Source organism: Ambystoma mexicanum, chromosome 7q (assembly GCF_040938575.1).
Source record: "Ambystoma mexicanum isolate Mex_15411 chromosome 7q, UKY_AmexF1_1, whole genome shotgun sequence".
Taxonomy (NCBI): Eukaryota; Metazoa; Chordata; class Amphibia; order Caudata; family Ambystomatidae; genus Ambystoma; species Ambystoma mexicanum.
The window spans coordinates 142449828-142594006 of record NC_090941.1 but is presented as its reverse complement, the minus strand read 5'-3'; positions in this window follow the sequence as shown (position 1 = coordinate 142594006).

The following is a 144179-nucleotide window of genomic DNA, read 5'->3' as shown; positions in this document are numbered from 1 at the left end:
AGGGAGGTAGAGCTGTACCGGGTGGCAGGGAGGAGAGCGGCGGGCGGCGTCTGGCGAGACAGGTGGCGCAAGGGGTGACGTGATGGCCTAGCTGTTGAAGTGGAGAGACACTTTGCACACTCACTATCTGCCATTATATTCAATCTCATACAACCTCACCTGGTACAGGGGGCTGCATCAGGTCTACAGGTAACATTTATGTGGGTGCACATTCTGGCAAAGCCTCACCTCACTGGGTTCTGGCTGCGTTAGGTCTGTAGGACGCTTATGTGTGCAGCTAGACCGGTTTGTCATGGGATGTAGCTGTGCTTCATTAGAGTGATGAGGTGTTTATGTGTTAATGTTCGTATGTGAGCAGCTAGGCTGAACTTGATCGAGGGGTATAGCTGCACTGTAATTGAGTGATGGTGTAGAGAAGAGAGTAAGCATAGTGATATGGGGAGGTGAGAGTTTGGGTTGAGTTTTGATCTAAAACATAGGTGACTACATTTCAGAACTATCTTGGGGCACTTTCTTAGTTGTGAGTCGAGCGAGTGAGAGCAATTCTATTGTGCAGCGCATGCAAGTGAGTCACAATGCTATCTCAGGGGTACTTTCAAGATGGTCCAGGTTCCGAAATAGACGGGTCTTCACATATAACAAAAGGGACGAAGGGCACAACTAGATTTGAGACTGACGCAGAGCGGCAGAAAGGTCCAGGCATCTCAACACACCACGCCCCACCATACCATAGACGAAGGGGAGGCTCCACCTAGATCTTAGCATCCATGTTTGCTTAGCATTCACAATTCTAACCAAGTGTGGCATCCGCCAACATTGAAATCATGTCCAGATGCGACACAGGCCACCATCCACAGCTCGATCTGAGTGTGGCACCTATTTAACATTCATAATTCTTTCTAAGGACCGCATTACAAGGCGGGCGGAATGGGTTTAACGGCGCCGGTAAAGGTGCCGGCGCCGTTAAACCCATTCCGCCCTATTACGAGGTTCCCTTGCAGGACCGGCTCTGTATGTCTGGTCAGACCAGACGTCCTTTGCGGGTCCCGCGAGAAGACAAGGGAGCTAACAACGGGCCCGTTATTAATGGACACGTTGTTAGCTCCCTCCCCATTTCCATTGAGCCCTACGGGGGCTCGAATGGGAATTGGGAAGGTCCGGGTTCCCTGAATGGGGAAATACTGAGCCCTCCAAAGTCGGAATGGCCCGTTATTTCCCCATTCAGGGACCACGGACCAGAGTTTGGAGCCTCTTGGCTGCTTCCAAACTCGTAATGAGGCCCTAAGTGTGGCATCCGCCAACACCCAAAATCATGTCTAGATGCGAAGCAGGCCACTGGCCACGGTTCCACCACAGTGTGGCACTTCCTTAACATTCACAGTTCTATCCAAGTGCGGCACCTCCTTAGCATTCAAAATTCCATCCAAGAGTGGCACTTCCTTAACATTCACAGTTATATCTAAGTGTGGCCTTTCCTTAACGGTGATAATTCTATCTAAGTGGGCAATTTACATAATGTTCACAGTTCTAAGTGGGCATTTACTAAACGTACACAGTTCTATCTAAGTGTGCCATTTCCTTAACAGTCACAATTCTATGCAAGTGGGCATTTCTTTAACATTCACAGTTCTATCCAGGTGGGGCACTCCCTTAACATTCACAATTCCATCCAAGTGTGGCATTTCCTTAACTTTTACAGTTCTATCGAAGTGTGGCATTGCCTTAATATTCACAATTCTAAGTGGGCAATTTCCTTAACATTCAAGTGCGGCATCTGCTAACATTCAAAATCATGTCTAGATGCTATGCAGGCTATTGGCTATGGTTCTATACAAGTGTGGCATTGCCTTAACATTCACAATTCTATCTAAGTGTGGCATGTTATTTTATGTTAGTTATTTATAGAGCGCACGTTCACTTGAGGGCAAATTGGCGCTGAGAGTAGGAACTGCTGGCAAGAAGGCACAAAAACTTTACAAAAACGCTAGGGGAGACAGTATACTTAGAAGAGAGAGGTCTTCAGAGCCTTCCGAAAGGCTAGGTGATTGGACAGTGACTTCAGAGTCGGTGTGCGACTGTTCTATAGTCGAGTCGCTGTGATACAGAAGGCCCAACCACTTACATTTGGGACGAAGGACTGCCCCTCCTGAAGAACCCGTCCACGGCCCCTGCGAAGAGCAACCGGTACGAGAAGTAGTACCAGGTCCCAAACTCCTCTCCTATGTGCCGCAGGGCGCAGCCGTCCCCGGACTCAGTGGTCTCCGCGGCAGCTAAGGAAAATCGGCTGGGGCGACGGCATTGACTTCCACTTCTCCGCCAGACGGCGAGGGGAAGAAGCTGGACGCCATGGGACGTCGGGTCATCTTGTCGGCAGCAACGACCATCAAGGCGGCCAACGATCTCGCTATCGGCAGAATTGAATTGAATTGAATTGAACCGGGCGCGAGGTCGGGCCCCCACCCAAGCAACCCGGTGGGAGGCCGGCTGGCAAACTTGTGGAAATCAATCTCCACCGACCGTTGGGTGATGGATGCCTTGGCCCACAGTCACACTCTGGAGTTCCAAAGGAAGTGGCCACACTTTCTAACAGTGGCCAGGAAAAAAAAACACATTCCACAGCTACTTCTGGAAGTACGAGCAATGCTGGAAAAGGGTGCGATAGAGCTCGTCCCGAAGAGACTCCGGGGCTCCGGAGTATACTCGCGGTATTTCCTAGTCCGAAAAAAGACCGGCGGCTGGCGACCCATCTTAGACCTCCGCCGCCTCAACAAATTCATAAAATCTCAAAAATTCCAGATGGTCACCCTTCAGCACATGCTGGGACAGCTGGAAGAAGGGGACTTCCTGTCGTCGCTGGACCTGGAGGATGCGTCCTTCCACATCCCCATACACTAAGGACATCGATAGTTTCTGCGCTTCCTGGTCCAGGGACGGCACTATCAATTCAAGGTACTGCCCTTCGGTTTGAAGTCGGCACCAAGGGTCTTCACCAAGTGCCTGGCACCGGTGGCGGCGCGGCTGCGCCTACAGGTGATCCACGTCTAACTCTATCTGGACGATTGGCTCATCCGAGCGAAGTTAAGAGAACTCGCCGTCAACCACACAGCGAGGACCGTCGTCCTGCTCACGGATCTGGGGTTCACGATAAACTATGCAAAGTCCTGCTTGGTGCCATCGCAGGACGCCCTGTTCCTGTGAGCCAGGCTCAACATGGTAGCGCGGCTGGCTTCACTGTCGGAGGAGAGGATAAAAGCCATCCTGGGCAAGGTGCAACGGCTGTTGACCATTGAAGTTGCCAGGGTGAGGTCCATCAAGTCCCTGCTTGGCATGATGTCGTCATGCATCTACCTTGTGCGTCTGTGCAGGTTGCGGATGCGGCCGCTGCAGGAGTTCCTCGACGCCCATTGGATACAAGTGGCGGGAAGCTTCGAAGACCAGATCTCCCTCAACAAGGCTTTCCGACAAGCGATCCGGTGGTGGGGCACCCGCGAGAATCTCGTGGCAGGCATGGACTTCCAGACCCCAGCGCATCAGGATACGGTGACGCGCACACCGGAGATCTCCACGCAAGAGGCATCTGGCTCCCGCAGGAGAGATCGCTGCACATCAACGTCTTGGAGCTCCGGGCTGTGTTCTGGGCCCTCGGGTCCTTCCTTCCGTACCCTCAAGGGCAAAGTGGTACGGGTCTTCACCGACAACACCACCACAATGTTCAACATCTGGAAGCAGGGGGGCACCAGATCCCTGTCTCTCTCCAAGGAAGCGCAGGATCTGTGGCACTGGGGGCACTGGCCCGTCGGCCAGGGGATGTTCCTGGTACCCTTTCACCTGGCAGGAGTGAAGAACACGGCCGCCGACTCACTCAGCATGGAGCTGAGCTCTTGCCACAAGTAGATCTCCTATTCCGAAGATGGGGCAAGCCCCAGATAGATCTGTTCGCAACGGCGACGAACACCAAGTGCCGGAAGTTCGCCAGCAGGTTTCCCCAGCCAGGGATTCAACAAAGGTAGCAGGCGCCCCTCTCTCGGAAGAACAAGGCATGATAACCTGTTCAGTGGTTGTTAACCACATTGAGAGTTCGCAGCCATCTGCTTTTTGCTCACTGTACCTTTCACAGATGGGAAATATCCATTTGCATATCAGTCTTTGTCCGGCCCACATGGGCAGTTCAGCACCGAAATGCTCTGGCAATTCCTCTCTGAACAAGAGTACCACCAGCAACCTCATACACGTGTTTCAGCCTTGTTGGGCATCATCAGTGAGGTGAAGCTGAGCCTCTCTAAGCACAGTGAGCAGGGAGTCCACGTCTGGTTGCCCCCAGGTAACCTAGGGTGACCAACCCCAAGTTCCTTCAAATAATTCAACAAAGGTAGCAGGCGCCCCTCTCTCGGAAGAACAAGGCATGATAACCTGTTCAGTGGTTATTAACCACATTGAGAGTTCGCAGCCATCTGCTTTTTGCTCACTGTACCTTTCACAGATGGGAAATGCATCCCCCAGCCGGGGAGCTTGGGGGATGCATTCTCCTTCCGCTGGGACGGCCTGTCCCTCTATGCTTTCGGGCCGTTGCCGTTGCTTCTGCGACTCATCAGTCAACTCAGACGGTCCTGGTGCAGGAGGATCCTCGTCGCACCGGCGTGGCCGAGGGAGATATGGTTCCCGGACCTTCTGGACATGTCAGCGTCCCCTCCAGTCAAGCTGGCGACTGATGCAGATCTTCTCGCCAGGGAAGGAGGCGCAATCCTGCTTCAGGACCCAGGATCACTGAACCTACAGGCCTGGCTGCTGCAGCATGTTAGGGAGAATTCTCATTCTATGGCTAATTTCCCTTACCTATAGAGTCCTTCAGCAGCTTTGCTGGATTTGAAGGGTTTGTTTCTTTTCTCTTGAAAAGAGTGAGACTCTTTTCCCACTCTTAGGCATTTTTTGCTGTGTGTTTTCTAGGCTAATTTTGTATTTAATGTCTATGGGGTTTTTATCACCTCCCATAGGAACCATCATTAGTCACATGTGTTACACAGCACCCTCCGTGCAGTAACAAAGGGGTGTCGCAGCGACCCCCAAACATAGACTCCATACCCTGGGACTGACTACTGTCTCTCAGCGCATGTAAAGTCCCAATTGACTTTACTAGTCAATTCTTATGAACTAAACCAGTACAACCCCTCTTACTATGGAGGTGCTGAAAAAAAGGGTTAATAGTTTTTCCCTTATGTTCATTTTCGAGAGGGTACCGTACAGTCCATCTCTCAAAAGTTTCTGGCTGGTGGCAGTGCTTACTACTGTAAATATTCGACCGCGAATAGGCTACCACATTTTCTGACAGCCTCTAATATACCGCCGGTTTATTTTTATATTAACTTTACTCCGGTAGGTTTCATTTGCCAGAACTTTAATATAACTTCTTTTTCGTGTCTTTCTCTAAACTCCTAACCCAGGTCGCGGATCCTTTGTTCGTCCGTTTGGGCTTCTTCCAAGAAGCCCTCCTTTTGGCGCCACTGAGTCTGGGGTGGGTCCATTGTGTGGGAGGGGGAGTAGGACCCCTGGACAGGGTTGCCTCAGCAACCCATGTCGCACTCTATCCTGATAGGCTGGAGGGTCTCCAGCCAAGGATGAGCACTCCACTGTGTGAGTGACAGCTAGGCTGTATTAATGGGGCTCTTTTTGCATAAAAGGATGGTCCTGAGGACTGGAAGAGCAAGACGTCGCCACTGGATCTAAGAAGCCGAAGAGGAGAGAAGCCAAAGACCCCTGCAACGACAACCACCGGTGAAGCCCTGCTGCAGCGTCTCACCACTTTTCTCCACACGACGAGAGAAGATCTTAATCTGCAAGAGCCTTCTTCCCTTGAGCTGGTGGGGCCAACCAGTTTGCCAATCACCTTCCTGGACCTGCCTTGGTCGAATCGCCAGTACCCTGTACTTGGAGGCCGGATAGCCAGGCACCAGTCCACCCGGACCGCGATTTAAAGAAGCGTACCTTTTTTATTCGTCGTGCAGCACCAGCCCGCGGCTGGTTTCATCCCTGGGTAGTGCAGTAACTCGAACCTTCCTCCACGACGAGAGCCTCTTTTTCTCTGCTGGATCCCCCAAACTGCAGGAACAACCGCCACCGCAGGAGCCACTTCTTCATTTTTAAAGGTACATTGTTCCACCAGGCCGCCCTTTCTTCGCGGTAGCACTGAAGGCGTTTTAAATCCTTTACCTACCTGTTGGGTTGGCCGCCTCTCTCTCTTAACATTGTCTTTCGCTTTCTGCATCCACCTGCTCAGAATCGTTAACCAAAGACTTGACTGCAGCTACAAGAACATTTTGCTCCTGGGCCCTTGCCCTGTACCACTGACTCTGACACAGGCCTACTGACTCTGGCTATATTTGTTAGAATTGCCTTCTTTAGATTGATTCTCAACTAGAAGTGTGTTGGTGCACCTACTTCTTATAACTACCCTTTTCTTCCCCTTTCTAAACCTTGTAAAATGCCATTTTGCTCAGTTTTCATGTACGTATTTTATATACTGATGCACTGTCTTGCTTAAATCTGGTTCACAAACTTATGGGAAGTGTTGCTAGGGTGTTTAAGAAGCTATTTGTAGATAACATGTGCTTTCCCTCCCCTGTGAGAAATTGCTAGAGTATCCCTTGTGTGTGGTTTTCACTGTGCCGTTTTGCTCAGTTTTCACTCTGGTTCACTTGGTCTACAATTTAACTAGGGAGTGTGTATATTTTTCCTTGACTTAATTTTAACTTGCTTGATGACTGTAATAAATGTGTTTTACTAGAAGTGTATAAAATAAATAATATATCTACTTTTTAATACAAAGCTTTGGTCAGTGTTTCCTTGTGCCATAGTACTGTAGGCCTATTGTGTAAACCCTGAATACTACTCATCTCCCTCTTGAGATAAATGCTCAGCCACAGCTACCAACTAAATCTTTGTGGTACAGACTGATACCAAAGGGGATTTATTGCTCTCGCCTGTAGTCTTAATCTTCTGTAGTGCTCCCTAAGGGAACCGCACAGGATTCTGCCTAAAACAGCACTAGAGTTTGGAGGCTACGATATCCCGGCGGACTGCAAGGTGGTCCTTGCCAAGGCAAGGTCTTCCTCGACCCTTAAGTGCTATGGACATAAATGGAAGAGGTTCTCTGTCTGGTGCCGTGCACAGAAGATCAACCCTCTACGGATTGCGTCCCCTCAAGTGCTGCCGTAATTGCAGTCGCTAGCCAAGGCGGGGTTGGCGCATGCCTCCATCAAAATTCATCTGGCGGCTATCTCCCGCTACACCAGAACTCTGGGGCGGTCGTCGCTGTGGTCTCACCGCCTGGTGAAGGAGTTCATGAAAGGACTGTTGCGCTCGTTCCCGCCGGTGAAGGCCCTGGCCCCGGCGTGGAAGCTCAATGTGGTACTGACCAGGCTCATGGGGCCGCCATTCGAGCCTTTGCATTTGGCGCTGCTGAAATTCCTATCGTGGAAGACCGCTCTTCTTTTGGCCATCACCTCCGCACGACGAGTGGGATTGATCCAGGGCCTCTCCAGTAAGCCTCCGTATCTCACATTCCACAAGACGAGGGTAGTGCTGAGAAAGCACCCCTCCTTCATGCCCAAGGTGCCGTCGGACTTCCATCTCAACGAGCCCTTGGTGTTACCTGTTTTCTTCCCGTCGCCTTCGTCGTCAGCTGAGAGGACTTTGCACTCGCTGGATGTGGCTAGAGCACTGAAGTACTACGTGGACCGCACAAAGAGTTTTCGGAAGACATCACAGCTGTTTGTGAATTTTGGCACTGTGAACCAAGGGAAGGCCCTCTCCAAGGCTTCCATTTCCAGGTGGCTCTCCGGCTGCATCATGCACGGTCACCGGTTGGCAAACCGACCGTTGCCCGGCCATCCGAGAGCCCATTCGACCAGAGCATTCGCTGCTACTACGGCATTCCTTTCTGGTGTTCCCCTGCTGGACATCTGCAGGGCTGCTACATGGAGGTCGACTCACACCTTCACAAAATTCTACTGCGTCGACCGGGATTCCAGGGAGGAGTCCAGAGTCGGCCAAGCAGTGCTGCGCAACCTGTTCGCTTGAAGGTGAGCCTGGTGAGGAGGTAAGAGATGCTTAATGTTGAGTTGTTGAAATGCTTAATGTTGAGCCTTGCCACCTCCCGTGGTTTTGCATGTGTGTACTGCTATGTATTCTTATATTCATGAGCATGTGAATCCATGCCAGACCCCATACTGGAGAAGGAATAAGTTACTTACCTGTAACTGTTGTTCTGCAGCATGGGTCTCCCGTGGATTCACATGCAAACCCTCCCTCCAACCCCTCTGCAGCTCTTCTCTTGGTCCTACTGCCACTTTACGTGCTACCAAATCTGAAGATGGCTGCCAGAGGAGGGGCTTAGGTAGAGGGCAGTCATTGGCTGGGGACAGTATGACCCAGAGACCAATGACTGGTTATCAGTAGAAAGACAGTTCAGAAACGAAACTGAAACTGATTTCTTTCTTTACCGAGGATTCCTAGCCTGACGAAAGGGAATATTCATGAGCATGTGAATCCATGCCAGACCCATGCTGGAGAACAGTTACAGGTAAGTAACTTGTTACCTCTCCTCTGGTATTTTGGTAAGCTCCACCTTGTCTAGGAAATCTTTTATCGTAGCCTTGCTAGGGTGTTCCGAGAAGTTTAGTTGTTTGTAGTATTTAGCGAAAGCTTGCACAATCTCATCTGAGATGGTGGTTATGGACCCATCTGTCTGCCTAATCCTTCCTACGTGGTGTTGCCACCCCCCCTCTGCTGCTGTAACATCCTTGCAAGTATTCTATTCGCTTTATTGGTCGCTATATAATAGCGCTGTTTAAGGCTCAGCATGGCTCTCTCCGCCTTGACCGATCTGAACATGCTGTCTCTGAGCTTCTTTCACTCTGCTGACTTTCTCCCTATCCCTGCCCCTCTGCTAGGTCTTTTTTGAGCTTCCCCTAATTCTGCCTCCATATCCTTTTCCAATCTGTCCATCTCTTTCCATCTAGCCGCCCCTAAGGAGATCAGCTCACCCCTCAGTACTGCCTAAAAGGCTTCCCACACTGTGCCTTGGGGTACCTCTTGCCCTTCGTTGAGGGCAAAGTAGTTTGTTATTTTTGTCCCTCACTGCTTCTTGTAAGGCCCTCTCTCTGAGCATTTCGTTTGGATATCTCCAGGACCATAATGGGCTACTCGGTTTATGTTCTCTTAGATAGATCCACATGGGTGCGTGATCAGATAGGGTGATTGGGTCAACCTTGATATCAGCCAGAGCCCCTAGGATTCCGGGGGAGCCCCATGCATAGTCAATTCTGGAAAAGGTTCTATGAACATGGGAGTAGCAGGTGTACACCGTTTCCCATCCCTTTTTCTCCTGCCACAGGTCTCTCATTGCCAAACATTCCAAGCAATCCCTTACAGCTTTAGATAGATGTTGCCCTTTGTTTGTGCCCGGTCTGCTTCTGCCCCCTTCTGGGTCCCAAGCTATGTTGAAATCCCCTGTCAATAGAACCACTCCTTCTGCAAATTTTCCTAGCTTCCCTCTTCCCTAGGGCATGGATTAAGAAATTGTCTTGGCCCGTATTAAGGGCGTATATGGTGCCTAGCATAAGCACTTCTTTCCCGATCAGGACGTGCAAAAATATTTGTCGGCCCTTCAGATCCACTGCAAATTTCACCACTTTTGCCCCCAAGGAGTCCTTCAATCCCACTAGCACCCCTGCCGTCTTATTTCGTGTGTTCGCCTGGTAGAGTTGGAGAACTGGTGTATCCGCAGCTTATGGCTATCCCCTTTCTTAATGTGTGTTTCCTGCAATGCTATTATGTCTGCTCCCCCATCTTTTTGTTATCACCTTTCTCCTCTTTACTGGGGTGTTCAGTCCCCTGACGTTATGTGACAAGATTAACAGTGATTTCATTGTTGGTGTCATCTCCCACTCCTTAAACCCTTTATCAACTCCACCCCAGTGGATCCCACCTCTGCCTCTGCTGCTCCTCCCTCTCCCACCTTCCCTTCCACCTCCCCCCTCCCTCCCTACGCTCCAACCCCTCCCCCCCCCTGTCCGGTTTAGGCCCGGTATCCAAGAATACCACCCTGTCTGGTGGGGCACGGCCATCATTATTTCTACCCAGACTTCCTGCATACGTCAACCAATTGGGGTAATCCAAACTGTGCCTCACTCCTTCCCGGCCCAGGCCCGTGTGATGTTGTGCTATCTTCTTTACACCGCCCCTTCATAGCCCAGTGCTCTAGCCATATTGTCTCTGGCACCGGTGCCTTGCCTGGTGCGTCAAGGTATTATGTGTTAATCTCTTCTCCTTTGTTATCTCCCCTTCTTCCTCCCTGGGGACCTTTCAGTTTTGACCACTTCTTTCCCTGCACGGTGGACCATTCCTATGGTCTGTTACTTTGTTGGTGCTCTGTTCCACGCCTTTTTTCCCTGGGTATCTCTTCTCCTTCCTCCCTTCCCTATATTGTCAGGCCTTCTGTGCATGTAGTGGCCCTCTGTTTCATTTCCCATGTGAATATTAGGACAAAGTGGAAGGTCCATTTATACAGGACTTTTTTTCCCTAAAAGGAATCCCGTTACTGGGCCCATCGCCTTTCTTTTCTGTAGCGTGGAGGCGGCTAAGTCTTGGAACAGGCTCACTTGTGAGCCATTGATCCTTATCCTGGACTGGCTCCTGGCTGCCCTGAGAATCTTCGCTTTCATCTCATATGAAGCTAGAGCCGCTAACCCGTCCCTGGGTCTGATTCCTTCTCCACTCCTCTTCGGGCCCACTCTGTGAATTCTATCGATTCGGATCTCCTCCAGAGCCGCGCCTGCCATCAGTCCTGCGAAGCATTGCTGAGCCATTGTTTTTAGGTCTGCGTCAGAGATGGACTCTGCCAAGCCTTTTATTCTGATGTTTGTGTCTGGAGCGATTCTCCAGGTCTTCGGCCTGGATTTCCAGGTTATGTGTGGCCGTTGCAATCTGCTCCAGGAGTACTGAGTTCTGCTGCACCTCTTTTTATAACTCGGACAGACCTTGTTCCGTTACATCCACCTGTCAGGTTTCCTCCTATGGTGTGGCTATTTCTGGTTATTTCCTTATTTTGGGGGGTGAAATTGGAGTGTGTGGGAGTTTACTTACTGTTCCTGATTGGTTTGGCCTTAACTTTGTAATGCAGAGTGCAGAGAACTTCCCAGGGCAAAATGGAGGTCTCCAGTAAAGGTTATGATTGGTTGGAGGAGACTGCAAGGCTGACAAATAACATTCTAAACTGCCTCTCTCTGCCTTTCATTGTCTTTGCCCAGCTGAGAGGACATGTTATGTGGTTGCTCCTGCCAGTTGTTTGGCCTACTTCGATCAAGGGGCAGCTGGCTCAGGCAGTAGATTGACCACAGCTGTGGATAGCATAGGAGTTGTGTCAGGAGAAAACAGGAAGCAGTTTGAGTCCGCTCAGGATTTTTCAAGGCCAACCGGAATTCAGAAGATAAGTGATTTATAAGTAAATAGTTGTTACTGTGGAAGTAGTTCTCATATTTTCTTCAGTAAACTGTTAATAGTTAAGAGATGAACAGGGGGGCATGGCCTGGAGCGCCACTGATGAGGCTGCTCCGTTAATGGCCTCCGTAGGGACCCGCGGCCTCATCTGAAATTTAGCCTGCTCCAGCGTCGCCGCTGCTGTCCCTCTGGCGGGAGAAGCTGGCGGAACCACTTGCGCATCTACCGCTCCAATTTTGAAAGCGAACGCGGGAGGAACCCTGAAAACGCGGCGGAAGAACTTGACGCGGGTGCCTCTCCGCGCCGAGCCAAGATGGCGGCCGCGACCCAGGCCCCTCTCCTCCACCGGCGCCCAGTGACGAGACACCCATAGGACCTCCTGCTCTCGCCCTCCACTCCGATCCTGAGCCTCGCTATCGGAGGCCGCTGGAGAGACGGCTGCTCCGGTCCCCGGGGCCCTTCCACCTGAGGCCTCGGCTCGGGTTCGGGTGCTCCTTCGACCCGTCCCCCCTCCACTGGAGCGGAGTACGGGGTTGGCGTCAGCCCCCACCACCATCTGGACCCCCCCCTGCGGAGCCACTCCGTCCGGCCGACTCTCCGGCCCTCCAGACCTGATAAACAGATCTCAGAGAGAGGCCCTCCTGGAGGAGGGCCTCCGGAGCTCCCCGTCCCTCGCCCGTGCGGCAGACCAGCTCTCTGGAGAGACGACCAAGCCCCCGGAGCCCCCGGCTTCTGGACCAGCTGTGGGGGCGAGGGCCCTTCATCCGCCCCCCCTCCCCCTCCTCCTTCACTGGCAACGATCACCCCAGAGAGCGGGCGAGACGGCGGCTCCCTCCTGCCCCCCAGGACTTCGCATCGGCCCGCAGCCCAGCACCCCGGAAGCGGTATCGGAGGCCTGACCGGGTCTCCACCGCCCCCCACAAGCTCCCCGGCGCTGAATCCGGAGCCCCTTCTAGCTTCCTGGGGCGCCCCTGCCCACCAGATACCTCGCCGGCTGGGGAGAGTGGTCACGTTGTGCTCCTGCCCCTCCCCCCCTAGCCGCACAACAGCTTTCCCCGACCTCCTTCTGAAGGCACCCCCACGTCTCTGGCCGACATAATATCCTGGGGCGCTCCTGCCCACTTCACCCACCAGGCCTATCATCCTGGATAGCTGCAGCCCCCTGGCAGGGTGGACATCTACCTCAAGCTGAATCGACCCCCTCCACGACATCCAAGAGTGGCAAGACCCAGATATAACCACTACAACTCTGAAGACAAATACGGCTGGCGGATCACTCGCCCTCCACAGCAGACTCGTCCGAAACCAATCATCCCCCCCAAAGCGCCCCCCCAGGGGCCCCCAGCCAGAAGAGGATCCCCAGAGTCCCAGCCCCGGCAAAGTGTCGAGACTCACCAAACCAGCCAAAACCGCGGACATTTCCACCATGCTCCTAGTAACAGACAAGACAAGAAAACCGGACCCCTCGCTTAAACTTACCCCGCAAAAGCCCCCAGAAGAACAAGGTAACCTCGCCACCAGAGATGACTTAATGGCCTTCATGAGGGACATCAAAGCCGAAATCCGGTCCTGCATGACCGAGCTCACCACACGACTAGAACAGACAGACCAACGACTCACGGAAGCGGAACAGAGAATAGGAGAGGTCGAAGACTTGACCCAGAACCACGATGCAGCAATAATAGAAATGCGACGCGAGATCCGAGCGCTTCAGTCCAGCAATGAGGTTCTCGCATTCAAGCAAGAGGACTTAGAAAACAGGGCCCGACGGAATAATCTGCGCATCCGTGGGGTCCCATCAACGATCCAAGATAAAGAGCTCCCGGAGTATATAGGCAACTTCTTCCAGGCTCTCCTCCCGCTTACGGACAAAACCCAACTCGTCCTGGACCGAACCCACAGACTACGCCCGAGACGAGGAGTAGATTCAGACGGCCCGCCGGATGTGATCACTAGAGTACACTTCTACGCTACCATAGAAGCCATCTCGGCGATAAGCCGCTCCAAAGATGAACTGTCATTCACGAGCACCCCCCTGCAGATATACCAAGATCTCTCCCCGATCACCATACAGAAAAGGAGAGCTCTCAAGCCCTTGACCCTGTTCCTCCAGAGCCAGCAGATTCGCTACCGTTGGCTCTTCCCCGCTACGTTACAATTCTCGTACCAGGGAACTCTGCGCAAAATTAGCCACCTGGAGGACGCGAAATCGATTCTGCACCCGAACTCCCCAGAGTCCTCAACCACCCCCAGTCCACTCCTCCCGCCAGAGGAACCAGATCAATCACCTCAAAGACAGCAACAACCCTGGTCTAAATCGCAAAGACGCCGAAAGATGAAATGATTCAGAGGTTTGCGCCCATGGTACTAAGACCGACGCTGAAGCCAAAACGAAGCATGGCAATGCCCAGGGCCCCGAACGGCCCAGTCCCCCTCTCCAAGGAGTATGTCACCTACCCACCCTTGGAGCCGAGCCGATCTCAATCGTTCGACCCTCGCCCCGTTGGCGAGGAAAACTGTTTGGGCCACGTTGGCCGATCCAGAAACTAAGGTTCCTAACGCTAAACGTTAGAGGCCTCAACGCCCCACAGAAGAGGAAAGCGATCCTAAAACGCATCCAGAATGACAAAGCCTCCGTGGTCTTCCTACAGGAGACACACCTGATCCCAGCGGACTTCACAAGGCTCAGAGATCGTCAATTCCCAACCCAGTTCCTAGCTTCGAATGGAGCGAAGAAGGGTGGCACTGCTATTTTAATCGCTAAAGATTTGATCCTGGACTCTAAACGGGACCCAGATGGCCGCTTCGTGGCGGTGAAATGCCGAATTCTCGGCCAACTATACACGTTGATCTCCGTATATGCGCCAAATCAAGAACAAGAGGCATTCTACTCAGCCCTGGAAAACACCCTTCTTCCATTTGCTGAGGGTCAGACCATCATCGGAGGAGATTTCAACGGAGTCCCCAACCCACTAGTAGATAGATCACACCCCCCTGCCCGCGGAGACTTTGGCTTGGCGATCGCTCTGCTTAAATTGTTCCGAACCTTCGAAGTGGTAGATACCTGGAGGATCCTCCATCCAGAGGAGCGAGACTACTCATATGTGCATAGAACTTATTCACGGATCGACCTCTTGCTTGCATCCCCGCAGATCCTGTCGTACACGGACGATGTCCTCATAGGCCCCAGAATCCATTCAGATCATGCACCCGTAATGCTGACGCTAAGAGCCTATAACCCGGACCCGCCCCCAAGACGCAGATGGTCTCTTTATGACCCGATCCTAAATAACATGGCGACGAGAGACGTAGTAGCTAAAACCATCAAACAGTACTTCGAAGACAATAAAAACGAAGATACCTCCCCAGCGACTACATGGGACGCAATGAAGGCCGTAGTGCGAGGGGTGCTGATCTCTCGAGGAGCGGCCTACCATAAGCAAAAGCAACAGACCCGCCGCATCCTAGAAGACGAGGTCCTTGAGGCAGAGACGACATGTAAAGCCAGAAACTGGTCCCCGAGAACCTACCGAGTCTTGCAGACGGCACGGAGGAAACTAGAGGCTCATTATGCCGAGGACACAGCCCAGCTGCTAACCAAGACGAAACAGAGCTACTACGCCAGGGGAAACAAAGCAAATAAATTCCTGGTGGAAAAACTCGCAAGAATCAAGAGAAGGAACACTATGCTAAGCCTCCGGGACCCTCAGGGTGCAGCCCAATTCGCAGATCGGGATAAGCTGCGGGAAGCCGCCTTGCCCAAGCTCTCAACTACGCGTAGGGAAGAGTTGGAGGCCCCGATCACCAGCGAGGAGATCGACGAAGCCGTTAAAAGCTTAAGAACTAGAGCCCCGGGCCCAGATGGTTTCTCGTCCCGATTCTACAAACTCTTCCGGCCTCAACTACTAGCCCCAATGACGACCCTCTTCAACTTCTTCGCCACTTCTGGATCAACGACCCCATCAATGAAAGAGTCAATAACAGTATTAGCGCTGAAACCAGGAAAAGACCCCAGCGATATAGCAGCTTATCGACCCATCTCCTTACTAAACCGGGATGCGAATATCTACTCGAAGGTCTTGGCAAACCGATTAGCGAGGCTTCTTCCGGGCATCATAAACCCAGACCAGACGGGATTTATTTTAAACAGAGCCACCACAGATAATACGCGCAGAGTCCTCAACCTGATCGAGATAGCCAGACAAGACTCGAAGAAACTCGCCCTGCTAGCCTTAGACGCGACCAAGGCTTTCGACAAGGTGGACTGGTCGTTCCTCCGCCTCACTCTGGAGTCGTTCGGCGTTGGGCCCACTTTCTTAAAGCTCACCATAGCGAACTACCAATCCCCGACCACCCTGCTCCGAGTGAACGGCCTCCTGACTAACCCGATCTCCCTAACATGCGGCACCAGACAGGGCTGCCCCCTCTCCCCCTTACTGTTCGCTATGGTTATGGAATCGTTGGCCCAGCGGATCCGTCTGAACCCCAGAATCAAAGGCCTCCAAGTGGGCTCTACCCAGCACAAGATAGCGCTCTACGCTGACGACGTGATGTTAACCATCACAGACACCTCGCAATCCTTAAGAGCCGCCCTAGCGGAAATCCACAGATTCGGGAAGGTGTCCGGATTTGCCATTAACTTGACGAAATCGACATCTCTGGGGATAGGATTGAATCAGAGAGATAAGGCATCCTTCAGTGCCCAGTGCGCGGTCCCGCTAAATGACACATCCATCCCCTACCTCGGGGTGCAGATCCCCGCTAACCCGGGAGACATCTATCGAATAAACTTCCCGCCCCTGATGAAAACTTTGGAAAAAGACCTAGACTCTTGGCACAAGCAGGAAATATCCCTAATAAGTCGGATCACAGCCTGTAAGATGAATCTGTTGCCACGATTCCTATTCGCCTGCTCAGCTCTCCCCATCATAGTCCCTCGCCCCCAACTACAGAGACTTTAAAGGAAGATTTTTGGATTCATATGGAGGAGGAAGAAGGCCCGCATCCCACGGAAGACAATGCTAGGTGCTCCGGACCAGGGAGGCCTAGGGGTCCCTGACCTCCAAAAATACCAAATGGCGGCGCAGATAGCGCATACCAGGGCTTGGACTATAACGTCAGGACGCCCCAAATGGATGGACATAGAGCAATCCCGATTACCCCTCCCATTACGCTTTCTTCTACACCTCCCAACCGCGCTGCGCCGGACATGGCCAGCTATTCTATCCTCAACCAAGCAAACGCTGAAGGCGTGGGATTGGGCCCGCAAATCCAGAGGGATCCCGAGAGCTCTGGGCCCCTCAGCCCCAGTCTTCCACAATCCGGCGTTCTCTCCGGGAGCTCACCCCTCAAACTTCAAGAACTGGATCGCCGGAGGCCTCACCTCCCTAAGCCAACTATTTGAAGCAACACAGCCGCTGACATTCGCCCAATGCAAAAGTACGTTCAACCTAGCAGAGTCAGACAGGTTCTCATACTGCCAAATCAGACACTGGTGCACACACCCCCAGACACGAGAGGCGGCCACCCGGACCGTGGATGCCTTGGAATTAACAGTAGCGGACCCTCCCTCCCGAGGGCGGATTTCGACGCTGCATCGACTATTCCAGGAGAACCTCCTGTCCAATAGAGCGACATATATGGCGCAGTGGGAAAAGGACCTAGGGCACTCAATTCAGGATCAAGACTGGGCCGATATCTGGGCCCGCACACACTCATCGTCCTTCTGCATCACCAACCGATAATGTGCATATAAACTGCTCATGAGATGGTATTTCCCACCGCTACAACTACACCACTTCAACCAGTCGCTAGACCCACAGTGCTGGCGTTGGTGCGGCTCGCCAGGCTCCTACTTACACATGTGGTGGTCATGCCCGATGGTGAAGGTCTTCTGGTCCCAATGTATAGCTACCATCACAGACATAACCCAAATCTCGCTGCCACTGGAACCGGAGCCGCTACTGCAGGGGACCCCGATCCCAGACACCTACCCGAAAGCGGGCGCATCCGCGGCCCTCATTACACAATTACTCCTAGCCGCTAAAATCACAATAGCCCGGACATGGAAGACTCCGGAAGGCCCCCTAACAGTGCTATGGTGGTTGAAAATCTGGGACATCTTCATCGCGGAGAAAGTTATGGCAGCAAACGGAGGCCGCCTCCATCGTTTCACGAACATTTGGTCGCCGGTGATAGACTATGACTTACGCTTCCCGGCCCTGACATACAAACCGCGCATGGTGCAACAGGCCCAGCAGGCGGCGGACAGAGAACAGTCTCAGCCGATGGAGGAGCAGGCCCCGGAGGATAGCCAAACCCAGGATTGGAGGAAGTAAGCCGGGAGAAGGAGGAAGGCGATTCGAGGTAGGAGGAGACAGGAGCGAGTGAGTCAGGAATCGGACCTTATTGGAAAAGAGAATGTCCACGGTAGACTGCCGAGACTAAGATGTGGGGTTGGGTGTTGGGGTATAAATAAGTGTATAAAAATGCTGAGATAAAGTGTTGATCTGACATGCTAATGCATTCTCCTGTATGCCAACCGAAAAATAAACGAGTTAAAAAAAAAAAAAGAAATGAACAGAAAAAAAGTGTCTATTACTAAAGACACTCCCGTCCCCTGCCCACCATTAAAGCTGATACAAAAGCAGTCAAAAGTATTTTACATTTTTACTACAATGTAATCAAATTGTACACAAAGACAAATAAACAAAACTCATTAGATCCAGAAACTTCTGGTTAACATTTGAATATAGAAAAAGAAATTCATAACGGCCATCATAAAACAAAGGATTGTATATATGCAATATTCTTGTGATGAAATGAAGATTCAAAGCTCTACGCGTTTCGGGGAACACCCGCTTCTTCAGGAGCAAAATGATCTGTAATCATGTATATAAAGAAGCCATCAGTTTGAGAGTTTAAACATCGTTTTTCCACTTAGTTAAGAGATATCGGTTTAGAAGTTTTAATCCTTAAGAATCCTAAAGTTAAAGTGCACTGCCTTCTGATGGTAAAGGATTGGAAGCTTTCCTGCTGCTGGCTGCTGAACATGATTTTGCTTCCAATCCACATTTGAATGTTGATTTGAGTGAATTTGAAGGGTTAATCTGTGTTTGTCAGATTACCCTTAACGGAGTGCGTGTGTTGGCGTTGTCTCAAGTGCGCGTGTGCGTATGGGCTCCTTTATTAGTGCGTGCATTCCATGCGTTTCGTATTCGGAAGAGAGTGAAGGGAGCAGCGTACCTTTGGGGTCCGTGTCTGCTGGTACGCGCGTGCGCGGTCGTGTGACTAGAAACTTGCTTCCGCGTGAACTTGAGAGCTCGCTTGGATAATTTACTCCGCGCGTGCCCGGGATGTTAGTGATATGGAATCGCGCGTACATCGATAGCGCTTTTCGGTTCTTCATTTCCACAGTGTCTTGACTTGCGCGTGAGCGTTCATCTGAATACTGCGTAGAAAGAGCGCGTGCGTGTTTCCTTCAAAAGTTATAGCGCAGGCTCTGTTCTCAGCAGATCCTGCATTTAGTAAGTCAAAGGACATCAAATCAAAGGAGCTTAAAGCCACACTGAGAGTATCCAAGTACTTAAGCACCAAATGAATAAGACAATGTGATACTTTCAAGTGAGATCCTTTGGGACGCTCAGGGATAAGAAGCAAAAAACCTTACCACTCTGAAGGTAGACTGGTCTGGGTTAGCCAGAACTCTTAAGCTAACTTCCGCAATTGACTTCTTGGAGGAGACCAGGATTAAGGAAGTTGCGAAGCTGAGCAACTAACCATAAAGGAGTAGTTCCTGGGATACTTGAGTGAACCTTGGAGGAAGAAGAAGCTGAAACTGTGCAGCAACTAAACTCATCAGCAAGTATTCAAACTTCTCTAGGCTGTCATTAGAGAAGGTCCAGGTATGGTTTTTAGTAATACTGTTGTGGATATTTGCAGCAAAGCAAGGTAGTTTATGTAAATATTCAAAGGTGCATTGTACTCTGTTCTTCTAGTTTATCTGCAGGTTCAAAGCCTAGCAATGGTGATATCTACCTGGTTTTATTTGTATTTTATCCACTTCCCCCTTTCCCTTGGGAGTTTGGTTTACTTAACTGTTTAGAATCAGGTTCTGGATGCCACACTTCCAGGGGACTGTCGGGGGGGGTTCAGCAGCTTCCGCGGACTCAGGTGCAGGACTCCAGCCTGACACCACCCTGCACCCCAGGGAGTTTATTTCTTCCCTGACCTACCTTAATGTGCTCTTTATATCTTCTTTCAAGTTGGTCATTTGTTCCTGGTAGGAGGCAGTAAGTCTCTCTTCCATCCCTTTTTAGGCAGTTTAGGAGGTCATCTTTACTAATGGCCATGTCTACCCGCGTGTCCTTAGGAGGCTTCCGTCCCTCTTGCCGTTTGTTTTGGGAACCAGGCACCGATTCCTGTGAGAGCTTTTGCCAGCACTTCTCCAGCTGGCCCTTTCTCAAGTTCTTCTTCTTCCCTTCTTGCGCTGCAGGAGTCTGCTTTCCCTTACTTCCAGGCATCTGCTTGCCCTCTACACAATATAGTGCTCTTTAGGCTTCCTGGTCTACTCAATCTTCTCGATCCTACTAGTGGACAGCTAGTTGCGCTTTGCCTCCAGAAGTGTATGTTGCTTTCACCTTTGCCCAGCTCGCAGTTTGGCCGCTGTGCACTGCATGAACCAGTATATGGTCCCTCGTGGGCTGGCAGCTGTGTTCTGCCCTTGTCAGTGCGAAATGCTTTCCCCCCTCCCCTTGCAGACTTTCTTTGTCCTGCTCATGGGCTAGTTGGGTTGGTAGCTGTGCCCTAGAATTGCACCTATGTGATGCTTTGGGGCTATGGTCTTAGCCACGACCGTGTGTGGTCCTTTCTCCGCTTTCTCTTTGGGGTACTGCACTCCTGCTGCCTCTCTCCCGGGGGCGTGCCACCTCCCTACCCCTTCCCCGCAGTTATGGGCGCTGTGGGAGGGTGCCTTGCAAGGTGTCTTCACAAGCGGAGGAGGAGCAGATGTTGCGTGCTCTCTCACCTCCCGCCCCGGGCAGCTTGCCTGCTTCTTCCTGACTCGATCCGTGCGGCTGCAGGTGGACCAAGAGGCCTGCCCTGCGTGAGTCGCGATGCGTGGTGGTCAGGGGGAGGCCCGGCCCCTCTGCCCCTCCCCCCCCAGTTGCCTGCTGTGTGGTGGTCGAGCGCAGCGCCTCACTGGCTGCCCCCGCGTGCAGCCCTCACCTCTCTCTGCTTGCAGGGCTGCGCGCCGGGGGGTCCGTTCCCACGCTCCTCTCTGACTCCGACTCCACTCCGAGTATCCGTGGGCTGTCGCTCCTCTCTGCCAGCGGTGCTTCTTCTGCTCTGCTGGGCAGGGGTGGCGCTAGATACTCCCCACAACCGGCGACTCCCCCTGGATGGCACTGCGCTCCCCTCTGCTGCTCCGGTTTAGTCTCCGGGTCCTCCACTCCAGACCCCGGCAATCTTTCCCACTGTTGCCAGCCAACTGGCCGTTCCTCTCTGCAGGGGCTCCACTCTCAGAGGCAATGTCTCCAGTGAAGTTGCGTTGGCGTCTCCACAAGCTTGTGGGCTTAATTGCTTATTTTCACCTGCTTATTTTGTCCACCTTTTGTGGGCCTGGCCGGGAGCTCCTGGGAGTGCGTGTTCACTCTCCCCCGGCCATCTTGGATCTCTCATCTTGTTGTAGTTTATGCTGGTGCTTGAGGTGGATCATTCTCTGCACCATGAAATGCTATGATCTCGCTGAGAAAGAGGTACGTCAGGGCTGATTTGACCAGAGACCTAACTGCTCCTTTGCCTTGCAAAGGGGGAGGGTGTGTGGCCTTGTCTTGGACACTTGACAAGTGGGTATGTGGGCTTTGCTGCACACTTTTGCCAAACATTGCTGCTTGGGTTTCCTTTAAGGGCAGGACGCTTGGCTTCAGTAAAGAGGTTCTCCAGAGTGTTATGGTCTAGGTGGTATCCTCACTCACTTCCCCCATCCTGCCACTCCCACTACCCCTCCCCCATTCCTCCCAGGTCTACAAACTGTTTTGCTGTTCCTCAGTGTCTGAGTGCTATGGAAAAAGGGTGCAACTGAGGTCCTGGAATGCGACCCCTCAATATATACTGGCGAAAGTGCGTGGAGGGGCGAAGCTGACGCACAGCCACACTGCATCCCCAGTGGCAATGTTTCTCAACATAGCTGGCGCTGGAGAAATAATATCAGTGGGTCCCTGAGAGAAAAACCCATCAGAAAGAGAATTAGTGTTAAATCATTTGTTCTAGTCCTCTGGCCCTTCCCTTTACTCAATACTTAAGTGGTGCTGTCCAGTAGAAACCGATCTGGAGCAAATTGCAAAACAAAAACAACGTTTAAAGGTGGGGTGACATTAATGCCCATCTTAATCTGGAGATTAACTGCTGCAACAGGCAGAGCCAGTCTTCAATTCTGAAGGTGGTCTTGGCCGCAATCAACATTTGTTACCCTAAAAACCACCTAAAGAGCCCAAGTTTGCGATCAAACTGTAGCAAACTGCTATTTTTTAACTAATGAATAATTCAAAAGGATCCTGCCTGTACACAATACTCGAACCCACTAACGGTTCTTTACAAACAATTATAGTGAACTTGTGCACTCTTTGTTCTTTAGAAAGACAGCTCTTTCCCTTATGAAGGATCATGGACCCGAAATACATTGGGCATTGATGGGGTGTTCTGTCCGACAATGAACATGTACTTGGGAATTGTATATTAAAGTGTTTTCTTTGGGGGCTGCTAGAGGACGGGTAGCCAAGATGGCCGCATAATTCGTAGTTGCGGTCGATGCAAAATCCTGAGTGTGTATCCTTTACCTGAGAATGAGAAACTTAAACCCCCGGCCCTGTCTGGAAGATTCTTGGGCTCCCCATTGAACTTTAGGGATTTGGTCCTACCGGTGTTGCCAAAGCATAGCGTCCTGGACTAACGGCCTCATCGTTGGTGGCCTACCTCGGCTTGAACACCGGGACAGAGCTGGATTTTGCTGCACCACTGCTGCTGTGCAGCAATGTGCAAGCCCTGACTGTGCCCCAATTGAAAGTGCAGAGGACTGGGTCACGCTGATGCTTGTCCCCTGGGTGGCTGGTTAGCGATTGAAGGAGCCAACCAAGATCTAGCCTCAGGGGAGCTTCAGGACTGCCAAGTCTGGGAGAGATCCAAGACAATCACTTGACCTGCCCTGTGGAGCCCAGCTAGTTAGCGAGGAAGTGCTGGCTTTGGGGTACTGGTGAGCGGGCCTCCGGGGTAGCAGTGCAGGCAAAAGCATTGCTACCATAGGAATATAAATAAGTCCATGTGGTGACTGACAGGGGGCCATTAAGGCAATGCTGAAGGAGAAGTGGTGGGGGTACTGATGCGCAGTATCCTGCCACAAAAGTCAAGTTCACGTTGCAGCGATCCTATGAATTTCTCCACACCAGCCATGTGGTGATCGTGCAGCCCCAAACCTGTTACAACAGTGCACCAGACTCCCTACTATCTGGCCGCAGCTCCAGCGTCTTTGTGGCCCCCTGGAAAAGCCCCACACAGGATCAGCTTTCACTAGTTTGAATATGTAGGTTTAGAACAGCAGTATTATGTCATCTAAAATTGTGTCCTCCTGGGGAATTGTGAGAAACAGGCTCCAGGCTGGCACCAGGTGGCCATGCTTCGGGCAGCTGCTGTAATCCAGGGATACTAAACGCTACACAGCAAGTGCAATACAAAAAACACCAGTGGGTGGGTCATACCGTAGCAAACAGGGGATGCCTCAGAACCACAAGAGACCACAAAGGCAAACAAAGCTTGAAAAATGGGCTGCCATCAACCCGCAATATGTCAATAACCAAGTGGACAAAGCAACTCCATGGCCTAAAATAGCAGCACAACAAGAGCAGTCGATTGGTGATGTGGGGACCATCCTGCTCGAGGAGAGCACATTGCAAGCTTTGGATCAAAAAACATACTCGCCAATAAAGTTGAGGCCTCCCAGTATAAAATACTTTAGCACTTTGGATGAATGGCAGATGCATAAAAGTGAATTAGCGACACTGATGACAATGTTCCCAAGCTCGAAGACTGTTTCGGAAGCAAACGGAGTCCTGGCTAGCGTCATGTCGAAGCCAGAAGTCGTAGAATCAATATCTAAGAGCGATAACGAAAGGATCTTGGGTATCCCTGAGACATCCATCCAAGGTCCGGTGGAGGACTTCCTGGAAAGGCAACTGCCTAGCATCCTGAGGCAACAGTCATTGTTGAACCCTTTCCTGATTTAAAGAGCCCATTGTTCACTGGGCCAGCGACCAACAACCTGGGAAATGGCACAGCCCCATAATAGCCAACTATGTTCAACTAACGCGATCATGTGATCCTTTGGACTGCAATTGAGGGTGAGCTCAGGTTGGGCTAAGCAACCATATCAATATTCCCGGACTTTAGCCCAAGTGTGCAGGCAGCCATGAACACATTCCAGGAGGTTTAATGGAGGCTCAGTGAGGCAGGTGTCCAATATCGGATGCTGTTTCCATCAAAACTAAACATCCTCCACGGATAAAACCTGTTTCTTCACCGACCTGCTGAAACTTCAGCTTATATGGGCAGGAATATCCCAGCGCTGTCTTCTCATCTCAGAGCCCTGCGGCGGCTGCCTGCTAGCACACGCAGAGCGCTAGTAATTAGATCAAAAATGCTGCAAACCATGTGTGCTTATGGTCTAGGACGGCAGGCACAATCTTCTCCAGCTGGATGTATTGTTGAATGGTCATGGTTGCTGTCTTCCCCTCCCAATTTAATGGGTTCTGTGGCGAACCAGAAAGCTTGTCTAAGTACTGACATGTTCAAAGAGCGTTTTTTCAAAATTAAAAGATAACGCCGATCCAGCACTACGGCTATGAGGGGAGTTCCCTGCCCAACAAACTAAACGTAAGGGTGCTCGTCAAAGTCCAAAGAAATAGTGTTTAGTCCAACTCCTAATAGCTAATTGGCCATATCACTTAGGAAAACTTAACAAAAAGGAGGAAGCCGGAGCAATAGCCTTTGTCAATGGCTTCTGCTTCGCCAAACACTTTGATACTTTTCCAAGAAGAATGCTTTGAAAGTTCATCCAGTTGTGTTTTCAAACAGGTCATCAATTTCTTGCAGTACACTCTTCTGCCTCTATGCAGGTTCTCTATGCCAATGTTCAAGTCTTTGCATAGATTCCATATGGTTTCCTTTTCTCAGGAAAGACTAGGCTTTCTTAACACAATTACACCATTTCTCATTTGTTGCTTGACAGGTCCTTGTCTGGTTTTAAACACATGTTCACTCTCCCAGTTCTGTTTGTTAAGTTTTGTGTTTCCAGGGCGAATCAGTCTTCCAGCCCTCTTCCAGTATTGCTTTAGCAGGGCCTTGGTAGGGCATCTGCCCGTTTGGGTTTTCTGGGCTCCTACAACCCTTGTGGCTTCTCCAGCCTCAAAGATTATTAGTTCATCGTTTTTCAGGGTTCCCCAAAGCGCTCTGGCCCTCTGATAAGCTTGCTTTAGCCGGGACTCGGTAGGGCGTCGGCCCATTTGGTTTTGTCGGCTCTCATAACCCTTGTAGCTTTCCCTATTTCTAATATTGCAGTTCGCCCAGCTCAATGGCGTTACCTCTTTGGGAGTTTTCACTTCCCTTCCGCTGCTTGACTCAGCAGTTAATGCACTTCTCAAGTGGAGATCAGGGATCCGGTCTCTCAGCTGCGGTCTGGTTCATTTAACGAGCCCCATGCCCACAATGACTTCCGTGTGGTTACACCACCAGGCGAGATGGTTTCTTTACTTTTTGTCTCGATCTCAACCTTCGCTTCTTGGTTGATCAGGATGCCAGCCTTCTGGCGTCCATCTTGCGATTTCTCTCGCTCTCCACGCTACCGTTGGTTCCGCAGTCTACAATGGTTGTGGGATGTTTTATCCATTAATAATGTTCTTAAGGCTTTGAGTGTGTGTGTGAGTTTCTGGAAGCATACAATGTTTTCCTTAACAGAAGTCTTATCTGCAGACTGGAATTATCCCTTTCCAAGATGGTGAAGATGTCTCTAGGAGTTGATTGGTTGGAAGTCAGAAAGGCAGCTTGGAATGTTGTTTAGGATTCTAAACTGCCTTTCATTCGGGACATCTACTGAGCAGGTCACAGCTATATCGATCTCCAGGTTACATAGTTTAATTCAGTTTAAAACCAGTCAGAGAACACAAAAGAAGAGAATCCTCAGGAACATGAGAGCTAAGTGAATCTAAAGTCTAGAGTATATTTTACTAAACGTTTGCGAGGAGTTAGTTTTGAATTATTTTTAGTTGTAAATATTTAAAGTTAAGTAGTTTAAGTATAACTGAGAACTTGGAACTCCTGCACGTCCGATTGGCAAATGGATACTGGAAGGTTGGAGTCGTGGGATTGTTATCTGTTAATTCCTTTACATAGCAGAGCGAGTGCCGGGCCTAGGGTTAAAGAAAATAACCCTCGAACGTGCAGTGACTTTGTGATGCGTGGCCTTGCCGGTAACCCAGTAACCAGGTGAAGCAGTAGCCGAGCACGTAGATGTCATTGCGAGTCAGCTGGGAGAGGTGCACGATTTTGTACAAGTGTAGTTTGTGTGTGTATTAAGTTTGTTAGCGTGTGTTCCCAGAAAAGAGCTGTTAGGGTATTTTGTGGTATTTTGGTGAGCCTGATGGGGGTATTCAGTGGTATTTCGGTGAGCCCCAAGTATACAGTACTACCTGATATTATTCTTGTATCAGGATCATAAACGGTAAGCCAAGCCCGGACCTGGTGCGCACTAGATTTTTAGACAATTTTCCATTTTTGGTGGTAAACTATTTGTGGCAAACACTCTGGGTAAACCTAGATCTCCTGAAGACTGTAATATGGGAAAACTGTGTGATTTGCCAGAGTTCAGTGTTTGGTATACCTTGCTTTCTTGTATTTTACAGTAAAAACAAATACCACATCAGCTCTACAACCATCTATATGCGATCACCAGTAACTAGGACACATACCAAATAGACCAAGGCTGACTGACTTCTTTTGTATATTGTTTATGAGGAAGTAGCATTCATGAGAAATAAACATGTACAATGTACTGAGTTTTCACATGACATTCCTTGTGATTCAAAAATGAAAATGAAATGGCCACAAATACATTTCATTTGCAAAATGAGCTTTTGCCCACAATGAACTTAAAGCATCCTTTTGTGTTGGAGGTTCAAAACCTGGTTGTCAAAAGACCTTGAGAGATAGCATTTGCTTTTGCTTTTGCATTTGAAGCTTGCTACTTGGACAGTGAAGAACAAATGAAACATGACTACCCGTGTTTGTAAATGTAGAACAAGATTTTTCAGCCTGTGACTGTCTGTAAAATCCACCTCACAAACCACAGATCACACACCTTTTTTGACTTGTGAACTTACCAAAAACACACAAACTGCAAGGCAGGACTTCTCTCTCCACCCAGCTGCAGCAAGGTTCCTTATCTTTTTCTTGCCCCTCTCGGCACAGATTAACTCAGCGGAGCCAGCCTGCGCAGACACTCTCCGCAAATGCAGCACACTCCGAGCCAGAGAGACAGAGTGTCCGGTGTGTCTTATTCACTGTGTCCGATTTACAGTGGATTGCTTGGATTTACTTTAATTTCATTTTTCAAAAACTTTGGAACCGCATTACTGTTTCGGAGCAGACCGCCCTGCAGACCGCAGCTACGCCATGCAGAAAAGCAGTCTTTCTTCACTACCTACCGGAACGCTCTGCCTCTGCTGACACAAAACCTGTGGGCAAAGCGAAGCATAGCGGAGTGTGACAGAGTGTCCTCTGTCAGGCGTCACCAGAGTGAGGAGTGCGGTGCCGTTTTGACAACTAAACTTCATCAAAGGTAAGCAAAATTGAGACCAGAAGGGAGCCCCTCGAGTATCATGAACAAAACTGTGTCATTAGTGACTGGGTTAACTGCCCAGTTACCCATGATATTAGATGGCCATGACCAGAGGGAGGAGGAACGGCTCGAAGGAGGGCCGGATGATAAATTCTCCACTCCTTCTTGGGCCGCAGAAGCCGAGGCCTCGTTTTTCAATTCTGGAAGCAAGGCGAGGCACGAGCTACCAAGTGCATGCCCTCTTATGGTGAAAGTGTGCATTGGCGCTAGCACAGCGAACTATATCAACAATCTGGCGATTAGTACTGATGACGATTCGGCACATCAAGTGCAAACTGTGACAATCATTTCACCAATATTGAAATCAAGATCTCGGGTTACGCCAGGAACAGCATTGGAGCGTCACTCGGGACAAGAATGCCAGCAGGAATAAGGGCCTAATATCACTAATTATGGTCCAGGAGGAGGAAATATGAACAATTGAATTAAATTGAACAAATACATAACAGCTCCTTGTCAGAAAGAACTTATACCTAGTTTGAAGGACAGATCAAGTATTGATCATGTGACAGCAGAAAGGGAGAAGAATGTGGTAGATAGAAAAGTGGCAGAAAAAGATTCCAAGAACCCACCTACAGCGGTGTCATTGAAAAGGAAAAACTCAAGAGAGATAGCAGATTAAACGGGCTGTAAATCTGCTTGACACTATAACTGGTGGAGGGGATCATGGCATTCTCCCCAAAAGCCAGTTAGTAAGATACACAGTGAAAAGAAGCAAGCTGGTGACATAGGCGGTGCTGCAGCGGCTTCAGGAATATGGCTGCTACATAGGGGGGGCACCACGCAAAGCCTGCTGTCCAGCCGACAGCATGTGTGCCTAAGACCAATAATATATGGAAGCCATAGAAACTGTCTGACATGGCTTCTGGCCATCGTTTCGTCTTTGATGGGAATGAATTGGACACAACAGTAAAACATGCCCAGGCAATTAGTGCAAATAAATCAAAGTCACTATCCTCAAACTTGGAACTGGAGAAGGAAATTTCCGATGACATGCTTTTAGAAACTTCCAACGTAATAGAAAGATCAGAAGCTGACCTTCAGCGATTGTACCATCTGAATCGCTCCTTGCCCCCCCCCAAGTGGAAATCAATTACCATCAGCCTTATCTCGAGACCAATCGGTACAAACATCCGATGTAAGCATTGAAGTGACAAAAAGAGAAACCAAGAAGAAGACAACTGTTGCGAGGATGCCGATCTTGCCCAAGAACCATCAGTGGTATGTGAACAACAAAAAGATAATTCTCTATTAGTAGCCACCTTACGGCAATCCTTGCGCCGTTTATGAAACTTAATGAGGATGTGGTAGAGACAATCGAAGATCATTCAACCCTCTCAGCTATGGTGCATGCAAAAAGATATTTGTCCAAGGATTTAAAACATCTTTACAGAAGAATATGCACTCAGCACAGCAACAGTATCGCAATTGTTACATGACATCATTGAGCCCATAATGAAAGATAAACAAGAGCAAAGAAAGGCTGCAGCGAGTGAAGAACTGTCGGCGAGAATAAGAGCCTTGCCAGATTCGACCCAACAGATGGGACCCCAAACACAGGACGTTTGCCGATTGCGCAAACACAGAGCACAGCTTCAAAAAGGCATAAAAACTGTGAAACTATCCCCACAACAGGTGAAGTCAATTGGGGGCCACGACCAATCTGACATGCTGAGAACCCAAAATGTTGGACCAATTAACTGCTCCACCAACGAAAAGCAAAGTCTGTTTAATCAGAGTCTGCATGTTTCTGGTTTAACGTCCGACTCACGGGAACCAATGCAATTACAAAATATAAACAGCCAGTAGGTCCCAACGCAAGAAGACAACATAAACAGGGACATTGTGCTTTCAGAACTGAGACAAAGCGGAATCCATTTCCGCCTTCACAAACAGAGAAACAACATAAGCACTGAGCGACAAAAGGAACAAATCCAGTGTGGAAGAAACAGATAGGGAATCGCAGAGAATCAAATGAAAATCAGTTCTGAACATCTGAGGTAACCATCTGCGAGAGCTTCAAGAAAAGGCACGTAAAAGGACGACGTAAATCAACAGAGGGTCAAAAAGTTGGTTCAAAAGGAGATAAAACGAGATCAAATCACAAACTCTTGGATGCAAATAAAACCTAAGAATTACATTTTGAAACCAAAATCTAACAAAAGCTGTGCGTTTATTAAAAATCTGAGTTTACCCAAAGAAATGATGGATAAATACCGGTTAGAAGACCACACAAATAAAGTAATAATCGAGTCTGGCAACAGGATACAGTTGGAGTCTGTCTTCTGAAGATGAGATGGCCGATCTCAACTTAATGGATCTTGCCACCTATTCCATATCAGTAGAAGAGAACAAATTCGTAGAAGAGCAAGTTGATTTAACCATTTACTGAGCCGGAAGACTATAGTACAGACAAGGGCAATGACAGTAATATGTCGGAAGTTGCCCAGGCAGAGTCACAGAAAGCCGGAAACAATAGCAGCTCTGTTAAATTCCGACTAGCGAAAGGAAGTGACGGGAATCCAAAACAGAAGAAATTTACACATTTCAAGCTTAAAGACACAGGCAGTAAGAGCACTAGGTTGATGCCAGTAATCGGATTAACGAGCAAAGAAGGCATGAAAACAGAGGATAAAAAATGTCCCTCCAAAAATGGATGCTCCAAAAGACAATCTGAGATGGTGAAAGAACAGAGTGCCAGTCTCCCAGCTCAGGAGAAATTGACGTTCCATTATTCCCCTGTAGTGGAACAAAGAGGTAACCGTCTGTCCCAAGACAAGAGTCTTGGGAAAACTTATCATTATGGCTTAAGCCTGGAAAGGGTGCTCCACTTCAACTATGGCATAATTCTTAACAGAAAGAATGTAGCAAGACTTCTTTTTTTTTTTTTATAACAACACTTTATTAGTTTTCTCATAAACAACAATAATAAGAGAAACGTTGTTTCACAGACAGTATAAGCATGAAATGTACAAATTGACAATAGTATCTTAAATAGTTCATTTCAAGCAGAAAACCAACCATAGTGAAACATAACCATCAAAAAGAACCACAACCACACAAGACAAGACAAAAAAAAAAAAAAGAACCCCACTCTCTACACCTCGAATACCATTACCGCCAAAACAATGCCATCTCCCCATCAATCATACAAGGCCATAAAAGGACCCCACAGTCTCAAATAATCTTCATCGTTACCTTTATTACGAAATTAAACCTTGTCATACTGTGCCAACACATGTAATTCCGTCAGCCACTCATCAACATTAGGTTTCTTCCTTGATTTCCAAACCCTGAGTATTAACTTAATAGCCACCATAATGGCCCTATCAATCCAACAAGAATGTCTCGCAATTCGACCACTCCTATCTTTAAGGGAAAGTAAGATGACATTCACCGCCGACCTCCGCAAAACCACGTCAAAAATCAAATCAATTCTATCAATCACTGCTGTCCAAAACTCCAGCACTCTCGGGCAATCCCACAGTAAATGCACTAAAGTACCTTTATCACTGTTACAACTCCAACACAAATCATCCGGTCGGAGCCCGAATCTAAACATCCTAACAGGTGTCCAATACACCTTCCCAATAATTTTTTGTTGAATTAATCGTAAGCCCATATCAGGACCCAAGTGCAAATTAACCTTTAGAATGTATTTCCAATCCAACTCAGAAATCTCATCCAGGACATCATCAGACCAAATATTTCTTAATCTAGACCATGCCTCCCGAAGTTTCTCATTAATAGGCATAAATTGCATATAAGTACGCACTCCATATTCCGGACCTTCCAATAAAGTAGCAATCTCCGGTTTATTTCCAATAGAACCATCAGCCAAAACCAATCTACAAGTTATCAAATTTTCAAAAGCCAAGTATCTATTCAATTAACTTCGCCTCAAACCATACCTATTCATTAACGCCTCAAAACTCAACAACCTATCTCCATCCAATACATCTGCCAATTTCAGGATACCCTTATTAATCCAACTAAGCCAACTCAAACATTTATTATCAATCTGCAAAGCAGCATTGTACCATATAGAAGCATCTCTACTGAATCCATAACTCATATCATTATCCCGAAACCATTCCCCAATTATTTGTCTAGTAGCCACAACCGGGCGCAACTTCAATATCTTAATTGGCAATTTATCCATACTATATATGGATCTCAAGTCAAAAGGAGCACAAACGCCCCTTTCCATACGCAACCAAATTGGTTCATTCACCACTCTATCCCTAAAGTAATATGAGCTTTTTTTAAGTACAAACGCCTTATAGTATTTCATCAAGTCAGGGAATCCAAAACCTCCATCTTCAACTTTTTGTACTAGTATGTATTTTGGAACCCGAGGCCTCTTACCAGAACCCCACAGAAACAAGAAAAAAAGTTTCTCAATCTTAAGTAACTGCTTCTTATACAACAACAATGGGATGGACTGAATAACATACAAGATTTTTGGCAAAAGAACCATTTTAATTGCATTGATCTTTGCCCACAGATTCAGAGTCAATCTCTCCCATCTCCTAATCAAACATGACATTTGCGTATTCACCAAATCCAGATTATATTGCAGTAATTTCTTCAAGTCCCCAATAATATGAATTCCTAGATATTTAACCCCCTCTGGAGACCATTTACAATTCCACGAGCTCAAAACCGTATTCACATGCCGACCCGACAAAGGAAAAACCTCAGTCTTGTCCCAATTCACCTTGTGTCCTGACAATTCACCCACTTCTTGAAACATTGATTTTATTACATCTCCACACACTTCTGGATTCGATAACACAAGGAGCATATCATCAGCATACGATAGAACATTCACTTCAACCTTCCCAACATTAATACCTTTAATAATCTCACATTGTCTAAGATAAGTAACAAGAGGGTCCAACGCCAAATCAAACAAAAAAGGTGACAACGGACAGCCTTGTCTCGTGCCCCTTAACAACTGAAATGGATCCGAAACCACCCCATTAACCAACACCCGGGCCTTAACATCATTATGAATACATTGTGAAAAAAATCGGGCCAAAACCCATTTTCAGTAAAGTGAATTCCAAAAATGTCCAGTTTACCCTATCAAAGGCTTTTTCAGCATCAAAAAAACCTATGACTTCATTTGTATCCTTCCCAAATCAGTCATCAACCACATTTAACACGGTTCGAATATTGTCATAACCATATCTTCCTGGAATGAAACCCACCTGTGACCCATCAACCAGATCTCTCATACATAAACCCAATCTGTTAGCCCAAATTTTTGTGAAAATTTTATGGTCCACATTTAGCATTGAGATAGGCCTGTAATTTCCACATCTAGTGTGATCCTTATTAGGTTTTGGGATCACCACAATCATTGACTCTTTCATGGAATCACACATCATACCCGATACAACAAAATCATTATAAAGTTCACACAAAACAGGTGCCAATTGAACATCAAATTTTTTATAAAATTCCGAGACAATACCATCTGGACCCGGCGATTTTCCATCATTCATTTGCGATATAGCCAAACTAACCTCAGCAACCTCGATTGGAGCATCAAGAGAGGTATGCTTTTCCAGAGTCAGGCGTGAAAGTGAAATTTTCTCAAAAAATGTGTCCAGTCTATCAGACGTCGGGTCACAATCTTCTCCATACAATGCCTCATAATAACCTTTGAGGTATCTACAAATATCGCCATTTCTATTTAAAGTAACATCCCCATCAGTTTGGATAGAAGAAACATATGAATCAGACACCATCTCCCTAAGCTTATACGCCAATAGTTTGCCATTACGATCACCCAATTCCCAGGACTTCTGTTTCGAATAAAACAAACTCTTACTTGCCAAGTTTTGAATGTGGGTCTCCAATTCCGCCTCCAACTTACGCAATTTCAGTTTGGATTGTCTTGAACCGTTAGTGGCACAGACCTTCTGCAAATTGTTAATCTCTGCCTCCAAATTACTAATCAAATGTTGTTTTTTCTTCTTCACATGGGCAGCTCTACTAATCAATTCACCTCTGAAAACCGCCTTAAAACAGTCCGAAACAGACTTAATACTAGCTGAGTCTAAATTTCCGTTAAAGTAATGACCAATGAAAGCCTCCAAGCCCTCTACAACCAAATTATCCTTCAGCATTTCAGCTTGCATCCTCCACCTCCTCGTCTTAGTACTCTTACTATCCAAAATCAAATGGAGGTCCAACAGAGCATGATCTGAGATACCTCTCTCTAGTATGTTTGTTGAGATTGTTTGATCACTCAAAGCCATACTAATAAAGAAGTAGTCAATTCCGGAGAAAGAATCATGAACAGGTGAATGAAAGGAAAACTTCTTCACCACGATGAAGTTCCCTCCATATATCAATAAGATTGTATTTGAACACAAATGTCCTGAGTTCCTCACTAATCTTCTCATTATAATATCTACACTCTGATCTACGATCCTTTTTACTATCCATCACTAGATTAAAGTCACCACCCAACACTAATGACTCACCCTCCATACCATCCAACAAAAGGCTCAATTGATCAAGAAAAGAAACAGCTGGCGAGCATGGCGCATACACAGACCCAAATGTAATTTTTTTCCCATCAATGAGCACATCGAGTAACAGGATTCTACCTTCTCCATCCATAACTGTCTTTTCAATCTTAAACAACAAGCCTTTTCTAAACAGGATACTGACCCCTCTAGATTTAGAATCATAACAACTCGAGACCACTCTAGAATATTTCGAGTTGGCCAAGTATTTTTCAGTTTGTTCGTCCAGATGAGTCTTTTGAAGAAACACTACTTCTGATGTTTGTTAATCTGCTTAGAATCACATGCTGTGCATAGGTCCGACATCCAGTGGTCACTGCGGAGTATTGCATCTTGTTTTTCGTAGTCGAAAAGGGGACGTCGACAAGGCGTGTCTGTAACACTATCCCTATAGTGACGTGCGTTGTACCCACAATCCCTCACGCGTCGAGGTCCCTCAGATTGTTTTTTTCCACCCAGCTACTGGTCGCCTTTATGCGGAGCTCCTTGAGAGACATTGCCATATAGTTTCTTCGACCTTTGGTCATTTGTTATTTATACCAATAACGATAGATCCCTCCCTCGACGCAGAGCCGTTTCTCCGCTGAGCAAGATCTTCGACGGAAGGACGAGCGGAGGAGATCCTTCGGCGCTGCCGAACACGTGGCCTGGCCTCGCCGGCCATACACAGTAGGGAGAGCGGGGCTTTGTGGTCTTTCTTTCTTTTCTTTAAGAATGCCTTTCTCTTTCCCATCCCTCTCTTTCGAGGTCATAGTCACACCTATTACCCTCAGCTATGGAGAGGACGCCATTTAGGTTTTGCCCGCTTTGCAAGGGTAAATATACCTGGAAGGATAAGCATAAACGGTGCTACCGTTGCTTACCCCTCGATCACCAGGAGGACGGCTGCGCGGCCTGCAAATTACTAAAGCCCAAAACTCTAAAGGACCGCAGGGTCAAAAGGTGGGCGGCCTACGCTATGTCTAGGCCTGACTCCTCGCCCGCTGCCGCCGAGTGTGACGAGGATAGTGACTACACGGCCCCTGTAACGGAGGCTGTAGACCTCTCAAAGGAGCGTTCACGCTCCTCGTCGTCCGTCCCCGGCCCTGACAAGCCCGGCTCACGCCCAGTTTATGGGGATGAACACCTCGGCGACAAGGACGCACACAGAAAAACACCAAAGCACATACCCCCAGGCACACATTCGTCAAAGACGAAGACGGCCATAGCGCCAACGGGGACGCCGGGCACACCGACGTCTTCCACCGACCGTAAGGGTCGTCAGCCCTCCCCGCCACCGCTTCCGCGACAGGCGACTGGGCACTCTAAAAATAAGGGCGCTAACACCAAAATTTCCGGTGACACGCATCGCAAGAGCGCTCACGTTGCCAACAAGGACTCCACGACCAATGACTCCACGACCAAGGACTCGACGAGCAAAGGCTCGACGCTCCATAGCGCGACGGCGACCGATCCCTTGGAAGAGAGAATGATCGCCGAAAGCCTCGCGCGCATAGCATCTAAGGACGGCCAAAGACGTACGGTGAGTGAAACGCCAAAAACCGCGCACAAGGCTAAAGATACGACGAAGGCGCCGGAAAACAGATCAGGTCAGTTCCCCACGCCGTCGGATGGCCCTAGCCAGCAAGAAGGCTACTCAGAAGGCGAAGGCTTTCTTTCTTCGACGTTATGGGACAGAACCAGACAATTACAGGAGGAAGAAACCCCCTTTTCTTTCCCAGACCGTCCTGGCCGACCTCAGTGGACCTTTGAAAGGTTCCAGACCTGTATGGACAAACTAGATAGGTTCATGTCCATCCCAGAAGACAGGGCGCCCAAGAGACCAAGGGAGGCACCCCTTGAGAGTCCAAGGGCTAAATACCAGAAGTTTTATAACCCCATACAGGAGGACATAAACTCTTACAATCCCACTGAGGAAGACACCTTCTTCCAAGAGGAAGATGAGTTCACCTATGTTGAGGACCAACAAGAAGAGGAAGGTTTTCACGAGGAAACTAACCTATGTGAGGAAGGTATTCCAGGAAGACACAGGCGAGGGTGACCAAAATCCCTGGCAGTCACCGGCTAGGTCGACTGACACAGGCAATAGCAGTATAGTCTTCAGGTCTACTGAAACTACACCAGTCAGGAACCCTTCGCCTGTCGATGATCAACCCATCTTCAATGCACTGCTGAAGAAGGCAGCAGCGCATTTCGAAATCGAAACTGGAGACGTCACCCCAGACACCGATTTTGTGGAGAGGATTATCAAAGAAAACCCCCCCACTAGCCAGGTTATACCTATCCTCGCCTCAGTTAAGAAACGTATTACACCTTCTCTTTCCACTCCTGCATTGGTGAGAGGGGTCAATCCGAGGATTGAGAAACTGTTCTCTCCCTCTCAATCAGACCCATTATATATTAAGGGTCACTCAATCCTGGACTCCCTGGTCGTGACCAACACCAGAAAAAGGGCAGGAGTCCCACTATCTACTAGCGAGGCACCCCCAGATAAAGAGGGGAAGAAGCTGTATGCCCTAGCCAAGAGAATCACCACCTCTGCAGCATTCTCTACCAGAATCGCCAATAATAATACCCTATTGGCAAGCTGCGCTGATGCTCAATGGGCTAAGCTCAGACAGGATATCAAAGAAGCTCCCGAACCCCTAAGGACTTGTTTACTGGCTACAGTTAACGAGGGCTCTCTGGTCAATCAAAGCATCGTCAAGAATACCCTCGATGCAGCAGAGACGGCTGGCCGCACTTTGGTACAAGGAATTTTACTGAAGCGTCACGTCTGGCTTTGCAATTCCGGATTTAAGGCGGAAACGTAAGCATCCCTTATTAATAAACCCATAGAGGAATCCAACCTCTTTGGGAGAGCAGTGGATGACGCGCTGGAGAACGCGAAAAAATAACATGATACTATAAAAACCTTAGACCAAATTTCTAAACCACCTAATAGGTGGGGATTTGGTAATAAGCACTTTTTTCGTGGACAACGCCAGCAACAAAACCAACAGTAGTACTCTGCCAGCAACTACCAGAGTAATAGCGGCCAGTACAATCAGAGGGGTCAACGTCGTGGCAAGGGAAGAGGCCGGGGTTCCACCCCCAGAGGCTCCCAAGCCAACAACACCACCAAGTGACGCGAAGATTCGCGTCCCCTCCCATGCAACGCCGGTCGGGGGCCGGTTAACATCCTTTCTTCCAGCATGGGAGGGAATAACATCAGACCGCTGGGTACTTTCCACCATAGCCCGCGGCTACTGTATAGAGTTCAACAGTTCCCCAACATACAAACCCCCGAGGGGACGCCGCATGACACCTGAACACCTCGCCATCCTTCTCCAAGAAGTGGACCAACTGCTGGAAAAAGGAGCCATAGAGGTTGTGCCTCTATCTCAGGTAATGGAAGGTATTTATTCAGTCAGTGTACCCAAAAAGGATCTAACCATGCGCCCTGTATTAGATCTGCGCCCAGCGAACAAGTTTGTCAAACCCCAGAAGTTTCGTATGGTGACCTTACAGGAAGTGATCCCACTGCTATCACAGGGAGATTACATGACAACACTGGACATGAAAGATGCATACTTTCATATTTTAATGTTGCCAGCGCACAGAAAATACCTCCGGTTCTGTAACGCTCACCTGATTCCCACAGAGGCGCGGGTCTTGGCAGGAACCTGTCTGTGACTCGAAAAGTGATGTGCAGGACTCGATTGGCTACTGGGGTCGAACCTCTTCGCACTGTGTGTCGGACTCGAAGAGTGAGGTTTCTGCAGGTGAAAGAATATGGGGGTTAATGGTCTGGGTAGTTGAATGTCCCTCTCTCCCTCTCTCTTCCCAGCTTTTTCGTAGAGCCCCCAGGTCAACGTGCTCACCCTATATAGGTGAATGCTGGGCTCTCCATCTGCGTCTGGTGCAGGGTGCCGTTGCCAGTTCCTTCACTGGTGAAACATAGGCCTCTTGAATTCAGAGGATGGTTACCGTCGTTGTCTGCACGAGCGGTGAGTTTCAGGACACCTTTTGTCTTTATAGTCTTTAAAAGCGTGGCACTTTTATATGCAGACTCTATATAATGCTTTTCCCTTATGTATTGCAGGGCTCTTGAGATGGAAAATGAAGTAAAGCGCCTGGAAGTTTGTAAGTATGGCAAGCGCTCTAATTGTCTCTTTCCTTGCAGCTTAGTTCGTGTTAAAGAGACGCCGGAGTATTTGCAGGCGTTTTATTGCGACGAGTGGGATGGACGTAAGTAAATACCTGCTTAATGTCTTTTCTTTTGCCTTTCAGATGTTGGTTTGCAGCGCCGGAGTCCGCGGAATGCCAGTAAGTTGTTTACGATGCTTTGTCTTTACAGGCGGCGATGCAGAACGAAGAAATCCGGAATCCACAGCGTGCCGGTAAGTATGGCAATGCTTTTGCCTTTGCAGGTGGAGATGCGGCGTGACGAAGCGGCCGCAGCCGATGGATCAGGTGAGTAAGTGCTGCGTGTAAGTTCGCCTTGCTAACCTGTAGTTTCTGTTCTCTGCAGGTGCTGATGATGTCTGGATACTAAAATGGTAAGTAGGATTCTTGCAGGTCCAAGATCAGAAGATGAAAAGCCGGAGCAGACTCGGTGAGCGTTCTGCTGCAGATGCAGAATAACGCGAAGCACGCTTCATCGATCGGGTGTGGTTTAAATAGCCTTGGAGTGATGAGGCGTCTTCTTCCACGGTCCCGCATAGGTAAGAAAAGAGTTCCCGTTTCCAGAAGAGTTCCAGTGCTGTATCCAGGGAGTGGAGCTGCCCCACCCAGGTAAGAAAGTAGTCCCTGTTCTTAGATGGCTTCTAAGTGGCTGGTAAGTAAGCAGCATGGTCTGCTGCAGGTAAGTCCACCCAAGCATCCTCACATTTATTATGAGCCCGGCGCTTCCAGTGCCGGGACCAATGGTTTTGATGAGCCTGGTGCCAAAAGGTCCCCAGTGGGTTAGGGGCCTGCTTCCACGGACGTTGGGCTGGTCCTGGCTCCTTGGAAGCAGTGATCATGACAGGTTCATGATAGAGGGCAAACACTACCAGTTCAGAGTGCTACCCTTTGGCATAGCATCTGCACCAAGGGTATTCACGAAAGTAGTGGCAGCGGCACACCTGCGCAGGTTATCCATCCCAGTATACCCTTACCTCGACGACTGGCTCATAACAGGGGATTCTTACGAGACATGCTTCTCAAACACCCAAAAGACTGTAGACCTTTTGTTCCAACTGGGCTTCTCCATCAACGAGAAGAAGTCCAGCTTAGACCCCAGCCAAGTCAAACAATTCCTAGGGGCTCTAATTCGAACAAAGGACGGCCTCGTCTTCCCCTCCGAGAGGGTCCAAAACATGCTGTTTCAGATCCTACAATATGTGGCAGGTCGAGAGGTGACGGTGCGCAAAGCGATGCGTTTGCTAGGTATGATGGCGTTGTGTATTTATTTGGTACCTCACGCGCGCCTGCGCCCAATGCAAGAGTGGCTCAACAGCCAGTGGTGTAAGGCCATCGGACAATGGGACGATCTAGTGGTGGTCTCGCAGGCCTTGGTTCTCTCGCTACGGTGGTGGACAAAGGAAAACCTGATAATAGGGAAACCCTTTGCCACACCCGCGGTGGAGGCCACTCTAACCACGGACGCATCCCTCACAGGATGGGGGGCTCACCTATCCCATCAAACTGCTCACGGAGTCTGGACTCCGAACGTAGCATCCAAGCATATAAACCTTCTGGAGCTACTAGCGGTGTTCAAAGCACTAAAAGCCTTCCAGGAACACCTACAAGGGAAGACAGTGATGGTCTTTACAGACAGCACCACAGCCATGTACTACATCAATAAGCAGGGGGGAACCCACTCTCCAGGACTGTCCAAACTGTCACAGAATATATGGAAGTGGGCTCTCAAACACAACATGTTCCTACTGTCACAACACGTACCAGGGGAACTCAGTCTGCTAGCAGACGAACTCAGCAGAGACTTCCCACTGCCCGAAGAGTACGAATGGCAATTGCACGAAGACATCGTCTTAGACGTCTTCACGCAATGGGGATTCCCGGAAATAGACCTGTTCGCAACACTGGAGAACTCACAATGCCAAGAGTTACGCCTCCAGGTACCCCCAAAACCAGTCCAAGGGGAACGGTCTGTCGATTCAATGGTCAGGGAAATTTGTTTACGCCTTTCCCCCGACTCCCCTTCTCAACAAGGAGGTGCACAATATGCACCAGGAACAGGTTACCATGATACTGGTGGCCCCAATGTGGGCCCGGCAGCCATGGTTCGCTCACTTGATGGAGATGTCCCTATCTCCCCCAGTGAGACTTCCCTGCCCGTACAACATGCTGTCACAGGACAAGGGCAGGACACTGCATCCATGCCCTCAGACCATGAATTTAGCAGCCTGGCTCCTGAGATCATAGAATTTGGACATCTACAACTCCCGCAGAGATGTATGGGCATCCTCAGGGAAGCCAGAAAACCTAATACTCGCCACTGCTATTCTAGCAAGTGGAAAAGATTTGTCATCTGGTGTAGAGGTAAGAGCATCAACCCGGTTGACTGCTCTCCCACGAACATTGTTCTGTACTTGACCCATTTACTGGATTCAGGTCTAGTGTTCAATTCCATTAAAGTCCACCTAGCGGCACTTTCTGCATACACCACTTCCCAACTTAGTGTCGTGGTGGAAGATACCAGTTATCAAAGCCTTCATGGAGGGGGTAAAGAGAATACACCCTCCGATAGCTAACCCAGCTCCCGGATGGGACTTAAATGTGGTACTTTCTAGACTCATGGGCCCTCCCTTTGAACCCATGCACAAGGCAACTCTTAAGGACCTCACTCTTAAGACTGCTTTCCTAATAGCTATCACCTCCATTAGGAGAGTAAGTGAACTACAGGCTCTTTCTGTTCTAGACCCCTTCGTAACAGTTCACAAAGATAAGGTGGTTCTACGCACACACCCAAGGTTTGCACCAAAATTCATCTCGAAATTTCTTGTAAACCAGTCAATAGAACTACCAACGTTCTTTCAAAACCCTTCCAGCTTGGGAGAAAAAAGTCTGCATACACTAGATGTACGCAGAGCTGTCATGTTCTACATGGAAAGAACCAGACCACTGAGAAAGACTAACCAGTTCTTTGTCTTGGTGGCAGCAGGAAGAGAAGGAGATGCAGTCTCAAAGTCCACTATATCTAGGTGGATTGTTCAATGCATCACTCTCTTACACTCTTGCTAAGAGAGAACTACCCTTCAAGCCAAGAGCACATTCCACTCGAGGCACTGGGGCTTCCATAGCGTTCATTGCAAATGTTCCCCTTGAGTCCATCTGCAAAGCGGCTACCTGGAATTCTGGCACACCTTTACAAAACACTACTGTCTAGATGCACACTCTAGTTCTGACTCCCAGGTGGGACAGGCAGTATTAAGACATCTTTTCTCTACTGTTCCTTCTCATAACCCACCACTAACTCCGGGTACTGCTCGCTAGTCTATGCACAGCATGTGATTCTAAGCAGATTAACAAACATCAGAAGACAATGCATTACTTACCGTAAAAGCATTTCTGATGGTTGTATCTGCTTAGATTCACATGCGCCCACCCTTCCTCCCCGTCCGGATGGAAGGAACATAGACATCTTTCTACATCTCTCTCTTTTCTGTACTCACTCACGTATAGAAGGCTCCCTCTGGGCAGAAAAAATACAAACGGAGGGACCTCGACGTGTGAGGGATTGTGGGTACAACGCACGTCACTATAGGGATAGTGTTACAGACACGCCTTGTCGACGTCCCCTTTTCGACTACGAAAAACAAGATGCAATACTCCGCAGTGACCACTGGATGTCGGACCTATGCACAGCATGTGAATCTAAGCAGATACAACCATCAGAAATGCTTTTACGGTAAGTAATGCATTGTCATCAGCACCACTCCTCCACAATCTTGCTAGAACCTTGCGTCGCTTCACAACATTCCCAATCCCCTTAACATTCCAAGAAACAAAAGTCAACGCAAACATAACTCCCAAATTAGAACAGTATCATAGGAGCAGTAACCATCAAGGTCAAAGCCAGAGTTCCAAAAAATAAGATCAAAAAAGTACATAGACACAACAACAACAAAACATTTAAACGAACAAACAGATAGAAAGTACAAGCTTTGCACAAAAAAAACAGTCCGATAAGCAGCGGACCTAACACATGCCTTATTATATACATCAAGTAAACCATTCTGAACCATACCCACCAGAGACAAATCTCCAACCCAAACCTTATATAAAGTAATTCACAATAATATTTCCCCCCCGAAATCAATCTAGATCATGTGAATTCCCTTTTTACACCCACCCCCCACCCCCCATATCCAGATCAGGTAAAAACACGTTCTCAGAATATTCCCAGGATTAAATACTGCAAGCCCATTATGACCCCACAACCCAACACACTAATCCCTATCAACTAATCATCACAAACACCTAAAAGATCTAATCCGAACACCGTCTCCCCAAAAACCTCAGTATTCCATACATATACAACTCCCCAACCACAAAACTCAAAGCCCCTACAAAGGCAACTACTAACACACTATAAACCCACTAAACCATTCCCCATTTAAACCCCACAGTCAACATGAGACAAGTGGTCAATGAAATCAATATGTCAGCCTGCAAAAATCTCAGTACCATACCCCTATCCCCCTAGGAGACCGGATATGAGGATATGAAAAAGATCAGTTTCCAAGTAGACCCACAGAACACATAAAGCATTCAACCCATATCTAATCTGACTCAAGAAACCCTCATAGTATCCGGGCTCCAAAAAAAAACCAGACTACGCCCCCCGCCCCCTATTGACAGAACAAAATATAGAAAGAGAGGGATGAGGAAATGAGTGTAAGCAGCAGGAAACCAAAAAAAAAAATGAACCATGGAGCATTGAATATGAATGCCTCCAAGAACCTCCCGTATTCAAATGAAAGTTATGTGCTACCCCCACCCGAAAACATCTGCAACCATATGATTCATCTCTCAGGGGTACTGCAGTAGCAAAAAAGTCTGTAAGGGATGACATTTCAATATTGCACAATCCCCCTCCCCCTTCAAAAGATCAACAACCCACCTCCAAGGTCACATGTACACCTATACAGCAGCATCCCAGAATAGTCTAGCACACTGAAATAGTCCAGCAGAAAATATCACAACAGTTGAATATTCATGAAATGTAGAGTGCAACTAGTTGTAACCACTTAAAGAAATAACACAGGGCCTTTGAACATTCTTGTTCAAAGAGAAAGAAAAAAAGAAAAAGGGGAGGGGGGTGTTTCAATCATATATGCAAACCAGAAAAACAACCAGATGCCATCTCAGTGCCATATCCAGTCTCCCAGCCGCAACTCCAGTGCACAGCTCCAAAGTCCCATAACCCAGAACTTTCCTCAAATCCAGCACGTTCGTATTGGGTGGTGCATTACAGCTCTGACTGAATGTTAGATGAATTCCTCCATAACACCTTAAGTCTTGTGGGAGTCTCCTTCCTTTCGATGTGGCCCCGGTCCCCTCAATGATGCTCACTGAGTTCCATCTCCATTGCAGTAGAAATCAGGCGTGTGCACGTTAATTGTAGCAAGACTTCTTAACCATATACCAGCTCTAAAATTAATTTCTTCCAAGAATTTGGAAATGGTGGAATTTGTGGATGAGAGCTGTACTGACAAAGTGATCCTACGCACAACTTCAAATTTGGTAAGGCAACTTTTGCTGGATGAAGCCCATAATTTGAGGCCGATGGGATTCGACCTGTATGAAAGTGTAAAAAACACGAAAGAAATAGAGAAGATGGAAAAGAGCCCTTGCAGAGAGACCCGGGTCCATGAACCAAAGCAAAACTATAAATATATCACATCGACAAGGAATAATAACAAAATGGGTAGTACCAATAATAGTTTTCAATTTTTTTAAAATGGAACAGATGAAGACAGCGACAAATGGCTATTGTTATCAAACCTGGTGGCTGATAAAATGAAGAATCAATAACATCTAAAAAATGATAAAGGAGAAGCGTGGACTCTTGCTGGTTGGAATACTAGAGGTTCCTGGCATTTGTTTTTAGAGGGTGATCTACAAAAAGAATCCTTCAAAATTATATGTTTGCAAGAAACATGGATGACAGAGACCCCTACTCCGGAAGGGTATTGGGTGCTGTTGAATCCAGCTTTGAAAGGATTAAAGGGTAGACCAATGTCTGGGTTAAATACGACAGTTAAAAATGATATAAATTGGACTCTGCTGTATACCGATAAACTGTTGCCCTTTATCCAGATGGTAGTAATACAATTAGGAAATGACTCAGCTTCTCTAAATCGAGTTTTGATTCTGTTAAACATTTATTGGATCCCTGCAAATCTTGTAAACAACAACTTACCTGAGGATGTAGCAAAATTGCTAGACGAACAAAGAGAAAAATGGTGGGTCCATTATTTGATAACTGTGGGTGAGAGAAGTAATTGAATCCAGAGACTGTTATACTGAATGGAGCCACCCAAGGTGATATTCCAGGAAAACCGACCTGGAAGGACGGTTGCTCCAGTGAGATACTGGATTACATTTGTACCTCCACTAATTTGACTAGTAACATCAAATCCCTGGAAGTACTAACAGCTGTCAGCGACCATGACCTCCTGAAGCTGACAATGAAGAGAATTAGCAACAACGCCTGTACTTTTTATGAAAAAACCCTTAACATAAACCAGGGAGGAAACTGAATAAAAATAAATCAGGATAAAATCAAGGGACTAAATACCAGCTTAAATGAGTTGATTAACGTCCATACAGGGTCAAGTGAGCCACTCTCGAATTGATTATGTTCCTTTGCTAAAACAATTTAGACAAGAGGGAACAAAAAAAGGTAACAAACCGACGGTAACACATCGGCATGCATTCGATAGAATGATAAAAGAAAAAAAGAAAAAGTTAAAGAAAAGCATTGCCAGGGATTCCAAGTTGCCGCCGGAACGTGAGGACGCACACCTCGTGTCCTCCGTGCAGACCTGAAGCTAAAGGTGGATTTTCGCGGCTCTCTGAAGCTGATCTCCAGGCAAAGTAAACATTCTGTAAGCCCGATACTCCACAGGATAAAAAGAGGATAGTGCCATCCTGACGCAGCTTACCGACGCACAGCAAGAGGCCAGCATCTGTAGTGCGGTGAACGCACCCGAAGAGACCAGTCCAGCAGCCGGCGGAGGACCGAACAAATCCGGTGGCCCCCGCCTACTAGAGTCCGCTGAGCAGGATCGGAGAGGTCGTGTAGGGGACCAGTGCCAGAATACACAGCAATAGCAAAGTTTGGAAGGGGAGTTCCCTGGCATGAAAATAACCGCTGTCGGGAGACCTGGGCACCAACAGCGGAAGCCGGCGGGCGGTCCGAGCAGACCTTGATAACAGTGGCCACTGGAGAAATGGTAATGCATGCCCTGTAAGCCGGCGGATGGGAGCACAACGGGAGCGATCCCGCCTTACAAGGGTCACCGCCAGCTCAGAGATACGTGGAAGATCATAACCAAGCCTCAGTCCGGTCAGGATACGTAGGTGCCTCTGACCAAGAAACCTCCCACCCGACCAGTGGTGAAGAAAGGATAAGGCCAGACGCCCCAGAAACTCTGGTCGGATCCACGCAGAAACAGATCGCATAGAGCCACAACACAGAAGGGAGGCATACTCTGCCTTGCGCTGAACTGGTAAGCCTGCATATGCGGCCCTGGAAGCTCCGAATAACACATACAGGAGAATAGTGAAATGGAATGTTCTTGAGAGCATATGGTGCCCCGCAAGTAGCAGTAGTAGTGGGTCCCGGCCCGCAAGGTAAATGAGAAGAGGGCATATCGGGCGAACCTTAGCCCGGACACCTACTGCCTCCGGGGAGAGACAGAGGGGTCCGAAAACACTTTCCAGGGCCAAGGAGTAAGCATACACCTGCAACAAAAGGGGAACTAAAGTCCAACAAGTGCCCCATATTGGGAATGAATCAAAAGGGCACCCACAGGGGGCGAAAGTAAGCAGACAAGCGCAGAACCCATTCGGACAACATCAGAAAGCAGGAGACTACAGACCTGAGGGACGTGCCCATCACAAACCCCAACCCAGTATATTAAAAACTGCAACTCCGCCTCCAAAGGTAACCAGCGCAGCCCCACAGGAGTGGAGGGGCAATTGGGACACAAGAGGTGGGGAGAGATATATTCGAACTGCTGGGACGAGGAGAAGCAAGATCCAGAGCCCCCTGTCCAAGTCACCTAGCACCAAGCCCAGGAGCGAGGAGGCACTGTAGAAACACTCGAAGGGCCTGCACGGAGCAAACTAACATTCCCCCCCCCCACCAAGCACCACCAGGGTGGGCGGAGGCCCTGGAGTGGCCAGATCTGAAATAAAGCAGATGCCATGATACCAAAGCTGCAACAAAACGGGGGGGGGGGGGCTCAAGCACACGAGTCGGTCACTGTTGGCCTCCTAACAACTGGAATACTGAAACACACAAGAAGGAACATTCCCATGGGTACCAAAGGCCTAGGCCGAATCAAACATTAGCTCAGAGCAACCGACCACTAGTGCAATACCTACGCTCGGCCAAACACAGCACACAGTGAGATGAGAAAGTGCAGCTTGGAAACAGCAGGAACTCCAAAGAGCTACCCATAGCAGCCAAAGTACTGGAGGGGAAAGGGATGTTCCCCAAAAGAAAACACAATTTAAGTTTCCCCCACCTACTTTGATCAGGGCAACCCCGATGCCAGGAGCCAAATCGAGAAACGCCCCATTGAGAGCAAAAACATGAGCCAGGAGTCAGGAAGGCCAACTACAGAAGTGCTGGAAGCAGAAACAGCAGATGGACACCCCATCTTGTCCGCCATCACAAGAGCCGACAACGGCAGTAAGTAGCACTTCCCCGAGCAGGATGGCTTCTGACAAAGAGGAGCTCTTGAACTGTCTGAAGGGAATGGAAGCCAGACTAACGGATACCTTCCATAACCAAATGGCGCAAATTAAGGAGGAATTGAAATCCCCCTTACAGGAGGTCAGAAAAGCAATGGATGACCTGGGGGAAAGGGTAGATGGAGTAGAAAATGGTCTATCAAGTATGGCGGAAGAAGCAAAACAAAACAGCGTCTTACTGGAGCAAGTGGCCAGAGCAACGCATAACTTAGAACTCCAGGCTGAGGATTTAGAAAACCGTTCACGTAGATCTAATATCAGGGTAAAGGGTCTGGCCGAATCGGTGCTGGATAAAGACCTGAGAGACACCATGAAGCAATGCTTCAGCAGTCTGCTGAAGGATACCTAACCCGAGAAGATTGAGTTTTATAGGATACATCGGGCAGGCCCCAAGAGAAATTAAACAGGGGCAAGACCCAGGGATGTGCTCATAGCCACGATGTCCTATGGTCTGAAAGAAGACCTCCTAAGAGCAGCGCGTACCCACAATTACTTAACGATTAATGGATGTCGGATACAGTTATACCAAGACATGGTACTAGTGACACTCCACGAAAAGAGACTAATGCAGCCGGTCATGAAGGCTCTGCAAACAAAACACATAGCATACAGTTGGGCCTACCCGTTCGGCCTATCCTTTTCCTGGGAAGGGAAGCAGAGGAGAATCTGTACATGCGAAGGGGGACTCAATGCTACAACTCAAAGGGGCGTGGAATCAAACGGATGCTAGTACGCAGCACAACATCCCCAATAGCCAGGACAACCCCCGGGAATGGTCGATGGACAAGAAAAAAAGAATCGGCAGAGAAAAGAAACTGACGGGCCCATACAAACAGCAAGAATGATTAGAACAGAGAGACTTGCTACACATCGTAGCCAAGGAAGCAGACGACTAAGAGGCTCCAACTCAGAAGTAGTAGGCCGCAAGAAGCAACACATGAGAGTCTGCATGGAGGTTGGAGGTCATCATACTTGGGAATCCGAATCGGGATATGCAACAATCCCGGCACTTAGACAACCTGTGGGAGAACGTGGCCCAACACCCGAGGGGAACAACAGGGAGGATTCTTGGGAACCCTGACCACAGAAGAACCCGGGGGGGAGGGGAAAGGGTGAGGGTCATGGGAGGAAGGGGAGGGGGCGGGGTAGGAAGAAAGGTGCGGTATATGAAAACTGGTCCAGAGTCCGGGGGGGGTTGAAGAGGGCCCCGAGATGAAGGGAAAGGAAGACCAAAATAGGAGACAAGGAGAGGGGTGAGGGCAAAAGGTAGATCCACACCACAATGGCTGAAGTAACGTACAAGGGTTTAACTCACCCAATAAACGCTGTGCAATTCTGTGCAGACTAGAAAAGATGCAAGCAGCAGTAGCGATTCTGCAGGAGACCCATCTTCTCACAAAAGATGAAGAGAATGAGAAGTGAATCATTCCTGCAACAATACTTCGCCTTCAGTGGCACAAAGACAGTAGGAGTAGTGATATTGCTTAAGAGATCTGGGGTTTCGGAAACAGCACCAAATCAGAGATGTAGAAGGGAGATCCCTGGGGATTAAGGGTACAATTGAAGGGCAAACCTACACGATACTGACAGTATATGTATCTAATGAGAAACACGATGCATACATTGCCGAACTACTGCTAGAAATAGGGGGATGGTGCGAAGGTCAGATAATCATAGGAGGCGACTTTGTTTGTGTGATGGACCCGGTACCAGATAAAACACCCCCCCCCCCCACAGTAGCAGACCAGAGGAACAGACGAGCCCTGGGTAAACTTTATAGGGATTTAGGAGTGATCGAAACATGACGATTTTTCCAGGAAGGAAACCGAGAATACACATATTATTCCGCAGTAGACAGAGGCTATTCTAGGATAGACATGGTTCTGGTCTCGGCATCCCTGATACCCCAGGTGACTAAGGTGGAAATTGGAGTGAAATATCTCTCCAACCATGCGCCAGTGTTAGTCAGCATAGAGTTGGAAAAGGGTGATGGAAAATAACGACCACCCTGGAGGCTAAATGAGCTGGTCCTGAGGGCTTTAGTGCTTAGGGCACACATGGAGGGTACCATAAACAACTTTTTCCAAGAAAATGATAACTGGGAGGTGGACTGGAGAACAGTCTTGGACTCAGGAAAGGCAGTAGTGCGAGGTGATTTCATCGCTCAGGCAGCCGCATATTACAGAGAGAGGTCCCTGTTAATGCAAAAGCTGGAAGGGGATTTGCAAGAGGTGGAGAAAAAGCATAAGACCCGGCAAACACAAAAAACATGGTGATAATTAAAGAAAATCAGAACCCAGATAGAAAACCACACAGCAGATAGAGTGGGGCAGACACTTCTGAGCACCAAACAATCCTTCTATATACCTGGAGGGAAAGCTAACCGATTCCTTGCTGCCAAGCTGAGGAAAGAAAAAACACGTAATTACATTGCATGCCTTAAGAATAGACAGGGAGAAGTACGCGCAACAGAAGAGGAGAAGTTAGAAATAATGGTCAAGTTCCATGAAGAGTTGCTATGTAGTGAAAACCCAGATTTGGCAAAGCAGAAATCCTACATGTCTGCAACACCTCTACCCCAACTCTCTGAACACGACAGAGAAGTGCTAGGTAGACAGATAACGGCCCAAGAAGTGAGTGATGCGATTTCAGTATTCCCGAGGAATAAAAACCTGGGCCCAGATGGTTTGGGGAATGGTTATTATAAAACGTTCCGCACACAGCTGTTAGCTCCCCTCAGCCGCCTCTTCAATGTTATAAGAGAGAAAGTGTCTGTTTTGGCAGACACGGGGGCATCAATGACAATATTAACCCTAAAACCAGGCAAGGATCCCTCAGAATGCGCCGGCTACCACGCAATCGCGCTTTGGAGCAAAGATGCAAAACTCCATGCCAAGATAGTGGCGAACGGGTTGATGAGGATCCTCCCCAAAATTATCCATGAGGATCATGCAGGGTTTATCAGAGGTAGACACAGGCAGGATAATATCAGACGGGCTATTGATATTATTGACATGGGGACAAGAACGAAACAAAGGTTCTCTGTTGCCGCCCTAGATGCCAGGCGGGCCTTCGACAGTCTAGACTGGGAATACCTAAAACTGGTCCTAGAGGGGTTTGGGTGTGGAGCAACATTCAGTAAAATGGTACTAGCAAATTTCCAACTCCCGTCCACGTACTTCATAGTGAATGGCCAAAAGTCAAACCAGGTCAACATACGGAGGGGTACACGAGAGGGTTGTCCCCTCTCCCCACTGATCTTCGTGATGGCAATGGAGCCCTTTGGAGTACAGGTAAGGAGAGATCCAGAAATAAAAGGGGTATAATGCGGGGGTACAACACATAAAATCGCACTATACGCCGATGATGTAATGCTCTATATGGAAGACACTAGGAACACATTGCCCAAAGCCATCGCAAAACTAGAGAAATGTGCCAGTATTTCAGGGTTCGCAGTAAACTACTCCAAATCCAAAGCATTAAACATAACGGAGGAGAACGGGGTGATAAGAGGGCGAGGAGAAAACATACCCCCTAATCTGGGAAAAAGACACACTAGAATATCTGGGGATATATCTAGCGAGGGAGATAGGGAACCTATATATAGCAAATATCCCACGGCTCTAGAAGCAGCTACAGGAGGATATGCAAAGATGGGAACTATCTTGGTTCGCAAACATTTCAGCAGTAAAAATGACCCTTCTCCCCCGCTTATTGTATGTGGTGAGCTCAGTGCCCACAGAAGTACCACCCTGACTCATTAAGGAACTTCAGAATGCAATATTGGATTTCATCGGGCATTAAAAGAGGCATAAAAAGAGACCCAGAATACAAAGATGCATCCTGATGTGTCCCCCGCTCCTTGGGGATTTGGGGGTCGCGGACATTGGGAGATATATTCTGGCAGCACACCTGGCACCAATGCTCAAATGGGCGAGACAGATCAATTCAAAAGGTTGGTGTGGGATAGAACAAGTTCCTACCTCTATCCCCTTAAAAGCCCTACAATCTCTAAACAGTGTAGGCTGCGAGACAGGGGGTAAATTGTTGGAGGCCACCAAGTTATCGCTGCGCAGTTGGGACAAAGCACTGCACATCCAAAATATTAGGCAAGGATTAGGCCCGTTCTCCCCAGTGGCACATAACGCTGACTTCACACCAGGCCTGCAGCGTAAATTCTGGGAGGGATGGACTGGGGTGGGCGCTCTGACTCTAAGGGATATGTATCATGAAAGAGCCCCTTTACCCTTCACAGAGTGCAAAAAAAATGTGGAATTGGGGAAGAAGAAAGGTTCAAATATACACAAATAAGACATTGGATCTCCCAACCAGCAGTGAAAAAGGCAGGGACAAGGACCCCAACAGGATTGGAAATAACCATGCAGGAAGGGGTGACGGAGGGAGGGATAACCAAACTATATAGACTGTAAGACAAGGCACAACCAGAAGACAAGCTCCCATACAAGGAGAATTGGGAAAAGTACATGGCTGAAACAATAACAGAAGAGGAATGGGACTAGATATGGTCAAGAGCGCATAAATCATCAACATGTACGGCGACCAAGGAATCAGCGTATAAACTGTGCTACATATGGTACATGCCCCCCTACCATCTACACAAAATCAGTGCCAAGTACCCCCTTGAATGCTGGAGACAATGCGGGGAGAGGGGTGATCTGTACTACATTTGGTGAACATGTCCTAAAGCAACAATATATTGGAAAGAAATTCTAGGGTATATTAAGGACATAACTGGAAGGGAATTACCGCTGACGCCAAAAATGCTCCTATTAGGTTCGGTATCAGAGGGGACTTAGGCAGCGTCGGGACACACAGCCACTCTAATCACGCATGTTTTGATGGTGGCAAGAATGACATTGGCACAACTGTGGAAGACTAAAGAAGGCCCAACAATGCCATGGTGGTGGGTCAAGGTCTGGGGGGTCATGGCAATGGAAGAAGTTTCTGCCCTAACGGCAAACAAATATCAGAAATTTTTGTCAACTTGGGGGCCCCTTCCAGGATTTTGTGGAGGACAGAGAAGCCCACTTCTACAAACCTCAGAAACATTCATGCGTGCTGACAACGCATCACGAAATAAGGACCTGGAGTCGTAGTCGGGAAAGAAACCTAGTAACGTATAGAAGACTCTGGAACCAAAGGAAACGGGACTTGGGGAGGGGGTTAATAGTTAGGGGTAAAAGATAAAACCTCGGGGGCAACTGTTCATATGCCGTAAGCAACAAATCAGATGCTCGAAAAAATAAGAACAAAAAACACTACCGAAATCTGGCAATGTATTAATGAAACAGAAACACCACAGGATGCAATGATGGCAAATCCGATAAAGGCTCCTGAGTGGTGTAAATTCTATAATGAGATGCAAGGAAGAAATTGTGCAGAGATAAAACGAAAAAAAATCCCCAGAGAGGGGGGAAGATGTGTTGGATATTGGGACTACTGCAATTGAAACCATCTTAAAAAAATAGAAAATTCTATTGCACCGGGCCCAGATGGTCTGACAAATGTAATGCTGAGAAGTAATATCCCAGAATGGGCGAAATTCCTTCATCGCCTCTTTGAATACATTATAAGAAACGAGAAAATACCAACTACTTGGAAAGAGGCTGTGATTGTGACCATCTTTAAAAAGGGCTTAGAACAGATCCATGAAATTGAAATTATAGTCCCATCTCTCTCCTGGACGTTGTTGGCAAGGTCTTTGCAGCAATCCTGCTGAAAACCCTAACAGCATGGAGTACAATGGCTGGAAAACGTGATTTTTGGCAATCAGGTTTTGTCAGAGGAAGAGGAACCGCCCTTAACATCTTTTTGATAAATGTATAAAGAGCAAGAGCAAACAGAAATGAGGGACAAGCGATATTTGTCGCCTTCATTGATTTATCGAAGGCGTTCGACACCATAAAAAGACACAAGCTCTGGAGGAAATTGGAAAGATGGAATTGTCCGAGTATCATCACAGAAAACATTAAAGATCTATATTCAGATACAGTTATTAGAATCAGGCTGGACAAAACGGGACTGTTATCAGATCCAATTTCTATAAAGATGGGCTTGAAACAAGGTTGCTCGCTTGCCCCAGACCTTTATAATATGTTTGTTTCAGACATTGAGGAAGCATTTTCACCAATACGTTGCTTTCCACTGAAGCTTGCTGTATCAACAATTGGGAGACTACTTTACGCAGATGACATCGTGCTAATAGATCTGACTCCAGTTGGGTTACAGCGTCAATTAGATGCCCTACAAAAGTATGTAGAAACCAATGACTTGGTCATCAATCCAGACAAGTCAAGAATTTTAAGGCTGCTGGGGAGTGCAAACATCCAAAGGAAGAACTATGCATGGTTCCTAAAAGGAAAGAAGATTTTGGAGGTCAACTCTGTTACATACCTAGGAGTTTGCATCAACAATAGCATGAGTGAGGCGCCAAGAATAGTAGAACTCAGAACAAAGGCGCTCAACATCGCATCCCAGGGGAAGATCTTGTTAAGAAAGTACTGCAGATTCAGTCTCATCCCTCTACTCTCCTTCTATAGGATGAAAGTAGTGCTGATATTATCTTACGGAGCAGAAACATCTTTTTTTCTCCTTTATGAAGTATGGCCAATCTTGGAGGGAATTTTTTTGGCGTTCTATTCTCCAACTCCCAAAGTCTGTGCCAACACAAATCATAAGGAGATAACTGGCCCTAACCTCCCTTAAAGCCATAGCAAAGTGGAAAGCTATTCAATGTTATCGCAAATGTTTGGAAGAATCATCGACAGCGGGCTTTATAGTGCTCAATAAAGCAAAGAAAGACCAGTTGGACAAAAGTTTGAAGGAATGGCAGGGTATTTGTCAAGCATGCTACAGGATTTGAATGAAAGAGAAGATTATTTACTAAGAAATCCTGATAAAACCAAAAAACAATTATATACCAGAGACTGGATAGAGAGACTCAGGATAAGATCGGGAAATGTAAGAACTTTGAGGAATTCTGGATGGAACCATGACGATTGAACTCACTCCTGAGCTACCTGAAATTGTTTCCCAACTGGTATCTGAGGTCTTTGTATATGCGGTTCCGCTTTAACATCTTAGAGACAAGAGAAGTAATAGAAAGATGAAAGAAGAACAAAGGATATCTCGGCTGCAGACTATGGGCCTCATCACGAGTTTGGCGGGAACCCTTAAATCCGGCGGTCGCACTATTACCGCCGGATTTAAGGGTCCGCCAAATCAGGGCTATGGCGGATTTCTCCCCAGCTCTGAGCTGGGGGGAAATCCGCCGAAAATTCGCGCTATTACCGCCGGCGGGAAATCCGCCGGCGGTAAGAGTGCAAAAATTCCCCATTGAGCCCAATGGGGAATGGGGCATTCCCGAATGGGCTCAGTGGGGAATGGGGAATTCCATTACCGCCAAACCCGTAATCCGGCGCTAATAGCGCCAGGGGGTTTGGCGGTAGGGCAGATAGCGCCGGCGTTACCGCCCAACTCGTGATGAGGCCGTATGTAAAGAAAAAAATACAACAGAATCCCTGAACCATCTGACTTTAGAATGTCCAGGTACAAGAAAAGAACGAGAACATTGTCTAGGAAAACATCTGGAAACATACGCCACCAGAAATCTGGACGAATTGTGGCAAATTCTGATAGAGGGTGACAAAATAAGTATCAACTTAGCCCTGATAAGGCTGATAGTTGCCATCTGAAAAAACTTTGACGACCAGTGCCTGGGGGGAAAAGAAGAGGGACAAACAATCTAAGACAGTACAACCCGCAGCGGCTCCTTGGACACAGTCCAGATGTAGGATAAGATCGGGGAGCTCTTTTGTGATGGTCTGACCTGCCTAGGTTGTCTCTACCTGATTCTGAACTGCAGCAATACGCCAAGAATCCGTAAGGACATTATAACACAAGTTAAGTTGGGAGTTCTTTGTTCTCTCGTCCCTTTTTCTATTTTGTAATGACTAATCACGAGATGGAAAGAAAATTTCCTTTTCTGTCTCGGGTTCTTGTTTTTTATGTGAACAATTTGGTTTAAGGTTTTCAATTTATAAACCATACAGATCAATAAAATAATTTTAAAAAAATTAAAAAAAAGAGACCCCTCCCTCTGTCGGCCAACCTTTTAAAATCCTCTGTGATCAGCCAGCAAATGTATGTTGGCCTACATAAAGTGTAAGAAAATGCCTGCCTCTGACTATGATGTCATGTGCCACTCAACACCACCCCCCAATTGGCCAACCCTCTAGAAAGTTCCAGTGAGCATGTGCTCAACATGCACCTTTGACCGTGATTCAGGCAGCAGCCAACGGATGCATTTCTGCGCTGGTTCCTGTTCTGAAAATGAACAATGAGCTTGCTTTGAGCATAACTGGCTTCGCATGCCTCATTTCTTCCTTGCAAGACAGCAGTTTTCAACCTGCACGTTTATTATCTTTTAAAATGAGCTGGCTTATACCATTATCCTGTACCAATATTTAGCACCAGAGGGCTAAGGACTGAGCTGCCTTGAACATTAGTCGGGATATTAGTAGAGTAAGTAAATTGTTAGTCTTATATTTCATTGCAGATCAGTCCATAGTGAACCATGGTGTGGGTGGTGCTAACTGAGAATACCAGCTTTTATTTAATGGCAAATTTGAAACTCCCCTTTAACTTTGTATGTTTCTATGCACTCACAATACTGACTCATACCAGATTCAGTCCACACCAGAGTCTTATACTCTTGTTGACAGTGGGATCCGTTTTAATTTTCTGGTGAAATGCTGACCTGGCTAAAAATCAGAGCCTCCTTTTTTCCTACATAATCCACTTCGAGTGGCAGTTGAGAGAGAGAGCCTAGGGGTACGGCGGTGAGCTGTCACATGCACACGTTTGTAGCGCACATCTGATAGAAAAGTAATTACCAGAACTATAGCGCAGTAGGAAGAAAAAGGAGTGAGTCAGGGTTGTGCGCTGCAATGTTTTCCTCAGTCTTTCTTCTGAACTCGCATTGCGCTGTGCAGCGCTAGGGGGTACTATCCTGAACAGAGTTTTAAAGCAATAATTGTTTCCTGAGCAAATACAAAACAGGAGAATAAGGTGAAGACAGGAATCCTGCTTTAGAAAAAGACAAGATACAGAGTCTCTTGCTAAGCAATAAGGTGACAGAATTAAGAAAGAAAAGAATTAAGAGTTAAAGGATCAGAGAGGAAGACTTAATCTAGACAAACACCTACACATAGTTACGAGAAAGGAAGTAGGTGACATGAACAAGTTTAAGTAAAAGAACTTAAGGACTAAAAGGTCGGAGAGAAGAACAATACTAAGTCAGACACAAACACATCATTTCCAGAGTATTAGATAACAAGTCATCGGGAATCCTCTAGAAAAGGTTAGCAGAAGAGTTGTGGTTCAACTACAGAATTGATAAGCCATTAGAGGATTCAGAGGTGTCTTCTAGTTCTTAGAATAGGCAGACAGGTCTTTAGAGTTCTGTTGGACCTTCAAGGAGGAGTGCCTAAGTGAAGACCTGTAATTTATTTTTTTATTGCCTACCCCCCCCACCCCTGGTTCCCCCGAGACCAAGTTAAAGGGCAAGTAAGTTGCCATTGGTGGGACACGTGTTTCGGCAAACTAATGCCTTTTTCAATCAGGGCTTATGGAACCAAAAAGTATATTTTTATGTTTTTTTAGTTTTTTTAAGATCAAAAAGTGATTTAATACATACGCAACATCAGTGTTCAAAAAGCAGGGGAAAAGGAAGGGGATGTACATATAATATACAAGCCATGGTCAACATTATGAAGGTATGCCCAATATGTAGTTAGTCCATTGCCAAATAGGTAAAGAAATAGTCACATGGTAACAAAAATCAGATAACAGTAAATGGCATTGTCACAGAGAAGCGGGATGGGGGATGGGAATGGATTATTTGGGGAATAGAAAGTTGTAAAAAAAAAAAGAAGAATGAATACATGGTTACATAAGTTACTCATATGGCATGGCTAAGTTCACTATTATGTTGAGCAATGTATTAGTTCTTATTTACTCCTCAAAAGGGGCTTACCCAGTTGTAATTGCAAAACTGGATGTCCTTGGTTGTGGTACGGATGTCCATGAAAAAATATATGGGTTTAAATCCCACCTAAAAAGGTAATCAGGAAAGGACATTTGTGTATTACTGAATGTTATCTTAAAAAAGTATACATGTTTATTTGTTGCGGGCGATTATGCATCCATGGGTAAAAGTCTGGTACTGCGACAAACAATGTATGTCTAATGCATGCGGCTACGTCTCTTTAAAACATTTTCTCTCCTTTATACGGCACAGAAAGAGACTTCTGCCCGTGTTGAAGTACAAAGATGAACAGTGTTGCAGTGTAGATTGTATTAGCACCGCATGGGAGGCATATAGGGTAGTTATATGCGTTCATTGCATATATGTGCTACAGTATACCTTGCTGAGGGTGACGCTGGCTCTATGTGAAGTGAGTTTCTGATTGTATATTGTACCAGCCTATCTAATCGTTGCATTTGTTTTATATGCGTATGGTTGCAGCAAGTGGTTTCTGCGACAGGTTTAACCTGTCTTCTTTAGTGTGACATAGATCAGCCCAGGCTTACTAAAAGTTTCTTGAACGCAGTCTACACCCTTACTGTACACCTTTAATTACAACGTTTTTTCTGTTCTTCGACCAAGCACACACGGTGTTGTCCATGTGAGGGAGCTCATCGTGACTTGTGCTTCTGAAGAAAAACTATTGTCTACTACTTTTTCCATTTGACGGTGTAATTACTACTATTAGTTGCTTTGTGGATATAGACTGCTGAATTAAAATTCTTTCGATCTGGAAATTGCAATTGTGCTTGAGTGGCCACGTGTGAAGGTGAAATAAATATTCTGGGATTGAGGGAATTTCTGCTGTGATATAAGTTATTCTGACGGTGAAACTGCAGCTTCTCATACATCCTGAAAGCATCACTGTTCAGGATGGTGAAGGGCTTGCGTAGTGGGAGGAAATTACGGAAGTCTAATGACGTGTCTCCAGATATAACTATGCCTGCATCTAAACAGCAGTCTTCTATTGTCGATGAACAGGTTGACAAGCTTCCTCCACGTATCGACTTATGTGACAGCAGGGTTAGTACTTGCCTGCTTCTGTGCACGCAGTAATGGGTTTGGGATCCCATTCTGCCCTTGTCCATCATTCTTCTCATGCGCTACATGTAAGCTTTGGCTTGGATGAAATTAATGATATAGTTGATTGTATGTTTGAAGCCCTGCCACCGTCTCATGCTATTACGCCTTCACAAGTGGATGAAACAAACTTGAAGTCAGGGGAGGAATTTACCAATCACATCTGACACTTCTATGCTTGCACCCGTGATAGAGGCTGAGCTGGGTAAACGTATACGATTATCACTGGGTCCTTCTACCCCGGTGTTATAACTTGATGGTCGTGAAGATTATGGGGCCTCTGTCCCCAAATACCGCACAGGGAGATGCACAATAACTCCCTGAGTGATCCTTGAGGCTACAGGTATTGAGTGCCGGAAATGCCAGGAACACCGTAAACCCCCCGACCGCTGTAAAGCAAGCAATGGGTAAGTGCAATGACAAGGAAAAATGGCAAGAATCACAATGTAACTTAATACTAAAGGGCTTACCAAGGTGGAGGGGCCCAAGCCCTAAGTAGTACAGACAGGATGGGAGGTGTTCTGTGCAGAGACAGGGTGTGACTGGCAGCAACAGGTGATGTAGCACACTGGATGGCAATCCGGATGGACTCGCAACAGAATACCTGCGTGAGCTGGAATGACAAGTTCGGGTGTTGCAGAGCGTGGGGAGATCCGTAGGCAATCCGATAGAAGTTCCGAGGTCTAGACCGGATGAGCCCGCCAAATCCAAGGGGTAATCCAAAGGAAGCCAGAAGCAGTCCAAAAGTCTGGTAACCAGCAGAGCAGAACGATAACCAAGGGCTTGACAAGAAGAAGTCCGAAAAAACAGTCCGTAATTCAATACCGTGATCGTAGTAACACGAACGGCAAACAGTGCCAAAACAAGTCAGCTGTAAAGCACTGAACGAGCGTTCCCTCACAGTATTTGAATAGATAGAGGCTCATCAGGTGACCGCGTCACATGACGCGCTGTTCCACACGCTTCCTTGTTACGTGATCCGAAGTAACAACATTCGGCCGGTCCTTCCGGGTCACGTGATGATGAAGCGGGAGGGGTCGGCGGCTCCGCCGACCAGTTGCGAGACACCAAGGTAGTTGCCACTGGCGTTACGGATGCAAAATGTTTGTGCGCCCATATCCAACAGGCTGTCTTCATGCGCGCTGCCTATGCATGTCATGTTGCTGTTGCTGCCGCCCAGCATGAGTGAGTGGGGATCTATGGGTGTGGGGGGGGGCCGGGACCAGAGAGGACAGTGGTAGTAGACCTGTGGGTGCCCGCCTGTGGGTATGTAGGACAGACGGCATAACACCCGCTTTGCTGAAAAGGAGTCGAGAATGTATTTTTGTTTCATAACAATCAGCTAGATGCTAAGCCAGTTACTTATGCAAGTACTAATAGACCACATCCTGCTAGCTACCAACATGCATCTAGTTCTCCATCCTATGTCACCCAAAGTAACAATGGTAAAATAACCCCAGGGACAACATTGGAAGAAAATAATGAAAATACTGAATTTATTGGTAGGTAGTGTTCCACAAGTTCCCACGAGTTCCTCTCCTGAATTTCGTGAGAACAGTATTATAGATAACTATCCTTTTTCTGTTCTCACACAGATCCTTAATCTTTTAGACAAGGGTCTTGAACAAACACATTGGGAAATTCGGGAAAAGAAATGACCTCTTGCACATACTGTGGGCAAACTTAACAAACTTGAGGGTTTGTCGTTTGCTTATGACAATGGTGGCCACGGTGTAGTCTGCGAAAAGCGGCTTGAACACATGCTCAAAGAACACACAGATAGGTGATGCTACTTCAGTCTCTTATACTGAGGCTAGATCATATGCTGATGTTGCAGCCAGAGGATGTCTGAATAGCAAGATTATTATTAAGATCAACAGGGGCAAGTTACTACAAACTGTTGTAGATAATTATGGTAAAATAGAAGCAAAATTACAGATCTTGTTGGACCATCAACTGGCAAATTTGAACTTGCTGTCTGCTGTGATTAATCCTTCTATGGATGTTGCACTAAATTCTAATGAGGACCCAAGTAGTCCCTCTGCACTCACTGACTTGAATGATTCTGAGGAAAAAAATGAGGTCCTCCAAGAAGAAATATGTGCTGAACTAACTGATTTGGAGTGTCATGAGTCTGCTGACTCATGTCTATCTCGCAGAGAGAAGCGCTTGGCTCTAAGAGCTGAAAAAAGGCAACTCTATAGAAAAAAAGTGCAACAAGCTGCTGGAAAAAAAATCCTTCCTCTAAAAGAAATGAATAGACACAATGCTAATATTAAATATTTAGCTAACATCTCTCACAAGGACGTCATTCTTGATCTTCAGCAACTCAATGATGAGAGCAAATCTTTTTTAGCTATTAAAAAAGATATTCACAAAAAATTGCCTACCTCTGACAAGTCTGCTGCCGACAAAGTTTCCAACAATAAGATTGTGGGTACCTTCAACAGCAAGGTCTCACATAATATAATAGCGCCCACAGTAGGCGATCCTCTACTTGACCACCTGGCATTTTCTGATCGACAGAAACAAACTGAATTATTTAACTATTATCCAATTGTAGGAAGTAAACAATGCAGTGGGACTGGTGGCAGCATGAATACACTTGTTAATGCAAATCTAACGGGTGTAGGAAACATCTGGACGAGTCATTTGAGCAAAGATCAAGCCGTCACTTGTAATCTGTCCACTCAGGATGGCTCTTTGCAGCAACGTAAGAATTGCACACTGTCTACAAACGGGATATTAGCTCTTCTAAGAGAGTCTGAATCTGGAACTGCTGCGGTTGCCGAGATCATGGCCACTGTGGCTAATACTATGCAGGGTATTGTCTCTTCTACTATTCCCATAAGTCTCTCAGCCTCCTTCAACGTTGAACAGTGACGAGTATATTACAGACCTCAATCCTAATTAATCTTTGCACCTAGTGAGTTGCCCTATTGTCAATGATAAGAATGAAGCTTTAGTTAGTCTCTCATTGACCCTGGATCTTCCTCTCATCATGTGTTGGGAGAGCGACACTGTGAATAAATGGAAGATCTAGCTTGAATAGGACATTTTTGTTAAAGGCCTTTAAATCTATACCCTCTCTTAGAACGTTGGTATCAGAGGATATAGATGGATAATATACCCTACTTGTAAAAACAATCGCATGATTTGCTATATCCTTTCCCATATTATGAAATTGAGCAACGCTCTGACTTGGCCATGATGGGCATTATGCCCTTTATAGTCAAGTCTAACGAGGAGGCAATTATATTTGTGGAAACGGAACTCCTACAGCCTCAATCACAGGTTGGTATTACACAAGTTGCGCTACCATTAGGTAGTAATGAGGATATTCTGAAGCAATTTTTAGCTTTTGCGGCCGCAATCATAGAGCTTACGTGGCTTCAACCTCTGCTGCACAATGCAACAGAGAAAAATCCTTCTATAATTCGGTAGCAATCAAGTTCTTAACCTGATTTCCTAGAACTCATGTGGTCTACGGACTCTTTGTATGTGGCTGACGGGGATACCCCTCCAGTCCAAACCTGACCTTTTGCTGATTCAAGAGACCATGAGCCCCTCCCTTTTTAATTTAGAGGGGTATGTTACACATGATCTTCCAGCATTCAAAGGAGCGTTGGGTAGACCCTCTGGGGGCATTGCTATATTGGTTAATAATATTAGGGCGTCCACTAAACTCCTGTACTGCAACAATGATTTATTGGCTGTTGAACTTATACTGCACAATGATCCTGATTAACCGTTTCTTTTTATATGTGTGTACTGGAACCCTTCTAAGCACTCCCAACAGGAGATGCTTACAAAATTGGACTGTATATTTGAAGATGCAGTAATAAGATGCCCCAAATATAAGATCATAATAGGCGGTGACCTTAATACAAATTGTAGGGGTCTAGATGCTAGCCATGATAATAACTAGTATTTTTCACAGTACGCAAACAAAAGGTCCGATCTGGGTTAATTACTTTATTTTATTTATTTATTTGTATTGCGCCGACTACCCGCAAGCATCGGGGCGCATACATGGAGACATGGACAAACGGAAAGTAACAGAACGTGAGACAGGACAGGTCAAGTGCAGATAGAGTTAGGACATTTTGAAGGCCTGAATTTCTTGAATGGGACCTACAACTTCTTGACTCACTCACGAATGATTGACTACACTTGGGCTAGAGGGCCTGCCAGGTCTTATATTGATTATTTTTTTGTATCCACCTGGCTTTTTAAGCCCTGTGATCCTGTGAGTATCGCCAATCTGTTTATAGGGGACCACATGTTGATCGAAGTAGTGATGAGAACGACACATAGCTACTGGGAAGTGGACACTAATCTGGTCTTGACAGAATATGATCGTCATTTACTTTCTTTGAGGTGGTCACCCAAACTGTGTAGAAAGCTGGCCTGCTCTATCCACCTCAATAGGAACCTTTTTAGGTATGGCTTTGAGACTTGTTGTAATGCCGCTCAAATCGAGGAAAGCAATGTTGCTATTATTAAAAAGTTTCTTAAGCAACTTGTGGTCTTAAAATCTCATATTGGCCCTGAGGTCCCTCGTTCCTATATCTACAACAAGGGTGTAGCACAAGCCAAAAGAGAGAAATATTGTCATGATGCCTACCCCCGGGGACCCAGACCACGTCCAGCAACCCTGGAAGCAGGCATCAAGTTATCCTAAGCAAGCCCAACAACCCCTGCTAGGGGCTATTTGGGTCCAGTCCTCATATGGGGAGTCAGTCCTGGCGCCATAGGCGCCAGGCTCATGGATTAAAACTTACCTGATGCAGACCATGCTGCAAGAGCTCCAAGCCAAAGGAGGCTTGAAAGGGACTACTTTACTTAAGGACTATTTTTTACTCGGGCGGGGCTGGGGAGGAATACTTAACGGACTACTTTGGAGGCTATTTAAACCACGCCCGAAGAGCAACACACGCTTCGCGTTATTCTGCATCCAGCAGCGTAACACTCACCGTGCTTGCAAGTCTGCATCCAGCCTTCTGCCACGCCCGCCTCGAGTTTGGAGCTCCTAGAAGAAGGGAGAAAGAAGAAAAGGTTAGAACAAGAGCAATACCTGTAATCCTTACCTGAATTCCCGATCCATCGCGCCTTCGAGCTGGAAGAAAGAAGTTATTTTATGCGCGTCGCCTCGCCTTCTGCAGCGCCGCGCTGAACTCACCGGCCTTCGCAGCATCTTCACATTCCACTGCATCCTCCTGAATGTTCCCGCCGCACTCCGGCACCTATAGAGAAGACAAGAACAGCAAGGTGAGCCAAGGGAATACACAGAGGAATATTAGTTACCCCCCATAGACTTACCTGATTTTACCACCGGGGGTACAATTCCTCTTCACGGGTCGGCGCAGCTTCCACTGCATCTTCGCCGAACACCGGCCCCTAAGGGGAAACAAAAGGACAGCAAGGTGAAACAAAGGGACTTGCAAGGGGAACCCTCCTCACCACAATAGACTTACCTGATTTTACCGCCAGTGGTATTATTCCCCAAGACTTCATACTTTCTCTCAGTGCCTGAATAAGGGAGAAAGCAACAGGTTACATATTGACATTATTTTATCGAACTGTGTTGGAAAATACAAATCTTTACCATAATACTAACGGTTGCCACAAGGAACTCTTCATTAGGGTCAAGCTGCAACCTGCAAGGAATCGGACAAGAGTGAAAGTCAGGCATTTGAACTCTTACAAATTTTATACTTATGGCGTCTTGCCGGGAATCTCGGAGTCAATATTGTTCTGGAACTCACCAATTCCTTCGAGCCAGTGAAGCAACTGGTTAGCAACGCGCCCCTGCGCTCAATGCAGGATGGAGAGCTCCTCTTTTCAAACCATCAGGTGAGACTATAAGAGGGGACATCAAAGGCGATCCATGGGGAGAACAGTGGGGGTGGGGGTGATTTACGCTCAACTCCACGGGTGGTTAATTCCCTTGCTCCATTTGCAGAAGAATATTCCTACGGGCCAAGAAAAGGAAGCTAGGTGGGCCAGTCCAGTCCGTCACCTCGGCCCTGCGCGTCACATTGGTGGAGACCGCAACTGTCCAGTTCCGATCAATGCCTCTGTGGGAGCCAGGTGAGCGTAACAAATATACACTGAATAGGCAGGCAAAGAAATGTGCTTATACATCCATGGATTTTCTTAGACAGAAATGACTAATATTTTGATTATATAAAAACAAGATAAAATCAATAAAAGTTGACTTGTATATTAGTGATAATCAGCGCATCATGCATAATCTAATCAATCACAACTCTAGGGAGCTCTGGGCAACAATGCAAACAATTACCGGCGACGCGACTAGGCAATCTGATTCTCCTATATCTGCGGATGTTTGGTCTAAACATATTTTTTGCTAAATACCAGATTCCGAATTGTCAGAATGCCTTATGTGTGCACCTAGCAAGCTCCATTGAAGACCTCTCACCATGGTCTGAGTCAGATGTCAAATGGGCTATAATACAGCTTAAAAACTCTAAAGCTGCCGGCGCAGATGGAATCCCTCTGTGTGCTTTAAAAATGGACCCCGATCTATGGGCTTCCATTCTTAAGCTCAAATTTGATCACATTTATAGATCAAAATCCCTTCATTCCTCCTGGTGCTCGGAGCTTACCATTCCTGTATACAAGAAGGGTAACCCCAATGATGCGGATAATTATCGTCCGATAGCCCCTATGGACGCTAAATCAAAAGTATTTTCCCGTTTAATTCTGTAGGACTTACAAAGATATGTTGTCCAAAATGATGTACTTTCACGCTATCAGGTGGGGTTCTGCAAAAATTTGGGCTGTCCTTTAAATGTCACCATACTGGCACATATTCTTCATATGACAAAACAAACTCAATCTGGCCCTGTCTATATGGCAGCACTAGATATGACTGCAGCATTTGACAGAGTTATCAGAAATCATTTATGGAAATAAATGTCTATTTTAGGAATTCCTGCCAATTTGATTGCCATTATTGCTCTGCTTCATACTAACACTAATTACAGGGTGCGGCTCAACTCCAGAGGCTCTCTCACTGACCTTATACCGACTAGTACCGGTGTCAAACAGGGTTATCATTTAGCTGCTGTTCTATTTAATTTATACTTGTGTGACATGGATGGACTATGGAAGTATAATAACGTCTAACCTGTCCGCTTAAGCAGTTTGAAGATCTTCTGGATGGCCTTTGCGGATTATTTAATTTTCCTTGATCGCACTCCGTTTGGGCTACAGAACAAATTGGACTTGTTTGTAACATATGTCAATATGTGCAATTTTCTTCCTAATCCTTCCAAGTCACACATTGTTATTTTTCTAAATCGCAAAAGAAAACTCTGGAAATACACATGGACTCTTGCTGATATTGAAATCATACGAACTCCTACAATTTGATACTGTTAGGCTGAGAGAATTCCTGTGTCCGCAGATGCTGCTGAATCCCCGACAATCCCCCTGAAATGTAATTTTCAGAACTAGATTAAACTCAGCTCTGTTAACTACACCCCAAAGGGAAAGGGGGAAGTGGATAACATAAAAAACACCAGGTTGGCGATGTCAAGACTAGCTGATGCTGAAACTGCAGTGAACACATAAACAAACACAAATCCTCATATTACTTACTTAACATTGAGGTTTTAAAACTCTAAATCCTTAACTAAAATTTAAAGAATCCTACCTGGTTCTTCTCCTAAAGTATCTGAGAGAAAATTGAAGAAATTGCTGAAAGTATCTTTCTACCTCTTTTCTTGAGTCTCTTGAAATAGACAGCAACTCCTTTATATTCAGCAAGCCATATGAATCTTGACCTTTGCCTTTTAAACTGTATATAGTTCCAGTAATGAAAGACTTTAATGAATGCTGTTCTTCATTCTTTTCTCTTGAGTTTTAAAACAAGCGCACACAATAATAGAGTACGTTGTTTCTTGGAGTACGCGCACAACCACAAGAGAAAAAACGCAAAGAGCAGTTCTGCACACGCGCGCCTTAGAAAGTACTTGGATTTATAGAACACGCGCACACTTGACCAAAAACGCGTAGTAACGTTTACCGCGCACACCGCTAAAAACACATGAGCTGAAGAACACACGCGCAAAAAACACACGCGCTGAAGGACACACACGCTGAAGAATTCACGCGCTGAAGCGCACACGTAGCAGTTTTTTGTGCGCGCTAATGAATTCAGGTAGCAGTTTTTGACGCGCACATGCAACATCTACTCCACACACCAGTTGAAGAGATCTTGCACTCGCAGGAATCAAATCGTACGCGAGGAGGTAAACGCGTTACACGTGCTAAATACGTAGCGCTCACAAGTCTAACCTCGCGCTTACTATCAAATGAAAGCCAAAATTCACGCACTCTTTTTAAAACAGTCCAACATAACAGTTCAAAGCTTGAAATTACTTTTTCCTTTCTTAAAATGACTCAAAGAAAATCTGAGCAGCAGATATCCATATCCAAATGAAAGTCACTTATATTTAGAATGGTTTTCAAAGAACTTCAGAAAAACTCTCCTGACAATCTGGATACTTCTCCTGAAAACCCCCCAAAAGAGTAGCCGCTCGACTGCTATGGACCTGGAAGTTCAAATCCACAAGGCCCAAGACTTCAGCAGGAGCAGCTACTAACACTTCCTCTCAGCTGGGGTTACGACAATGAAAGGCAGAGAGTGACAGTTTAGAATGTTCATTGTTGTCCTGCTGTCCTCTCTAGCCAATCAGAGCTTCTATTGAGAAACTCCATCTTGCCTTGGGCCAGAACCAGGATTCTGTATTGAGAAGTTAAGGCCAAAGTAGACAACTTCCAACCCACACAAAACTAATCTATAGTCCTCAAATAAAGGGGAATAAATAAAGGAAACCTGACAGTACCCTCCTCCTAATGGCCAGTCCCTGGGCCTAATTTATGTGGATTTTTAGCATGAAACTTAGCAACTATCCTAGGAGCATGTACATCAGATGAATCTTCCCAAGTATGTTCCTCAGGTCCATATCCCTCGCAGTCAATCAAATATTGCAACTTTCCCCTCACTTTCCTGGAATCCAAGATCTTTGTAACCACAAACTCCTCAAATGAATCTTCCATAATCACAGGAGGAGGAGATGTTCTAAATCTAGTGCCTGGACTAACTGGTTTGAAGAGACTAACATGGAAAGTGGGATGTACTCTCAACTGCTTGGGTAACTTCAGCCGCACTGCCACAGGATTAATGATTTTCTCAACCTCAAAAGGGCCTACAAATCAAGGACTACATTTATTCTTCCCCTTAATTCTTAAATGCCGGGTAGAAAGCCACACTAAATCTCCTACCTCGTAATTAGGACCGGCTTTCCTCCTCAAATCCGCACTCCTATATTTCAACTTGCCTTCCCCCCAGTAACTTGCCTTCCCCCAGTACCTTCTTCGCTCTATCCAAATTATTCTTCATCACCAACAAACGTTCTTCCACTCCAGGATTCCCTGAATCTTCCAAAACCTCAAAACTCAAAATACAAGGATGAAACCCACGACCCAAAGAGAAAGGAGACATAGAAGTAGCATCCTTATCACAATTGTTGTAAGAAAACTCTGCCAACCATACCAAATCAACCCATTCCTCACCAGCTTGTAGATAACACCTTAAAAATTTCTCCAATTCCTGGTTGACTCTCTCTACTTTTCCATTAGCCTCTGGATGATACCCTGAAGTTAAACTAACCTCTACCCCACGTTTTTACAGAAGGCCCTCCACAATTTTGAGATAAATTGAGAACCCCTGTCTGACATTACTTGACTAGGAAGCCCATGCAGCCTAACCACTCCTTGCAAGAAATTATGACCCAGTTTTTCCGCAGTACCTCTCCCTCCATCGGTAAGAAATGCGCTTCCTTAGTAAGAAGATCCACCACAACTAAAATAGTTGTACAACCCTTATCCAGAGGACGATCACAGATGAAATCCATGGAAATAGTGTGCCAAGGACGAGGAGGAGCAGGTAATGGTTCCAATAAACCATGCGGCTTCCCAACTTGACTTTTGGCCTGTGCACAAACTGCACATGTCTTGACAAAGTTCAACGTATCTTGACAAACGTTCTCCCACCAAAAATGTCTTAGAACTAACTCCAGCGTCTTCCTAAATCCTGGATGTCCAGACAAGATCGATTCATGGCAATTCTTCAAAATCTTTTCTCTTAACTCTCCTGTGGGCAGATAAAGCTTGTTTTCAAAAAATGGTAGACCCTCTTTTAAGCTCCTTTCTGGATCCAATTTCACCCACTCCTCCATCTTCTGCAAGGACATACACTGGCAAACTTCATTCAACACATCCATGCTTTTAAAAACTAACTGAAAACGTGCTAACTGAAAACGTTCTGGAGCAATAAGAGGTTCTGGCTCCTGAACCTCTCTTGCCTCGCATCCAGGAAATTGACGGGATAAGGCATCCGCTTTTCTGTTAAAACTCCCGGGTTTGAAGGTCACGACAAAATCATAGTCTGCAAAGAATAAGGACAACGAAGTTGTCACGGAGACAAAGTTTTAGCAGATTTCAAAAACGATAAATTTCGATGATCAGTAAGTACAGTTACCGTGTGTCTTGCCCGTTTCAGAAAATGTCTCCATTCTTCAAAAGCATACTTGATGGCAAGCAGCTCACGATCTGAAATTGTATAATTCACTTCTGCCGCAGACATTTTTCTTGAAAAATAAGCTACTGGATGCAACTGACCCGTAGTTTCGTGCCTCTGTGAAAGCACCGCCCCCATTGCTAGATTTGAAGCGTCCACCTCCACAAAGAAAGGTTTAGAAGGATCAGGATGTATCAAAATCGGACGGGTAGTAAACCTTTTCTTTAATTCTTGAAAAGCTTTTTCTGCTTCAAGGTCCCATACAAATTTTACTCCTTTTTTCAGCAGTCTTGTTATAGGAGCAACTAGCCGAGAAAATCCTTCAATAAATCTCCTATAGAAATTTGCAAACCCTAAAAAACTCTGAATGTCTTTAACCCTAGTTGGGGTAGGCCACTCTTGTACTGCTTGTACATTCTTTCGATTCATTTCCAAACCCTTAGGCGAAACTATAAAACCCAAAAACTCCACGGAATCTGTATGAAATTGGCTTTTTTCCAATTTGGCAAACAAATGGTTTTCACGCAATTTTTGCAAAACCAGACGAACATGTCTCTGATGTTGATCCAAGTCTGAAGAGAAAATCAAGATGTCATCTATATACTGTTGGGGAGAATTCTCCTTCTAGGGCTAATTTCCCCTCACATAGTGAGTCCCCCAGCAGCTTTGCTGGATTTCTGGAGTTTATTTTTTCCACCTGGTAAGAGTGTACATCCTTTTTCCATTCTTACATGTGTTTTGGCCTATGTGTTTTACTCATTGTGTGATCTTGGGCACTGGAGCACACCACTCCAAGTGCCCCTGTTCCTGTATGGGTTACACAGCACCTTTAGTGTAGTAACCCAGGGTTGTCTTTAAGACTTCCCTCTGACTCCATTTCACTGGGGCTGACTACTGTCCCCCAGAGAGAGGTAAAGTTGCCATTTACTTTACATAGTCATTTTTACCACAGACCCAGTACACCCCATCTTACATGGAGTACTGCAAAGGGCTAATATGTATCCCTTTTCGGTCTGTACCTCCCTGAGCATTGTTTTGCTCTTTTAACAATTAGACTTGGCTGGTGGCAGTGTTATCTACCCTAACTTTTCTACCGCAATTATGTTCGTTAAACGTGGTACTGTTCTTGGCTATTATATTAGCCTCGAACATAAACCCGCTTGACCAAATCGTCTTTCTTTTTGTTAAAGTCCTTCTTGTGTTTTACTTTGCGCGGCAAACTAGGTTCGCCTTCTTTGTTCACCGTCTTTTGGCAGGCTTCTGCCAAGAAGCCCTCCTCTTGGCGCCTGGGTGGCTAGGTAGACTGAATGTGGGCAAGGGGTGTAGTCACCCCCTGCACACGGTATCCTAGGAAACCCAAGTCGCACTTTGCCATGATTGGCTGAGGTGGTTGTCCTGGCTGGGCCACCTCCCTGCTGCGTGATTGACAGCCAGGCTGTGTGAATGAGGGTTTCGAAGGGATTGTGTCCTCCGACGTATTCCTTATCTTTGATAATAAGTTTCCAGCTTGCTGGCCTCGGATATTTTTTCTGTAGAGGGTGCTGCGCGTCGACGTCCGTCGATGTCCCTCGACAGCCACTGTATCGGCGCTGACGTCACCATGCCCATAAATAGCCATGAGCTGCGTCCGTTGTTCAGTTCTGTTTTTCCGCGCTTCGTGGGGCCTCGGAACGTCGTTGCTCAGTTCAGTCAGGATAGTTATCTATTTCTGCTCGAATATTCCTTATAGTTCTCGATGGCTTCTTCATCAGAACCGACGACGCCGCGATCCGGCTTCAAGAAATGTCGAGACTGCAGTAAAAAAATGTCGATAACAGATCCACACAGGATCTGCCTATGGTGCTTGGGATCCGAGCACCATTGTTCGGAGTGTGATGACTGCATGTCCATGACGGCGAAAGCCTTGAAGGAGCGCAAGGGGAAGCTCTAGAGAGGCAAGTCAGCCAAAACCTCCTCGAACGTTTCGTCGGTTGAGTCGAGGCATTCGTCTCCTCGCCGTCGAAAACATTCCCATTCTAGATCTCGAAGCAGCTCCCACCATTCGTCGAGATCAAGACACTCAAAAAAGAGACGTCGAAGGTCCCATTCCTCGTCTTCTGTGTCCCCAGAAAGAGTCTCCTGTCCCAGCAAACACAGTTCTCAAGCTAAGTGGGAGGAATTCAGAAAGAAAATGTTAAGCGTCTTCGAGAATGCGGCTTCGACCCCCTCGAAGACAGCTGAGGGTGATACCCCGGGTGAAAAACCCAAAAAATCAAAACGCCGCGAGTCGCAGCACCCGGTGAAACATTCCACCCGGGAGCGCCATGAGCCATCGGGTAAGAAGGCACAGTCTTCGCCGTCGTCGAGGATTCCTTCGACGCACGGATCGGCGCCATCAACGCCGTTGTTGAAGGGTTCCTCGACGCATCGGTCGATCGACTCGACGCCGATGAAAGAGAGGACCAAGGCCACCCCACGGCCAACGGTGATTTCAAGGGCCTCCGGCACGACGCCGAAACCGTCGTCGATGCCCTCGAGTAGGATCCCGATCCTCTTGAGTTCTTCGAGACCCCTTCCAGTTTTTTCGACGCCATTTTCGGCGCCTTCGAAGCCTGTTACATCGGCGTCGACAACATCGACGTTTTCTCGTCCAATAACGACGAGTTTGGCTCCTTCTGCCTTAGAAATGGGTTTTACTCCATTTCAGAGGTCAGAATACCCTGGACTTTCTTCAATTTATGAAGAAGGGGAACATTCTGACCAGGAAACATTCGGGTTGCAGAGGACCACACTGCCTACCGCAGAGGATTTCACCTCTGAAGAAAGAAGGCTGAAGGAACTACAGGAGTCACTACATGAGGCAAGTGGGCTAGACACTTCCCCAGAAGTGGAATTTGTTAAGCCAGACCCAGGGGAACATGCGAAACACCATATAGAAACCTGATGGCAAGAATAATTGATTTTATGGGTTGGTCAGCGCCTTCACCTGTTTTCCAACAGGATGACCTAACAGATATATTGGACAAAGGCCCACAGGAGGACCCGGTGGTCCCCTTCCATGCAGCCTTACAAAGAAAAATTGCATCTAATTGGGAAACTCCCGAAGTTATCCCTGCAGTCAATAAAAGATTGTCAACCAAGTATAGGGTAGCGGCTGCTGACCCTGAATACCTGTCAAAACACCCGACCCCAGAGAGCCTGGTGGTTCAAGCGGCAACTTCATCTAGCAGTAGGACCGCTTACCCTACTGTCCCACAGGATAGAGATGACAAGAGGTATGACTCTATGGCAAAGAAAGTCTTCTCTGCCTGTAGTATGGCGTTGAATTCCATCAACGCCACCTGTACGCTCGCCAGGTTCAGTCACACACTTTCGGAGTGTGCTTCATCAGCGGCTGACTGCATACCCGAAGGAGAGGAAAAGGAAGCCTTCCTTAACATTATTAAAGATGGCAAAGATGCCATGTGCGAATCACTTCAAACTAGCATCGATTCCGCTGACAGTATCAGCAGGGCCATGGCGGCACGTACAACAATCCGCAGGCATGCGTGGTTGCGAAAGTCGGGCTTTGCCCCTGATGTACAGGCCAGACTTTTGAATATGCCCTTTGACGGCTCTTCATTATTCGTGAAAAAGGCTGATGACAGTCTGGTAAAGTTACAGACTTCTAAAGCAGCAGCAAAATCTTTAGGAGCTGCTATCCGCCAGACTCCTTTTCGCCCCTCAGGAGCCTCTGGGAGAGGAAAGTCCTTTCGCTATTATTCCGCATTTGGGAAAGGCAGAGGACAGCTGGCTCAAAGAGGCCAAAGGAGATCCACCCGAGGTGGACGGGTCAAAAGTACTAAGACCGCAGCAGCAGCCGGTGCCTCTTTACCCTCGGCATCTGCATCAGCCGCCCTCAAACCACTCTGAAGTCTTCCCACACAATACACCTGTAGGGGGCAGGTTAACTCACCATCTGACGGAATGGCAGGCTATAACGTCAGATGCTTGGGCATTGGAGACAGTTGCCCAAGGTTACTGCCTACCCTTTCTACACATTCCTCAGAGTCATCCACCGGGGAACAGCTCTCTAAAAGTTCCAGATCAGCTCCTCTTGCAGGAAATTATAGACCTGCTAGAGAAACGTGCCATAGAACCGGTACCTGTAGCGGACAGGAACAAGGGCTGGTACTCCCCCCCCTACTTTCTCATACCAAAGAAGGACGGAGGACTGAGACCCATCCTGGACTTACGAGAATTGAACAAGTTCCTCAGGAAGGACAAGTCCAAGATGGTAACTCTCTCTCAGATCCTTCAGGCACTCCAGCTCCAGGATTGGCTGGTATCTCTGGATCTTCAGGATGCTTATTTCCATGTGCCAATCCATCTCAAACACAGGAAATACCTGAGGTTCGCAATTGGCGACTCTCATTATCAATTTCGAGTTCTGCCATTTGGGCTGACCTCCGCCCCAAGGGTCTTCACCAAGCTGATGTCGGTAGTGGCGGCGAGTCTAAGGAGGGAAAGGATCCACGTCTACCCCTACCTGGACGATTGGCTGATCAGGGCCTATCTTCGGAACAGCCCCAGGCCCAGCTAGATTATGTCTGCCACTTCCTTCACAGACTGGGCTTCTCCCTCAATTTAAAGAAGTCACAGATGATACCATCACAGAAGCTCCAGTTCATTGGAGCGGTCCTGGACACTTCCCTGGGAAAAGCCTCGCCACCAGAGGTGAGGGCTCAAGATATTCTACAGATGGTCACCAAGTTTCAAAATGCCCAACGTCTCCCAGCCTTCGACTTTTTGAGGTTGCTAGCCCTCATGGCATCCTGCACCTTCCTTGTGCCAGAGGCTCGCCTGAGAATGAGATCTCTTCAGTGGGCACTGAGAAGTCAGTGGTCGCAATTCTCAGGGAGAATGACAGATCTCCTCCGGATTCCGGACGAGGTAGCCCGCGACCTGCAATGGTGGGCCTATCCAGAGAACATCTTGAAAGGAGAACTGTTTTGGCAACCATGGCCGGAGAGAACAGTAGTCACAGACGCCTCACTCACGGTGTGGGGAGCCCATGCCAACGACTTGACCATCAGCGGTCGTTGGTCTCCATCGGAGTCCAGACTACACATCAACCTATTAGAGCTGAGAGCGATCAGACTAGCGCTGAAAGCTTTCCTGCCATCAGTACAGGGGAGACATGTCCTGATAATGACGGACAACACGGTGGCCATGCACTACCTCAACAAAAGAGGAGGCGTAGGGTCACTGCCACTGTGCAGAGAGGCGATGCAGCTCTGGTTTTGGGCAATCCAAGAAGGAATCTCTCTATCGGCAGTCCACCTTGCCGGAGAGAAGAACTTGACAGCGGACGCTCTGAGCAGGCAGAGCAGTCTCCCACAAGTGGGAGCTAGCTCAGGAAGTCCTTCAAGAGAGCTTCGCCCTTTGGGGAACCCCTCAGGTGGATCTGTTTGCCACAAGCACCAACAGGAAGTGCGATCTGTTATGTTCAAGGGAATTTCCCCCGAGAGGAGCTCTAGGAGATGCATTCGTAGTGGACTGGGAGTTTCCACTTCTTTACGCGTTCCCACCAGTCCGTTATTCCTCAAATGATTACGAGGTTTAGAAGATTCCGGAAAACCATGATACTAATTGCCCCGGATTGGGCCAGGAGAACGTGGTACCCGGACCTTCTAGATATGTCCATCTGTCCTCCAATCCGTCTTCCACTCAAAGAGAATATTCTCTCGCAGAAGGGAGGTCAGGTTCTCCATCCAGAGACCAGAACCCTCAACCTTCCTGCTTGGCTTCTGAAAGGTTGAGGTACAAGGATTGGGATCTCCCTAATGACGTCATGGAGGTGTTGCTTTCGGCGAGAAGACCAGCAACAAAGTCTTTATACCGCTGCCGTTGGAACAAATTTTGCAGCTGGTGTAGGGAACAGAATATCGACCCTTTTTCATGTGCTACACCAACAGTGTTATCGTTTCTACTCTACTTGGCTAACTCAGGCCTTCAAGTGGGCACTGTAAAAGGCTATCTGGCAGCGCTCTCTATCTTCAAGCGCACTGCGGAGGAACCATCGTATTTCAAAATTCCTCTAGTACTACAATTTCCAAGGAACTAACTAATGTTTACCCTCCAAAACCATTCCAGGTTCCCTTATGGGACTTAAATTTAGTCTTAAACTTCTTAATGGGCACTCCATTGGAACCACTTCACTCTTGCCCGCTGGGATTTCTCACGCTTAAAACTGTCCTATTGGTAGCACTAACATCTGCTAGGAGGGTGAGCGAGCTACAAGCTCTCTCCTGTAAACCCCCACATGCAATCTTCCACAAGGACAAAGTTGTCCTACAGGTGAAGCCTAATTTCCTCCCAAAGGTGGTTTCTGAATTTCAAATTACTCAGAAAACTACCTTGCCTTCATTCTACCCTCCTCCCCATCTGGGGAAAGAGGAGGAAAGACTGCATAGGCTGGACCATAGGCGAGCTCTCAGCTTTTACATCAGCAGAATGGCTAGGATCAGTCAAGTAGACCAACTGTTTGTAGGATACCCAGGTCACAAGTTGGGACTACCCATAACAAAACAAACCATCTCCAGGTGGATTATTTTGGCCATCCTGGAATGTTATAGACTAGCAGGAAAAGAGCCACCACAAAATCTCAGGGCTCATTCAACCAGGGGTATCGCAGCCTCTTCGGCTCTCCAAAGAGGGGTACCGGTCCGGGACATATGTGCGGCTGCCACATGGTCGTCCGCACATACATTCTCAAAATTTTACAATCTGGATTCCTTCACTGCTGAAGAGACCAGATTTGGCAAGGCCGTATTACATTTGGTCCATCCCTAAAGGGATACATAACACTATCACTCCCACCTCCAATTACATGCCACTGCCATGCGAGTCTATCAAAGATAAGGAATACGTCGGAGGACACAATCCATTCAAAGAACAAGTTACTTCTTACCTGGTAACGTTCTTTCGACGGGATGTTCCTCCGACATATTCCTTATCGCCCCTCCCCGCAGTGATAACTTCCCTTGTGGTTGCAGCTTACGCTCCTTCAAGGTCACTAACCAATTCAGGCATGACTTTTCTTATGCTACAAAACGGAACTGAGCAACGGACGCAGCGCGTGGCTATTTATGGGCATGGTGACGTCGGCGCCGATACGGTGGCCGTCGAGGGACATCGACTCGGCGGACGTCGATGCGCAGCGCCCTCTACAGAAAAAATTTCCGAGGCCAGCAAGCTGGAAACGTATTATCATAAAAAGCAGGTCTCTTGGGCTAGAAGTCAGTCGCCTCTGGAACTACAAGCAACCGAAGAGAAGCGGAAAGAACGACGGCTGCTGCAACTACCCCGTCCCGGTGAAGCCCTGCTGCAGTCCTGATCTATCTTCCCTTCAACGACTAAGAGGAGATCCAGTCCGGAGTCTTCTTCCCTTGAGCTTAGTGGGGATAACCAGCTCATCTTCTTCATCCAGAGATCTCCGCCGTGGTCGAAATCGTTGTACACTGCTGTAGTGGTCCGGATAGCCACCTGCTGAGCCTCTCCTGTTTTTAAGGAGCACACCTTTTCGTTGTCGCTGCTGCTGGCTTCATCCCTGTGTGGTGCAGACCCCCTTCAGACGTCCTTCACAACGAAGCTCCAAGAATCGAGGGTCTGCGGGAAACCAACAGGAACAACTGCAATGGCACCAGCTGCATCGTTTGAATAAGGTACTGTGTTCTACTCGAGGAAACTGGGTGAATCCCTTTTCTTTATCCTCAAGGCTCGTCCTTGCCTTCCCTCCTTCGTATAACTTTTGCTTCCGAACATTGACAATATCCAAGTACTTTTTGGCTACACTGAATCGTGAACTGTCTAACAGTGTGATCTTCGGCACAGGTCTCCGGTGTCACCTAAACCTGGCTCCGACCCTTTGACTTTTGAACTCCTGCTTCTGAGCGTTTCTCGATACTGTCTGCCTAACCTAAATATTGCCTGTGATTTTTGCCTCCAACTCCCTCTGGGTATCTCAGGTGCTAAGTGTGTTTTTGCCCCGGTAGCATTTCATGTCACGGATATGCATTTATTTAGTAGACCGAACTGTCAAAAAGTGATCGCAACCGTATGCGCGGCATCGTGTTTTGTTCATAACACCGGTTCATTCAAACGCTGGGTACTTACCTTGAGACTGACTGTACAAAGTGAATTGGTTAGTTATAGTATATTTAACGTGTGCTTTTGTATAACGTTTAATAGAGGTGGTGTTTATAACTGATGGTTTGAAAATAAATGTACTTATATTTTTTACCTGAAACCTTGAGTCAGTGTTTGCTTGAGTCAAAGTAATTGTGGTCCCTTTGTGTAATCTCTGCTACTGCTCATATACGCTTGAGATAAGCCTGGCTGCTCTGCTACTGCTACCACTATAACTTAGTAGTGCAGGCTTGTACCAAAGGTAAAACTTGTATTGCCACCTGTAGTCTTAATCAGGTATAGTGGTCCCTAAGGGCACTGCACAGGATTCTGCCTAACATGTACACGGCAACAAAAATATCTAAAGATTCTCTAAAAAGTTTGTCAATAAAAAATTGGAAAGCCGCCGGAGCATTGCACAAATCGAATGGCATCACTTGATATTCATATAACCCAACCCTGGTCTTAAACGCTGTTTTCCATTCATCTCCTTCTTGCACACGCACTAGATGGCAAGCTCCACGTAAATCTAATTTAGAAAAAATAGTGGCTCCTTGAATTTGATGTAGCATTTCTGAGATGAGAGGAAGAGGATATCGGTTCTTAACTGTCACTCTGACAGCTCGATAATCTATGCACGTTTGGAGGGTTCCATCTAGTTGGTACGAAAAATAGAGGAGAGGCTGCAGGTGACTTAGAATGACGGATAAAACCTTTAGCCAAGTTCTCAGTTAGATGTTCTTTTAAAAAGTCGTTTTCTTTCTCTGTAAGAGAACATACTCTGCTACTTGGCAAAATTGCTCCTGGCTCTTAACTCAATTTTACAATCGAAGGGCCTATGGGGTGGTAATTCTCCCGCCACTTTCTCATCAAATACATCCCAAAAGTCTTGGTAACACTGTGGAAGTTGTCCAACAACTGCCCCCACATGATGACCTCCAGCCCCAAAGTCAAAAAACTAGACACCAAATTAATTTGATTAACATCATCCTAAGAGCATCACAAGTAGAGGGGCGCTCTACAATTCTTGCATGCTTTAACTCCTCTCTAAGGCCCTGATAAAATAACGAAGCCTGTTTATCCTCGGGCCACCTGTTTTCTAACACAAGGGATTTAAATTGTGTTATGTAAGCAACTAATTCCCCATTACCTTGTTTCAGCTCTAAAAGTTCCCCATCAACCTCCAAAGATATCTGCCTTCTGTCGAACATTTTTCTGAAAGTCTCCAAAAAACTGGAATAATTTCCCAAAACTGCACTCCTTTGACTCACCAACAACCCTGCCCAAGCAGAGGCCTCCCCAGTAAGATAAGACAACATAAAAGTTTCCTTGGAGGCATCCCTAGGGAACATCTCAGGTCTACTCATAAAATGTAACTCACATTGAGTTAAAAACACCGTAAACCTCTTACAGTCCCCTTGATAACGTTCAGGTGTAGCCAAGGGAACCGGCATAACTAAACTTCTAACTCCTTCACTAGCATGTGAGGGCCGTAATGAATGGGGTAACCGGTCACCTCGCCCCTTTCTAACTCTGGCGCAGTAACAGCACCCGCAGACACCTCATCCTCTCTCCTTTGTCCCATCTGTTGAATTTGTGTCACTTTTACACTCAAGTCATCCACCTTTTGACTAAGTGAAGCATTCTCATTACAGGATATTTTCAACTCCTCCCGTAACTCCCTGATCAAAGATCTTAAAGCCTCCATGGAGGTCTCGTCGGGGTTCATGACAGCTCATGCGGACTAAGGTTATTGGCCTTTCATTCTGTCAGGCTGAGAGAATTCCTGTGTCCGCGGAAGCTGCTGAACCCCCGACAATCCCCCTGAAATGTAATTCTCAGAACTAGATTAAACTCAGCTCTGTTAACTACACCCCAAAGGGAAAGGGGGACGTGGATAACATATAAAACACCAGGTTGGCGACGTCAAGACTAGCTGATGCTGAACCTGCAGTGAACACATAAAAAAACACAAATCCTCATATTACTTACTTAACATTGAGGTTTAAAAACTCTAAATCCTTAACTAAAATATAAAGAATCATACCTGGCTCTTCTCCTAAAGTATCTGAGAGAAGATTCGAGAAAATGCTGAAAATATCTTCCTACCTCTTTTCTTGAGTCTCTTGAAATAGACAGCAACTCCTTTATATTAAGCAAACCATATGAACCTTGACCTGTAATGCTCACCTTGTATCCACAGGGATGCCACTCGACTGGTCGTGTTCTGGGAACACTGCACCTTCTCCGGGGTTCGTGCTGGCAGGGGTCAGTTCTAGAAGACAGGAGGTGGATTTTAGTTACTGCTCCTTCCCTCGAGAACCACCTCGCAGTGTTCCCCTTGGGACTTCTCTCACCTTGGTTTTCGTTAAGATGCGCTCTCCATCCTGCCGTGCTGGGCAGGGACGCGTTGTCGCTGGGCACCGTTCTGCCGAGTTACTTCACTGGCGTGGGCCTGGAGTCCAGACCGGCTGTGACTCCACTTTTCAGGTAAGTCTTTCGTATTAAGAGTATATGTCTGTAATTGTAGATGTTCTGAATAACCTTCTCCTTCTTTCTTGCAGGTGCTGAAGGAGTGATGGTGGAAACGAGCTGATACTGGAGGCAGAGCTTGAAAGGGTAAGGATGCGCAAAGCGCGGCGCTGAGAGCGTCCTTGAAAGTTGGCTAACCTGTGCTGCTGTTTCTTGCAGGTTGCGAGAGGAATCCTGGAAGAGGTGATAGAACGGGACCAGTCGCCAATGGACGATGTTCGAAAGGCGATGGCCTTCCAGGAGAGCTCGGTGAGTAAGCTTACTTGATGTCTTATTCTCGTCCTCCTTTCCAGGGATGTTGCTGGAGGAAGATATTGAAGTCCAAGAAGACTCCGGTTGGATGGAGGAGCTGGAGCTGGGCAGATAAGGATGACTGTGGTTCTTTGCCTTCTCTCACCCATGCAGGCCAAGATGCTGAGCAGGACCCGGTGAACGTCACGCTGCTAGAGCAGAATAACGCGAAGCGCGTGCCTCGAGTCAGGGGTTATTTAAATACCCAGCAGGTATCCCAGGTGCCTTCGGGGCGGGCCCCGTCCTGGATGCTAGACTGCTAGTTGCAGTTCCCCATTGGTCCTTGTGGTGGCAGCCATGTTAGTCCATTGCCCATTAAAAACCCCACCTGCTATGTGAGCCTGATGCCAACGGCGCCAGGACTAACTCCAAGGGATCCGAGTGGGGCAGAATAGAGCCCTTCGGGTCTTGTTGAAATACTGTGGCGAGGGCCGGAGAGCCCGAGCTCCTTAGCCCGAAACCAAGGTTGTGACAGCACTCCCCCCTAAGGCGCCTCTCAAGGTGGTTCTAGTGTCCGGCCCCGGCTTGGAGGGATACTCTTGATGGAAACTCTGAAGAAGGCGTGGAGCATGGATGTACTCGCTGGGATCCCATGTCCTGTCCTGTGGACCATATTCTTTCCAGTCCACTAAATAGTAGAGTTTTGTTCTCACATACTTGGAGTCCAGGATGTCCTTTACTTCGTATTCGGGTTCCCCATGAACGATTACGGGCCCTGGTGGAGTAGTTAGTCAGGTTCCCGGCTTGACCGGCTTCAGAAGAGATACGTGGAACACCGGGTGTATCCGCATGTGGGCTGGCAGTGTCAGCTTTACAGCAGCTGGATTAATGATGGATTGAACAGGGTATGGTCCTAAGAACCTTGGGTGAAATGTCAGAGTCCCCTTTTAGGGGTATATGTTTGGAGGCTAGCCACACCATATTCCTACTTTTTAGTCGGGGGCATTGGTGCGATGCTGGTCTGCGTACTTCTTCTGGCGCGCCTTGGCTTGTTGCAGGTGTTCTTGAGCTCTTGTGAAAGCCTGTGAGATGGTCGTGTGGAGGGGCGTGACAGCCGGCATTTCTAGGGTCGTAGGGACGTCTAGCTCGGAAGTGCGAGGATGCCTCCCATATACCGTGAAGAATGGCATTTGCCCAGTGCTGCTGTGCAAAGAGTTATTATAGGCGTACTCGGCGGTCCATAAAAGAACCTTCCAATCCCCTTCCGCCTGGTGAAGCATGCAGCGAAAGTACTGCTCGAGAGTCTGATTCGTTATCTCTGTTGGACCGTCTGTTTGGGGGTGATGGCTAGTTGACAGTCGGATGTCTATTTGGGCCAATGAGCAACACTTTCTCCAGAAGTTGGACACGAATTGGGTACCCCAATCCGATATTAAAACTGAAGGGAATCCATGCAGGCGCACTACGTGCTCGAGGAAGATTCTGGCGAGACCGGATGCATTAGGCAGTCTCTTGAACGGAAAGAAGTGGGCCATTTTGGAAAACAAGTCCACGATCACCAGGATGGTGTTGTAACCTTGACATGAAGGGGGATCGGTAATAAAGTCTAGGGATGGCGTTTGCCATGGGGCCGGCAGAATGTCCAAAGGTTGTAGGAGTCCAGCAGGTTTTTGCTTGGAGGATTTGTTCTGGGCACAGATATCACAAGAAGAAATGAACTTAATTACATCCTTACGCCACGTTGGCCATCAGTAACTTCTTTTCACCTTAGCCCAGGTCGGCCTTCTATGAGGGAGCCATGGTACTCCGAAATGACCTGTTCTTGAAGTTCTTGCACCGGCAGGAACAGCCGGTTTCTGTAATAAGGCAGTTGGTTCTTAATACAGTAGTGTTCCCCTCTGGAACCCCATTCTCGTAGTTGCTCCTGTGTTAAAACTTGCCGGACTTCGTATAGAAGCTCTTCCTGAGTCATGGTGGTTGTGATGCCCAAGATTCTGTCCCCTGGGATGATGGCCACGGGGTCCGGAGGTACAGGCGCCACCTCATCTGTGCCCATGCGAGAGAGGGCATCAGCCTTGCCATTTTTAACCCCGGGTTGGTACCTGATCACATAGTCATACTGCGCAAAATAAAGTACCCAGCGTAGCTGCCGAGATGATTGAGCCTTTGCATCCTTTAGATATTGGAGATTTCGGTGATCCGTTATCACGGTGATGGTGTGCCTGGCTCCCAACAGGTAGTGTCGCCAAGCCTTGAAGGCGGCCTTAATGGCCAGTAACTATGTCTGTGATGGCGTAATTGAGCTCTGTCGGCGAGAACCTTTGTGACCAAAAGGCCACTGGATGTAGTTGGCCAGTCTGAGTCCCTTTGCGATAAAACTGCACCCATTGCCATACTGGACGCATCCGTTTCCACTATATAAGGAAGGTCTGGGCGTGGATGTCGCAAGATTGGAGCGGTGGTAACCTTCGCCTTGAGTTCCTGGATGTTGTCGGAGCTTGGTCAGGACTGCCCGTACATGCTTAACGTGTTCTTGTTTGGATGCCGAATACACCAGGATGTCATTGATGTAAACTAAAGCGCAGACATCAATGAGCTCTCTAAGAACATCGTTCATGAAGTATTGGAACGCAGCTGGGGCATTGCACAGGCCGAACGGCATCCCTTGATATTCGTGAAGGCTGTACTTGGTTCGGAATGCCGTTTTCCACTCGTCCCCTTCTTTAATACGCACTAGATGGTAGGCACCTTTAAGGTCCAACTTGGTATAAATCTGGGCTTCCTTGACCTGATCTAACAACTCCGGGATCAACGGCAGGGGATAACGGTTCTTGATGGTGATTTGGTTCAATGCACGGTAGTCGATGCACGTTCTCAATGCTCCTTCCTTCTTCGGTACGAAGAATAACAGAGCCACGGCCGATGACTTGGACGGGCGGATGAAACCGTTGGCTAGGTATTGTTTCAGTTACGTTTTCAGGTGTTGGTTTTCAGGTTCAGTGAGTGCTTAAATACGCCCACGTGGAATCCGGGCTCTAGGTAGCAGATGGATCTGGCAATCGTATGTCCTGTGGGGTGGTAAGGTATTTGTTTGCTCCTTTTGAAAAACATCTTGGAAGTCCTGGTATTGCATTGGCAGAGTAGCGCCCCTCCAAGGACACTTACCATACCCTCTCGAACGGGAGAACTAGCATGCTTCCCCTTCCGTCCTTTTGGGTAGCAAGTGTGCGTGCAGCCATGGGCGAAAACCAATTCGCGAGCACGCCAGTTGAGCCGTGGGTTATGTGCGACTAGCCGTGGGTTATGTGCGACTAGCCACGGCATTCCCAAGATTAGCTGGAACTGCGGTGCCTTGATAAGATCAAAGTTGATGATTTCATGGTGACCATCTTCACACAGGAGAGCGAGTTCTGTGGTGCATTCGGACACAGAACCCGAGGCGATCTCTGTGCCATCAACGGTGGTTACAGTCTCAGTGGTTGGCTTAGGGCAGAGTGGTAGTCCCATCTTTGCTGCAAAGTCCTGATCTATATAATTCCCCACTGCTCCGCTATTAATATAAGGTTCCAATGAGTGCATGTTAGATGGATGCTGGTGGGTGATTAAGATCACAGGTAGAGCAAAATGGGAGGTCTGTAGTTGAATTTCCTCGCTTGACAATTGGACCCCTTCAATTGCCGGGCTTGCCAGTTTTCCGACTCCTCACCGGAGGTCTCCTTATCCGTAGCCCCGACGGTTCTTCTTGGCAGCTTGACGGGACATTCCTTAAGGAAGTGGCCGGCCTTCCCGCAGTACAGGCACAACTGCAGCTCTCTCCTCTTTTCTCGTTCGACTTTGGTCAAGGGAGGCCTGACTCCTCCTATTTGCATCGGTTCAGTGGCACCTTCGGATCCCCGCGGGGCTTGATCTTTGGGTTGCACGAATATGGGACGAGAATCCAGCTTACTAAGGTCATTTTTCCTGTCTTGCAGTCGCCGATCCAGTTGTACCACCAAGCTAATGAACTCGGCACACTCCCGGGGTGGGTCCACCACTTGAGCCAGAACGTCCTTTCGCTCCCCTCGCAGACCCCGGTGGAACAAGGTGGTTCGTTTGTCCTCTGGCAAATCTGCTTCGACCACCAGTCTATTGAAAGTGGCGATGTATGACAGCAGATCCTGGCTCCCTTGACGAAGGGACAAGAGTTCGTTATCTAAAGCCTGTCCATGGGGGCGTCGGGCGAAGAGCTTTTCCAGCTCCTGTTGGAACCCTCCGAAGTACTGTAACGGGGGATCATCCCGGCTGATAAACGGCACCGACCAATCTGCTGCACTTCCACTCAGGTAGGACAAAACGAAGGCCACGCGCGATTGGTCAGTGGGAAATGCCCCAGGCCTGCACAGAAAATGGAGGCGACACTGATTCATGAAGGTCACATATCGTCGGGGGTCCCCCGAGAATCGCTCCGGTGGAGCTAATGGTACTGTTCCAGGTAGGTTGATCTGGACTGGATTGCTCACTGGAGTTGGCGTTGAAGGGCCGATTCCCGGCAACGGGACTTGTCCGGCTTGTGATTGAAGGAGTTGTCTGCCAAGGTCGTCTGTTTGTTCCTTGGCCACAATTAGTTCTCTCCGCAAAGCGTTAGTTTCCTGCCGCGCTGAGTGGACCTCTGCGCGTAACTGCCCCAACAATTGGGCCAACTGGTCTGTTTCTAAAGTTTCCATATCTGGTGCCCGGGTGGATTATTAAGTACGGCTTCGCGTTCTGTAACGCTCACCTTGTATCCACAGGGACGCCGCTTGACTGGTCAGGGATGCTTCTGGGAACACTGCACCTTCTCCGGGGTTTGTGCTGCCAAGGGTCAATTCTAGAAGACAGGAGGTGGATTTTAGCTACTGCTCCTTCCCTCGAGACCCACCTCCCGGTGTTCCCCTTGCGGTTCCCCTTGGGAATTCTCTCACCTCGGTTTTCATTAAGATGTGCTCTCCGTCCTGCCGTGCTGGGCAGGGGCGCGTTGTCACTGGGCACCGTTCTGCCGAGTTACTTCACTGGCGTGGGCCTGGAGTCCAGACTGGCTGTGACTCCACTTTTCAGGTAAGTCTTTCGTATTAAGAGTAAATGTCTGTAATTGTAGATGTTATGAATAACCTTCTCCTTCTTTCTTGCAGGTGCTGAAGGAGTGATGGTGGAAACGAGCTGATACTGGAGGCAGAACTCGAGAAGGTAAGGATGCGCAAAGCGCGGTGCTGAGTGTCCTTGAAAGTTGGCTAACCTGTGCTGTTGTTTCTTGCAGGTTGCGAAAGAAATCCTGGAAGTGGTGATCGAACGGGACCAGTCGCCGATGGTCGATGTTCGAGAGGTGATGGCCTTCCAGGAGAGCTGGGTGAGTAAGCTTACTTGATGTCTTATTCTCGTCCTTCTTTCCAGGCGGAAGATATTGATGTCCAAGAAGACTCCGGTTGGATGGAGGAGCTGAAGCTGTGCAGGTAAGGATGACTGTGGTTCTTCGTCTTTTCTCGCCCATGCAGGCCAAGATTCTGAGCAGGACCTGGTGAATGTCACGCTGCTAGAGCAGAATAACGCGAAGCGCGTGCCTCGAGTCAGGCGTGGTTTAAATACCCAGGAGGTATCCCAGGTGCATTCGGGGCGGGCCCCGCCCTGGATGCTAGACTGCTAGTTGCAGTTCCCCATTGGTCCTTGTGGAGGCAGCCATGTTAGTCCATTGCCCATTGAAAACCGCACCTGCCACGTGAGCCTGATGCCAACAGCGCCAGGACTGACTCCAAGGGACCGGAGAGGGGCAGAATAGGGCCCTTCGGGACTTGTTGAAATACTGTGGCGAGGGCCGGAGACTAATGTCGTGACATGACATTTGCCTTTTAAACTGTATATAGTTCCAGTAATGAAAGACTTTAATGAATGCTGTTTTTCATTCTTTTCTCTTGAGTTTTAAAACAAGCACACGTACGTTTTTTCTTGGAGAACGTGCAAAACTGTGAAAAAAACATGCAAATAGCAGTTCTGCACACGCGCGCCTTAGAAAGTACTTGGATTTATAGAACACGCACACACTTGACCAAAAACACGTAGAAACGTTCACCGCGCACATGCACTAAAAAACACATGCGCCGAAGAACACACGCACTGAAGAACACTTGTAGCAATATTTGACGCGCACACGCGCTGAAGAGCACACGTTGCAGTTTTTTGTCGCACACACGCGCTAAAGAATTCAGCTAGCAGTTTTTGATGCGCACACGCAACATCAACTCCACGCACCAGTTGAAGAGATCTTGCCAGGAATCCTATCGTACGCGAGGAGGTAAACACGTCACACGTGCTAAATACGTAGCGCTCACAAGTCTAACCTCGCGCTTACTATCAAATGAAAGCCAAAATTCACGTACTCTTTAAAACAGTGCAACAAAACAGTTCAAAGCTCGGAATTACTTTTTCCTTTCTTAAAATGACTCAAAGAAAATCTGACCAACAGATATCCATATCCAAATGAAAGTCACTTATCTTTAGAATGCTTTTCAAAGAACTTCAGAAAAACTCTCCTGACAATCTGGATACTTCTCCTGAAAACCCCTCAAAAGAGTAGCCGCTCGACTGCTATGGACCTGGAAGTTCAAATCCACAAGGCCCAAGACTTCAGCAGGAGCAATTACAAACACGTCCTCTCAGCTGGGGTTACGACGATGAAAGGCAGAGAGTGACAGTTTAGAATGTTCATTGTTGTTCTGCTGTCCTCTCTAGCCAATCAGAGCTTCTATTGAGAAACTCCATCTTGCCTTGAGCCAGAACCCATATTCTGGCTCAATTAGTATTGAGAAGTTAAGGCCAAACCAACCAAAGTAGACCACTTCCAAACCACACAAAACTAATCTACTGTCCTCAAATAAAGGGGAATAAATAAAGGAAACCGACAGATACTTGGGGAATAACCTTATTGGCACTAATTTCATTGCATGTGGCAGGACTCCTTGAATATGAAAAGTATACCTCTCATGAGACAGATGAAACTCATCTATTGTAAATACTGTACATTTTCCCTGCTTCCGCTTATCCAATATTATCAGTTAAAGATATAAGCCATATAACTATACGATTATCCATGTGCTTAACGAACATGGAGCATTTATTGGATGCTATACAAGGCAAGATATGGAAGTATACTTTGGGGCTTGTCTCCTCTATACCAAATTTCATCATATGCCATGAACTTAGTTCTTCCAATTGGCATTGGCGTTTGCTATCGAACTATGTTAAAATATTGAATCCTCCAAGGAATTCCCTATATGAGTATCTCCCACTAATGCCATCTGCTGGTAATCCCCCCCTTCTCTACAGAAATGTGCACAAAAAATGAACCACATCTTAGAGGAGATTAATGTGTCCACTGTTGACCTATGTGCTTTATTGCCGGGGCCAAGAGGAAATTGAAGGATTTTGGTTGGTGCAAGCTTATAGATAAGAATCATTCTTACAAATCTTACACCAAATATGTGAAGATACTAGGAAACGTGCTGATCGTGCATTGTACCTAATCAGATTTCCATGTGAGAAACGGAGAACGATATATATGCCCTTTAAATTAAATACATTTCTTACTATTGAGTGCATCTTATCGTGGCATAAGAATGACTCGGGCAGTGGCGATGGTAAGTGTAGTTTGTGTCGTAAAAATATAGACCATGAAAGTCTAAAACACTTGGTAATCTATTTTGTATATTTTGCGTGTGTTCGGATGATTATTTTTGACAAATATTTGGTGAATGACTCCCTAATGTCAAGAGAAAGTCTTTGGTCTAGGTGTATGTGGGGGGCCAGTCAAACAATGGTCCTTGCTCTGATACGAATTGGTTATAATCGACAAAATGCTCCAAGAGCTATATATCTATAAAGCTTAGCGACATCTTAAATCGCACACATGCTTGAAGTGAAGGGAATTTAAGTGCAAATAAACTGTGCTAGTTCACCTGTCAAGTGAAGACTTAAATTGTAACTACACGTGTGCACTGGTGAATATAATAGCCTTCCTTGCATATCTTGGATGGGTCAGGCTTGCAGATTGAATGGAGCCGCAGGATGATGAATGCATTTCCAATTCCAACCCTGTTAATGGGAGACACGTTGGGCCTGATTCACAGAGAGTTTTCCGATGGGATTTTGCCATTGTAAAATGCTTCTGTGAATCGGCCCTTTGTGTATTCAGCTTTTTCCACAAGTGGAAAAAAAACGTCCCTCCTGGGATTTGAATATAGTTTGGAAACTCTTTCCCATAAACCTTTGAAATACATGTCTTCATTTCATAATAAGTTTGTCACATCGTAGAAGACCGTTTTTCGAGTGCCTGTCAATTAAGCTAGAAGAATTGATGGGATACAAGCACTTTTGGCTTCTGAGTCATTTTTAGTAATTCACAAGGACAGGGTAGACTTTAGAGCTAATTCTGCATGTTTTCACAAGGTGGTTTCAGTTTTTCACTTTAACCGGGAAGTAGGCCTTTCCACATTTTGTCCATCCCTTGTAACTGCGGGTGAACAGGCTTTACACTGTTGAGTGTCAGAGCTGTGAGATGCATGTAGATTGTACCAAGAATTTCAGCAATTCTGACATTCTGACAGTGTCCTCATTACATTTAGTGGTCAGAATCAGGGCTCACATGCTTTTAAGGCTACTATACCGAGATTGTAGATTGAATTCCGGAGTCTTACAGATGTCAGGGAAACTCTCCCCATAAGGATCTTCATGTCAATTCTCTCAGGGATCAGGCTACGACTATTGGTTTTCAACACAGTGTGCCTTAGAACGTCATCAGCAAACCTGCTGCCTGCTCTTCTCCATCTGCATCCTGAAAACATTACTGCCCAGATACCAACGCCAGGATAGATTCTAATGCAGAACCTTTTTGGTTAGGTTGTTGGGTCCTCCTCCCTTGGGTTTATGTTTCTCATTATTTCCATATGTTTGGAGGGACGGGGATGCAGGATTAGGAAAATGTTACCCACTGTAGTGACTACTGTGCTCGAGTCTAAATGTAACAGGGTGATTGTGTTGCACTACCCCAGGAAGGAGAAGGGAAACCTGACTTGCCTCCAACTGTCTCCAAGCCCCGCTTCCATGGGTTCGGGATATAACCCCGGTGAGCCCCGCGGGGAATGTGGTGAAGGTGGGAGAAATCATGAGGTTAGGCCAGAGTCCCCAAATACCCCTAAGGAAAAGGGCACAGGTAAAAGTAACTGACAGGCAAAAGGAAAGACGGACAAAGGAATGCTGGTGCACAGTTCTTTTTAGTTGTTATATGCCCTTTTCTCTTCCGCTACACCAGCAGGGGTTTGCAAGTTTTTGTACAAAAGGGAGAACACAAGACACTTTGTATAACTTAAACCTAGCAGCTGCGTAACTAAAGAAAAAATGTCCTTTTAAATATTAAAAATAGAAACGTCTTTAAAAAAATATATACAAGTCCATACAGTGCACTGTACAAAAAATATATTTATAAACAACCTTCCGAGACGACCTGGCCAGGGCTGTCTCAAGGTTTCTGCTGCTTCTCTCTCTCAATGGTCTTCTTTCTTGATGTTTTTCTTTATTCACACTCTTTGGTCCTGCCAGGCAAACAGCAGCAGCAATGGTGTGTAGCTGGCCCCAAACTCTCTTAATGGGCTGGGCTGAGTATGCAAGATGAAGCTCAGCCATTCGATGCGGTGTAAAGAGCCCTCCACAACACTACTCAACCTGGGCCACTCTTGCTAGGTGTGGCCTAGGTCCAAAAGCGTGTCCTCTTCAATTATGAACAGCCCAGGAGGGCTGGAATCGTTCAGCGCTCCCCTGCTGTATGGAGCCCTGTTAACTTAAATAGCCCTGTGCCTGGCATATGATTATAGACCAGCTGGGAGGTGGTGGTGCTAGCCGGTAGGCATCCCCCCTGCTGTGGGCAGTGCCTTTCTAGGGGCCTGAGTTGTGGAGGTGAATTGTGCGGAACGGAGCGCCTGTTAATTGTGATGGATCCTGTGGAGTCATCACTGAGCCGCTACCTGATCCTGGGGGTGGTATTATGAGGGAGGATCACATGGGAGAGGAGATGGCTGTCAAGGTGATGTAGTGAAACTACCGGGAGAGGCTGGGTATTCTTCCTTTATAAATGAGAACAACCCTATAATTCCGAAATTCCTGATGGCCTGTTGTCACTATACAAATCCCTTCAGTTACTGAATACCTACCGTTCACCCCTCATATGTACATAATGCACCCATAACATCTTCTATCTCTGATGGTTTTGTACTAGGTAAAATTCCCAAATAAAACCACCTTGAAAGCCCTATTAATCCTATGGACTCCAACTTCCATAACACCTCAAATATTGAGAAGAGGAAGGAGGAGTTGGTATGGATTGAAGGAAACCCTAAGCTGACCACGCGGGCTCGTTCTTGCAATGTAGATCAGCTGTGAGGGAAATTTAAATATGGTTTTCACTTGCAATCAAGAGACTGAGAGAAGAGAAGCTGCTCGGGCGAAGCAGGACAGCAGGTGAAGGCAGTCACACTGGAGCAGACCATGCTCAACCAGGCGGGTGCTTTCAAGCTGCCGCTTGTCAGCATTTCTTGTCGGAGTGACGAGAGACTCGGGAGCGTGTCAGGCTCAAGGGAAGAGCTGGTGAAGGAACCAGCAGCAGCCTTTTCATCTCGTGCAGGCTGGTCAGAATCCTTGCAAACAGCAACATCCCCTTATTCGTCTCGAATGATGCATGAGCATTTTTTTCTTTAGACCCAGATATTTAGGAAGGTAAGCCCTTTTGAGCCATGTAATGTAGTGCAATAATTTGAAAAAATAATGTAAAATCGGAAATAGTGCGTTGGGGGTTTTCAGATGCCTTTTTTGCTGGGGAACTCATCACTTATCATCGATGCAAGCTTGTAATGTTTGTGTTTTTGTGGATACACAAGCATTTCTGCAAGCTACTTGGGTATTCTGATGTGCCTCTTCAACTTCTTTTAATATGGCCGCCTCATCCTCGTGTAGAGGAACCACACACAGGGCCAGCCGGCTGCCCCTCGGTGATTGGGCAGGCCGATCCCTGAAGAGATAATCCCTGCCACCGGCAAGCGAAAGCCAGCCCCCTCATCCAGGGCTTCCTCGAGTAAGGCTCCTGTCTGTGCCTGTCTGTGCCGAGGAGGGCCTGGAGAGCGACAGATTCACATCTCTAACTATGATCCGTCTCCCAAACTAATTGCGTGACTACTTCACTGCTACTGGTTCAAAGGCCATACACAATCCCTGCAGTCATGAAGGTGTTTGGTTGATCTCCAAAACCACCTCTCCTGAGGTGTCTTCAATGCCTTCACCTTCCCCATCCACGTCTTAACTAACTTCATTCCTTTCCCTGAATTTGTTACTAGTTTGTTTTCAGCATTACCTGTGCACCATCTGCATTGCATTGTTTGCTGCCTCCTTTTTTAAAATCGAATTTGGGTATTTTCAGCATTACCTGTGTACCATCTGCATTGCATTGTTTGCTGCCTCCATTTTTAGGTGTGTATAGTTTATGCATCTCTGTGCCATGTATCCAATGTAATTCTATTCCTTCTGGGTTTCACTTATTCTCTCCGACTCATTCTACAAGGTTTCCTAGTGAGTTTAGCCAGAACTGTGCGGTGCTACCACTCCTCCCTCATTCCTTGGCTAAACCTCTGCCTTCCTATGGCTCTCTCCATCTCTCCTATATTCGCTAACTGCTACAACACTATCACCTATCCCCCATCTCTCTCCAAGTCTGACAGGAAAAAGCACAAAAAAGACATCCTGAGTGCAAACCCTGGACTTTCCATTGCAGACACCTATGTCGGTGCTTCCTCTAGAGAGGTTTCCACTGATATCATTTTCTCTGTCTGTTCTACTCATCTCCACTCCCTCTCCTCCCACACACTGCTCTATTAATGGTGGCACCAATTGGGAAGTCCTTTTGGCCAGTTTCGCATCCTCACGTTGCTTCGTTAACGCCCATCACACTGGCACCATTCTTGTTCAGGGTTCTCAACGCAACCTCCTTCTCTTTGACTGCATCCTGCCTTCTCTCATTAACTTCCTTCCTACGCCTGCATCTCCCCCTTCTACTTTCCCTCTCCCTCTTCTGAATGGGGTACCACGCCCCTGTAGCCCACCTCAGAAAAGCTTCAAAAGCACTGACCACCTCCACCTGGCGACTCTTAACGCCCGCTCAGCCAACAAACACTCCTCTGACATCTGTCTCCTTCTTGAAGACATACACCTTGACATTCTCGCTCTTAACGAGATTTGATTCAATGCCAGCTCAGTCAATGCCTTTGACTCCCTCCTCCCTGACGGCTTCAATATCATCTCCAAGCCTCGGCCTCACCACACTGGCAGGGGGGGGTGCCTTAATTTTCCCAGAGTGGGTTCCTGTTTCCATCTTACCTGCCCAGCCCTGTTCCTCTTTTGAAAGCCTGGTTTGCAAGTCGGTCACATCTCCCACCTCCACCCTGACCTTTGCTACCATCTACCACCTCCAGGCGACACCTCCCATTCCTCAATGAATGGGCTGACTTCTGCTCTTCACTTTTATCCACCTTGAACCTTCTCCTCCTGGATGATTTCAACATTCAACTGGACTCCCCTGACTCTGCATCCACTCTGTTCGCTTTCCCTCTCCATTCTCCCTTCTGGGCCAACCCACAAAGCTGGACACACTTTGGATGCCCTCCTACACTCTGACCACACTCTCCCTCCCTCCCCCCACTAGTCACGCCTCAGTCCTAATCAAACCACTCTGCTCACATCCCATCTGGGTCCCATTGTCCCCCTGACCTCCCCATCCCCCCCAAAAGTCCCACGAACCTCGTTCACTAACATCCGTCCTATGAAACGGACTGCGGCTGCCTTCCCCTCCACCTTCACCCCCCACCCACCTCTGACTCTACCTCCGACTCTGCCCTCACCAACCTCCATCTTTCCATCACCAACACTCTTGATATTTTTGCCCCAGTCATGTGGATCCATCTGAAACCTGCCTCAAAGCGTAACACTTGGTACGACACCAAACTTGCAGCCCTGAAACAAAGTGCAGGGCAGCAGAATGGAAGTGGCTAACCTCAGGTTCATTCTCTGAAAAACTGGCCTTCCGCCTGCTCCAAATGCAATACAGACTCCATCCGTGCAAAGAAAAGAGCCCACATTCAGGCACGGGTCTTTGGCGCATCCAATAACTTGGCTGAACTTTTCAAAATCTGCAGGAAACTAGCCAACCCTTCCACAGTCTCCACCTCCCCTTTTCCTTCCCAGGCCCTCTGCACTGCACTGGCATTACACTTTGCCACCAAACCTCAGGACATTCTAATCACCCTTTCTTCACTGCCTCGCAACCCATCCCACACCCCTTTCCCTCCTCCTTCATCCTCTCCTGTCACACCCGAAGAAGTTAATAGAGTTGTCTGCTCCATGAAGGTCTCTTCTAAACAGGTCTCTCCTTGCTCATCCAGTGCCATTAAGGATAACATTGGCTCTGTTGCCCCTGCTGTCGCTGATTTCTGCAATCACTCTTTTGTCACTGGGTCTTCCTCTCCCCCTTAAGCAATCCCTTGTGGTCCACTCCTGAAAAAACATCCTCTGACCCTACCAGCCCTGCCCCCAACGCATTCCACATCTTTGACATGTAATGTCCACAACTGTGCACTTTGGAAACTTTTTCGGCAGAGGGCATCCTGCGTCGATGGCGTCGGGTCCATGTTGCTGACTGCCAAGGCCTTGCGGAAGGGGAATATCCAGGTAGGTAGGGGCTCTAAGCCTGTTAAGTCCCGGACTTCCAAGTCCAAGGGGGTTTCCACCGACGACTCGATGGGTGACTCTCCGCGTTGGAAGAATTCCCGGGGATCTCGGTCCGGAAGTGGTTCCCTACACTCGTCTTCCTCGTCCCGGCACTCCAGGAAGCCCCTTCACCTTCCACTTCCTCCTCAGAGGATGGTGCCTTGAGGAAGGTTTCGCGCCCTACGAAGTCCTCGACTCCGGAGGAATGGGTGGCGTTTCAAAAATCCATGATGGCAATTTTTCATTCGCAGGACACGGGTCCGGTCGCGCCTTCTGAAGAAGCTGGCCGGGATCGGTCTCGTTCCATGGCTTGCACGCCTTCGTGCTCGGGTTCGCGACGCAACACTCATCGGGAGCCGTCGAGGTCCCTTACGGACAAGGAATCGAAAGGTCACAAGAGACGTGTCTCTAGGTCTCGGTCCTCATCTCCAGCGAGACCGCAGCAACCTATTGAGGGCTTGGGCCGGCGTCGACTCGTTCGGCGCCGTGTCTGTCCGATTCAGAGATCAACGCTTTGCCGTCATATCAGCCCACGGCGCCGTCGGCACCTGTGTCGACGCTGAAGCCTTCAGCGATCCAAACGTCGGGGTTGTCGACGCTCTCGACGTCGAAGCCTTTGGCGCTATCGGCACCTTCGGGAATTCTTTCTCGAAATTTGCCGTTGGAGTACCCAGACATCGTGGATCCTCCAAGGAGGGCTACATCAAAGTTGGTGAGGCCGGGTTTGGCCTCCAGGCCCTCTTCTGTCCCCAGACCTGGGTTTCAACCCCCTCTGGATGATATTTTTGAAGACGAGGAAAGGTCTGAGGTTGAGGAACCTGGTGACCTTGATGATGCTCCCATTTTTTTCTGGGGACAGTCAGTTGGAGGAGTTGAGGCAGTCTCTCCATGATGCAAGTGGACTGGACACTTCCCCGGAAGTGGAGTTTGGTATACCTGAGCCTGGGGTTTATGCAGAGTCTTCTTATAGGAGTCTCATGACACAAGTCTCGGAGTATCTGGGCTGGTCTAGTCCTCAAGAAGACTTTGTGCAGGATGATCCGACAGACATCTTGGATCAAGATCCGTCCTCTGACCCTGTTTTGCCATTTCACTCTACCTTGCAGAAAAGGGTGGCCGCTGCTTGGCAGTCCCCGGAATCTCCTCCGGCTGTGAATAAAAATCTTACTAAGAAATACTGCCCTTCTGTTAGCGATCCCAGCTATTTGTCTACTCACCCCACTCCTGAGAGTTTGGTGGTTCAGGCGGCTACAGCTACCTCTAGGCAGGCGGCGTACCCTACCATCCGGATAGGGATAACAAGCGCTTCAGCGGTTGAGCCCGGAAGGTATTTTCTGCTGGGAGCATGGCCTTGAAATCGGCCAACTCCACTTATGCCTTGGCAAGGTTTTCACACACTCTGTGGAATTGTTTCCTTGACGGCTGAGCATATTCCCGAGGGGGAAGAAGGGGATGGTTTCCTTGCTCTTGTGCAAGACAACAAGGATGCTTTGTGTGAATCCCTTCAGTCGGGTTTGGATACGGCCGACAGTGTTAGCCAATCCATGGCTGCGAGCACCGTGAAACGCAGACTTACATGGTTGCGGAAGTCGGGGTTTGGTCCGGATGTTTAGGCCCGTCTTCTCAACATTACCTTTATCGCGCACATTTATTTGGCAGCAAGGCTGACGAGAGCCCTGATGTTGCAGACCTTAAAAGCTGCAGCAAAGTTTTTGAGCGTTGCGGTGCGTCAACCTCTTTCTTTTGGTCCTAGGGAACAGCAGTGGAGGGGAGGTTCCTTTCGGTACTACTCCTCCTTTGGTAGTATGAGAGGGGCCACCAGTCAGAGGGGCAAGCGGAAAGGTACCCGTGGTGGACGGGGAAATTGTGGTGCCAGAGCCGCTCAGGCAGCTGCCTCTTTGGACGTGCTGCGGCAGTGCCTGAAGGCAAACAGTCATGAGGCCATGGTTCGCCGGTTGGGGGCAGACGGTCTCAGCATCTCGAAGAATGGCGGGCCATTACTTCAGATGCGTGGGTGCTGGATACCTTAGCCCACGGCTACTGTCTTCCCTTCCTTCAGCGGCCTCACGACAATCCACTGGGGAAACTCTCTTTGAAGCTTCCGGATCCGCTCCTTGCGCAGGAAATCTTGTCCCTGCTGGAGAAAAGCGCTATAGAACTAGTGCCTGTAGCAGAGAGGAACAAGGATTGGTATTCCCCTTATTTTTTTATCCCAAAGAAAGACATGGGTTTGTGACCCATCATGGACTTGCGTTGGTTGAACAAACTCCTCCGGAAGGACAATTTCAAGATGGTCACTCTTTCTCAAGTCCTCCAGGCCCTTCAACTTCAGGATTGGTTGGTATCTCTGGACCTCAAGGATGCTTACTTCCATGTGCCGATCCATCCCGCGCACAGGAAGTACCTGAGGTTTGTGGCTGGCGACTCGCACTTTTAGTTTCGGGTCCTGCCGTTCGGATTGACCTCCGACCCAAAGGTCTTCACCAAGCTCATGCTGGTGGTGGCAGCGTACCTCAGGCAAGGGGGATTCACGTCTACCCTTACCTGGACAACTGGCTGATCCGGGTGCGCTCTCCCGAGCTATCTTTGGATCATCTCGGTTTCACCTGCCGCACCCGCCACAGGCTGGGCTTCTCCCTGAATTTCAAGAAGTCGCACCTGACACCTTCCCAACAGCTCCAGTACATCGGGCTGTGCTGGATACGTCCCTGGGGAAGTGTTCGCCTCCCAAAGTAAGGGCTCATCACATTGTGCAGACAGTGGACAAGTTTCAACATGACCAGAGTCTCACGGCTTTCGAATTCTTAAGGCTGCTCAGCCTCAAGGCTTCCTGGATTTTTCTGATGCCAGAGGCCAGGCTGCGGATGAAATCCCTGTAATGGGTCCTCAAGATGCAGTGGTTGCAGTTCTCCGGCAAGATGATGGATCCTGTTCTGATCCTTCAGGAGATCTTCGCCCTTTGGGGAACCCCGCAGGTGGATCTCTTCGCCACCAGTGTCAACCGGAAGTGCGAGAGATTCTGCTCAAGGGAATTTCCTCCAAGAGGAGCCTTAGGAGACACGTTTGTGGTGTGGTCATTCCCACTGCTGTATGCTTTTCCTCCAGTCCCATTCATTCCTCAAGTGTTTGCGAAGGTTACGGAGGTTCGGTTCCCGTATGATCCTCATTGCTCTGGATTGTGCCAGGAGAGCGTGGTACCCGGACCTTCTGGAAATGTCCATCTGCCCTCCATGCCGTCTTCCCCACCGAGAGGATCTGCTCTTGGGTGAGGGGTGAGGGGGTTTGGGGGGTTGTCAGGTTCTCCATCCAGAGGTCAAGACTCTCAACCTTCACGCTTGTTATCTGAAAGTTTGAGGTATAAGGATTGGGACCTCCCGGATGATGTGATGGAGGTGTTGCTTTCGGCCTGGCGGCCTGCAACAAAATCCCTGTACAGTTGCCGTAAGTTCTGCGACTGGTGCAGGGATCACAATGTTGATCCTTTTCAGTGCTCCATTCCTATGGTTTTGTCTTTCTTGCTTTCTTTGGCCCACAGGGGCCTTCAAGTGGGTACCATTAAAGGTTACCTGGCGGCGCTGTCTTTCTTTAAGCGCACGTTTGAAGATTGATTTCTCTGTTTATTAAAGGACTGACTAATGTATTCCCGCCGTCCCCTTTCCAGGTGCCGGTTTGGGATTTGAATTTGGTTTTGAGATTTCTCATGGGTGCTCCGTTTGAACCTTTGAACTCTTGTCCTTTGAGATTACTGTCCTTCAAGACTGTGTTCTTGGTTGCGATTAATTCCGCTCGCAGAGTGAGTGAATTGCAGGCACTCTCAGCTAAGCCACCCTTTACTGTGTTTCGGTATAGGCCGATTTGACCGACAAAAAATGGTCGCAATGACCAAAAGTTCTAAAAATGCTACCACCAAGCGTTCGAACACCAAAAGTTCGAACCTTTGGTGGTAGCATTGTAAAAATAAACGGGGGCTGCGTTGGTATCCCCCGCATCGCCCCGCTCACTACACTTCATGGTATAGTGAGCGGGGGCTGCGGGGGACAACCCTGCAGCCTTCTGTTTAAAAAAAAAAGAAAGAAAAGAAAACGACCCTGTGGCGCCGTTTCCCGATCACGGAAGTGAAAGGGAACTGGCGCTGCAGGAACCCAGTGTGAAGATGATGGTAAGTGGAGTTTGTCCATGTTGGGGGTGTGGGTGGGGGTGTGCTGAGGGTGTTGGTGGGGGGTGTTATGGGTGTGTTGTGTGTGTGGATGTGAGTATGTATGTTTGTTCGCATGAGAAAGGTGCAAACTTTTGTTAGTTCGCACCTTTCTCATGCGAACGTTTCGGCCGCAGTAGTTTCTGCTTCGGCCAAATCACTTAGATTAGTTTCACAAGAACAGGGTTGTACTGCGAGGTAGTCTCTGAATATCATTTGAGTCAAAAGGTGGTTCTTCCATCTTTCTACCCTCCTCCTCATCCTGGTAAGGAAAAGGAGCGTCTCCATCGGTTGGATCCTAGGAGAGCTCTTAGCTTTTACATTTCTATGATGTCCAGGGTCAGAGTGGACGATCAACTCTTTGTAGGATATGCTGGACACCGTTTGGGCCAGGCTGTTACCAAATAGACCTTGTCCAGGTGGATTATCCTTACCATTACGGAGTGTTACCGGTTGGCGGGGTAAAGACCTTCCTGAAGGGTTGTGAGCTCATTCCACTAGGGGTGTGGCTACTTCCACCACCCTCCAGCGAGGGGTGTTCCTATTAGGAATATTTGTGATGCCGCTACTTGGGCTTCAATCCATACATTTGTAAAACATTATTGCCTGGATATGATCCAAGGTCAGGATATGGCCTTTGGGAAGGTGGTTCTTTATTCCGCAATCTATTATAAATTCTTTTCCCTCCTCCATTTACTGGTACTGCTTTGGGAGTCTGTCAAAGATGTGGAATGCGTTGGAGGACACAATCCATTCGAAGAACAAGTTACTTACCAATTGGTAACGTTCTTTCCAACACATTCCACATCGCCCTCCCAGCCTGCCCCTCAGGAGAATTTCCTATGCAATTGGAGCTTCCGTTTCAGCAAGGCAGTCCAGCAGGCATCAGAATGGTGTCACACGTTCTGGAGGAAAAAACTTAAACTGAGGCTACGGGCGTGGTGCGTCCTATTTATAACATCCTGTGACGTCGTCCTCGATGGAGGCCCTCGAGGGACATGGACCCGATGTCATCGACGCAGGACGTCCTCTGCCGAAAAAGTTTCCGAAGTGCACAGCTGTAGACATTACATGTCAAAGATGTGGAATGCTTTGGAGGAACATCCAGTCGAAAGAACGTTACCAGTTGGTAAGTAACTTGTTCTTCTTATTGTATAAGCGCCTAACACGCAAACAATCATTCAAATAAATAAATAAATAGAGGCTGTCAAGGACGCAGTCAAGCAGAACAGCGACTTACCAGCAAGTAAATGTGAGGCGCGGAAGGGCTGAAAGTGGGTCTACCCGATGGGAGACACCTTTCCCGAATTGTGACTTTGCAGCTGCAATGTGCCACCGGTCGGAAACGCTATGAGACACTGGTGAGTTGGCACAGTGATGGTGGGACCCCCCGGGATGTACCGACATGAACAATTAAAAGTGCATTTTGAATATCGCCCAAGTAAATTAGAGACAGAATTTGCACTATTCCTTGTGCTCGATGTCCATATGGGTAAAGCTGGAGCAAATGTTATCGCAAGCAGATGAAGGTTAATGAAGAAGCTGAAAGACAAAATGTGCACAAATCCCCATATATGAGAGGTTCATATGAGGAAAGTTGGAGCAAGCATTGCCATAACTAAATTAATACTGGTAAAGAAGATAAATGACAAAACCTGAACAAATCTTCATACGTGAGATGTCCATATGGGAAGCTTGGGACAAGATATATCTAAAGTCAATGAAGTATACACATTACAGGAGTATAACTGTGCTATACTGGGAAACAAAGATAACATCGAAAGAAGACATCATAAATGGGTTATCTCAGGCAGTGAGTCATTTTGGGAAAGATACTTGGCAGGAGAGTACACCAGGGAATCTAGAGAAACTACTGAAGAATTTCTGGCAGGGGCAGGTCCATCTTAAGCATTTTTGGGGACCTGGGCATGGACATCTTTGGGGCCCCCCTCCACCAAACCAAAAGAATTAAGGGATCAAGAATACTGGTCAAGCCCCCCACCGCCCACCTTTCACGCTCTCAACTAATAGGTTGAAATGCTGTCTCGGAGCATAATAAGCACGTTTACTCACTTTAAGTCCCCTTGCCCTCTTCATTCTTACTCTAATCAGAATGATAAACAAGTAGTATTTGAAGACCAACATTAGCAGTCTACAATGGGGTTACTGTTCTAGTACATACAGGATACTTTCTATCAATAACATCCGGAAGGTAGATGTAGTATTAATGCAGGATCGTATGTACAAGGTACATGTAACGCATAATAGACACAGAACTCACATTAGCTGCCTCACAGAATACAAACGTGCTCATGAATGGATAGAGACCACCAATTGGAAGGAAGGAGAACGCTACACATACCGTAGCATGGATAGTGGAGGCAAATTGCAATTAGATATCAAAGGAACAAATGCCTGTTCTGTGCGAAATAAATATGCTCACTATTAACACAGTGAAACCATGAATAAGGCTTTTATGAAGATCATACCATGAGAAGGAAATCACTTGGAAGGGCTGACAATTTTGAAAGGTTTAGGGACTGGCAATGATATATGATTGGTTATTTATAACGCGCTTAATACCCAGAGGTTTCTAAGCGCGGACCAGGGGATCGAACCTGTGCTGCTCCATGTTGTCTTGCTTCCAAGGCAAGCAGGTTGCCCCTGAGCTATCCTCCCAAGACTCAATATTGAGAGGTCAGGCAATACAAGATTAAAGGAGATGCTCCGTATCACACATTGGTTAAGGTTTGAATGGGTTAAGCTGGGATTTGTGCCAACTCTGCAATTTCTGCATTTGAACACTTTCTTTTCCAGTTCTTACCATGAACTAAAACAATCTAATTTTATCAAAAATCGCACTTGGAAAGTACACAAATCACATTACCAAACATGGCCATTTTTAAACAAAATATTATAGAAGGGTGTTATGCAAAATGGGAATGATTCTAGCTTCATTCTCGCCATCATCAATGGAAGTATATAAGAACCAACATACCAATTGATGTGATTTAACAAATTTAATCTGGGTTTGTCTTTTGTGTTTAAAGCTTTAAATACTTCCAAAACAATGGCTTGTGACATTTTCATTTATAAACGTGCATATACAACATTTTTTGTGTCAAACAAGAAGACCTTAAAATATGCTTGCTTGAGGCCTGCAACATATGGTCTGCTCTCTTCTGTCTACCAACCCTTCCACCCAAATGGCCTACATAAGGAGAAAGATCAAGTAATGGGCTAAACGATACCAGCAGCATGCAAGAAGACAAACCTCACAGAAGACAGCACAGTAATGTAAGATATATTAGATGATTTGACCAGGATCACTGTATCGTCTGCTGGTAAATCCAGGATACAAACATGAACGCTGTCGTTCCATAGTCTTGAATTTGGATACTTATTCACCTCTTGAACTAACAGTGTATGCTGTTGTTGGAGGAGATTATCTAAGTTTTGCAACCCCCCATCTGAACAAACCTATTTCTAGACCTTCACCATACGAATGATATTATAGTTTTCATGGTGCAGGCCCATTGCTGATAATAGCAGATGTTGTTCTGCAAATCCAATTACATATGCAGGCAGGTTTATAAACTTCAGACATAGGAAAGGCTCAGACACCCTTGCTGGAATGTGATATTCTAATTTTGCATATAAAGACATCTCTGCAATGGGTGCTTCACACATTGAGCTAACTTCTGAACCATTGTGGCACTTAATTTATCAATATGCATTTCACCATGGCCTATTGCACATGAGCAACATAATTCCCACAGGAAGGAAAAAATGCTACAGAGTTGTGCCATAAGGAACACACAAACTATGCATACCACAGTGAACACAGAAAGCAATACATGATGAATTGATCAAGGCAGAATGCACTTGCCAAAACAGAGACGCAATGGGTTTAGAGCCTCAGCAGCACCCCATAAAATATCCTGACATATGCTATTTAAGACTGGTGAACAATGGAATCATACTTCTTCAGATCAGCTAGCCTTGTGGGGCCCCCTCCAAGGTCGGGGCCCTGGGCAAGTGCCCCTTTTGCCCTCCCATAAAAACGTTCCTGGGCAGGGGAGTATACCAGGAAGTCATCCATGTGAAGTTGTGTAAGACACTTTTTCCATCCTTGAAGCAGTTGTACAGAAGAGACATTTTTGCCATTCTTGGAAACCGTTGTATAAAGGAGACACTTTTACCAACCTTGAGAGATTGTTGTATGGTAGAGACATTCTTGCTCTGCTTAAAACATTGTTTCGGAAAAGACACTTTCACCATCCTTCTTGAAAGAATCCAGAGGAAGGGAACTACTCTCTGGATCTAAGGACATTTCCTTGGAAGAAACCATTTAGAATGGATTATTTCCTCTAACGTATTCCACTTCTTTGACATGTAATGTCCACATCTGTGCTAATTTGGAAATTTTTCAGCAGAGGGCGTCCTACATCGATGTCATCGGGTCGATGTCCCTCGAAGGCCTCCGGCGAGGGCGACGTCACCGGATGTTATAAATAGGACGCACGGCGCCCATAGCCTCAGTTCCGTTTTTTCCGCAAAAATGTTCGCTCCGAGAACTCGGCGCGCATCGTGTATTCTTAGTGAATGTCTTCTTCATCTACCCCTCCGACTCTGCGGTCTGGCTTTAAGACTTGCTGGGACTGTAAGTATACAATGTCGATTACGGACCTGCACCGCATTTGTTGGTCATGATACCGACTACTGTTCGAAATGCCAGTCTGACTACTATGGCCTTGCGGGAGCGTAGGGGGAAGTTACAGGTAGGTAGGGGTACTTAATCCTGTAAGTTCTGAAAATCTGCGAAACGGATGTCCACCGACGATTCGAGGGGAGAAGTAGTCCCGGGGATCTCGATCCCGGAGTGGGTCCCGCCACTCGTCCTTGTCTAAGCCCTCCCAGAAGCGGCATCTCCGGTCGCCTTCCCCGTCCTTGTCGGATGATGGCGCTGTGAGGAAAGTGGCTTGTCCCACGAAGTCCTCGACTCTGGAGGAATGGGAGGCCTTCAGGGAACAGATGCTGGTGATTTTTCAATCCCAGGGCACAGTTCAGTCCGTGCCTTCAGAAGAATCCGGCAGGGAACGGTCTCGGTCCAATGCTCGCACGCCTTCGGGCACGGGTCCTCGGCGCGATACTCATCGGGAACCGTCGAGGTCCCGTTCCGACAAGGTTCAGGTTGATCGCCAGAGACGTGCTAGATCCAGGTCTTGGTCTTTGTCCACAGCGAAACCACAGAAATCTGGTAAGGGCTCGAAGTTGGCACTGTGTCCGTCGGATACGGAGGTCGATGCTTTGCCTTCACACCAGCCCTCGGTGCCGTTGACGCCGACGCTGTCGGAGCCCTCGATGCCTTCGGGGGCCTTTTGACTGGAATTTGCTGATTGAGGTCCCTGGTACTGTGAATCCTCCAAGGAAGGCTAAATCCAAGTCTGTGAAGCCTGTTAAGGATTCCGGACCCACTTCTGTCCCTAGGCAGGAGTTCTTTCTTCCTCTGGATGATATCCATGAGGATGAGGAGAGGTCAGATTTGGAATTTGAACCTTTTGAGCCTGATGTGGCTCCTGTCTTTTCTGGGGACAGTCAGCTGGAAGAGTTACGTCAATCTCTACATGATGCCAGTGGCTTAGATACATCTCCTGAGTTGGAGTGTGGCAGGCCTGAGCCTGGGGCTCATGCTGAATACTCTTATAGGAGACTGATGGCTAGGGTTACTGAGTATCTTGGTTGGTCTAGTCCTGCATTTGTTTAGGATGACCTGACTGATATTTTGGATCAAGGTCCGTCCACTGACCCAGTGTTGCCTTTTCATTTGACTTTGCAAAAAAGGGTGGCGGATGCTTGGCAGTCCCCGAGTCTCTTCTGGCGGTTAACAAGTTGTTAACTAGAAAATGCTGCCCTTCCAGTAGCGACCCAGCTACCCATCAACTCACCTCACTCCCGAGAGTTTGGTGGTTCAGGCGGCTACGGCCACCGCGAGGCAGGTGGTGTACCCTACCATCCCTCCTGATAGGGATGACAAGTGCTTCGATGGTTGGGCACGCAAGGTGTTTTCTGCAGGGAGTATGGCCCTGAAGTCGGCCCTGAAGTCAGCCAACTCCACTTGTGCCATGGGAAGATTTTCACACACACTGTGGAATTGCGTCTCTCTAGAGGCTGAGCATATTCCTGAGGAGGAAGAAAGGCATGGGTTCCTTGCTCTCGTGCAGGATGGCAAGGATGCCATGTGTGAATCCCTTCAGTCTGGGTTGGACAAGGCCGACAGTGTTAGCCGGTCCATGACTGCAAGCACCGTTAAACGCATGTTTGCGTGGTTGTGGGAGTCGGGTTTTGCTCCACATGTACAGGCCCATCTTCGGAACATGCCCTTTGATGGCTCTCATTTGTTTGGCAGCAAGGCTGACGAGACCCTTGAGCTGCTGCTAAATCTTTGAGTGCAGCAGTGCGTCAACCTCTGCCTTTCCTAGGGGACAACAGTGGAGGGGAGGTTCCTTTCTTTACTACTCTTCTTTTGGTAGGACGAGAGGAGCCGGCAATCAAAGTGGTCAATGAAGAAGTACCCGTGGTGGTCGGGGAAATGGAGGTGCCAAAGCCGCTCAAGCAGCAGCCTCTTTGCCTTCAGACGCTGCAACAGCCGTTCTGAAACACTGAGGCCATGTTCCATTGTTCGCCGGTTGGGGGCAGACTGTCTCAGCATCGTGAAGAATGGCAAGCTATTACTTCAGATGCGTGGGTTCTGGAGACAATAACCCACGGCTACTGTCTGCCCTTCCTACAGTGGCCTCACGACAATCCACCGGGGAGTCTCTTTGAAGCTTCCGGATCCGCTCCTTGTGCAGGATATCTTAACCCTGCTCTTAACCCTGCTCGAGAAAGGCGCTATAGAACTAGTGCCTTTAGCGGAGAGGAACATATTTTTTGATTCTAAAGAAAGACGGGGGACTGAGACCCATCTTGGACTTACATTGGTGGTACAAGTTCCTCCGGAAGGACAAGTTCAAGATGGTTACTCTTTCTCAGGTCCTTCAGGCCCTTCGACTTCAAGATTGGTTGGTGTCTCTGGACCTACATGATGCTTACTTTCATGTGCCGATTCATCCAAAGCACAGAAAGTACCTGAGGTTTGCGGCTGGCAGCTTGCACTTTCAGTTTCGAACCTGCCATTCGGATTGATCTCCGCCCGAGGGTCTTCACCAAGCTAATGGTGGTGTTGGCAGAGTATCTCAGGCAAGGGGGGATTCACGTCTACCCCTACCTGGACGACTGGCTGGTCCGAGCATGTTCTCGCGAGCAAACTCTGGATCATCTCAGTCTCACCTGCCGCTCCCTCCACAAGCTGGGATTCTCCCTCAATTTCAAGAAGTCGCATCTGACACCTTAACAGCTCCAGTACATCGGGGCTGTGTTGGACACGTCCTTGGGAAAGTGTTCGCCTTGCAAGGTGAGGGCTCATCACATTGTACAGATGGTGGACAAGTTTCAACATGCCCAGTGTCTTCCGGCTTTCGTATTCTTAAGGTTGCTCGGCCTCATGGCATCCTGCATTTTTCAGGTGCCACTGGCCAGACTGCGGATGAGATCCCTGCAATGAGTCCTCAAGATGCAGTGGTCCCAATTCAGGCAAGATGTCGGATCCCGTTCAGGTTCCACTCTCGGTCCCGCAGGATCTTCTGTGGTGGGCCAGCAAAGGGAATCTGATGAAGGGGGAGCCATTTTGGCAACCTTGGCCGATGTGACGGACACCTCACTCACTGGATAGGGGGCGCATGCCGACGATTTGATTGGCAGCTGTCGTTCATCTCCGTCGGAGTTCAAACTCCACATCAACCTGTTGGAGCCGAGAGCCATCAGGCTGGCCCTGAAGGCTTTTCTGCTGCAGGGGAAGACCGTCCTGATCATGACAGACAACACAGTGGGCATGCATTACCTCAACAGAAAAGTTGGGGTAGGGTCATTCCCTTTGTGCAGAGAGGAAATGAAGCTCTGGTTCTGGGCAGCCCAGCAAGGAATGTCACTCTCGGCAGTTCATCTGGCCGGAGAGGAGAATGCGGCGGCGGACGCTCTGAGCAGGCAGAGCACGATTGCTCATGAGTGGGAGTTGGCTCAGGAAGTCCTTCTGGAGATCTTCGCCCTTTGGGGAACCCCACAAATGGATCTGTTTGCGACCAGTGCCAACTGAAAGTGCGAGAGATTCTGTTCAAGGGAATTTCCTCCGAGAGGATCCTTGGGGGACAAATTTGTCATAGATTGGTCATTCCCACTTCTGTACGAGTTTCCTCCCGTCCCCGTCATTCCTCATGTGCTAAGGAGGTTGCAGAGGTTCTGATCCCATGGTCCTCATTGATCCGGATTGGGCCAAGAGAGCGTGGTACCCGGACCTTCTAGAGCTGTCCATCTGTCCTCCACGCTGTCTTCCCTACCGAGAGGATCGTCTCTCACGTGAGGGAGGTCGGGTTGTCCATCCAGAGGTCAAGACTCTCAACCTTCACGCTTGGTTTTTGAAAGGTTGAGATATAATGATTGGGACCTCTCGGATGACGTGATGGAGGTGTTGCTTTCGGTCAGGCAGCCGGCAAACAAAACCCTGTACCGTTGCTGTTGGCGTAGGTTTTGCGACTGGTGCAGAGAACACAATGTCGATCCTTTTCAGTGTTCCATTCCCATGGTTCTTCAGCATGGGGTCTGGCATGGATTCACATGCTCATGAATATTCCCCGTTGTCAGGCTGGGAATCCTCTGTAAAGAAAAAATCTGTTTCAGTTTCATTTCTAAACTGTCTTTCTACTAATGACCAATCACTGGTCTCTGGGTCATACTGCCCCCAGCCAATGACTGCCCTCTACCTAAGCCCCTGCTCTGGCAGCCATCTTCAGATTTTGACCACACGTTCAAATGTTGGGAGTCCTCGTGCTATAGCTCTTGAGCTTTTACTGCGTTATGCTTTTTTCCTAAGAGTTTACTCTTATTTTTTGGTCAATTCGAGCCTCAAGCTCCACCGATTCTTCTTCCGATCAACGGGGACCCATTTCGGAATTTTTCTACGCCCCTCAAGAACGAATTTTCATCGCGTTTTCTCTTCTTGGAGGATTCGGGAAGATCTTTGAGGCCTACCCCGCTTGGACATGGCGCAGGACAAAGGAGACACAACGCCTGTTGGATCCAAGCTGTTTAGGATATGCCCTGGATGTGGATTACAGAATGTCGTTAAGTAGGATGAGCACTCCCAATGCCTCTACTGCCTTCACGACAACAAGTCTCACGTGGTAGAGGACTGCGTGTTCTGTAACAACATGTCCGTCCGGACATTGAAGGACCGTCAGACTCGACTCACTGACTGGCTGGAGGGGAAGAGCCCAGCAGCAGGTGACAAGAAGAAGTCAGAGCGGTCTTCTAAGACCTTTTTGAGGGTGCTCTGGCGATGGGGGCCCATCAAAAGGCAAAGCAGCGCGAGTCCGCGGGCACTGGGAGCGCCGTTGGTTCGGGCTCCTCGGCTGCCAGGCAGTGTGCGATGTCCCTGACGCCATCAACCACGAACCAACGCTGTGGCTCGTGGGAAAAGGAAGTCGGAGATCCCGGGTAAGCTTCTGGAGAAGCCCCGGTCGATCCCGACAGAGAAAGCCAAGGGGGGGGGGGCGGGGCGAGGCGGTGACCCTCCCCCGAAGGTGAAGGCCCCAGACGTGCCCAAGGTCATCTCTGATTCATCTTTTCAACCTATCGAGAAGACCCCGGGACGAGAAAGAGGGTGGCGGGCACAGTAGCCATAACAGACACAGATACCACCTCCGAAGATGAGCTGGTTGGTGTCAAAAAGATCCTGGACAAGAAGTTTGAGTAAGTCGGGTCCTACGGGGTGGATCCCGACGAGGCAGACAAAGAGAGCAACGTTGGGGCTGACGAGGAGCAGAGGGCCGTGGAGGAAACTGATGTCCTTGCACCCCAGCCGTCGCTCCCGTCTCAATCGATACCTATGCCACAGGACAACTCAGGAGCAATCTTGATGGCTATCCAGACCCTGAGTACGGAGTTAAGGACAAGGTTGCCCTTACCCCCAGCGGACGATCAAGTGGCACATGGACCGTTGGGGAGCCCACTGAACAAGCAGAGGCGAATCCACCCTTCCTCCTTTCCAGCCTTCACCACCATCCCCTCCACCTAGGGATGAGATGGGAATGGAGACGGCGGGGACGGACGACGGTGGTGACGATGACGGGTCGGATCTCCCATCACCCCCTGCCCGGGCCCTCCCCCCCTCTACGAAATTGGCTCCTTTTACGCCATGATCGACAGGGCATCAGAGCTTTTCCAGCTTTGTCCCGAAGAGCAGAAGGAGGGTTTCCTCTACCAACGATGGGAGGCCAAGAGGAAGACCGTCCTGTTACTGGACGACATCTGGGACGAAGGACTGTCACTGCTGAAGAACCTGTCCACGGCTCCAGTGAAGAGGGACCGGTACGAGAAGTAGTGCTGGGTCCCAGACTCCGCCCCTATGTGCCTCAGAGCTCAGCCGTCCCCGGATTCAGTGGTCTCTGCGGCGGCCAAGAAGAAATCGGCAAGGGCGACGGCATCAACTTCCACTTCTCCACCGGACGGCGAGGGGAAGAAGCTGGATGCCAAGGGACGACGAGTCATGTCGGCGGCGGCGACGACCATCAAAGCGGCCAACGCCCTCGCGATCTTGGCATGCTACGTCAGGGAGCAGTGGTTCAAGATCGCTCCCCTCCTGGATTTGCTGCCAGACGACAAGAGGGCAGAAGCCCTTGAAATCCTAGAGGAAGGTGAGGTGGTGTCGGACCACGCCATCACGGTGGCCATGGACATCGCCGACGCCGGCTTTCGCCAGATGGGCAACAGCGTTTGCCTTCATGGCGCGGATGGCTCAAGGCCACCGACTTCCGTCAGGATGTACAGACCAGGGTACTGGACATGCACTTCGACGGGAACAACCTGTTCGGCAAGGCAGTGGACGAGCCACTGCAGACCATCAAGGCGGACACCGAGACGGCCCGGGCCTTGGGTTCTCTCCATCAACGACGGCCGTCCTTTTGGACCTCTGGAGGCAAGTCTCAAAGTGCCTCCAAAGTATTCGGTGGCGCTTCCGTGTCGTACCGCCAGGCGGCACGCTCTTTGTCGCAGGAGGCCTATAGAGTCCGCAGCAAGGCCGAAGGACATTTTCGTCGTCGCCAAGGAGGCCAAGGCGGAAAGGCCTCGTCGAAGCAAGACTGAACCGGCTGTGACGACTGGGCCCCCACCCAAGCTCCCTTGTGGGAGGCCGGCTGGCGAATTTTGGCAGCGTGTGGGAGTCCATCTCCACCGACAGTTGGGTGCTGGATGCTCTGGCCTACGGGCACACTCTGGAATTCCAAAGAAAGTGTCCCTGTGTACCACGTGTGGCCAGGAAGGAAAACCACATGCCACAGCTGCTTCTAGAGGTACGAGCAATCCTAAAAAAGGGCGCTTTAGAGCTTGTCCCGAAGAGGCTCCGGGGCTCCGGAATATACTTGCGGTACTTCCTCGTCCGAAAGAAGACCGGCGGCTGGTGGCCCATCTTGGACCTTTGCCGCCTCAACAAATATATCAAGTCCCAGAAGTTCTGGATGGTCGCCCTTCAGCACGTGCTGGGACAGCTGGAGGAGGTTGACTTCCTGTCGTCGCTGGACTTGGAGGATGTCTACTTCCACATCCCCATACACAGGACATCGGTTCCTACGATTCATGGTCCAAGGGCGACACTACCAGTTCAAGGTCCTGCCCTTCGGGTTGAAGTCAGCACTAAGGGTTTTCACCAAGTGCCGGGCAACTTGGTCCATCAAGTCCCTGCTCGGCATGATGTCATTGTGCATCTAGCTCGTGCGTCTATGCAGGTTGCGGCCGCTACAGGAGTTCCTTGACGCCCGTTGGATGCAGCGGCGGTCAGCTTCGAAGACAAGATCTCCCTCAACTAAACTTTCTGTCAAGTGATCCGGTGGTGGGGCACCCGCGTGCACCTCGCGGCTTGCACGGACTTCCAGACCCCAGCGCATCAGGAGACGGTGACGACGGACGCCTCACTGGAGGGATGGGGAGCGCACACCGGAGATCTCCATGCAAGAGGCACGTGGCTCCCAGAGGAGAGGTCCCTACACATCAACGTCCTGGAGCTCCGATCCGTGTTCTGGGCCCTCAGGTCTTTCCTTCCGTCCCTCAGGGGCAAGGTCGTACGGATCTTCACCGGCAATACCACCACAATGTTCTACATCCGGAATCAAGGGGGCACCAGATCACCAGCCCTGTCCAAGGAAGCGCAGGATCTGTGGCACTGGGCCGTCGCCCAGCAGATGTTCCTGGTACCTTTTCATCTGGCAGGAGTGAAAAACACTGTTGCCGACTCACTCATCAGGGAGCTGCGCTCTTGCCACGAGTGGGAGCTTCGGCAGGACCAAGTGGATCTCCTATTCCGACAATGGGGCAGTCACTAGATCGACCTGTTCGCGACGTCGGCAAATGCCAGAGGTTCGCCAGCAGGTTTCCTCAGCCAGGGAGCATGGGCGATGCATTCTCTTTCCCCTGGAACGGCCTGTTCCTGTACGCATTCCCATCGGTGCTGTTGCTTCTGCGTCTCATCAATCAACTCAGACGGTCCCGGTGAAGGATGATCCTCGTCGCACCGGCATGGCCGAGGCAGATATGGTGCCCAGACCTTCTGGACTTGTCAGCGTCCCCCCAGTCAAACTGCCGACGGACGCGGATCTCCTCGCCAGGGAAGGAGGCGCCATCCTACATTATGACCCGAGATCGCTGAACCTGCAGGCCTGGCTCCTGTAGCACTAGAGTTCGGAGGCTACGATATCCTGGTGGACTGCAAGTAGGTTGTTGCAAAGGCCAGGGCATCCTCGACTCTGATGTGCTATGGACATAAGTGGAAGAAGTTTGCTGTCTGGTGCCGTGCACAGAAGACCAACCCTCTACGTATTACGGCCCCTCAAGTGCTGCCATACTTGCTGTCGCTAGCCGAGGTGGGGCTGGCGCATGCCTCCATCAAGATCCACCTGGCGGCTATCTCCCACTACACCAGAACTCCGGGGTCGTCGGGGTTGTGGTCTCACCGCCTGGTGAAGGAGTTCATGAAAGGACTCTTCCGCTCTTTCCCGCCGGTGAAGGCTCTGGCCCCGGCGTCGGAGCTCAACGTGGTGCTGACCAGGCTCATGGGTCCCCCATTCGAGCCTCTACTCTCAGCACCGCTGAAGTTTGTGTCGTGGAAGACCGCTTTTCTTGTAGCCATCGCCTCCGTACGAGTGGGAGAGATCCAGGCCCTCTCGTGTAAACCTCTGTGCCGGACTTTTCATGAGACTAGGGTAGTGCTGAGGACGCACCCCTCCTTCATGCCCAAGGTGCCGTCGACTTCCACCTCAACGAACCCTTGGTGTTACCTGTTTTCTGCCCGTCGCCTTCGTCGCTGGCTGAGAGGACTTTGCACTCGCTTGATGTGGCTAGAGCGCTGAAGTTTAACGTGGACCGCACGAAGAGCCTTTCGGAAGACATCACAGCTGTTTGTGAACTTTGGACTTGTGAACCAAGGAAAGGCCCTCTCGAAGGCTTCCATTTCCAGATGGCTCTCCGACTGCATCATACCACTGTCACTGGTTGGCAAACCGACCGTTGCCCGGCCGTCCAAGAGCCCATTCAACCAGGGCGATCGCTGCTACCACAGCTTTCTGTCTGGAGTGCCCCTGCTGGACATCTGCAGGGCTACTACGTGGAGGTCGACACACACCTTCACGATATTCTACTGTGTTGACCGGGATTCCAGGGAGGAGTCAAGAGTCGGCCAGGCAGTGCTGCGCAACCTGTTCGCTTGAAGGTGAGCCTGGTGAGGAGGTAAGAGATTCTTAATGTTGAGTTGTTGAAATGCTTAATGTTGAGCCTTGCCACCTCCTGTGGTTGTGTATGTGTGTACTGCTATCGATTCTTGTATTCATGAGCATGTGAATCCATGCCAGACCCCATGTTGGAGAAGGAACAAGTTACTTAGCTGTAGCTATTGTTCTCCGGCATGGGTCTGGCATGGATTCACATGCGAAACCTCCCTCCAACCCCTCTGCGGCTCTTCTCTTGGTCCTACTGCCACTTTACGTGCTACCAAATCTGAAGATGGCTGCCAGAGGTGGGCTTAGGTAGAGGGCAGTCATTGGCTGCAAGCAGTATGACCCAGAGACCAGTGATTGGTTATTAGTACAAAGACAGTTCAGAAACTAAACTGAAACTGATTTTTTCTTTACCTAGGATTCCCAGCCTGACGACGGGAATATTCATGAGCATGTGAATCCATGCCAGACCCATGCTGGAGAACAACAGTTACAGGTAACTAACTTGTTCCTTCTGTCTTTCTTGCTCTCTTTGGCCCACAGGTGGTCTTCAAGTAGGTACCATTAAAGGTTACCTGGCGGCGCAGTTTATCTTCAAGCGCTCGTCTGAAGAATGTTCTTATTTTAAGATTCCTTTGATTTCCCAATTTCTTAAAGGGCTCACTAATGTGTTCCCACCGTCCCTGTTTCAGGTGCTGGTATGGGATTTGAATTTGACCTTGAAATTCCTGATGAGTGCTCCGTTTGAACCTTTGCACTCTTGTCCTTTGAAACTGTTGTCTTTAAAGGCAGTTTTCTTGGATGCAGTTACTTTCGCTCGCAGCGTGAGTGAATTGCAAGCACTTTCATCTAAGCCAACCTTTACTGTGTTCCACAAGCATAGGGTTGTACTGAGGGTACGTCCATCCTTTCTACCAAAGGTAGTGTCTGAGATTCATTTACGCCAGAAAGTGGTACTTTCTTCTTTCTATCCTCCTCCTCATACTGGGAAGGAGGAGGAGCGACTCCATAGGTTGGACCCTAGGAGAGCTCTGAGCTTTTATATTTCTAGGATGGCCAGGGTCAGAGTGGGCGATCAACTCTTTTGGGGTATGCTGGACACTGATTGGGCCAGGCTGTTACCAAACAGACCTTTTCCAGGTGGATTATCCCTCACCATTACTGAATGTTACAGATTGGCGGACAAGGACCCTCCTGAGGGTTTGCGGGCTCACTCCACTAGGGGCGTGACTACTTCCACTGCCCTGCAACGGGGAGTTCCTATTAGGAATATTTGTGATGCAGCTACATGGGCTTCTGTCCACACCTTTGTCAAACATTACTCCATGGATACGCTCAAGGGTGAAGATATGGCCTTTGGTAAAGCGGTCCTTTATTCTGCCATCTGATTGGGTATTCTAAATTCTTCTCCCTCCTCCATTTTCTGGTACTGCTTTGGGAGTCTGTCAAAGATGTAGAATACGTTGGAGGACACAATCCATTCGAAGAACAAGTTAATTACCAACTGGTAACGTTCTTTCGACTGGAGGTTCCCCCAACGTATTCCACATCGCCCTCCCGGCCTGCCCCTCTGGAGAATTTCCTATGCGATTGCTGCTTGTGTTCCCTCAAGGCTATGTGCAGTCAAGCAGCCATTGTGTACGAGCAGGTCACACGTTATGGAGGAAAAAACTGAGGCTACGGGCGCCGTGTGTCCTATTTATAACATCCGTTGACGTCGCCCTCAACTGAGGCCTTCGAGGGACATTGACCAGACGCCATTGACGCAGGACGCCCTCTGCCAAAAAATTTCCGAAGTAGCACAGCTGTGGACATTACATGTCAAAGATGTGGAATATGTTAGAGGAACATCCAGTCGAAAGAACGTTACCAGTTGGATTTATCCATTTGTTTGACATTTTAACACTTTTGGTTGAACAAAGATCAGAGACATTTTTCCTTACACTTCTTAGTTCATTTCTAGTCTGAGGGTCAGATATGTTTTGGACACAAAGACGGTTTACATAGTTTTGATGACCAGACACAGACTAATCTTTAATTTTACTTTCCTAGGCAGGAAACTCTTTAGGATAAGGACAGAGAGGCCTTTATCCAAACCTTTCCTTTTAATAAAGATGTCTGATGTTTTCTGTCTGCCTCTCATTTCTGACCCCTCGCAGAACCCTCTTAAAGGGTTTCAACCATCACCTGGCGCTCCGCCTTCCCTGTTAACAATTTCTTTTCTCACGGATAAAGGATCCCTCACGCGGTCACGCATGAGGGTCTTTACTCTTATTATTTCATGTTTTGTCTGATCCATCTGCGTCTCTGCTGGGGATTCAATGTTTTTTTTTTCTCTGCAGGGGGTGGGGTAACATACTCACCCCCCCTTTGAACTATCCTCAGCTCTGAGTATAGCCTTGGCCTGGTCTATGAATTTATGAAGCCATGATTTTGATTAACATGCCACCGGTTGTCACCAGTACCCTGAATCTTGGGCACCTCCTACAGTACCTCCGAACTCCCAGGAACCAGCTCTAGAGGAGGAAAGTAAGACTGAGAGGAACGGGCAATGGGAACCTCACACTGGAACACTGCTGAATCATAACTATACATAACTTTACAACCAGTCTGCTCTCCCTGGTGGTACGACAGAGAGCAGCAGGGGCAATTGGAGCAGAAAGGGTAACACGCTCTGAAGGAATCCTCACATGATGGGGTTCAGGTTCACTAGGAGTGGAATCTGGCTCTGTGAGTGTAGGGACCCACATGAGTGTCTGATCTAACCCTTGGTCTGGGTAGATGCCAAACTGATCACCCTTGGCATCGGCGTCTTCATTGGCTTCCGGATAGCCTTCTGATGGATCTTCTTCTGGCCTTTCAGCGCAGAGCCACTGCTTTCTTGTTACCGCCCCTTGGCCGGTTCTTCCTCGGTCACCTCCGGTGTCAGCTCAACCACATCCCTGACTGGCAGCAGGTCCAGTCGGTGCAAGGTCTTGATGTTCCTTGGTCGTCCTTCCTATTGGAGTCAGTAGACGGGGAGCTCTCCCAGCTGATGCACTGATGAAAGGCTGAGAGTCCCACTTGTCGCCTAGCTTGTTGCGTCCTTGCTTTCCCAGGCTGCTGAGCAGCACATGATCGCCAGGTTGAAGTGCATGAAACCAGACCTTGGCAACGCAGCAGCGTCTGTTTCCTTCCGCTATGTTATCAGCAGCAGCCTGAACAAGCTGTTATGATTGCTCCAGTTGATGCTTGAGCTGTTTAAAATAGGGTTGTATGTCATTTCATCACGAGATTAAATTTTGCAGGGTTTATTTCTTGGGGGAGGGTTCCCCTCCAAGCCCCCCATCCCCTTTAATGTTTGATTTATCCCCGGACACCCACACCCCATATATATATTTTTCTAGCCCCCCCCTAAAAAATTAAATGAGTTTTTTTGTTAAAATATCAGCAAAGAAAAACCCAGCTAAATTACATCCCACGATGAAAGGATGGCGTAACTAAAATAGCTGGAGTTCTCGCTGCCTGTACCCTCTGCGGACACTCCAAAACACAGGTCTACAAGCAGCCGGGCGTTTCTTCCAAACATCAAGAAATACGGTGCAAACCTGGTGACATTATTCTTAGTTATACGCATGGGTCATGATGTCCGCATGCTGACTCAATCTGTTCTTCTCCTCTGGCCATGGAGTGCCCAGCATTGCCAAGAGGTTTCGATGAAACCTCTCCACTTGGGCATCCCCCTGAGGATGATATGAAGTTGTACAGGTCTTCTTGATACCACCCAGCTCCAGCATCTGCTTGACGAGTGTCTGTTCAAAGTCTGGTCCCTGGTCAGAATGAATTCTGGCCGGCCAGCTGTAGTGCACAAAGTATTTTTCCCCACAACACACTGCCCGGAGTCTGGACTAGAAGCACAGGGTAAAGGCTATATCTCACAGTATGCACTGAGGATTAGGGGAGATTCCAGAGGCAATGTTAGCATACAACAGAAACAGGGTACGCACCAAGCTGATCTGAGTTGAAACAGGTATTCACAGGAACTGCAGTGGCATAAGCTGGCTGTAAACAAAGAGACAGAGAGAAAGCAAAGACACACAAATATACCGGGCAACACGGATTGATCAGAATAAAGGGTGTACTGGAATATGATAAGGGGTCGCAAAGGATTAGGGAAAGCCCTTGGGATGAGTACCAGCAGATTACGCTTAACAACTGTCATACAGCAGCGTCATGAGTTTGGCATGCCGAGGAGACGTTTGTACTCGGTGCAAGGCTAAAACTGGAGACCATATTCTGAGGCTGGTAAGACTTCAATGGACTAGGCGAAGGCAACAGAGTCTTTCCCTTATCTGATCTCGACGGATACCAACCCAGGGGTCACACTGTAAACGGATTCAAAGCAGAGGCACAACAGTAGACCAAGATGTAATACATGTAGAAAACAGCGTTGAAGTTAATAACCAGGTACAGAACAGGATATGGAAACAAAGTACAAAGCAGAGGCTGGAATATCAGTATAAGCAAGGCAAAGGACTCGGGCAAGATACGTCACTGCCAACACAGCGAATACGAGGGATTCAGGAAACTCAGAGTACTTAAGAGCAGGCACTAGAACTATGGACTGAAGTCTGGTAATATTGCAGGCAAGGAACAAACAGGAAAACTTCAAAAGGCAGGAAAGCAGAGAGAAAAGCTAGGCAGAAATATAACAAGTCTGTGAAGCAGAAATGCTTACAGAAATCAGGGTGTTTACGGAAAGGCAGAAAAGATATCGGTCAAGAACTGACGGTCTTCAACAGCAAATGCTGGAAATTGAGGAAAGGTGCAACAACAAGCAGATTGTAAAAGCAGACTGGAAAGGGTGCTGCATGCAGCAACAGGATTCAAAAGCCAAAATTAGGATTTTCAGCAAAGGTCAAAAACTGGTAACGGGAGCACACTCGGATGGACAACAACTGCTTCTGTTCAAAGTGAGCTTATAAAGGCCCTCCCAGCCAACAGGCCAGCAGGGTGGAGTTGACTGCAGTCTCAGGCAGCTGTGTTCAATTAAGCTCACCCCTGGCTTCAGTTGCCTGCAGCAGTGGTTTCTAATTAAGGGGTCTCCTAATCTCTGCAGCCTATCCCGCAGTAGCTTGGAACAGGTGAATGCAATCAGGGCCTCTCCAGCTTTTAGTAACTTGCTGCAAACAAATGTACTTATATGCCTCCTCCAGCCCTCTGCCTTTTGAACAGCATACATGTACCAGAATGAATCTGCTGGTTTAACCCAAAAACCGGAATGAAACATGAAATTAGATTGGTCCAAAATTGCAGGGGTAAAACAAGTAAATGAATGCGGAGGCAGTTTGCAGGCTTTAACTTTGTAAATTTACCATAAACAGTCTCTCTGAATGAGCACATGTAGCGGTGCAGGGTGGCAGGTGAGTAGGATCGTGACACACATGGGCAACAGTGGTGGCACACTGATCGGTGGTGGGAAACGCCTGTGTGTGCCGAAGTGGTCTTTCACCACCAGGATGGTTCTGTACTCCTCACATGTCAATCTCCAGTTTGAGAAAGTCGATGCAGATGTTGTCCATGACTCGGAACTCTGCAGATGATGAAGATAGGCTGCAGGATAAGCCACTGTCTTCCTGGTGAAACACCTGGCGCAGTGCTGACACTAATACTCGACATTTGCTGCTAGTCTGGTCCAGAAAAACCTTGAGCGGACGAACTGAAATCGGTTTTCCACTCATCTTCTTGTCTCACTCTCACAAGATAAGCTCCTTGTAAAAGCAACTTAGAAAAGGTCGACTGAGATTAATGGTAGTGCATAACGATTCTTAATAGTGATTTTATTTAAACCTCGGTAAACGCTGCAAGATATCGTCAAGGTAAAAGATAACGGTCTGTAGAAGGAGGTCAGAAAAAACATGATCCATTAACCTATGGCATATTGCTGGGGCATTGGAGAGGCCAAACAGCACAACTCAGTACTCAAAATGACCATATAGGTTGCAAAAGCTGTCTTCCATTCATCTCCAGAATGGATTCTGATAAAATGGGAAGCGCTCCTCAAATCAAGTTTGGTGAAAACTGTACCTCCCACAACGGCCTCTAAGATGTCTGGTATAAGGGGCATCTGGTATCTATCGGAGACCGTTCTCTCTTTCAGACCCCTGTAATCTATACAGGGACAACACTCTGGTGTTTGTCTTGAAATAAAGAACAAGTAAGCTCCAGAAGGGGTTTTATACTCGGTATTCAGTCTGTTCTTTAGATTGGTTTGGAGGTATTCTCTAAGGAGATGCTTTTCAGATTCAAATAGAATGTACGTTTTTGGTGACTGATGTAACAATGACCGAGATGTAACACCTAATCTTGTATGTAATCTTTGACTTCACCTGTTCTTCTATGAAGTCACTTACTACCAATGTATATGTAACCATTAGACCGCCTGGTCGCTTGTAACCTCTTAATCAAAATCTCTTACAAACCCCCATGTAACAGCGCCTCGATGCCTCTGGGCTGCAAGTGCGCTATACAAATATAAATAAATAAAATAAATATATGCGTTGAAAGGGCACTGGTTGGTCTGGAAGAAGGTTTTTTTTAAAAACATTTTATTGAGTTATAAACACAACCAAACAATACAAACCAAACAAACAGTGCATGTTCCAACAGTTTCATTACACTTTCTTAACTTCTAGCCACTACTTCCCTTATCCCACCCCCCTCTATGAGTCTATTGCATTAAACCTTCAGTTTCCGCATTCTGTGGTTCGGTTTCCTCTTCTACAGGCTCCACCGGGTCATCTAATGACCCAAATAGTTCGGCTATCAGTGATTTCCAGGCCATCAGGGACTCACTCTCCTCCTCCCCCTCTGTGCTACTCGCTTCTTGCCATGCCATGGTTTCGGCTTTCGCCCATTTTTGCAAATCTCTCCACCACACCTCTACCTTTGGCACATGGCATGTCTTCCATCCCATGGCAATCCTCCTCTTTGCAAGCACATAAGCCAGATCCCTCAGCTTACTCACGTGCCTGAGCTTCTGTGGTCTTGGGAACCCCCCCAGCAGACAAGTCCACACTGTAGCCACTACAATCTTGACCCCTTTTTCTTCCAGTTTCCCTTTCACTCCCCTCCAGAAACGTTCTATGATCGGGCATGACCAGAGCATATGCACCGTGCCGCGTTCACCTCATCACACTTTCAAACCTCGATATCCTCCAAGGCGTCATATATGCCCTATGCGTTATGTACAGCTGAATCTGTTTCAGCCTCACGTTTCTAGACACCTTCTTATGATACCCCTGCACCCGTTCCCACATCCCGTCTTCCATCGGGGCTCCAACCTCCGTTTCCCAATCTAGTCCCAACTGCGTGACCTCCTTCTCCACTTTAGACATCAGCATTTCATACAATCAGGAAATCTCATGACCCCCCTCAGCTATGTCGTATATCATGTCTATGGTGACATCTGATTCTTCCTCCAACACAGTTTCAGGCCATGTTCTCTTAATCCTCTGTACCATTCTATGATACGTAATATACTGGCCCTCATGCAACCCAGTTTCTTCCCGCAGCCCCTCAAAAGTAATACTAGAGCCCTCCTGCTAAATATCACCCATTGTTGCCACCCCAGCCGGTTCCCAGTGGTTCCTAAGTATCATTCGTAGCTGCGCGTCTGCCCCCGTCAGTACAACCAGTGGTATCTGCGGTGAGCATGGGGACGGGTTCTCCATCATTTGACATGCCCTGCGCCACACCTTCCACCCCAGTAGCATCATTTTAGGGCGCCCCACCATTTCCGCCCTGGGTACCCACATCTCTTTCAAATAAAAAGGTGCACAATCGCGCCCAAACAGCCTAAATTCCGAGGTCTCTTCGTCAGAGAGCCATTTGGCAACATACTATAACTGGCTTGCCATGTAGTACGCCTCATAGTTGGGCAGCTTTATCCCTCCTTTGTCATGGAAGTTCTGTAGCTTCCATAACGGCACTCTATTTCGCGTGTCATGCCACAAAAAGTCCCTACACATGCTATTCAGTTTGGTGAAGAACTTCTTAGGAATAAGGTACGGTATGTTCCCGAAGTAGTGTAGGAGCCTTGGCAGGACCACCATCTTTAGCATTGCTCCCCGCCCCATCATCGCCAAGGGCAGCTTTGCCCAAAATTGCATGCACTTCTCAATTTTTTTTAATGGCTACTTCTGTGTTGCACCTATGCTCTTCCTCCACGGTGTGGTATATATCTATCCCCAGGTACCTAAATGTGCTAACCGCCCACGGCACTTGCAATACAGGTAGTCGCTCCGCTGGAATCCCCATGTACCCCCCTAATGGTAACATGCTAGACTTCTGGGGGTTCACTGCTATACCGGACAGCACAGCGTATCTCTCCAGCACTTCTAGGATGTACTGGAGATTTTCTTCTGGGAATCGCAAGTACAGCAGCATGTCATCTGCATATAGGGAGATCAGATGCCGCTCCCCTTTCACCTCGATGCCTATGGTGTCATATTGCTGCCTCAGATATATTGCTAGAGGTTCCAGGGCCAGTATGTAGAGCATTGGAGACCACGGACATCCCTGTCTAGTACCCCTGCTGAGCTGCCACCTTTCCGATATCACAGATCCTGCCCTAACTCTAGCCAGCGGTTCGCTATATAAAGTTTTCGCCCACCTTACATATCCAGGCTCTAACCCATAGTTCTTCAGGGCCACAAGCAGCCATGGCCATTTAACAGAGTCAAAGGCCTTGATTGCATCCAAAGACACAATTGCCATTTCCTCATCCCTTTCTCTGCCGAACTCAATGATTCTCTGGAGTCGCCTATGATTATTGGTAATGTTTCTATGAGGGCCATAGCCCGTTTGATCCGGGTGTATTAGTTTGCCAATAACCTTCTTCAGTTTATTTGCTAAGACAGCAATTAATATCTTGCTGTCTTGATTCAGCATTGACAAGGGTCTATAGGAACCACAGCTGTGCCCAGGTTTATTAGGTTTGGCGAGCGGTATTATGACGGCCTCTCTGTGACTCCGGTAAGCGTCCCGTCTCGAACGCTTCGTTTAACATCTCTAACAGTGGGGGGAGGACCTCTTCCATGTATACTTTTTAAAACTCGCTTGGGAGTCCATCTGTCCCAGGGGTTTTACTAGTAGGCAGCTGCCTCACCACCTCCCCTAATTCTTCCAATGTGATCGGGGTCGCTAGTTCCTCTCTCTCCTCCTCGCTTATCTTGGGCAACCCCATGCCCTCAAGCGTTTCTTCCATCATAGCGCGACTACTCTCCCCGTCGTCTCTGTATAATACCTTATAATAATCCACAAACGCTTGATTAACTCCCTCCTGGGTGTCCTCTACGCTACCGTCTTCTCCTTCTATAGTCCTGATTGTGACTCTGGGGGTCCCACTCTTATATAACCACGCCTAAAGTCTCCCCGGTTTATCACCTCCCGCATGCTGTCTCTCTACATATTTTTTATAATTCAGGTTACACAATCTCTCCCAATATTCTGGAAGAAGGTTAATAGTTTTTTCATCCCTACGATGAGGCGGCAGGTCCTTAAACTGTAGATCGGAAAAAATATGTTGATAATCTTGGTTTTGATTAGGTATCATTAGGACACTGTCCACCACAGTGGGGAGAGTGCTAGAAACGATAGTTTTCGAAAAATGTATGCCCACTGCCTCTTTTTGTAAGCATTTATTCAAGCAATGCTCAGAGCACAGAAATCTGGTTCCTGCAGCCCAATTAATAAACGGGTTGCGCAATCATAACTACGGAAGACACAAAATGACAGGATAATGGGCTACCTTGATGATGTCAAAGGAGATGTGCTCAATATGAGAGGCTATAGATATATTCACTGTGGTTGTGTGTTCTGTAATGGGCCCAGAAACCAAAGGGTTTCATCACCTTCTTCCACAGGTATCTTCATGTCTTTCTGTAAGCAAGGTATACCCTTCGTTAACCCAAGTATCATTGATGAAAAACCCTGCAGGTTGGCTACATTGATTAGATCACAGTCTGGTAACCTGTATGACTACCATGGACTATTTATTGTTTGCTATCTTGGGTTTTGGGGAACACTGTTCATCCTTGATCTTGGTTCCCCCTACGATCTGGAGTTGGCTTTTCTCGATTTACTGGAGGAGCAATAGGACAGTCGCACAGTAGGTGGTCTCTAGAAGCACTGTACATACATAAACTCTGAGTCCGTCTCCTGGCTCGTTCCTCAGAGCAAAGGGGGCCCTGTTTTAACACTAGTTTAATCGGTTCATCTTGTATGTCAGACTTCACTTCAGGTTTAAGGGGTTCACCAGAAGAACAAAAAGAGCGTCCTTTCTGTTAGCATGATGCTCCGGGAGCCGGTAATCTATTTGCATGAAAAGAGAAATCATTTCTGCGAGGTTCACAGGCCTGGCTACTCGTGACACCTCGTACTTCAGTTCCTCATTAAGTCCCCGTCTAAATATAGTAGTTAGGGCGTCATCTGGCCAAGGGTGTCAGAAGCCATCTGTTAAAATCTGCTTATAAAGGTCAATACATCCATTGAACCCTGCTTGAAGTCCAATAGCTGCTCTTGAGCTGATACTATTAGTTCTTGTCTGCCAAACATTGCTCTTAAATTGTTCGTAAAGCCCTGATATGAAACTAAGACAGGATTATTGGTGGTGACCAATGTGGTAGCCGATGCCAATGCACTCCCAGAAAGGTTTGACATCATATAACGGACCTTATCCTTAATAGTAGGAAAACATTGTGCCTTGAAAGTAAGCTGCACGATACATGAATCCAGATATTTTTTTAATCCTATGTGGGTTACCATCAAATTTATCACAAGGTAAAGGACCCGGATGAATAACTGCAGGACCAGGTGTCTCTACGACTTGTTGTCAAAGGGTAGCATTCTCATGCTTTTTTTTTTCTTTCCCCAATTGTCTTTATTGAAATCTCGTTGCACATAACGCATATCAGTGCCCTAACACTGCCAACATAGTAAATATACATCGAAATTTTGTTTCACATTTTGTAATTAAATCCCCCCCAACAAAAGAAGATAACTAAATGAAAACAACAAAAGTACAATTGCAGATGACTGATTTATGAGTTCCCAATTGCAGATGAAGATCATTGACTCCTCTGTTATCAGATTCACAGTTGCATTGGGCGCTTTAAAACAGATGTTCCAGGATTTGTGGGCAGAAAAAGATATGCTCTCTCTCCTGGACAAGATCTAGTAAAGGAGCCCAGGTGCGGGAGAATATTCCAATGCGGTCTGATAAGTGTGCAGTAAGCTTTTCCATGGCTATAATCTCCCACACTTTCACCCACCAGTATGAAGTATAGGGCTCTCTGTAGTCTTGCAGATGCATGTGCGGTTTATTCTTGCTGCCAGCAATAAATTTGATATCTGGTATGCTTGAGTCCCTGTCAAAGGATAGGTGCCATCTTCAAGGACATCCCCAAACAGCAAGGTCAGTGGACACATAAGGGAGTAGGCTACCTGTAATTTAATGTATTTTATCCTAGAGCAGATCTCCTGCCAATAAGTTTGTATGATTGGGCAGTGTGAGCGAGGTCTCCCAACTGCCCACACCCATGCCAACAACAGTCGGAATGATCAGGGTGGATCGCATGCAACCTTTGAGGGGTCATATACCGCCTATAACATCTTTTAATGCCCTTCTCTAATAAGCGTACAGCGGGAGCTCTTAGGAGTTCGATACCACATTGTTTTGCCAGTTTTCAATCCCCAGTTCCCTTACTCAGCGTATTATATAAGGCAGTCCATCTTCTAGTAATCAGTAGCAGGTGGATATTTCATGTGCTTCCTGGCCCTCCAGCACCCTGAGTTCTATTCCTTCACGTGAATGGCATCCCGCTTCCTTAACCTGGTTGTTTGACACCCAATGACGAAGTTGAGCGTATCTGAATCTCTGTCTCAGTTATCTAAAACTTTTCTTTACATTCTACAAATGTAACTGGTACCCCTTCTTTGTATACGTCTCTTAACCAAAGAACCCCAGAAGATTCCCAACCTGCAAACACCCTTCTTTCAAAGCCAGGGGAAAACTCAGGATTTTGGAGAACTGGGAAGAGGGGGCCTAGTCCCGACTTCAATCCCAGTTGAGAGCGAACTTTATCCCAGTGCTAATAGCTACAACTTGTTAATTCCAAGAGGCCATATTGAGTTTCCCTTACGGTTTTAGGGCGGAACAGGATATGAGCTAAGGGAAAAGGCAAATTGGCCCGTTCTACTGATTTCCATTTCGAGTGCCGCTCTTCTGATGCCCAGCCTGAAATTAGCACTGAATCAACAGGACACCTAGCCCTCCTAGCTGTCTGGATTGCAGGACTATTTTGCAAGGAATTCTCAGGGGTTTACCCTGCCAAATGAATCGCCCCACTGCTTTCTGTAGTTCAAATAGATCCTGCTCCAGGACACTGATTGGCAAGGCTTGAAAGGTACATAGGCGCTTCGTGAGCAAGGTCATTTTGACCACGCTGGCATGCTCCAGCCAAGGGATTGCTTGTACCTCCCATTGCTGAAGCCTTTGGCCTCTTTGCAGAGTATGGGAATATTGGCCCCTACGAGAGCCCAGTAGTTATTAGTAATATGAACCCCCTATATATGTGATTTCTCTGTCTGCCCACTTACAGGGAAAAGCTGATTGCAGAGTATGTTGGACCTCAGGAAGTTCCGAGATCGTAAGCCCCACTGACTTCTCTTTATTAATGCAGAAGCCAGAAATAAGGGTAAATTCCTCTAGGAGCTCAAGGAGTGTCGGGAAAGACACAATAATGTTTTGGAGAAAGCAGATAAACATATAGTGCTATCTTATGTGTGTTCCTCCTATAAGTTGGCCTGAATATGCATGGGTGAGTATGTACCATTTGCGCCAGGGGTTCTATGGCTAGGCCAAAGACTTAAGGGGGAAAGGGGGAAGCCGCCTTGCCTCGTCCCTCTGCCTAGGGGAATCAGTGGTGATCTATGGGCATTAACCTTAATTCTGGTCTCTGCTATTTGGAAATTCGCCATAATGAGTCTGGTAAAGGAAGGGCCGAAACCATATGCTGGTAATAGAGCATGTAGGTATTCCCAAAACATACTGTTGAAGGCCCGATGGGCATCCAAAGATGGGAGGGACAGGCTGCCCTCAATTCCAGGGGCCAGGGTGATTAGATCCACCAGCCTACGAATATTATCCTGGGCACTTCTATTTTTAATGAAGCCAGTTTGGTCCCTATTAACTATCTGCGGGAGGACCTCCCCCAACCTGGTAGCTAGGATTTTGCTGTAAAGTTTTGCGTCAGTGTTTAGGAGGGCTATAGGACGATACAAAGTACAGTGCTCTGGATTCTTTCTGCTTTTTAACAATAAGGTTGTGGTTGATTCTGCCATAGAATCTGATACTTTCCCTGGCTTTAAAACAAAGTTGGAGTTTAGTGAGGTGCAGCATCAGATCGCAAGCGTTTCATTGAATTTATTCGTGAATCCCTCTGGACTGGGGTCTTTGCCTGTTGGGAGTGAATTGCTTGGGATACTTCTTGAAAGGTGATCTCCCCTTCTAGTACCTTTCTAGTCTCTTCGGGAACATGGGGGAGTGGCGCCAAGGTTGAAATAAAATCCCAAATGTAAGCTGGATTCCCCTGATGTGGGGCTGACACCCCACAAAAGAAGTTCTCCACTACCTGTAGTTTCCCATCCTCGGTGGTGACCAGTTTCCGTTTTGTGTCCCTTAATGCCCTTATATAATTGCGAGTGGCCACTTTCTTTAATTTGGCTGCCAACAATTTATTAGCTTTATTTCCCCTAGAATAAAAGTATTGTTTTGTCCTAAGTATCGATTGGGCAGCTTCCCCCGTCAGGTGTGCCTCTAGGGCCTGCCAAGCTTCTTCAATGTGGGCCATGAGGGAGATATCAGTCAGTATGGAGTCATTAAGCCTCCATGGGAGCCTATGCTGTGGCATAGTCTGAACCCAATCTATTGCTAACCTAAGGGGGGGAATGATCTGAAAAAAGGCTTCAGTATAATGTCTATCTCCTTAACTGCTGTTATGAGAGTGTTGGAAATAAAAAACATGTCTAGCCTACAGAAGCCTTTATGGACAGCCGAATTGAAAGTATAATCCTTTTCTTCGGGATAAAAGAAGCGCCACGCCTCATTGATGAATGTCCACGTAATGTCGTCATGGCGCAAACATTTTGTTTGTCATTATGGGTAGGGGCTAGCGACTTGTCCATAACTGGGTTTACCACACAGTAAAAATCACATCCACAGGATAATTTCACCTACTGCAAACTCACCCAGGGTATCTGAAAATCCTGCCTAGAACTCAGCTTGTTTTTCATTCAGGCCAGATAGAACTGTCAACGTGACCTTACGGTCGTTCGTGAGGGTCTTAAGCATTAGAAATCTCCCGTCCGTGCCTCGCAACACCCCCAAATCCCTCACATGCAAGCCTATGCGGAACATGATGGCAACCCCTCGTTTTTTAAAACCACTAGTGCCGAAATATGCTCTCGGGTATAGCTTACGACACAGCTGCTTTTCTTCTCCTGCCAATAGGTGTGTCTCCTGTAGGAAAACCAGGGCCGCGCCCAAAGAGAGTCTATGTAACAGCGCTTTGTTTTACTGTTGAATTAAGACCTCTCACATTCAGTGTCAAGCAGCGAAAGTGAGGGAATGCCATCATTCTCTATCATAGGCCGATGTCCACTATGTGAGCCAGAAAAGAAATTGAGTTTATCGTTAAAGGAGACTCTGTCCATATTTATTACCCAGTTTCTTCATGTGACCAAACAAAAATAAAAAATAACCCTCTGATTAATAATTAAATCGCAACAAAGCACAATAAGCGCAATACTTCATACATTTGTAAAAACTTTGAAACAGGCGTAATTCCCTCGTGACATCTTCCCCCAACCCCTCCAACCATGCAACAAGAAAAGGAAAGACAACATGTTTACGCCAACCCTGACAGTATAGAAGTAAAATTTGGAACTAGCCCCCTGTGAAGGGTGTGAAAACGTCAGAAGAAAAACTCAGCCATTGGCATACAGTACTCAAAAGAATCAGAACGGGGCTTCATAGGGGGGCCCCAGCTCAGAGTCAGGCAAGGTCTTTGCCAAATTCTTTGTCCTAGGTTTCTTGGAGCTGCTTCTAGGTTCCAGACCTGAACCAGTTCCCTTCTCTGCATCCTCTAGTACGGATCTGGGGTGGCACCCATCAAGTCTGCCGCTTCCTTCTCCGAGCTGATAGCATATTGTTGGTTCTGGAATTCGAATAGTAGCTTGCAAGGAAAGCCCCATCAATATTTAATGTCGTGGGACTGTAGCCAGTGACTAAGTGTTCGAGGCGAGAGATTTTGAAACGACAAAAGCTTTGCCCCTCGGAGTTCTGCCGGCTCGTTTTTCCGGGCCACCCTCATTATTTCCTTCCTTAACTGAAAATAGTGGACCTGTGAGAGCACATCTGGAAGTAAATTGCGCCGTTGTTGCATTGAAGAGTAAACTCGATGCGTTCTATCTAGCTCTAATACTGCGGTATCCAGAAGGTCTAATAAGGATCGGATTAGGTCATGGATCTATTTAGTCAGGTCTTGATCTTGAATATGTCGAGGCACTCTTCGTATGCAGACATTGTTTTTGCTTTATCTGTTCTCCAGATCCTCCTGTTTCGCCCAGATCAAGTCTAACTGCTCCTCAATGCCCACCACCCTTTTTGATAGTTCTGCATGGTTGTGTGCCTGTTCAAACAGCGTATTTTCTACATCATTCATCTGTGATCATAGGTGTGAATTAAGGTTTGCAACCGTTTAGACTTGTCTTTCATAGATTTGATCTCCCTTGTACGATCTTGTTTCAGGGAGGCGTGCATGCCCATCATATCTTCCTTAGTGAACAAGAGATTAGCCTGGACAGCCCTCGGAGGGGAGACTGGGCCACAGCGCGGACCTCTCAAGCACACTTCTCCTTATCTGGCACGCCTAACAACGATTTGATGCCGCCCCCTCTGGCTTTGTTTCCAGCTTTAGCCATTATTGCAGAGGTTGATCGATGACCTAGGGTACAGAGGTTTTTCTCCCGGCTAGATCTAGCCACGGTGCCTCTTCTAGTGACACCTATAAAGCTGTTGCTCGGGACCTCAAAGTCAATTACGTGCACCAATATTTCTACCAGTCCAGAATCACAATAATAATTATATAGTCTCCCTAAACGGCCCCTGCATGTCTCTCCCAGGCAATGGGTCCTCAAACACACCCCACAGAGCTGTATGCTTTATTTTGGAGTTACCATCACCAGCTGGCCCGGGTTTTCTGTGATGTTAAAGACCATATGCTACATACAGGGTTATGGCCTGAGCTCCTGAACAATGACAAAGGCCTGAACATCCTCATCCGTCACTAGTGCAAACTTTCTGTCCCTCACTTCAAAAGCAGCAGAGGAGCTGTTGCCACCTACGTAACGTATGAAATGGCATTACCATCCTTGGCGTTGAGGCCCCGGTCTCTTGCCAGTGGCAGGGAGTCCAAGGACACGACAACGGACTCCTAAGTCAGTGGTGATGGAGGCATGGCTTCCATGCATTCCGGGTCAGTCCCTCTTTGGGGATTTGGCCCCAGCTCATATGCAGCCCTAGGGACATGGGAATTCCTTCAGTAATCAATGGTGGGAGGAGTATGCCCCATATTCAGCGCAGCTCTTGCAGACTTGACTATGCCTTGTACTCCTGCAGTTACACGTCCAGTAGCTTATTGGACTGGGTGGAGTGCCTTCATTTATGTATAGCTCCCCATAACCGGGCTTCCTCCAGTCTTCAAGGAGCACATTTGTCTCTCCCCGTTACCCCGAGCCTGGGCCGCCTATTTTCCTGCTGTTAACAGCTGCTCTCCACCTCCGTGCAGGCTAGTCCGTGCCCCACCTCTCCACACCCACGGGGGCGCGGCACCAACCTGCAGGAGCGTTTCTTTTGCTTCAGAGTCCCCAATGGTGGGGGCGGAGAAGGTGCTTAGTCGCCGGGTCCGTGCCGCAGCCCGATCCAGCACCAGGAGAGCTCAGCCACCGCTGGTTTCAGTGCTCAACTGCTGGTACGCCACCTGGCCCACTAAATCACAAGCCCCTGTGGGTGCTGAAGGACAGATGTCTGTTCCACTCGGGACCTCCTTGCATAGACCCGCTGTTCAGCGCGGGGCGAGCCGTCACAGTAGCAGCACCACTATCGGCAGCAGCGGTCCTCCAGACCTTCAAACGCTGCCATATTTGTGGGCCGCAAAAGCAATGATTTCGGAACTCGGCGTTGTACTGCTCTCTCTGAACCTCCAATTTTCCCTCAGCGCGGACCTCCAAGCCAGGGCGTTGTTGGGAAGGAAATTAGCCTCTCTGACCCCCATAGGTGCTTTAAAGTGAGGCTAATCCCCTAGATACTTGTAATGTACCAGGGGGGAGGAGGGCATGTTAGGAAACTCAGTGCAAACACAATATTAAATAAAACATTGCTGTATAGACCTGGTATGCATACGTAAGTAAGCACCATTTTTTATGTAGTGATGATAGAAACAATCAGCCTGCATGGCTGTGCGGTAAACACAGGCCCAAGTAGGAAATATGAACAGGCCCATGGCCTGATGGTAGGAAAACCTGCTTTGCTAATTTCCATAGCAACTTCTCTTTGTTCCCCAACTATTGCCAATACTGTTATCCCAAGACGGAATGTGCCCTGCAAGGTCGCAAGACAGCACCAGGTTCCTCACTGTGCACATTAATCACAGCCAGGCCAAAAGCAGACCTCCAACCCCCTCCCAGACCACCAGGAGTTATGACACCTGCAGCTGACCCACTCCAAGACACCTGAATTCCGTGATAGTAAGTGACCTCAGACCACTTATAGACTAAATAAGGACTATCCCCTACTTGAGTTGGAACTGGGGAATTGATACAAAGTTCTAAAACAAAATGTGTCCCAACAAGAAAGTTATTTATGCATTGGAATGAATCCCCATATATGCTAAGGAGGGCATGGTGGTATTTGGGCATTTATTATCTTTAATGCCTGTCTAATTAGACCCAATTGCATGGAGATCTCCTAATAGAACAAATTAATCTTCTTTACAAATCTCATAAGAACCAAAGAAAAGTTTTATTTTACAATAGTCAATCATATGTTAACCATAAAAAGATGTGTGAAAAACAATCAAGAAGTGATACAATCACTGTAGTATCAAATTGAGTTACATAAAGAGAAGTAAAAGAGCAACCTCAAAAGGTGACACTAAATACAAGGCCATATCAAGGTGCTTCTTATCGGTAATAAATGCCCATTGAATAGTTTGTGGGGCTTTCTTTGATGAGTCTTGCCCTTTAGTGAGTTTGGGGCCTTAGGGGTCTACGTAGGTCTCTCGTGCTTCTAGCCTGAGACCTTCAGCCTATAGGGGCATGTATCATTTGTTATGCCAAGCTGGTTACATTTCAGCAGTGCTTGACAGAATGGTTCCTCCTTCCTCAGGAGCAAAGAAAGAAGAGTTTGGAACAACCCTTGAGGAACAGAAATACAGGGCTATTAACGATATGAGGGCTCTCCCTCATGGCATGACCCAGAGTAATTATTAGCTGTGCCCACTATATCCTGACGTAGGAACTCTGTACAGGGAAAAGAAGAAGAGAAGACAGATGGTTTACTTGCCATCTGAGACCAAATTGCCCACACCAAGAAGTGCTGGACACCCGACCACAAATGGAACGGTGGGAGTAGGAGAGGAAGTGCGCACCCAACTGTGTGCAAAGTTAAAATCCTAGTTAGGAAATGGCGATCAGCAGTGTTGGTGTGTTGGGACTATGTATAAATAGAGCGTGTGGCCTGGCTTATTAAATTAGCTGGGTCGTGAAGGCTTGAAGGCTGCATAAAACAAGGAACACAAAAGCACAGTAACATGCCGATATTATTGTCGTGTGCCACACTGTCACTATGAAAGTGAATCTAGTGTAGAGCGGCTAGAGCAGTTTAATAGAAATGCATAGCTTTGTTCCAGCTGTAATGGATTCCTAAGCTCGCCGGGTAGGATGCAATAAGGAACTTGGGGGTCAGGCTCATGGGGGTGTCGGAATTTGCTGTAATTTGTAATACATTGCTTCTTGAAAGCTCCTGTAAACGGGAGAGCAGTCTGTAATGTGGACATGGATGTAGTTCTTGCAGTATGTAGAGGAAAATGGATTGGGCTAACCTCTGGAGTTAGGATGGTGTGTGCCTTCCATCTGCGACGTTTGAGTATGCGAGGGATTGCCTTCAGCGGGTACAGCCATTCGTGAGTAAGTGCTACCGGCTAGGGAAAGTAAAGGCATTGTATAATTGCTTGTCGAAGATAAAAGCGACACCGATGCAAACATAGCTAAGGAGGTGGGGGAGGGGCTTAGGCCAGGTGACCTAGATCCACTTGTACCTGCTCCCCATCTGTAAAGAGGCTGGAGGGCTCCTTAAGTAGGGAAAAAGAGGTGCAAGCTGAAAGGCACCAGGTGGGTGGGGCTTGCTAAGTGGTGAAAAAGAGCGGCAGGCAGGAAGGCACCAGATGGGCGGGGCCTAGCCAGGTGACCTAGATCTACTTGCACCTGCTCCCCATCTGCAAAGGAAAAGAGGCTGGAGGGCTCCTTAAGTAGGGAAAGGTAGAACTGATCGTGCAGCTGAGTACGAGTGCGGAGAGAGGCGGTTTCACAGCGTGGAGAAAGGAATGGTTGCAGGAGACTTGGGGCACTAAAGAGAGCATAGAATGGAAACAGAAAGGTCTTTACAGAAAGGACATTCACTCTAACATGCATTCAACACACTGATCCCTGGGAGCGGGTACATTTTAAGCTCCAAGTTATAGAAGTAGTGATGCGCCGTCCTCCGGTACAGCATTCCTTTTTCTAACATCCTTAATTTCCTGGAGTTGGGATGATCCTCCTGGCATTGCACGTTGCCGGGTGAAAACTAGACCACTACTGCATGTAGCGGACGCCATGCTGGAGTTCCCTTAACTCAATCATAGGGAATGCTGCTAGGGTTGGCTTAACGACCATCGAGCATGGTGCAATGTGACACTTGCGCTCCTGCCTACTCTCACCCATCCAAAAATACAACTGTAACACAAGATCAATTAAAGTTTCACAAGAGGTGGGATAGTCCACTACCGTGGATAGTGCATCGTTAAATTCATCCTTCAAGTGAAACAGATGTTTGCTTCTCCTCAGGCCTGTGACTTTCGAGAACCAAGGATCTAAAATGTGTAGCTCACCAACTCCAATATTCCCTTGTTTCTGATCCAATAACTCTCCAACCGCCAACGAAACTGACTGCCTGTCGAACATTTTCTGTAATTCCTTCTTGAATAGTTTGAAATCCCCTAAAACCACACTACTCTGCCCCACTAACAAGACTGGACAGGCTGCAGCCTCCCTGCCAGATACAATAGCACAAAAGTGACCTTAGCCGCATCTGAGGAAAACACTTTTGGCTTACTAAGAAAATGTAACTCACTCTGAGTTAAGAAAGTTAGAAATCTTTTGGCTTCTCCCCCAAAATGCTCTGGAGGGGCCTGATGAACTCCCCACTTGACCTCCCACTGCTCCCCTTAAAACTCCTGAATGGTCTTCCATATCCTCCCTAACAAACGGCTAGGTTTATTCAGTAGGTCCTCCTGCACAACTACTTGACTAGGCACCTGCAATAAGGAAACCTTATTACAACTCTGCCATCCTCTTACTTAGGCTCTCATTCTTCCTATGTGCTGCACTCAACTCTTCCCGTAACTCTCTGATCATCACAGTCAGAAAATCCATTGTGAGCTCTGTGGGATCCATACAGCTTGGGTGGAAATTTAATGTGGGGCTTTCATTCTATCCGGTCCTGTAGGCTCGATCCGCAGGAGCTGCTGAACCCCACAGACTCAGAAGAGCGTTCCAGTTTCAGCTGACTGATAACCGCTAAACCTGCCACATCCCTGGGGGGAAAGGATAAGTGGATAAAACAAAAAACAAATATCCGAACTTCTGAACTGCGTGGTTTTCTGCAGGGGCGAAAGAGTGAACAGGTTGAATACATCTGCATCTGACAGTCACCCATTACCTCCCTAAGGGTACTCAACTACATGTTCTCTCCAGAATGCCCAGAGGAAAATTATTTAACTCTACTCAAAGTAGACTTGTAGCTTTGAATTTATTTTGACATCGTCTTTGCTGAAATTGTTAATTAAATTGCGACCTTTGAAACTGTCCACGGAAGATAATTCACTTAGTTTCTATTTCAAGGGGTGTTTCACTGGACTAACTTACTATCCCCAACTATTATTAACTGTGTCCATTTTCTGTAAGAATCTCAATGCTGACAAGTTTCTCTTGTCGCACATGAACTTCTATTTGTACTTTTATTTTGAAACGCAACTATTTTGGAGATTGGTTGGTAACTTCCCTTTGCTCTCACTAGAAGCAATTGCATGCAGACACTGCTTCTATGACAACCTTTTAAACTCTCTGCTTCTGCCGTAACTGCACCATATCAGGTGACATGAAATGCTGCTCTCTAAAACTTCCTTTAGTTGTTTGTGTCCCAAGTCTGTCTAAGGAAGGCATGGTATCAACAGTAAGACAGACACAAGTGAACACAGTTCATGGGTGTTTATTGTACTTCAAAAAGGGTGGGAAAAATGCCTATCTTATCCTAAATCTATAGATGGGAGCAAGCTACGACCATCAAATAATAACAACGCAGTCCTAGTGGTGTCTTGTCAAAACAAAAAGGCCTATACTAATAAACCTTTTGCCAATCCTTATCGCTAAATACAAATAGTGTGGGAAACGGTGTTACTAAAAAGAAATGTGTTCACAAAATTATATGTCAGGATGTTCAGGGTGCTGGCCTCCCTTCCTCACGTTTTCAGCTCGGGACAAGGCGCTATACTCGAGCTTAGCACAGTCTCTAGCTTCTGTAGCACAAGGATACAGTTAGCATCAGGGCCTAAGTCTCTTCTTTCAGAGGGCCTGATGGGACACACACTACTTTTTTTTTCCTCTTGGGCTTTCACAAGTACTCAATTTCTCAGGACGATTCACTATTCACCTTAGATGCCCCTCAGTTTGGCTCAGATCCTCTTAACGCAATGCTTGTAGGATATTCACGATTCACCTCAGATCCCCCTCTGGCAGGCTTAGATCCACTTTAAGATCATGTTTGTAGGATTTCGACTTATCCAATGTCTTGGGTGTTTCATTCTTCCCCCGGAACCCCCTCAGCCAGGCTCAGAGCCTCTTTAACATACTGTTCAATTAGTCTCCCTCCGCCGGGCTCGAACCAACTTCATTTACTTTGCCATCAACTTTCTTTGTTATTAACATCAAAGACTTTCGACTTTGCACAGGATTTTACTTGACCCATTGCAGGACCACTTTGATTTCACACTTCCTTTTCACTCTTTCACTTTTGCCACCCCTCAGTTGGATACCTTACAGAGACTTTTGATTGAGCACCCACGTGGTGCCGGACACTCTGTCTAAGGCGTTACAGGGAAGGGGATACTGCGTCTCGCCATCCGGCTTCCCACTCTCCGAAGACCCCTCCCCCAGGTGATCCTCTCGCACTGGTCCCCCCAGGAACTGTATCAAAAAGCAAAGACCGCGTCCTGGCCACCCAGATGACAGTTCCCTGGAGACTAGAGGGTGAGACACCTTCAGGTGTCTCACACCTAGGGTTCTCACACCTGAGACACTTCTCCCTTGCACTTGCCTTTTAGGGATTTTGCAGAAGCGCTTCCCCTGGAGCATGCATTCAAGTATACCATTTGCAGTGAAATTGGAGTCTCAATTCGGAGCTTGCACGGAAGCGAGTAGTGTCTCTGGCTTTGTGCTGCCAGATCGTGTGCACAAGCTTTTTTCCCTTGCTGGGTAGATAAGTCTCTCTTCAGAGCATGGGTGCAGACCAGCAATATCTGTCTTCACGCTACTCGAAATAAAGTAACGCTTCAAACAAGGCACATGCACATTAGCTAATACTGACTTCTGACATTGATCTGTGTTAGTGAAAGACGCTGCTTGGAGCTTCAGTAAAAACTTTACACACACTCTTCAAGAAAAAACTCATATTTACAAAAGCTTAGGCAGTCGCTCGAAAAACAGTTGTATACAGATGAGACCTCACTCTACTCTGTCCCTTGCAGACACCAAACCTTGTAAACTATTCCTGCTTCTCGAAAAGTGCTTCTTGTTTTCATAACTGTTTCAGGCCAAAAAATTACTGGAGCCACTGAAAACAGGACCTCCGTGATTAACAAACTAACATTCAGCAACCCCTCCACTATCTTGGCTTGGGAAACCCTCCTGTCTTTGAAGAGATGTTAAGGTCTGAGCATCAGTGAAAAAAGTGAAATAACCCCTTCAAAGGGAAAGCCAACTAGCCGAAAAACACCTGAACGTATTTGGTGGTGGTAGAGGAAAAGCTGAACACTAAATCGATAACTGTTTTACTGGTAAATCCTGTTGTCAAAAGACACTATGAAGGTCTGCCGATGCTCTAGCCTTTAAGGAGGGCCCTTCTGAGGAGTGCCCACCAACGTAGGACCTCGTTTTGGTCCTTTTGATGCTCATGCAGAAGCCGTTTGAGCCTATGGCGTCAACAGACCTTGGATGGGGGTCGATGGGACTGCTTTCTTGGTTCCTATCAATTTTACCAACCGGATAAGCAAATTGCAGGCGCTCATTGCAGAGGAACCTTGCATAACTTTTCAAACAGATAAAGTGGTGCTCAAGACGCACCTTAACTTAACCAAAAGTGGTTTCTGCTGTCCACATCAATGAAGTTATATTCTTGCCAATTATTTTCCCAGATCTGTCGTAGACCGAAGAGGCCATGCACACTCAGGATGTGTCAAGAGCATTGAATTTTTGCTTACACAGGACAATGGACATCAGGAAAGGTTCTCCACTGTTTCTGACGTTTGGAAGCGGTTGTCCTGGCTCAGTGGTTTCAAAAGCTGCGCTGGCTAGATGGATGGTCACAGCAACTGTTTATGGTTACAAGCTGCAATGAAAAGGCCCACCACAAGGGTTACTTGCCCACCTTTTGCTGGCAAAAGTGGCTTTGGTCGCATACCAGAGTCATATACCCATTGTGGATATTTGAAAAGCGGCCAATTGAGCCACCCCACACTCATTCTGTAGACTGTTCACACTATTCACTACCTACTCAGAAGCGCTGTCGCACTTGGGAAAGCAGTGCTTCGAGATGTATTTGTGCAGTAACACACCTCTGTCCACTTTAGTTGGGATGCTTTGTAATCTCCCATATGTATGGAGAAAAAGGGACTGGATATAAGGGTACAAAAATGTTAGTCACCTTAGTGACAATTGTACATAGTCCAATAGCCCCTTTCCTCCATATGCCTCCTTCCTTCCCCTCTAAAGTCTTCCAATCTGACGTGATAAAGGGACTGACAGAGGCACGCGAGGGAGGTGCCACTAGGGCATGGGAGGGGGCTCACCGCGCATTGGAGGGGGCTTACTGCGCTGGTGCCATCATAAAGGTCTATTGAATGCTGCATATTAAGTCTCCAGTCCCATCCCCATTCTGTGTGACATCCTAGAAGTATGGCAGAAATATTGGTTTAAGAGTACAGTTGCCGTTATGGTGAGTCATTTTTTTCGATGCTACTTTGTGTGCTGTTGAAGGAGAATTGCTTGGGCTAGAAAGATGTATCCTATTGGCTGACCTAGGGTCTCGTAGCTGAACCCTAATTAAGTTGATATCTTATCCCCCTACCGCTCCCCCCAATTGGCCAACTCGGGGAGGCTCTAAACTCCAGGTTATGTGGTGAATGCACTCGTTGTACTGTAGGACATGCAGATTGTTTTTATCTTCACTTCTCCAAGTATGTGTTTAAGCTGGACTGTGTAGTCTATAATACGGTTGCATTGTTAGCAGAATATACCTGATGCAAGCTTTAAACTTGAACCTCAACACAGCACATTTGTCCTGTAGTGATGATCTGCTGTACAAAACTGTAAAATGTCATGTGTGTTTTTGGCCACATATTGGTTACAGTTGTGGAGGAACTATACTATGTTTAACTGAATTTCTCATTTTCCAACACCTAATTCTTTTGTAGCTCCTGGCTCAACTTGAACAACTGAAATTGTCAGTTGCAGAAGAAAAGGAAACAACCAATATATGCTACAACAAAGAAATCGAGGAGCTACGCCAGAAAATTAAGGAATTGGAGGAACAAATTGCTTTGTATAAAGAAGAGGTTAGATGATTTGTAAAGCATATGTCATAACGATTATTTATTTTTTTTAAAAAATAACTGCCTTCACTTTGCAATTATATCAGTAGCTAAGAGACTGTAAAATTTTAGTTCATCCTAAAAAAAAAAGATAGCACACACACCTAGTGCAGAAGCCATCTCTGTAAAGTACCTTGGAGACTTGGGGGAGGGGGTTGAGGGGGGACACTTGTATTTTCAATGTCTGTCGTCCCGGCTGGGAAAAGAGTGGGGATTACACAAAAAATAGGACTGAAGACATTCCAGCTGCCTCTAATCTAGATGACATGCCGCTATTCCAAACACGGTGGACTGCATAAAGCTACCAGATTCAGCCTCCTTTTGAGAAAGTTCAGTGCAAGCATTGGTGTGCAAAAACATGTTATGCTGGTGAAGGTATATGAATGAATTTGAGAGAGCACTTTTCACGGACTCGTTTTCTTCTCATCTACCGCACACTTTCTTTTTTTCTCAAATGTTTTATTTAGCATATTGTTGACACAGGCAGTTTAAGAGTCACACTTCAAGCGATATTGTGGCAGGGCCCACATCGTGCCATATTCCTCTCACCCCAGCATCATACCAATACCCCGGAAGTCAATCACAGCTCGAATATGTCCACTCTTTATACCGCCTGCAAACTAGCAGTATTATAACAATGAGACGTGCCGCCTGATTGGCGGTTTTGCCACAATTGCCAGGAAGCTTTCAGCATAGTCAAGTGAAGAGTTTGCAAGTATTAACATATTTCCCATATCTCCCCTCCCTCAGTGCAATGATTTTGTCTGCCACCAGAATATCACACACTTTCACCCACCACATCTGGATCATTGGGCCAGCCGTGGATTTCCAGTTCCTGGCAGCAGTTAGCTTGACCGCCAAAATAAAATGTCCAGTCAGAGTGGACATAGGTTCAGAAATCGTAAACACCCCGCCACCCGTATCACCCAACAATACCACCCGGGGATCCATCGGAAGAGTTTACCCTGTAATGTCCTTGATTTTAGCCAGTACTTCCTTCCAGAAAAGGCCCAAATGGCCAGGCCATGTGAAACACAGTTCCCACCTCGGAGCACCCACGCCAGCAGTTGGATGAGTAATCAGGGGACATCAGTCGTTGAGTACCACCTATAGCAAAATGTATAGGAGCGCTCCCTGTCATAACGCATCTAGAGGATTTGTACAACCACTCCCATATTCGTATCCATGCATCACCTTCGATCTCCCCTCCCAAGTCTTCCTCCCACTTGCGCATTTTTGGTAATTGTACCACTGGGTCCCCCACGTCCAACTGCCTGTACATATGAGAAACCCTGCCCCGAGATAACCCCCTAAGACATTCAATTCAAGAGCATTCATTGGCATGGTAGCCCCGTGTTTCATGAGATGGTGAGAAGCCCATTGTCTCAGCTGAATGTAGCGAAACAGCTAGGTCTCGGGTAGGGCAAAAGCTTCCTTGCATTCGATGAAGGTAATTGACCGTCCTTCCCTATATAGCTGTTGCAGGCTATTCAACCCCCCAGCCACTCCTGCCCCGAAGATAATTGTATCACATCCTGGCTGAAACCCTAGATTATTCCAAATCGGTGCAAGTGGCCCCAAACCCCACGCTCCACACCCAATCTCCGAAGTGCCCTTCCCATATAGTAGAGCATGTTCCTGCTTGTAGCCAGCCAAGAGAATCCATGAGCTTGTACCAAACCCCTTTCTCCACATATGGGAGTAGTCGCTGCATCACCGCTGAGTGGGCCTGTTCAGTGTATTTCCACTTCGGCAGTATGTTAGTATCCCCCCAGGTAACCACATGTCACCTTTGCGGCCAGGTTGTAACGATGAACATCAGGAACCTCCATCCCCTGCCCTCATGGGTTCAAGCAGTACTCTCCTCGCTATCTTAGCCTGCATATTAACCCATATGAACTTGAAAATCCTCCCTTGAAGTGTACAGAGCTCTGAATCCGGGAGCTTTACAGACAGACCAGAACAGTGGTAGATTAGTCGTGGGGAGAGGTTCATCTTAATTGCAGCAATCCTGCAGGACCAGGACATTTCATACCTCTCCCAGCTGGTTAGGTTGTCTGAGAGGTCTTGAAACAAAGGTGGGAATTTACATCTGAAAAACTTCGGAGACCTTGCTGGGGATACGCAGCCCTAGGTAGGGGATAGATTCCCAGGACCATTGAATCGGGGCAAGAGTGGGGCCTATACTTTTATACTGTAAACCTAAACATACTGAGGTCGCAAAGAGAAATCCAACCCATGCAACTTGTCGTAGTTGACTTTGAAAGCTGAAACCCTGCCAAATTCCACCAGTTCTTGCAGCAGTTCAGCCAGTGAGGCGTGGGGGTTCTGCAGTTTTAGCAGAATATCATCTGCATAAAGTAATTCCTTTATAGTTCATTCCCTCTGCCCCCCCCAACTCTGATTCCGTTGATGGCTGCATTGCTCTGAATGTGGTATGCCAGTGGCTCCATACTTAAGGCAAACATCAGTGGAGATAGCGGGCAGCCTTGCCTTGTACCCCTTGTTATTGAGAGGTCAGACGAAAAGTGTCAATTTATCTGACGTGAGGTCGATTGCTCTTGACAGGCAGCCATCGCCCACCTGATGAGCCCATGGACCAAAACCAAATTGTTCTAGCACGCCCATGAGATAACACCACTCAAAGTTGTTGAAAGCCTTGTGGGCATCCAAGGCAACTGTCCCCATGTACGCACCAGATATCTGCCCCATCTCCAATAGGTCTAACACCTGCCTAATGTTATCGTGTGCGCTGCGTCCCGCAATAAATCCTGTCTGATCGCTGTCTACAATTCTAGGGAGCACCTTTATTAACCAGCGAGTCAGTATTTTAGTAAACAATTTCGAGTCTGTTAGTGAGGGTGATGGGGTGATAGGAATCGCAGAGCAGTGGGCCCTTATCTGGTTTGGGGATCAGCATGGTTGTGGACCCACCCATGGGCAGGGCCACCCTCCCCGAGACCAAGGAGTTAGAGATCCACCAAGGGGGGAACCAAAAGGGACAGACTTCTTTTCGAACGTGTCTGCAAATCTGTCAGGACCGGGGTCCTTATTCTTCAACGTGTTGATAGCCCATTCCGATGGCTGAATTCCAGAGCCTCACGTTCCCCACGAGTTGGTCTTGGTAAGCCCGCGCTCTCCAGGTAAGCAGATTGAACACCAACCGAGCCAGCTCTCCCCTCCCCGAAACACTTCCCCAAAGTGTCTCAAATATCCCCATAACATTCGCAATCCCCTGCTACACTACGCCCTGATTGTCACACAGTGCCAGCACTACGTTGCAGTTCTGAAATGTCTTTCGTTTAGCTACCAGGAGGCAGTTGGCCCTATTCCCACTCGCATAGTAAAACTGTTTATTCTTCAGCATATGAAACATTTCTGAAAAGAGGCACCAGAGGACATAATTATTACGAAAGTATCAAACATATTTATTTAAATTGATACAAATGTATAGGATGAACAAATAATCATCAATTAATCTAGAAAAAGCACAATTAGATAGAGGTAAAAACTACACAATGACCACACACAAAATGAAAGACAAGAAAAGGAAAAGTGACCACTTATTCTCACCCATCTAGTATTCAAACTATCCTACTACACTCGTCCAGAACAATTCCACACTCGCACAATATACAAATTCAAAATATATCTACAAAACATTTCATCAGATAAGAACAATAATGCACAATAATAATCACAATCTTCTGTCTTGGAATACATCTAAGTTGTTTGTCCAATAGTATTGCATTTCCAAGACTCTAACCAGACCAACTGGTTTCGACTTAATGGTGTTGATTCACCACGTCTTAATCCGGGCTTTGAAATCAGATTCTGTGTGGGTAGGCAGTATCTTCTAGCTCAATTGACCAATCTTGAGAAATGCGAGCCTGCAACAGGGATCTCATGTGTGTGCTATTTTCCAGCTGTTACAATCCAAAAAGGCAAGGCTCATTGTGTATTTGGATAATATCGTGCACCAACTGATTCCAAACTCTTGTTACACGGTCATTAGATAAAGCAGGTGTGGCTGCCATCATCTGCCATCGGAGTTCACACAGTGCCGATAAAGCATGCAGGAGTAAACCTCACGCTTCCTTAAGTGACTGGGCCAGTTTTAGTTTCATGTGGTCCGCTGCGGCATTGAGCAGAAGTTATTCTTCAGCATAGCCTGGGCTGTCCTGTCCGCTAGATGTTCACGTTTTTTGCAAGCTGTTTTCCATGTATGCAAGGACGCCCACAAACCAGTCTGCCTGATTTCTTGTTCTACACTACTCGCCTGCCCCTCCGGACCCACCCAGATTATCTTCAGCTCCCTAGTCTATGTCGCAGATTTACTAATTTGTTCATTTGTTCTCTCCGGACCACTGCCTTCATGCCATCTCACACAATCCCCAGGGGAGGTCCCAATTTACTATTCTCCTGAAAGTAGTTAGCCTTCTCCTCCCTGATCTCCCGGCAAAGGACTGGGTCCCACAGGACCGACTCGTAGAGCTTGTAGGGGCATCTGATCATCTCTGGTCTGCCCCCACTAATGGACCAGGTGAGCGACACTGGACCATGGTCCAATAGTGTCCGAAGCCCTACTGCCACACTGCTGACACAAGGGTACAACCCTCTAGAAACCAACATGAGAACTAACTTCCAGAAGCCCCCATGAGCGTGTGAATAAAACTGAAGTCCTTCTCTTCACCATGGAACAGTCTCCAGGCGTTCACGAGTCCCAACTCCCTAATGGTCCAACATTACAGAGATTAAAGGAAGGGGGTATCTATTCTGAACTGTAATCTTATTGAGTGTGCGATAGTCAAAACAAGTCCTAAGGGTACCTTCCTTCTTAGGAACAAAAAATAGAGGAGATGCTACTGGAGATTGAGAGCGTCTGAGAAACCCCTTGGCTACATTTTCTGCCAAATACTCTTTTAAATCCTTTTCTTTTTCCGTCAGGGCATAAACTCTACTACAAGGTAGGTTACCTCCAGGCTCCAAATCGATCTTGCAGTCGAAAGGTCTATGAGGCGTAAGTTCTTCAGCCTCCTCATCAAAGACATCCCAAAAGTCCTTGTAGCACTCCAGTAATGACCCAACTACTGTCCCAATAGAATGTGGAAACGAACAGGCTCCACCTTCTACCAAACCCAGAACTGCTGAGCCTTCCGTTGACTTGGGAGAATCAATAGCTCGGAAACCAGCACAATGTCTCTTACAAAAATCTAAATTCAACTCAATCACCCGCCTACACCAATCAATCTGTGGGTTATGGACAGTAAGCCAAGGCATAACCAGAATTACCTTCATTTGAGGAGCATCTATAAGTTCAAAAACCAGTTCCTCCCCATGATCCTCAGCTATCATCATAGTTAAAGGATAGTTCTGGGACTTTTTTTTTATTGTCCCTACGGTTCGGCCATGTGTTTTTAAGCATAAATCGGTAGATCGTAGAAAACTTTCCTATGGACCTTACCCGACTTTTCGTCCATTAACGCACTCGAAATCAGCCGCCATTTTCTGATAATCCTATCATTTCCCCCCATCGCCCTGGCTCACCTGCTTTTGCGGCACTAAATCAAATCCCCCGCCCCTGAAACAGACTTTATCAAAACATTCATATTCCCCGCCTCTATCCGTGACGTGACTGTGCTGCGTAGGCAAACGCGCCCAGGCGTCTTCTACGCGACTACACACAGAACCCGGAAACCAACACAGATTAGCTCACAACACAGCGCGCCACAATTCGGAATATGAAACTGTACTTTTAAATCAAACCGCAAGATTGTAAATTTGGTAAAGTACATTTATTTGACATCAAATGTTTAGAGAATATTCAGCGATTTTCATTTTTATTTGCTCACATTTCAAAAAGTTTGTTTTGAGGCACGCGATGTTCCTTTGCTGTACACAGGGTCTTAGATCATCTCACAATACAGCGCCACAATTCGGAATATGAAACTGTGGTTTAAAAGCAAACGGCAAGATTGTCCATTTGGCAAAGTACATTTATTGGACATCAAATGTTTAGAGAATATTCTGCGATTTGCATTTTTCTTTGCTCTCGATCCAAAATAGTTCGTCTTGAGGCAAGCGATGTTCGTGTGCAGTACACAGGGTGTTGGTTTACGATAAAATAAGCTCTTCGGTCGCACTGATAATCGCATGGCTATTCCAACAACGAGGCACTAGGCCACCACAACGGTCTGTATGTTGCATTTAGCCGTTAGTACCGCGTAAGGGCATACTTGTACTTGGCGATCGTCCCATAAAATGGTCAGGGTGGTAACGTTGTTCACGCGGAGAAGCAACTGGCGGTTATAAAAGCCATCCGCCGGTGTCTGGTACTCGTGACACATACAATAATGAAGGATGTTCCTGTTTTAAAAACATAAAAAATGAAATTAGTCTCACCATCAGATCTTTATTAAAATTATTCATTTTATATATTAGGTCGGGAAATTATTTCATAGCTAGGACAGTGCAACTGGGTATTATACGTCAAGGGGGGGCTGTAGGATACTGAGACAGTCCCCCAGTGCAGGGGTTGACCGGGAGGCAGTGCAGGTGGAGAGTGGAAGGGCCCAGGACCGAGGTCGCAGACAGTGGACCAGTTGTAGCAGGGGAGAGGGAGAGAGAAAGCAGAAGCAAAGAGGAAGGTTTTGAGGTGCTTCCGTAAAAGGAGATGGTTCTCCTCAAGATAGTGCGCGGTACAAAACAATATACCACATAGAACGAACAAGTACAACTTAACCCGTCTTTAAAGCTACTGTATAGTAATTAAATTGCGGTATAAACTCATCTAAAGAGTTACTTACATTATATTTGCATTTTCCATTGTGTCTGTGCGTAGGGCAGCCCCGAAATACCACTCCTTCTATGCCGACGTTATTTCTTCTAATGAACGAACATTAAATGGCTTTCGTTTCTGAAATTATATTCATTATCGTTTCTTACGTTATTGCCCCACACCCCCAAAAAGAAGTCTTTCGGGATGGTCCCGGCCTGTCAAGGTCAAATAACAATAGAACCTTATACTGAGTCGTGGGCCATTCCGGCACCCGAGAAAAAAATCAAAGCAGCTGACCTTCACTTTGAACGAGCACACATTCCTAGTTAGCTACATTCAGTGTAAGGCCATCTCACAGGACTCACAGAGCAATCACTTTTATTTACACAATACATAGCTGCACATATTCAATGGGCCTGCGACATGAGGAGACTCGAGAGAACAGACAATCAAATTACAATCATTTAAACCGTGATGTGTATTTCTCAATGAGCTCTTCTTCAGGTGGACATGGAACAGAGGCAATGTTGGGTGGCAATGCAGTTGTCCCCTGCACAGGTTCGTTCACAACACCATGTATGTGCCTATCTA